Raw genomic sequence first — 142,800 nt, 5'->3', positions numbered from 1 at the left:
ATGAACATATGATGTCCAAAAGCACTTCTTGTAATTAATCGACACTAATTCGTTTCGCTTGCTAACTTTTGCAAGGCTCATGTTTCAATAGAGTAGAGGATTTAATGGTACATTCCATTGGGACTTAAATTTCATACGAGACTCTTGTCTAAGGGGCAAACCCAGTAAATATATGTCAGAAACTGAAATAAATTCACCGTTATTAGCCTTTGCGCAGGTCCGGGTCAACATGAAAGATTTCGCATATGAAATATGAGACACTAAATCGCTCACATCGTCCTATGTAGTCGTTGCGGAATTTTATCACTCAAGCGGAGAGTTGCGATCTTATCTGAAAAGGAGACCGACACCACAGACACAAGACGACTGAAACCCAGAGGACGACAGTTCGAATACAAATCCTTCAACTATGCGCTTTCAGCGCATGCTTTGTGCTTCTTGTGTCATGAGTTAAACCATTCCTTTTCTTTGTGCTCACCATTATCTAAGTGTGACAGAGACGAGACTAGGCCTAACATAGTCTCGTCTCTTGTATAAGCAAACCAGTCTCGTTTTCGGTCTCGCTTAGAGATGAAATGCATATGTCGTTCTCGACTTTGGTTACGTCCGACTTCAGTGGTGGAGTCGTTCCTTCAGCGCGCTACAACGCCAGGAGTCCCGGATTCGAATCCCGGGTAAAAAATGGGTGTTCTTTGCGAGTGGTCCTTCACAAATTATTTCATTATATCATCACTCATCCTCATCTTCACGATTAGCGCCGGCCCCCGTGGCGGAATGGTTAGCACATCGCGCTATGACGCCAGGGGTCTCGGGTTCGAATCCTGGCCTGGGCATGGATGTTTGTGAGTGTCCATTCATCAATTTCATCAAATCATCACTCATCCCCATCTTAGGCCTCCCGGATGGCGCAGTGGTAGCGTCGTCGCCTTCTAATCAAGGGGTCCAGGGTTCGACTCCCGGTGGAGGCACATAGTGGTTCGGATGCCACTTTAAACTGTAGGTTCAGTCCCGATTAGCCTTACTGTGCATAAAGTGGACTTAAAAGACTAAATCAATCAATCATCCCCATCCTCGCAAATTAATCAAAAAGCGAAGTAAAATAATGCAAATTAATGAATCTTCACTATTAGCAAAAAAGTTACAGAATAGCAAAGTAAAATATACCAAATCAAACATTCGACTTTGCTTACAATGCCTGACTTTTCTCGGTTTCGTGTCGATATTTAATTCCTACCCTAATTCTCATTTCGATACCGAAAGTAGAGACTCGATCTCGTTTCGAGTCTTTGCCGACGCGCACAACTTTTTTAATTCAATTAATCGTTTCGAGTCTTGAAATAATAAGGTACAAAAACTGTAAAACATGTATTTTTCATATCAACAAACACATATAACTTATATTTGGTATGTCTGAATTCATAATTTTGAATTAGGTGAAGAGTGTTCATACAATCTAATTTTATAAATTTTAGACCGACACGAGACTCTCTGAGAGCTTGGTCTCGTCTTGGTCTTGTCTCGAATCTCGAGACGTGATCGAGACGGTACCGAGACGACCTAGTTGCTTCGGAGGATCTTCTTCACATCGACAAAACCAGGCAGAGTCAGATTCGCAGATGCAAAGATATACCTTTAAAGGAGTCTCGACAAATAACCTTAATTCCTACCGTGGCTGGGGACATGCTCCATGGTTGATTCCAGGTTGGTAATGCAAGGCACGTTTCGAAACGGCAGCACGATGGACGAAATCATTCTCGTTGTGTAGAACTAAGAATTACGCGCTCTCCGATCTTGTCGGTAATGGGATTCAATCCTAATAAGTATATTGGCTTGTGGTAATAGCGAGGTTGCGAAGCTAATGCAGTGAAGATGTACAAAAAGGCTTCGGAGGAATGAGGATCTTTCAGAGTCTTCTTAGCGGCGCTGTCTCTTTCCTTTGCTCGTGCTTTCCTCGACCTTTCATTAGCAGTAATTACTGTCATTTCGAAGTTTCGAGAGCAAGCCGAAATAAACTTAAAGCGTGATTTGTCTTTGATGCACTACGAAAATGATTTACCGTTCATGTCACTTACGGACGCCCTCAAACCAGCTGCCTCGTGCTGACCAACCTCAAATAGCAAAACGGCATCTTTAAGCGCGGAAATGATTTTGCAGCCAAAGCGAACGTTTAATCGTAATATCCTTATTTAAAAAAAAATAATAAACTTTGTTTATTGAGCTTGCAGCTTTAAGAGCGCTCAAATGAATATGAATATTAGACTTATTGGAATACAATTCTTGTTCTTTGGCAATGCAGTTCTTCAGAAACTAAATTCAAGGTTAACAGCGACGATGATGAAAGGAGAATTCATTAAATGATGAAATAGAAGAAAGAACATATGCAATGAAATGTTCATGCTTTATCTGGGTTTCGAACCTAGGATCTCCAGCTTCGGGTTTAGGGGCTGCTGCACTAACCTCTCCGCCACATAAGGTGACTATAGATCAACAAAGTGTTGTTTATAACTGTTGATTTTATGATGGATACTCAAGAAACAGCTCGATGTTTAAATGTATTTTCTCTCTCTCTCTCTCTCTCTCTCTCTCTCTCTCTCTCTCTCTATTTCACCTTATAATTGATACTACGTACTTAGTAGCCATCAAGTACTTTATTATTTTACCCGCTAATCCAATTGTTCAGAACCCAAAATCGCGACCCAAACAAGACATAGGAGGAAGTGCAAATGTTTGGCATACAGTACTTCCATTTTCTTTTTCAGATGGAACGATCTATGTATTCAGTATTTCGCAATTATGTACATAAAATTTGTACATGTACATCTTTTGCATGTTCTGTCCATTTGATACTGTAGGATGTTTTGTCAATATACTACATGATTTGTAGTCTGTGCGAAGCTGCACATATATCCATGTTCAACTGTTTCGTTCTCGATTTCTTTTTTTGTTCAGCACTTGTGTTCGCCCGAGTTAGAGGTGTAATAAACTTCTCGGAATTAAAACTGCAGATGTTCTTCATAACCCAACAAATACTGGTTAGGCCTATTATTTGAGATATGTTAGTTTAGAATGTTATGCCTGGAATAAACAGGTACCTTACCTCTATATTTACTTCTCACCATTATATACTTTATGGAGAGAATAAACTTTCCATGTACACATGATCTTTAAAGAGATTGGAATATTCACCCTAAGCTTTAGTTCCTTTTTAAAACACAAAGCATTTTAAATAGCTACTAAGATAACAAAAAAAATATTCAAGAAGCTGATTTACTTGTTTCAAGATGGTATATATCCTTGTCTTTTGTGTGGTATTTCCCTTCTGTTTAGTAGGGCCACACAGTGTGTGTGTGTGTGTGGTGGAATGAATGTTTTAACAGGTGCTGCTTTACAGAACAAGACAAGTTCCATCGGATAGGAAAGACAAAGTGTTCGTCTGACTTCTTTCGAGCATTAATTTTCATTTAGAGTCTATTTAACACAACTGTCTTTCCGAGCATATATGTACATTTTTTTCTAATTTTCTAATATATATTTCGTTGAAACAATACGTCCATTTCTTACGGAGAGACAACTTACTGAAGCCCGCACAAAAGTTTGACATAAATATGAGCTTGAAAGAAACCATATTATATCAAGTTTCTATTCAATGCATAAAGAGTAAGCCAGAAGGCTTGTAAGGTGTGGTTTCATATATAAAAGGACATTTTACCAGCATCATTCCCGGAGTTGCTTCTTGACCACACATGAAGACCCCAATTCTATTATAGCCATTCTTATCACGAAGAATATCACGATTCCGCACGTAATAAATTCATTAATCTTCAGTACATGTTTGTTTCACAAAGCTTATTCGTATTTTATGTAAGTACGGGCGGAGATACGGAGATAAGTGCCTTTGGGTCCGTTTGCGGTCGTATTTCTTTGCGTAGCAACCGAGATCAAGCTACGGTATCAAGATTTCGCAGGTTTCTTTGGCAGCTTCGTAGCTATCCCTTGCATACTGTGCATTCCGTGCTTACTCATGCGATCTGAAACCGCTACTTCCCATCTGCACAGCCCGCGTATCCTTACCTAATTGCCCTGGGTTCGTGTTACAATGTAAGAAGGTATGATGTAGCCCCGAAGTCACTGACCATCAACCACGGCCGCAGATTCGAAAGCGATCAGCGCCATAAAGTACCTCTGCCGCAGTAGTGCATCCATTGTGTTTATTATTCTTGAAGTTTATAAGAGGAGGAAATTGCTATCGCATCATATTAGAACCTTCCTAACGTTTATTGCAGTTATCTTAATTTACAGCTTTTATGTTGCAAGTTTATGTTTCTCACGATGGCAACGAAGAAGAGTAAATGATAACGAATATAAGGATTACGGAATAATCAAAGCAATGAAGTAGAAGACTATCGTTTAACAACAAAAAAAGGTGTGCCCAGTGGTACATTTATAGATACTTAAATGCAATGAACCATTCTTCTTCCGCATAAGTTCTTTCTTGTTGTTTCCGACTAACAAGATCCGGTTTGTCTCTCATTGAGGGTTTTGTTTAGCAAAACAAAAGGTCCGGACAGAATTTCTGCTGTTTGTAACGTGAGCATTAATTTAAATAATTTCATATTAAATATCTGCTACGGAAAAATATATTTCCACATTTCTACCGTACGATTAAAACACCCATTTCTCTCTTTTCAATTCTTTTAAACCATTAGAGAATTGCTGCTTTTAGCAGAATCACTGCTCTCTGTATATAATGATAAATTAATATATTAATTTTACATAACAGTGACCACGGTGGATGTTTGTAAAGAGCAAAAGAAATGCTCTGTTCTAAAAGGAATTGTTAAAACGAGCAACAAATACGATAGCACTTTATTTTAACATTTATTATGGTCAAGAAATTTCAACTTTGTTTAATCAACTAGTCTAAGTCTTACTTTCTGCATGCGCTTTGGGTAAATGTTTCCTGTCAATATCTACCAGCTACCAAACACGAACGTAATGAAACAAGTGTTAGAATGGGATGCTACATTTAATTAAGGCCAGACACTTTTTCTCCCACTATTCTGTCTCTCTCTTCCATAGTGTTCCATCGTTGGTTGAATTTCTTTAGCCACTGTTCATTATTGATAGGAGTACTTGTTAATGCACGTTTCACACTAACATATGGTTTAACTACAAACGACCTTTCAAATACTTGTCTTACCTCCAATCGTATTGCACAATTAGTGCGTTAGATTATTATAACTTTTATGACGACTTTTGTAACAGCACAGTTAAAAAGCTTACATTTATGTTGGGAATTGTAGTAATGGGTATTCAACTACATGGGGCTCAGAGCACAAGTGGCATAACTCCATTCAAGACAGTTTTGACAAAAAAGCACATTTAGATAGCTTAATACTATGTTTAGCTATTGAGCACAAACACATTGGTCCCTCTATGACCAAGAATTTGAAACTTAGGAGATACTTACTTCTAGCACTGACTAAGTTACACATGTTTGTTTGACTTGATGATGTAAGTCCACTTTATGCACAGTAAGGCTAATCGGGACTGGACCTATAGTCAGAGGCGTCTGCTGAGCGCATGCACCGCATGTTCTCAGCAGACGCCTCTGGCTACAGTTTAGAGTGGGATCCGAACCACTATGTGCCTCCACCGGCCGGGACCCCTTGATTACAAGGCGATGACGCTTCCACTGCGCCATCGGGGAGACACTAAGTTACACATGAAACTCAATTTCCACGAAAAGTGTAGTTAGGTCACTTGTGCTCTAAACCCCTCACATATTAATATTTAGTCTATTAAATTACATATTGTTTGAAATCTCTATGTTCTCTTAAAGCGTTGCTGGTAATTTCAAATTTATATACAAGGTCCATTTGCTCATGAGTTAAGATTGATACCACCGCTTGCATGACCATCCAGAAATTGAATTCTTTATTCCTGTTCCAGAAATCCTTAATTGTCTTGTAAATGACAAACGAAGGCCAAATTATGGAAATACTTCTATGGTATTTATTGTAAACATCAATCCTTATGATAGATCGTCCTGAAAATCTATCAACAGCATGAAACGGTGTGCGTGTTTTGAGTGTGAATAAGTTTTGACCTTACGACCATTGTTTATTTTTGATCCACCTTACACACACTAATTTCATAGACTTTACAGTACTTCAACTCTCCGAATTTTCAACCCCTCACCCCCGGGCCAGTGCTGTAAGTCAACTCAAAAGTTTACTCGTGACGTAATAGAATGAATTCCCTGAAGATGAAAAAAATAAGTGTCCGAAACGTTGGATCAAAAATACAACATAGGTCAAAAGTTTAAAATATATTCACTAGAGTAATTAAATACTTGTTTCTCATTTGCTGTGAGTACAGAAAATGAGTTCGATTCCTAAGCATGACTGCTGGCTTTTTCTACAAAATCTTCTCCTTTAGAAATTCATATTTAAGTTGATACGTAAGCTTTCAGAGTTCTTTATTTCTTTCTTTGCTTATTTACAGTAATGGCTACCAGGGAATAGATTGGAATGCATTGCCAACCTCGTTGAAATCTATCAATAAACATACCACGTTTAAAAGCAACCTCAAGCAATACCTGTTGGAACAGCAACGGGATCAAAACTAGTCAAGAGACCACTTAAGAAAATTGTATTTCTCTTGTCATTTTTATTATTATCTATCTTTATTATTATTATTATTATTATTATTGTATGCTACTTACTAATTTACATTGTATTTTCTCTTTACCATAAAATAATGTCACTATTAGTATTATATGTAAATTTCGTTGTGTTTATACTACTGTCATTTTTTTTAAATTCTGCAATTATCATTCTTCATGTATTCTTTTACTTCTCTTTATCACTATTACAAAGACAAGGATTGGTTGTAAGAGCCGCCCAAGAGGACGAAACACGCCTGCTTTCATTATTATTATTATTATAAATTTTAAAATTATCACAGGTAAGTATGATTTTAGGGTAATTTTCAATTATAGGCATCACATCTTCAGAACAACCGATAACGGTTCTCTTGACTGACTACTAATTTCCTCCCTCAAGTTGCAACGATGTAGGTCTCTTCTTCTACAAGGAATCGCCTGGGAGAAAGCCAGTTGTACATCCTCGGTAGAATTATGGAACAAACTGAACGGTTCAGCATCCTGAAGAGCATCTACCAAACACACAAAGGCATTTAGATTTATCCTATCTCTTGAAAAGCTTGCGACGAAATTGGCTCCAATTCCTGCATAGCGAAATGCGCATTATATGGTGGATCGCTCTCTCCTTTGTCATGTTTCGACATTCTCAATTGCGTGATGGAGATCAGAATAAAATGAAAACGATCATTCAGCATGAGAACCTAAGATTTCGAGAAATTCAGCACAGTCATCCTGGGAGCAAGTTTCTGCTCCTAAGTGATACAAATTAGAAAAGTCTTGGACCCGGATGGATACAATAGGACAAGATGCAGACAAGCTTTCTTCCAGCATCTGACAAAGAACCTTGGGAGAATATTCAAATCAAGAGCACCAAATAGGATGCAAGTTATTCGGCTCAAGTCCGCTAGGAGAAGCTGCTTCAATTTACAAGTTTTAATATGGTGGAGTTTATAGGGTTATCACATCAGGCAACCAGCTGATGCTCCGTGTGCGTGATGAGGCAATTTCAGAGCGTTGGAATGTAAAAAGACTCTCGTGCGAAGATCATTAGGAAGCTAAAAACGTGAAATGAGATTTCCTTCCTTGTTCTCCCGGCTGATACGATAGAGGCAAAGCTGGACGGAGATTGTGCCACTGTGACTAGAGTCTATGAAGGTCAGATGATAGTCTTAGCAAGTAGTACGACAATATATGGAGATGGAGGGAGTTTGTCCTTATTATCCTTAATCCAATATATCAATGATAATATACTTTAATGCAGAGGACAGACTGAAAATCATATGCAAGTGAATTAATTCTTAAAATACTTTGTAGTTACTTGAATACAATTCTATATTTCGTATTTTGTATATTATATATTCTGTATTTTTGTGCTATATTCAGCGCTTTAAGACTTGTATGTATGAATATAGTGTGTGTTTGTGTATGTATGGACATATGTGAAATGACTAAATGTACTTTGTGTTTAATATAATAATGTATAAATTTATGTATATGGTTGAGTGGAAGAAAAGGCTTTATACGGCCAAGACGTCAATAAATAAATAATATTTCTGCATCTTGGATCACTTCTTTCGTAATTCCAGCCTTATTGTGCTGAATTTTTAATTTCTTTTTCTTGAAATTGACATCTTGAAAGCTTTATTTTTTCCACCCGATAATGAATACTCTTAAAGGGATGTTAGAGGTCAGGCATTGTTTCTACGTAAGAAGTTGATCCAAGAGTGTTTTGGTTGTATAAATAGGGGTAGTTTGGTTAATTTTTAGGATTACCTTTCATGCAAGTACACAGAAAAAGAGAGATTTGTTTGGTAACTACAAACAAAAAAATTGTAGCCTTTACTAAATTTGCTAATTTAGGGTAATTTTTTTGTAACAGTAAGCAAACTTGAACCGTTACTGAAAGGATTTGACTCTGGTAAACAATAATTTGTCGACTATTTAATCATATGTTTGGTTCCGAGAAACTATGTGAAATAACCAAACAAACTCTTCTCTCTGTGTAGAACAGGAGAATGATTTCTCGGCAAACAATATTTGTTCACAATATAAAATGAGCAGAATAGTAAATAAGATTATAACGCTAATCCCAAACTAAACCATTTGTTCGATAGAAAGATCCTTCTCAGCAGATATGGTGCATACAAACGAAGAAAAGAATTAGGAACAAACTCTGCATATCGCTGAGTTTTTTTTAAAATTACATTACGGGTGACCATAGTAAGAGTCAACAATTAACCTGTCAGTAGTTAAATTAAATTGTTGAAGACACTCACAAAGAACGCCCAAACCAGGACTCGAACCCGGAAACTTCGGTATCGAGATCAAAACAACCAGAGGAAACGAGACGGCACATCCCAATCCATATTCACTATAGCCGCCGACATTTGTTGGCCGACACCATAGACAACAGGGTCTCCCCGTGTTGATTTGTAATCAAGCGGTCCCGGGTTCGATACCTGGTGGAGGCACATGCCACAATGGTTCAGATCCCACTTTAAACTGTAGGTCCAGTCCCGATTAGCCTTACTGTGCATAAAGTGGACTTAAAACAACAATTCAATCAATCAATTCAAGCCATCAACAACAATCGCTTACAGCTTTAGGCAATCTTACATCCATATGAAGTTAAGCATCCATCAAAACTACAGAAAACCATGCCGTTACTAAGTGTGGTGCTAACTTCAAATCAATTTACCCCACTTCCGTGGTCTGGCATACACACTATACCCATTGATACCTGCTTGGACGACCTTGAGCAGGAGCTGAAGGCCAAAATTTTTTCGAGAGCTCAAGTAGCATCGTATCTATAGATCGACCACAAGGAAAAAAAACCTTGGGACGAAAAGTCCCAGCGCAGCTTTCCCTTTCTCCGTTCAGCTCGGGCCATAAGGAAGCATGGTTCACTCTCCCCCCCCCCCCGCTACTCGTGGGAGTACGGTGCACAGGAGTCGCGGGTCTGCGCAGGTTGTTTTGCTCGTGGTTCCACTATAGCACCGTAGCTAGATATTTTGGCGCCCTAGGCAGGATTGTGGCACTACCAAGCACCGATATTTTATGTGCGTCCTTCGATTTTTATTTTCTTCTTATGCTATGGTTTGTGATATTTACATCCTACAAATTTTGAGATGAGGATACAAAGAAAAGCACATTAAAAATAATATAGGTTATATTTAGAGATTCGTAGTATATATATATTGTGATTTTAAAAATAGTTTAGCATATTTTAGAATATTTCAGTTATGTCTCAGTGTCTGAAGAACATATTTTAAAATGTACTATTACTTCTACTTTGGGAAAGAGAAAATTACAGCAGCGTGTTTACCTGCTAAGTGTAAATTTCTCCGTCGCGTATTCTGACTTTGTTATCCTTATAAAAAATAATAATAAGCAGCAGCTTTGATTGACATCCTACGCTTCAGCATCCTAGCCAACCCCTCGCTACGGGTCTTGCTTAGATGTAGATGTACTTTCTGATGCAGGGTGTGAAATCCTGGGGAAACGGGGGGGGGGGGGATTTCTCCTCTACGAACAATCTTGTCCTCAAAAATCCCCCTACCAAAAATTTTAGGAGGGGAGATTTTTTGTTATAACAACAAAGGATGAGCAATTAGTTTTGACTTCGAATATACTTTACACAGGAAAATATAAAAAACACACTCTCTCTCTTTCAACGGGTCATTAACAGATCTGATTTGATTTATTTTACTTAGCTTTTTGTGCCACTTTTGGCTAATTTGCGAAGATGAGGATGAGTGATGATATGATGAAATTGATGAATAGACATCACAAACGTCCATGCCCAAGCTAGGATTCGAACCGCGGGACTCCGGCGTCGCAGCGCGATGCGCTAACCACACCCCCACGGAGGTCGGCGGGTCATTAACAGATCTACACCAATAGGATATATGCATAATAAAAGTAAAACAAGAATAAAAACAAATATAATTATGAAATCTAATTTATTTAACGCAAACTATTTCATTTCAACTATTACATAATAAAACGATTTCAACAATTTTGTAATTTATTTTAGATTTAATATTATATATATATATATATATATAATATTATACTATATGTCCTCCTCCGTAGCCGTGCGGTCTAAAGCGCTGTGCTCTGCGGTCTGACAGCGGGACGGCATGGGTTCGAGTCCGCCTGGGGTCAGTCTCTGGGTTCTCGGCCTGCGTATAGGACCGGTGGCAACCCACCGTCGTGAGGAAATTGGGGAGCTACGAGTGAGTAGTGTAACCCGTTCATAAAAATCTCCTATAACAACTGGGGGTTGCTGACCAAACGTCACCCCATTACAGGTTGCAAGGGTCCCGGGTTCGAATCCCGGTCGGGCTTGGTTGTTTGTGAATGTCCATTCATCAATTTCATCATTTCATCACTCATCCCCATCTTCGCAAATTAGCCAAGAGGCACAATACGCGAAGTAAAATAAACTAAATCAAATCAAATCACACCATTACCGGTTGAAGAACTCCACACCTCTAGGTAGGACTGTGGGAGGGAGACTGGCAGTCGGGAGATAGGCAAGGGCCATACGGGTTGTAGAGCCACGGGTTATTAATATATTTTATATATTGGTTATATTTGCGTGTGTATTGATTAAGGTCTTTCTCCCCCCCCCACCAGTCTTCAATGATTTCGCACCCTATTCTGATGCCAAGAACATTATGCATTTTTTCATGAAGCATCATTGGAAGGGATGGCTGAAGGTGAACAAGGCGGTTTGGCTCTTCATGCATCGACGGATGCTGATGCACGCTCAATTTTACTCGGTTCAATGAGGATGCAAGATTCTGAAAACCCGATTCGTCTCTTCGCCGAGAGCACACTCTGTTAACGGTCTCCGGCGGCTCCGAACGCAGGCTAGCGAGGCAGGAAGCTAGAGATGATCTAGATGGCTAGCTGCGGAGAAACAGGCCCGTTACCGCTTCCTGCGACCCGAGGAAAGATCCTCTCTGTCGCCTCGCGTACCGGAAGCTGGGCTGCCACCTGGAGATAACGGATATCTTCTCGTTTGCCTCGATTCTAATAATTACCTCTCTTGTACGACGACTGCCTTTTTCGGAAGTTTTCTGAGCGTGCGCACTGGAGTGAACTGGGAACAATGTGGCCAACCCACACAGCGCAAAATTCCTGATGCAAGACTTCATCTCGGACAACCGCTTGTACTTTGCACTTTTATAACACTGCAGTGGTCCCGCAGAAAAAAAAATAAACACTCCCGTCATTGATCGCGTGGATCACTATTGCGATCCATAGAATATTATCGTTTTTACCCATTATTGGTCAAAATTTATCAGGGTCTATGGCGAGAATGTAATTTTTAAGTATTTCACTCGACACATTACAGTAGGGAGGAAATTCTAAATCTAGTGCATTGCATTAGAATGTGATGAAACCAAACAAAAATACATATCTTAGAATTGAACTTTCATTTTCTTTCCCAAATTATTCAAAAACAGGTTTTTGGTGATCTGAACACACCCACTTCATATCTTTACAACAGATTCCATACATAGAAATACTACGTATCCTAAAACCCTCCCGCCAATGCTCGCGTGGATCGCTATTGTGCTCCATTGAAATATGAGCTCTAATAACAAGTCAACAATGGATAAATTTTAAATAACGGCTGCACGAACATAGTATCTGGACTGTTCCAGGAAGGTATACTGGGAGCTAAGGTTAAGAGATCTGCCAAACTGCAGTAGCATGTAAAAATATACGAGTGGATCAGTATTGTCCTCCACACGACCACTGCAGTGTTAATTAATTACTGGTTTGTTTCCAAAATTGGTTTATTTCGAGTAAGGTAACTTAGGATGAATCGGGTAAAAAAATCAAACAATCTAAATATTTCGTATAGTTTAATTGAAATTTACAATTATCTGGAATATGGTAATAAAGCAATCCTTTAACTATAATTTCCAGTAATTAATAATTTGTTAACTTCTCTTATTTTTTTGCCCGTAGGTTTTGTACTTCAATTCTGCATGACCCTATTCACCCTTAAGAGTTCGGGTGAATCGGGTCACATGTAAGGGTGAATCGGGTCAGTTACCTAACGTTGAAATATGCATTATCAGTAGTGTTGGGCGATATATCGTCTAGACGATATATCGCGATATTGAAAAAGTAATGTCCAGGCGATATCAACTAGACGATATATCGTCGCGATATTTTATCGATATATATCGTGACCACGATATGTATCGTCATGATATTTTGGCGATATATATGGTGGCCGTGATATGCATCGTCACGATATTTTGGCGATATAATATCGTGTCGCCGATATGTATCGTCTCCAAGATATTTTACGAATTGAATGTTTGTTGTACTTTACTTATGGTAGCCTACGTGTTTGATGGTAAAGTATGAAGATGGTATACCTATTTTGTGTTGCTCCAGTCCTTCTTATTCTGTTTCTTCTTCCTTACACACTGCATTTATGAGGAAGTTTGTGCTGATCGGGAGGTGTGGGCGTGAATTATTTCTATTGAATACATCTCTCTCTCTCTCAGTATTTCGGTAAAATTTGCACTGTTGAACTACGTATTTGCACATCGGTAGATTCCGAACATGTACCACGTTATATGTGTATATTGTCAACGATATAGCATCCATCATAGTTATCATATCATCGAAATATATCGTGTCCAAAATTAATACACGAGTTACCCTCTAATGCCACGCAAGCACTGTTTGATTTAAATAGGAAAAAAAACATTACAGTAAGCTGCACGAGAAATTAAAATTCGTCGTTCTGGGTAACTATTAATGATCAACATGCGCCGTAATCAGTGTTAGGCTTAAATAGAAGTACAAAAAAGTCTAAAATAAAACTTCGTTGACAATGCTAGACGAATGCGGAAGTATGAAAGCACTTGTTACAGCTAAATTAGTCCTTCAGCACTTATGGTGCATAGAAAACATTATTAGTGAAGAATGAATTATGCAGCTCACTATATTAATTTTTTGATATTCTAAAATAATCCTGATGCAGCTTATGGTGCGTATCTAGGACTAACTGCCCAGGAGGGCAAATTTCAAGTTAGTGTCTTACGGCGGGCGCCCTACATGCTGGTAAGAGAAGTGGGGAAGCGACCAATAGAGCTCAATAAGAAACGCAGCAGCCTGTAGAACGAGGTGCGCCCGGCGCTTCTTCCTCTCGACGTCGTAACTCTCGGCGCCACCGTATTGTCTGGTTGGTCTGCTGCGTATTCCCCTCTCCCCACTTCCCTTGCCAGTATGAGGGCTGGTTAGTTCATTAAACTCTCCAGCCTAACTATTGCCTATTTTTGTGAGAGCAGGAAAAGGTTCTTAAAAGTCCTTGCCTTGACTCATCTCACCCAGCAGGTCGTTAGGTGCCGGGGCTTGCCCCGAGTTGATAGCTTCCTGGAGATGAGGCCTGCTGGAGAAAAGGTTCTTAAAGCCGCCCGCCGTAAGAGTAGACAAGAGTTATAACCATAACGACTAATTCCAGGCCACTAATCAACAAATTTTGCAAACTTTATATGAAATAATATTGTGACAATGGAAAGAACATTTTTGAAAAAATATTTTGGTTGTAATGGAACTAAAATTTATCAACATAGGTAATTACCATTAATTTTTGTACAATATATTTACATGCTAATTATTGCGTCAAACTTTATATTCTTTTCTCGCCCTGCTAACGTATGTACAAAGTACACATCTTACAATGTCGTTTTGTCCATCCGAATGTGACGAACGGAACTTGGTTGTCATTACATGAAATACTCTTCTGTTTGTGACAGGAAATGCAGCACAGAAAAGGGGACGATATGTATAGCCGACACGATATGCTTTGATTTGAGTTGGTGTTTTAAGTCCACTTTATGCACAGTAAGGCTAATCAGGACTGGACCTACGGTTTAAAGTGAAATCCGAACCACTGTGCCATGTGCCTCCACCGGATATTGAACCCGGGACCGACACCATATGTATCGTGGGGACAATATATATCGCCGATATCACGATACGGAAAAATATCGTATCGTATCGTCTGTGACGATATATCGCGATACCTAATTTCCGATATCGTCCATCCCTAATTATCAATCTTTAATTTCCAATACAAACCTTATGTTTAGAGTGTAGGACCTTATCTTTTGCTCGCAAATCTTCCACAAATAAATTTTGTTCTCCCTTGTGCAGTAACAAATTTCCTGATCTTTAGATTTACTAGCCACTGTACCCAATCAATTTCGCAGAAATAGGGTTGTTGTATTAGTAGGATACCAGCAAGTTAACATTAAATATCATTCATTAATCTACATTAGAGTGCTGAAATATAACAAAATTCGCACACTGAAGTTACATAAATACAAATCATTAAAGTTTAGGGAAACAGAAAATATGTTCCACAAATAAGATATATTATATAATTAATATAATTATGCCTTTATACATTATTCGCATGCCAAATTACTTTGATTTCACCCTCTCTTGTTAAAAAATTAAATAGGTAATAAAATTTGGCAGAAAATTAATACCATAAGCACCATTAACAGATATTTCATCTAACAAGGTTATTTTTAAAATATGATAGTATTCTTAAATAAATCAAACAAAAACTATTGGAGTATTCTTGCTTTCGTAAATTATAGCATAATGTGTATAACAAATGAGTTTTCCAAGATCTAACTTTAAGCAGAAATATTTTTCTTTCTCTTCGTTTGGTGTAATCAAAGGGCCTGTAATTTTTGGTGAGATACAATTATTCTTTTGTGGTGAGAGTAGAACGTTGTGAAACCAGTGGTATCAGATACTAGCCCTAATTAAGCTATTTTTCCCTTATTATTTCGCTTATCATTTCTTGAATTAATCGTATCATCCTCATCGGTGCTGATAACTTAGAAGCACTGAAAATTTATGTAAAGTAATAAAAAATATAACATAGTACAATATTCATTTATATTTTTAGGTGGATATTATGATAATTAAGTATTAGTAGAAGGGAAAATACTTACCGTCGTTTTTCATCGATTATCTGTCATTTTTAATTATGATTAATGTTTTTTTAATTCAGTATCGAGGGTGACGCTATTGTTATTTAATCAACCGCCACGTGTCGTGGGTGGAGGAGGAGATGAGTCATCGCTGACTCATGCACACGTGTGAGTTTGAAATTAATGGTTTCCCATTAGTGCACAAAAGATACTATTATGTATTCCGTTTTCGGGCTAAGCTAACCTATTGTTGTATATTATATATGCGTTTCTGCCGGATATGAGTCATGGGTGCTTTATACACACGTGGGAACTTGGAATTAATGGTTTTTCCATTAATGTACAAAATACATTTTCGGCCTATTGTAAGGCGTCACGTCCGGCCATTTTGGCGTCGGTGGTGAGTCATATTAACTATAATTAAGGATCTGGATTTACCCGAATTCAACCGGTGTCGACGCGTTCGATCGGAGGTAGAAGATATTATAACACATGTTCGCTTTAAAGGCGAAGAAATTGAACGATGTAACCTATATGAAAACGAAGTATGCGGGCAGAAGATATGTTAATAATATTAACCTGTTACGGAAGAACCTGTTATGTGGTTGCATTCATCGGCACCCCCAAACCGCGAGCGTTCATGGACACGCGAGGGGAAAGAAAGGTTCTCCATTGTTACGGCCCCCATCGCTTGGTCTTCTTCCGAAGTTGAATGGAAGTCAAGTGTCGCTAAATTTTTTTACACGCGAGTATTGATTTTCTTTGAGGTTCCAATTTTATTTGGTGGAAGTAATCTACGCGGTATTTCTGCCGCCTTTCGTAACATTGCAAAGACTATTTGACCAAAACCGTAAGGAATTTGGCTGAACTAGGAACATTCAGTTCCAGTATCTACAAGTTAAAGTGGATGGCATCCACTATTTGCCCTTATTTCGGGGTTGCGAACCACGGACCATTTGATTATTGCCTTATAAACATCAGGATTCACGTAAAATTGACCAGATGTTTTTACTGTTAGGGCCAATATTTCGCATTTTTTGTGTATTTTTACTCTAATATCACAATTTCTTCTATTCAGGCAACATTTTTTATTAAATTTTGGACTCACAAACTGTGTTTCTTCAACTTTTGGTGAAGTTTAGGTTTATTTTTAATACTGTGGAGGATTATTTACTTTTCAAGTACCTTTTTTAGTAACTCAATACCACTTTTATAAATGAAAGAATTGGTTTCTACACACGAAATGTTCAACTTTAGGTGAAGTTTATTTCCATTTTTTACTCTAATATCACAATTTCATCTATTCAGGCAACATTTTTTATTAAATTTTGGACTCACAAACTGTGTTTCTTCAACTTTTGGTGAAGTTTAGGTTTATTTTTAATACTGTGGAGGATTATTTACTTTTCAAGTACCTTTTTTAGTAACTCAATACCACTTTTATAAATGAAAGAATTGGTTTCTACACACGAAATGTTCAACTTTAGGTGAAGTTTATTTCCATTTTTTACTCTAATATCACAATTTCATCTATTCAGGCAACATTTTTTATTAAATTTTGGACTCATAAAGACATTTTTCAACTTTTAACTTGTTATTTTAAAAGTTTATTTCCATTTTGTACTCTAATATCACAATTTCATCTATTCTGGCAGGAGTGTTTATTCCAGTTTAGACTTGCAAAGATAATTTTTTCAACTTCTTTTATTAATTTTTCTATTTATTGCCTTTTGTATCTTATATTTTTTAATTCTTAACTTTGAGTTTTGTTCTTTATTTCAAAAAATTCTCTAATCACTAAGGAAGAAGTACTTTTAAGTAAAACTGTACCCACAAACTTTATTATTACTATTATTATTAGTATTATTGTTGTTTTTGTTTTGATGTAGTTGTTGAATCTTGTTGTTGTTGTTAGGGTTTATTGACTTCCACTACGCTATTTTTGGTTTGCTTCGTAGGAAAGTTTGTTTATTTTAGAGTTTCCTCGGTATTTTCTTACTGCTAGGGTAGGTAAAGTTTCCTAAATATATGAGTAGGGTTCCATATATTCTTGTTCTTGCATGTTTTTCATATGATGTGATCACCACAACTCTTCAAGTGCCTTTACTGCATGTTTTCATTTTTATTGAGGCTTAGTGATTCCTAGAGCCACTTTATGCATGAGAGAAAGCTTGAAAATTTCGATCTCAGATAACCGTCAACCTTATGGCAGAGTATTTTCGAGTATATTTTAGACTTATTATGGGCCAGTAGAATATCACGGCTTGCTTAATTTTTTAAGTATGTTGCGCAGTTATTGTATTTTTGCTTTTGCTTTCTAGATAAACTGTATGAAATGTTTAATATTTGTACTTTTTTGCACTTATAAGAGGCCAAACTTTTACTGTAACTAAAATTATTATGTCTCTAAGCACTGAAACCCCTTTACCAAGAGTACTATAACTGAATGTTTATTAATATTGTTTTTTTGTCATCCCTTAAATATAACAATTTAACAATATAATGACAAATCACAGGACAACTCGATGTTAGTAGATGACTACATGGCTCTTAACTCCACCTGCCAAACTTTTCTTACCATGCTATTTACCCTTATAGTCTTTTATTCGGGGTACGTTTCAAGTACTATTGACTTTTTTGAGTGTTTGATTAATACCAGGGGTTATTTGTAGCTGTTATGCTGTATTATTCGAGGTTTCTAATTTTTATTCTACAATCACTATATGTCCCTGAGAACTAAATTCCACTGACTGAAGCTTAAAGCTTAGGCTCTACACCATGTTGAATGGTTAAGCACTGCCCAATATGAATTTTACAGAGGCTAGTAGGAGGTATAGGAACACACGCCAGACCCTTATTAGCGTGCAAGAAGCACTTTCAGGGAGTACTACGAGGAAACGAAGTTGATCTTTTTGAGTGCTTTACCAGTTACACAGCCAATATTTGCTATTTCAAGTAACTACATGTACCAGAACATTTTTACAGCCCAGCACAAACTAGACTTCAATTTATACTTTATTAGGTGCTAAATGTAGCAAGAACACTGATCGTACATACTTTTGAGAATCCAACTATATCAGGATTTTTTCTATGTAAGTATATTTTTATTGATTACTAACTTTAACAGACCAAGCAGGAAAACGACAAAATTCACTAAACTTAGTACTATAGCGTAGGTGATTGCATGAAAAGTAGAAATTATAACAACCACAAGATTTCGCTTTTTTGCTTTTGTGACTAATTGTGACGCTGAGGATGAATGGATGGCCAAAAATCTTAAGGACTGGATGTATTTTACCACTACAGACGCCTATGTAGAAACACTAGAGTACTGTTAGCTTTCACAATTGAGGTTATACTGTACTGTTTCTTAAATATTTTGTGTTTGGCTCGCTTAACAAGTTACATTTATATCCATTTCTGGACAAATATTGCTAGAACTCTCAAATTAATGTGTACAAGTTGATATTTCTGCTATCAGAGGAATTAATGTGTACAAGTTGATATTTCTGCTATCAGAGGAATTAACAACCCTATTTTACAAACAAATGGTATTGTTTACACTTTATTTACTTCAATCTGAGACTAATATTTTACAGTAATTGAATCATTCAGCCCTAGTCATTACTTTACTGCATCAGAAAGTTTGTTATTAATCTAATAAGTATGCTATTTTGTGCTATTCTAAGGCAAACGTTGTTTAATTTACTGGTTATAATGCAAAGTTTTGCTCAAATTCGATATATTCACTACCTTCAAACCAAACAATTGTATTTATTTAGCGCATTTCATTTATATTTCTTGTAATTAACTTATGTTCCTTATAATTAACAAACTAAACTAATTACTTTGTTATGTTAAAAACCTTATTTTTTACTATTTCCTATTCTATCAGGTTCTATATTGCTGTTTTTATCAATTTATGTAAGACCACACTCTGGTAAATGCACATATATTCTCTTTTATACACACGCAAGCCACACACGCATACACATTTACACACTTATACGAATATACATCTGACGTTTTTCAATATTTTGCTATGAAGTTTGCATCCACGCTATTCAAACAAGGGCAGGCAATGTAGTATTTATGAGTATTAGCCCCTTAACCGCGGCGGAACTATATATAGACTCTCGAAAAACGGGACTATTTTGCGGTGCGACTATATATAGACGGTGTTTGAAAATTAACGGCTGTTGTATTGCGGCAAGTCATATTTATAGGCCCCTCTTTTTAATGCTTTTACAGGTCTGTGCACGAAGTTTGCAAGCAAACAGTCCATTTTTATGCATTGTTGGTACCGAAAAAAAAAACTTTGTATTGTGTGTTTACCATTGTTACTATATGGACTCTATTGATTATCGTATAATGCTTTGTGTTAGGTGGCTTTTCTTTTAGTTCGAGAGCTGCTTCCCAAGAGGAAGTTTCGTTAGCTAGTGGTGTGCATTGTGCAATGGTACATATTTATTTTGTGTATTACACACAGAATTTTTGCAATGGCGGGGAGAAACCTCAGACGTACTGATATTCAGCATCTACTGGAGCATGACTTAGATGATGATTTTCTGGATGAAATCTCTGATGTTGAAAGTGAAGGTACTTGCAGTGAAGATATTGTTTCAAGTGATGAAGATGCTCAAAACGATAGGACAGGAATTGAAGAAGAAGATGGTGAAACTAGCGGCAGTGAGTTGGAAGATGAAACTGCATCTGATACATGGACTGAATCTTCAATGGTAAGCAGAGACCCTTTCCCATTCACAGGTGACAGTGGTGTGAAGTTAGTGCTTTCGAATCCACAAAGTCCATTGGATATATTTCAGTCTTTTTTTGATAAAGTTCTGATGGAATAAATTGTGAGTGAAACAAATAAATATGCTAGTAAAGTAGGAGATGAGAAAAGAAGATCAGGTAAAATGAGACGGAAAAGCAGAGACCTTTTATGGAAGGACACAAGTGTTGGTGAGATGTACGTCTTCCTAGCTATCATTATTCTGCAAGGGATTGTCAGAAAGCCGACAATCGAATCTTACCACTCTACCAATCCTCTGATATCCACTCCTTTCTTCTCCAAGTGCATTAGTAGGGACAGGTTCAGCTTACTTATGAAATATTTGCACTTGTCTGATAAAGTAGAACAAGATGTGCCAACCATAAAATTTCGAGATGTGCTAGACTTTCTTCTCGGAAAGTTCAAATCCCATTACATTCCAGCTAAAAATATAAGTATTGATGAATCATTGCTCTTGTGGAAAGGAAGACTCAGGTGGAAAAGATACATCCCTCTCAAGAGAGCCAGGTTTGGCATTGAATGTTACATATTAGCAGAAGCAGAAACTGGATATGTTTGGAATCTTCTAGTTTACACGGGTAAAAAAACGACTTATCCCTGTAATATTCCAGGAATATCTGAAGAAATTAGCAAAGGATTCACCAAGCCAACGAAGATAGTTTTGAGTCTTATTGAACCATTATTGAATAAAGGATACACTCTTGGAATAGACAATTTCTATGCCTCTCCTGAGCTTTATGAGATTCTTGTCACTAACAAAACAGATGCCATAGGAACAGTGCGTTTCACGAGGAAGAACCTTTGCAAGGACGTAAATGACAAAGTGTTGAAAAAAGGCGAAACTATTGTTAGGTTCAAAAGTAAGCTCATGCACATGAAGTGGAGAGACAAGAAATATGTACATATGCTGAGCACAATTTATGATGACACGAAGGAAGAAGTCCAGGTTGCAGGAAAACCCATTAGCAAACCCACAGTATGTGTACAGTATAAAAGGTGTCACATGGGAGGAATAGATCTAATGGACCAAATTACATCTGCTTCCTCGCCTACAAGAAAAGGAGTTAAGAAATACTACAAGAAGATATTTTTCAGATTGCTTGAGATAACTCTTCTCAACAGCCACATCATTTACAGGCGCAATGGAGGTGGAAAGAAATTTCTTGATTTCAAAATGGATCTCGTTGAGCAGCTCATCAGTGCTTATGGAAAAGATGTGTACTGGATTAGAAAACCAACAGGTCCCCTCAACTTAGGAACATGTCCCACAAGGCTTACAGGAAGACATTTCCCAGTCGAAATTCTTACAGGTGATGCACTGGGTCCCAAGAAGAAGCTTCAAAGAAGATGCGTGTATTGCACACTACAAAACAAAGTTAGAAGAAGTATCTATTGCTGTGACGTATGCGAGTTGCCATTGTGCATCATACCATGTTTTAAAGAGTATCATACAGTGGAGAACTTACCAAAGTAAATATGAGCCTGAGAAAAAAAAGGACTATTGAAAGTGACATATATTGAATGTAGATCACAATTGCAATTATTAGTTTTTCTTATTGTAAGTTAGGTATATACTGACTCTATAGCAACAAAAGTTTATGTGGCATTATTGTAATCAAAATATAAAAAAAAATCACTAATATTAATTTTGTAATTACGTGTATTTTGTTTGTTATTGAAGAAATAAACAAAAATTTCAATAAACAAAAAAACTATTACACATTTTACCCCATGAAAATAATTAAAAGTACGAATTAAAAATGTGCATTTTAAAAATATAAAAATAAAAATAATTTATGAATCCAAAAATTAATATATAATGGTAAATTGCGGCAGAGTCTATATATAGATTGTTTTGATTAACTTCATTTTGCGGAGAGTCTAAATATAGTTATTATTTATGATGAATTCATTTTGCGGTGGCGTCTATATGTAGACGATCTTTTTTTTGTCGAACTTCTCTTCAAGGCTGCCGCGGTAAAGGGGTTAATAATCCCAAAGTGCTGTTTTTTGGTGTCCAAGTTCAGATGACAGGCTGCTATGTGCCTTTTGCAGGGGATTGCATGTGAAGTGTATGCATATTGAGCATTATTGAGTGTGTAGGCTTCCAAGTTTTGCTGTTATTTTCCTATAATTCTGCGAGACTGTAGAGAGTTCTCTCTTTTCAAGCAGTTTTCTTTCATTGATTGGATACTTTTTGGGAACTTAGCAGTTTTTTATGTTATGAAGCAGATTGTTGTAGAATATTTTGCATGGTCTTTTGTGATATTGAGTGGGTGCTGTAATGGTAGTAAGTATCTTTCCTTATTGTGTTGATGTTCTTGTGTAGGTTTCCTATTTTCGGTCAAGTTGCAGTACTTAGAATAATCGCTATTGTCTTATTGATCTACGAAGCTCCTTTGAATAATCATTTGCATGTGACCCTATACTCCACGCTGTACTTTCTTCTGGGAGCTATCTTTTGATGCCTTGGCATTCTGCTAGTACAGTATTATTATCGTAGAGGTAAATTAGTTCGTGAAAATATGTATTTTTCTGATTAACTATAGTCGCTTAGTTGTTCTAGCAGGTATAAGTAGTTACTGCTGATGTTGTTAATTTTCTATTCGCAGGGGCTATGTATGATGTAGCGTATTTGTGTTGGCTGTCCCTTTTATGCCTATGTTGTTGAGTTTCTCCATAAGCATGTCATGTTTTACTCTATTCTATGCCTTGTTGCTGCTAGATATCTGAGGTATGTTGCTGGTTCATATCTGAGTTAGCTTGTTTGACTATCTATTATTTTTGCTATGGCTGTGGCTATTGATGTCCCTTTCTGAATTCCATGTTGGTTTCTGTTTATCCTTGTTGCTGCTTGTTATCTGAGTTAGGTTGTTTGACTTCAGCACTATCCTTTTTTAACTTTATCGTTGATTGCTTTTTTTGTTTATTTCCTTATTTGTTTTTACTTGTTTACTGAATCTATTTGTTTTGTGTCTTGTAATATTATTTACTATAGTAACAAAATTATTTTCCTTCCATCCCACATTTATTATTCTGAGCAACAGAACTTCTCCTTCTTTCCCATATATTTGATTATTTCTGGTGTAAAAGTACAATTTTTTCAAAGTTAATGTTTTAAAAGTACAATTTTTTCAAAGTTAATAATTTAAAAGTACGCTACATCATACATAGCCCCTGCGAATAGAAAATTAACAACATCAGCAGTAACTACTTATACCTGCTAGAACAACTAAGCGACTATAGTTAATCAGAAAAATACATATTTTCACGAACTAATTTACCTCTACGATAATAATACTGTACTAGCAGAATGCCAAGGCATCAAAAGATAGCTCCCAGAAGAAAGTACAGCGTGGAGTATAGGGTTACATGCAAATGATTATTCAAAGGAGCTTCGTAGATCAATAAGACAATAGCGATTATTCTAAGTACTGCAACTTGACCGAAAATAGGAAACCTACACAAGAACATCAACACAATAAGGAAAGATACTTACTACCATTACAGCACCCACTCAATATCACAAAAGACCATGCAAAATATTCTACAACAATCTGCTTCATAACATAAAAAACTGCTAAGTTCCCAAAAAGTATCCAATCAATGAAAGAAAACTGCTTGAAAAGAGAGAACTCTCTACAGTCTCGCAGAATTATAGGAAAATAACAGCAAAACTTGGAAGCCTACACACTCAATAATGCTCAATATGCATACACTTCACATGCAATCCCCTGCAAAAGGCACATAGCAGCCTGTCATCTGAACTTGGACACCAAAAAATAGCACTTTGGGATTACTAATACTCATAAATACTACATTGCCTGCCCTTGTTTGAATAGCGTGGATGCAAACTTCATAGCAAAATATTGAAAAACGTCAGATGTATATTCGTATAAGTGTGTAAATGTGTATGCGTGTGTGGCTTGCGTGTGTATAAAAGAGAATATATGTGCATTTACCAGAGTGTGGTCTTACATAAATTGATAAAAACAGCAATATAGAACCTGATAGAATAGGAAATAGTAAAAAATAAGGTTTTTAACATAACAAAGTAATTAGTTTAGTTTGTTAATTATAAGGAACATAAGTTAATTACAAGAAATATAAATGAAATGCGCTAAATAAATACAATTGTTTGGTTTGAAGGTAGTGAATATATCGAATTTGAGCAAAACTTTGCATTATAACCAGTAAATTAAACAACGTTTGCCTTAGAATAGCACAAAATAGCATACTTATTAGATTAATAACAAACTTTCTGATGCAGTAAAGTAATGACTAGGGCTGAATGATTCAATTACTGTAAAATATTAGTCTCAGATTGAAGTAAATAAAGTGTAAACAATACCATTTGTTTGTAAAATAGGGTTGTTAATTCCTCTGATAGCAGAAATATCAACTTGTACACATTAATTCCTCTGATAGCAGAAATATCAACTTGTACACATTAATTTGAGAGTTCTAGCAATATTTGTCCAGAAATGGATATAAATGTAACTTGTTAAGCGAGCCAAACACAAAATATTTAAGAAACAGTACAGTATAACCTCAATTGTGAAAGCTAACAGTACTCTAGTGTTTCTACATAGGCGTCTGTAGTGGTAAAATACATCCAGTCCTTAAGATTTTTGGCCATCCATTCATCCTCAGCGTCACAATTAGTCACAAAAGCAAAAAAGCGAAATCTTGTGGTTGTTATAATTTCTACTTTTCATGCAATCACCTACGCTATAGTACTAAGTTTAGTGAATTTTGTCGTTTTCCTGCTTGGTCTGTTAAAGTTAGTAATCAATAAAAATATACTTACATAGAAAAAATCCTGATATAGTTGGATTCTCAAAAGTATGTACGATCAGTGTTCTTGCTACATTTAGCACCTAATAAAGTATAAATTGAAGTCTAGTTTGTGCTGGGCTGTAAAAATGTTCTGGTACATGTAGTTACTTGAAATAGCAAATATTGGCTGTGTAACTGGTAAAGCACTCAAAAAGATCAACTTCGTTTCCTCGTAGTACTCCCTGAAAGTGCTTCTTGCACGCTAATAAGGGTCTGGCGTGTGTTCCTATACCTCCTACTAGCCTCTGTAAAATTCATATTGGGCAGTGCTTAACCATTCAACATGGTGTAGAGCCTAAGCTTTAAGCTTCAGTCAGTGGAATTTAGTTCTCAGGGACATATAGTGATTGTAGAATAAAAATTAGAAACCTCGAATAATACAGCATAACAGCTACAAATAACCCCTGGTATTAATCAAACACTCAAAAAAGTCAATAGTACTTGAAACGTACCCCGAATAAAAGACTATAAGGGTAAATAGCATGGTAAGAAAAGTTTGGCAGGTGGAGTTAAGAGCCATGTAGTCATCTACTAACATCGAGTTGTCCTGTGATTTGTCATTATATTGTTAAATTGTTATATTTAAGGGATGACAAAAAAACAATATTAATAAACATTCAGTTATAGTACTCTTGGTAAAGGGGTTTCAGTGCTTAGAGACATAATAATTTTAGTTACAGTAAAAGTTTGGCCTCTTATAAGTGCAAAAAAGTACAAATATTAAACATTTCATACAGTTTATCTAGAAAGCAAAAGCAAAAATACAATAACTGCGCAACATACTTAAAAAATTAAGCAAGCCGTGATATTCTACTGGCCCATAATAAGTCTAAAATATACTCGAAAATACTCTGCCATAAGGTTGACGGTTATCTGAGATCGAAATTTTCAAGCTTTCTCTCATGCATAAAGTGGCTCTAGGAATCACTAAGCCTCAATAAAAATGAAAACATGCAGTAAAGGCACTTGAAGAGTTGTGGTGATCACATCATATGAAAAACATGCAAGAACAAGAATATATGGAACCCTACTCATATATTTAGGAAACTTTACCTACCCTAGCAGTAAGAAAATACCGAGGAAACTCTAAAATAAACAAACTTTCCTACGAAGCAAACCAAAAATAGCGTAGTGGAAGTCAATAAACCCTAACAACAACAACAAGATTCAACAACTACATCAAAACAAAAACAACAATAATACTAATAATAATAGTAATAATAAAGTTTGTGGGTACAGTTTTACTTAAAAGTACTTCTTCCTTAGTGATTAGAGAATTTTTTGAAATAAAGAACAAAACTCAAAGTTAAGAATTAAAAAATATAAGATACAAAAGGCAATAAATAGAAAAATTAATAAAAGAAGTTGAAAAAATTATCTTTGCAAGTCTAAACTGGAATAAACACTCCTGCCAGAATAGATGAAATTGTGATATTAGAGTACAAAATGGAAATAAACTTTTAAAATAACAAGTTAAAAGTTGAAAAATGTCTTTATGAGTCCAAAATTTAATAAAAAATGTTGCCTGAATAGATGAAATTGTGATATTAGAGTAAAAAATGGAAATAAACTTCACCTAAAGTTGAACATTTCGTGTGTAGAAACCAATTCTTTCATTTATAAAAGTGGTATTGAGTTACTAAAAAAGGTACTTGAAAAGTAAATAATCCTCCACAGTATTAAAAATAAACCTAAACTTCACCAAAAGTTGAAGAAACACAGTTTGTGAGTCCAAAATTTAATAAAAAATGTTGCCTGAATAGATGAAATTGTGATATTAGAGTAAAAAATGGAAATAAACTTCACCTAAAGTTGAACATTTCGTGTGTAGAAACCAATTCTTTCATTTATAAAAGTGGTATTGAGTTACTAAAAAAGGTACTTGAAAAGTAAATAATCCTCCACAGTATTAAAAATAAACCTAAACTTCACCAAAAGTTGAAGAAACACAGTTTGTGAGTCCAAAATTTAATAAAAAATGTTGCCTGAATAGAAGAAATTGTGATATTAGAGTAAAAATACACAAAAAATGCGAAATATTGGCCCTAACAGTAAAAACATCTGGTCAATTTTACGTGAATCCTGATGTTTATAAGGCAATAATCAAATGGTCCGTGGTTCGCAACCCCGAAATAAGGGCAAATAGTGGATGCCATCCACTTTAACTTGTAGATACTGGAACTGAATGTTCCTAGTTCAGCCAAATTCCTTACGGTTTTGGTCAAATAGTCTTTGCAATGTTACGAAGGGCGGCAGAAATACCGCGTAGATTACTTCCACCAAATAAAATTGGAACCTCAAAGAAAATCAATACTCGCGTGTAAAAAAATTTAGCGACACTTGACTTCCATTCAACTTCGGAAGAAGACCAAGCGATGGGGGCCGTAACAATGGAGAACCTTTCTTTCCCCTCGCGTGTCCATGAACGCTCGCGGTTTGGGGGTGCCGATGAATGCAACCACATAACAGGTTCTTCCGTAACAGGTTAATATTATTAACATATCTTCTGCCCGCATACTTCGTTTTCATATAGGTTACATCGTTCAATTTCTTCGCCTTTAAAGCGAACATGTGTTATAATATCTTCTACCTCCGATCGAACGCGTCGACACCGGTTGAATTCGGGTAAATCCAGATCCTTAATTATAGTTAATATGACTCACCACCGACGCCAAAATGGCCGGACGTGACGCCTTACAATAGGCCGAAAATGTATTTTGTACATTAATGGAAAAACCATTAATTCCAAGTTCCCACGTGTGTATAAAGCACCCATGACTCATATCCGGCAGAAACGCATATATAATATACAACAATAGGTTAGCTTAGCCCGAAAACGGAATACATAATAGTATCTTTTGTGCACTAATGGGAAACCATTAATTTCAAACTCACACGTGTGCATGAGTCAGCGATGACTCATCTCCTCCTCCACCCACGACACGTGGCGGTTGATTAAATAACAATAGCGTCACCCTCGATACTGAATTAAAAAAACATTAATCATAATTAAAAATGACAGATAATCGATGAAAAACGACGGTAAGTATTTTCCCTTCTACTAGTATTATCATTGTCAAATAGTGATTGTGAAATCCTTCTAAGAGCTATTAAAAAAGAAATATTGGAAATAAGATATATAGTAAGTTGAAAACGGAATACAAAGAGACCAAACTAAATAATAAACAAAAAAACATACACTAACTTTAGGATTTCGAAGGCTTTATATGCGGAACCAATGTCTAACAGCTGCTTGCATCTCTTCTTTCCCATTGCAATATGGGGACAGGTATTGTCACGCAGATGCCACCCATGTGTGTGCCGCACGCTTGTTCCTTGCGGTGGTACCCTGATATGTACAAAAATCGTTTATACCAAAGTATTACATGTAAAATTAATACAATAATTCAATTAATAATTATGACAGTTGTAATAAATATTAGTCATCCAGCTCCTTCCATTTGGTGTAAATGCCTCTTTTTTTTAGTACATTCAGGCAAATTAGAAATTCGGGGAATAATTTCGTCATATGATGTAGTTATATCCAATGAAGTTTATTCAAAAGGGGGATAATAATTCAAGGTTTGCCATAGTGTGCCTCAAGATCGTCTTATGTTAAATTAGGAGATATTTTGGACTCGTAAGGTTTCAGGTGAGATCCGAACCACTTTGTAATGTGCCTCCATCGGCAACTGGACACGGGAATAGGGCGTTACCGAGCTTAAGTGCTGTCCGGAATGAATTCCATGCTCAACATCTGAGATCACCTATATAACTGGAACATCATGGGCTGGAAGGACTGCACAGGAGTGGAATGTGACTATGTGACTGGGGAAAGTGCCAAGGGGCAGAGCTAGTATCCAAGAAACCGACTGCGGCGTAGGAGCACTCGGAGAAGAGAAGCCCAAGTCTTAAGAAGAAGACACCTCCATCAGTCAACGAGATTGGCTTTCAGGCATGGGAATAGAGGTGAGAGGGAGTCAAAACGGTCAAGAAATCCCCCTTGAGATTGTTATTTAATTCACAAAAATGAAAAAAAAGAACTTATTACATGAACATGGATATTAGAGAAAAGTTAGTATTCCAGATTAGTATTCCAACAAGACAACCGTAGGAAAGAAATAAAGGGTGTCAAAATTGAGTGTAAAACCAATTCAGAACATTATGTTTTCAAATTATACCATTTAATTCAAGTTATAAGAAGTGCTTTCATGAATTGTTAAAACCTCCAAAATGTGATTTTTACGCAAGAGCTCATAAAACAAAATTTATGACCAAACTTCCTCCTTCCCCGCCCACCTAACCTTCAAAGATTTTTCTTGAACAAGTTGTGTAGAAGTTAACAACAAAATAGAATAACTATGTTTTCAGTACATTGACGGCGTAAGGTATAAAAATATATATAAAAGGAATACAGTTGTTTCAGATATTTACCCATCTGGAAGGTATTGAGTAGAAGAGTCTCGCTAATGATCTATTATTATATCGGTGGTAAAGTGTTTAATTATTTATTATTATTATTTCTACTATTCACTTTTGTATCAATGACTTGATCCCCATACATAACGTTTTAGCAATGATCATTCGCCCAGCTACTTCTACCCATTACCGCTGTTCGATCCACGAAGACGAGAAGGCAGACAGCAGCCTCAAGGGACATCCTTGAAGTAGATTTGTTTTATTTAGATTTGTCCTCCTATATTCGTTCCATATTGTTGGACTCATTATATATATATATATATATATATATATATAACCTCAACAACATTGATTCTATAGTAGATGGAGGACATAGGGAGAAATCTGGTACGAATCAAACGAATACTTCCTTTAATATCACCAGAGATCCGCCGTAACCATAACACATGAGGGGATACTGTTTTGAATTCTAGTCTTATTATTGCTACTACCATCATCATTATTACACATAAATATGAATAAATATATGCCAAATCTGTCAAAGAGATACAATTTGGGTTTGTTTCGGTACCAAAATGGTCCAAGCGGCCAAATTAGAGGTTGGTGAGGAACGAGTTTGATATTCATGCTCTACATCATTAAAATGACATTTCATGCTACTGTTCTTCTTTCAGAAGCGCATTTAACAAAAGGCAATCTTGCCATAGCATGGAGACATCTGCATTCAGGCTTGGGAACTACCCTTAACGACAGGAAGAAGATAGGAGATGGTAATGAGGGTAGATGGCCGAATGGTCATTTGGTAGGTGATGCGAGAGAGAGACAGAGACTTGACAAGGAAATCGCATGTTTTTGTTTTATAAATTGCTGTTAGCAGAGGTTAAGAGTTCGGTTACCGATCCAGGAAGTTGGGACGAGCTACTTATGCCTGTTGCATTCTGTGCTTCTTCAAACTGCACATTTAACAAGACTGGCGAAACGACTCTGTTGTTAATCTGGCGACGTGGTGTCTTGATTGTTGTGGAGGCAATCTATTCCAATGGTGCTACGATGACATGAAAAGTTATATTATTCAGATCAAATGACTCTACGTTGTACATAATGTAAATTTAATATGATGCTCAATAAGAAAAGTAATAGAGCTTAGTGATGATATAGCCTCCCCTCCCTTATATATGTGTGTGTGGGTTTGTATTTTTCTTATTGTACTTTATTTTTTAGGCTAATTGCGACCATGAGGATGAATGATGATTGATGTTTAGATGGCAATGATGAACGAACAATTTCTTAAATCCCATCTCCACTCGCATACATTCAGAGATATGAGCTTCTTGTCTTCGTGCCTTAAAATTTAAACCATGACTAAGGCCTTCACTTTGTAATAAAGGGGTCCCGGGTGAGATAACCGGTGGAGGCATATTGCACAGTGGTTCGAATCTCACTTTAAACTGTAGGTCCAGTCCCGATTAGCCTTTCTGTGTGTAAAGTGGATTTAAAAACAAACCCAAATTATCTTTAAACAATGACTTCATTTCCTCAAACTTATGGCTCCCGCATTTTGTGTGCTACTTGAAATGTTTTTAGTTAGTTTTAGTATTTTTGTAATTACGTTAGGGTGAGAAATTAAAATTTTAAAAATTTTATGATTATTATGGTTACCATGCCTGTTCTAAATCCAAGTACAATCATAGTTTACAATTTTTTATTGCAAGTACGTCTTAGTAATACATAATGTTTTATATATTACGGACACTTACTAAGGAACGCCAATGCCGAAGACAGGATTCGAACCTGGATCAGTCGATGGCAACATCCTGAGTAGAGGATGTTGCCATCCACCACCGAGTCGAGAGCTAAGTATCTCCAGTTAACATTACATCACACACAAAATAAAATGTTCCAGTTACGTTTATAAATTTCAGTTTTAGATCAAAAGCTGGACACTCACGGGAAGGGAAGCGGCATTGAAGTTTGTTTTAAGTTCACGTTCTGCACAAATAGGTTAATCGTGACTGCACCTACAGTTTAGCATGGTATCCAAACCACCTAGTGTCCACCGGCTATCGAACCCTGGATCACTTGATTACAAGGCGACGACGTTGCCACTAGGCCATAGGGGAAAAAGCTAGAAGTGTCATTGAGAAAAAGCATTTCATCAAGTTCCAAATCCCAAACTGAGGCAGAAGTAGGGCGAAAGTCTTCCGATGAAGTAGTCTCGGGTCATCTGGAGGCAGGAAGTTCTCTTCGCTTCGTTTCCATTCCAATTGGTTTCAAGTTGCGAAAGGAACCTTAACACTATCGTCACTTTCAGTGTATCTTTGTGAGATCTCGCCAATAAGACCATGTGCATTTTTAAGTAAATCTCAGACAAGATTAGAGCCGTGGTGGGCTAGTTGGTAGGGCGTCTGACTGCCACGCGGGAGAGCCGGGTTCAATTCCCGGGGTTTATGATCTAAGGTCGGAATTTTTCCGGCCTTGCCCCGCATAAAGCGGCTCTGGGGCTCAGACAACTTCAAATTAATGCGTTCCTGGGGGTAACCCTGGGAGCGTGGTGCTGATCACATCACTTCTAAAATGGCCGAGATCGAGAATGTGTGGGGCCTTACCCCCACATCCCCTAAGTGTGCCTTCATGGCACGGTGCTGTATGCGTGGGGAACTTTACCTTTTACCTTACGAGACAAGATGTGAAAGCAACAACTTGGTCTGTCTGTAGTTTCGATAGACAAGCTGAAAATATAAGTCCATTAAATGCGACCTATTCGTTCACACTTGACTTAGTGCATCGCAGAAAATTCAGTAATTCCAAAAATACATACTTTTCCAGAGGAAGTGATTCTCTGAATATATTATAATATGAAGACATTCTTTAACACTCTAATAATGTCTCTTGTATGTTTGATAACTATACAGGACGTTTCATAATGTTTTTCTGGGTTAGGATAATTTATTACAAGAAGAGGATTGCACTTGCCGAAACGAAACTAGCGCCACTCGAAACAGGAATTCACTTATCGCACCCATATAGGCATAAGGCACTTCATGTTCTGACGTCATTGCGTGACGACTTCGTGGGTGGTTAGATTAGGCGTGTTAAGTTTAAGTACAATGCAATATTTGGTTATTATTTTTGCCCCTCTGCCCCACCCCCCTCTGCGAGTTCCCTTGGTCCAGGATTAAATTTCCTGTGAAGGTACAGTCACCGGCAATAAAATTGGGACACTTAAATCCTGAAATACTGGCTTCCCTGCAATGCGTGGTGCGTGTTTACTAACTCAACTTGAACAGCCACTTTTCAATAGGAAGTTCTGCTATCGCCGCAGAGTTAGGCAACACACATAACGCATTGCCGTGAAGCCAGTATTTCAGGTTCTGGGTGTCCTATTTTTATTGCGTAATTCGAATTCTACTCCAAACTATATGACAAGTCCCGATTGACCTATGCGAGTGCAAAGTGAATTTAAAACAAATATTTTGTCCTCATTTAAAGAAGGAAGCACGTTTACCCGTGCTCGATTGCAGTGGTGTGCGCAAGGGGAGTTGGTAGGGCATTCCTAAAAGAAAAAGTCGAAGGCTGGAAAAGGTGTAAAAATGAGTATCGACTGCTGAAAAAAAATATACGTAATCCCCCCCCCCCTTTTAGAAAATCCTAGGCACGTCGCTGCTCCATTGGAATAAACTTACGATTTTACATGCCCCAGTAGTTCATAGTTATGCATCTTCTGTGTCAGAGAATAGGGAATTTTGCACAGCTTCTGGCAAGAAAATGGGCGGACACTATAGGAGGTTGTGAAAGATTGAAACAACAATCCAGGGGGGAGGGTCGAACCTTGGCTAGAGGTACCGAGATCACCCGGGCCCCGCCTAGCTACAGGCCTGCCAGTGCCAGGAACATAAATACAAGTACCCACGAACTTGTTGCATCGACTCCTTGCTTGTTGCTTCCCGTTGTAGCGCGCGCACTGCAGCGACACCGCGGAAGAAAGACGAAACACGATCCTCGCGGGCAGAAAGCAAGGCAGTTCGCAGCACTGGCGGCCGGGAGACAGGTGGACCTGATTGGAGAAGCTGGACGGATCACGCTGGCGTGCTGTACCCGTACCCACGTGTTGCAGTGCGGCGAGGGATGGGGTGCGTGGTGCAAGCGGCTGCTCGCGCGGCCCTTCGCACACCATCTCACCGGAAGTGGATCCTTCTCCTCGCCCTCACTTCCGGTTTTCTCGGACTGAGCCTGGTGTGCACGGAATTGACGGAGATGCCAAGTTCCAGAAGCCGGATCGGAGGGTACGGAGTTCGAATCCCGACCATCATCGCCTACTCTTTGGAAACGCAGTTCCAGCAACGTGAGTTCCCCCTGTGCGACCACCTATCCCCTCCAGGGCCTAAAGATGTTCATCGGAACAATATCCACTGGCAAATTCCATCGTACACCAACGTGTACCTCTACTCGGCGTACTATGACGCTCGTCTCCGTTACCAAGGTAACGTCTACCACTACGTTCGCATCATCGGGATGGTGGAGGGTAAAAGCAACAACACACTGTACTGTCAACTGTGGTACGATGACAGAAGTCCGGTGGTTCTGGAGTCGATCAGGACGGAAATTTGGGTGGAACAGTGGGACAAGAAGTCAGGTGAGAGTGCATACAAGCCATTTCTGTTCAGTTGTCCCATCCCTTTGAACATCAGTGACTCCGGGAGCGTCCCGAAGGCTGTGTCCCTTTCCATACTCCCGTGCAGCCACCCCTCAACGTACCTGCCAGTCAAGACTAAAGACTACAGCCAACTTCTGTCGGGCGTCCAGAAGAAGGGCTTTGCGGTGTGCGTGAAAGGAATGGATTTCGCGGAAGATATGTCTACCCGACTTGTGGAGTGGTTGGAACTGAACAGAATTTTAGGTGCCAAGAAGTTCTTTGTGTACGTGTACGATGTCCACCCGAACATGACGCGTGTATTACGTCATTACATGCAGCGCGGCGTGCTGGACGTTGTCCCATTGACTCTTCCGGGTAACCAACCCAACTCCCCAGCGCTGCGTTCCAAATTTCTTCGGACGAATCTGTGGCAGAAACGCCGCAACGAGTTAGTTCCTTACAACGACTGTTTTTATCGAAATATTTATAATTTTAATTTCGTACTTCCGATAGACATTGACGAAGCGATTCTTCCGGTTACAACGTACAAATGGTCGGAAATGTTCCGGGAGTATTTTCTATCGGAACCGCGGGCTCTCCAAAAATATGCGTCGTTCTCCGTTCAGAATGCGTATTTTTTTGACACTTTCCGGAGTGACGACGACCCAGGGATACCAAAGTACTTGCACATGTTACGACATAGAGTGAGAAGCGCCAATTATAGTCAGCCTGGACATTCGGTGAAAAGTTTCGTCGCTACAGACAATGCTCTCATCGTGTTCAACCACTACGCTCTTCAAGCGATTTACCCAGCTATGAAGAAAGACATTGTTTTAAGTACAAAAATAGTCCAAATGAACCACTACAAAACAGACTGTTCACCTGTAATGTTTTCAGACTGCTACACGAATTTCCTTCGCTATAGTAAAAAAGATTCTTTGATTTTGAAATACAAGAAAGATTTGCGTCGTCGTGTTCAATCGGTGCTAAAATTATTAAAATTTCTATGATATAATGTGGTGATTTTTTTTGTGTGTGAGCATGTGTGTGTGTGTGTGTGCAGCAAGAGCATCAAGATGTGCATTCTCGGGAGGTTGCAGTAAGTATATAGAGCTAAAAAAAGGGGGGAAAACACGGATATTCTCTTTTTTCCTATCAAGTAATCTTCCTAGTGTCATTTTTTACACAGCAATCGCTATCGTGGTGTGAAGTGCATACTCTAATTCCTGCATCGAATTTTAAAGTTGATTACCCAAGTTGCAATTGTTGCGTGCCCGGCACGGAACAAAGAAGTGTCAGGCAGTCTTCCTTGTTACTTACAAGGAAGAAAAAACATTGCATGTCATCCGGTCGTCGTCTTTTTCTTCTTGACCTCAACACGTTCTAACACTCTTATGTGCGAAGTGCATGCGGCACAGTGACACTCGCCACAAACATTGTCCATTAACACAATAATCATGTTGTTATCATTATGAACGTTTTCCTCCCCAAATTGCTCTCAAGGTGTTTTTTGGTTTTGCCTCTCTTGTTCTAATGGTGACATTACCCTGTAGAGCCTATTCAATTTTCCCCCATACTGTAAGGATACGTATTGATATTGCAGGCTTGCCGACCTCTGTGGTGTAGTGGTCAGAGCCACATGCTACAAAGGCGGTGATCTCAGGTTCGAACACCGCTCAGGCATGCATGGATACGCCATTGTTTCATCACCAGTTTCATCGGTCCATCCTTCACTATCATAGTCGTGATTACTCCAAGAGGTAGAAAAGCAAGTAAAATGGCCAGAATAAAGTAGAAAGTGTTTCAACTCATGGTGACGTCACATATATCGATAATCCGGTACATCCTCAATGACTATAATCGTATCTCTGAACTTCTGACTTAAGATACACTAATCGATAAGCCATTAAGATACATAAGGGATGGGGAGGTAGGGCTTCACACATTCTTGAGCGCGTTCATAGTGGAGCAATGTGATAAGCACCATGCTCCGTCAGCTTTTGCCCCCTCCCCCAGATACCCATTGATTACAGATTGTGGGAATCCCAGAGACGCTTTACGCAAGGACATTTTGTGTCACCCACCTCGAGAATCGAATATTATGAAGCGTTTAAATCCCGCCTCTTTGGCAAACTGACTATCGTGGCATACTCAATTCCGAGAAATCCAGGTAGGTCATGGATACATCGTTTGTTATTGTCCTAACATTATTTCATTCGCGGTCAAACCAATAGATTGAAAACAGACGTATTTTTTTTAAAAAATAAATCTTCAAACAAAAATATACACGCGCAAAGAATTATCATGCTTCTAAACTATTAGTACGCGTCTCTTCTGCATTGTCTTTTAGGTTACGCGTTATTTAAGTCAGCGGCGTATAAGTAAAGCCATATGATAATTCTCAGTTCGTCCGCATACCAAATTCTGAAATAAATGTCGACGAAATTGCATAATTAGTTTTTGTTATTCATTTACGGTTTAACTGTTTAGTACTTACAAGTCTCAGCTCAAAATTTTAAAACACAGATTGCCTTAAATAATTTAGAAAAAATTATGCGCTGTGCCAAATTTAACTTATTCATACAAATTTTCTAATTTTGACATGAGCAAGTAGATTTGTGCGAGGCTATTACGGATATTAATTCAAATTACAATCCATCGATGTCCGTAGTTTTTCTAAAGCAATTTCAATATTAAGAAGTTTTAAGCAATTTTTTTGTTAACTTCAAAATACGGGTGAAATATTGTTTTTTTACTATAATTATATTATTACTACGAAAAGATGAGAAAGAAGTAAGACAATCTTTTGTAATTTCACGCAACACCTTTTAGATAGTATTTAAATAAAAATGTAAACAACAAATTGTACCTATGTGTAATTTAGGTGCTTCAGCGTCGGACCAAGTACGCTACATATTTTGCATGTATTTTTTGTTTAGCTTTGTTTAAGGCAAGTTGGCAGTTTGGTTAATATAGGTGAAACGAAGACTGAAGGGATTAATTAAATCTCAAAGAAATACGTAGATGAAAGTGTTCGTGACCTTCATTATGGATGTCATATATCTCGAAGGAAAGTCAAGTCCATAGTCAGAGATCATGATAGTTGGGAATCGTGGCACTGTCTCGATCTCGTAACAGGTTTCAAACATTTCCCCCATTAGTTTGATTTGATTTCTATTATTTACCGTCGTTTTTCTTCCACTTTTGGCTAATCGCGACGATGAGGATGAGTGATGATATGATGAAATTTATTAGCAATATAACACATGCCCTTACATTAAACAACCATTATACTATAATCAACCAGCCATTCTGTGTCTGAATATCTTGCAAAATATAGAGGGTTTTGATTTAAGCGAAATTTTCTTACACCATGCATTCTAGTTTTCTTGTCCCGGAGAACCGGCCCTCGTGGCGGAGTGGTTAGCACATCGCGCTACGACGCCAGGGGTCCCGGGTTCGAATCCCAGCATGGGCATGGATGTTTGTGAGTGTCTATTCATCAATTTCATCATGTCATCACTCATCACTCATCTTCGCAAATTAGCCAAAAGTGGCACAAGAAGCGAAGTAAAATAAAGCAAATTAATCAATCAAATCTTGTCCCGGAGAGTATTTGAGTTGCTGTTTTAAGTCCACTTTATGCACAGTAAGGCTAATCGGGACTGGACCTACAGTTTAAAGTGGGATCCGAACCACTTGTGCCTCCACCGGGTATCGAACCCAGGACCCCTCGATTACAAGGCAATGACGCTACCACTGCGCCATTGGGGAGGCCGTCCCGGAGAGTATGTGACGGCCTCCGTGGTTAGCACAGAGCATTACGACGCCAGGGGGATCCCGGGTTCGAATACCCGAATAGACATTTCATCACATTATCACTCATCCTCATCTTCGCGATTAACCAATAGTGGCAAAGGAGCGAAGTAAAATAAACCCAATCAATCAATCAGAGTAAGTCTCGGTCTCGTTTCGATTTAACATTCAGTCTCGTTTTGACTAGTCTCGAAGCCTTCGCGTCCCCATTTTCAAATATCGATTTCGGCAACATCCTCTTGGCGTTCCGTATACCGTTCCGCATTGTAGTCAAACGAGAGCATGAAAAAAAAAAATGCTTGTGTACATATCTGACAGGAAACTGACCAAAATGGTTCGGTGTGGACTTTTTTACGCAAGCTTCACTCGGCGGCGGTAATAGTACGTGGAAGATTGCGTGCAGTTTGTGCGAGTAACGGAATTTCAAATCCGCAGTAAAAAGACACACAATTGGCGCTTGTGTAGCCACCACAAGACACATGAGGAAGTGGAAGGTGATCGCCTTTCGCTTGGAATTTCCCATTCCGTTATAAGAGGAGGGACTCAACACGCGAATTTGTTTACGTTCCTTGATTTCCACTTTGCTTTGAGTGCGTGACATTGAAGAGGACGTTGTTTAAAGTAAATCGTGGTATCAAAGTGTTTTTGGTCAAAGTTCGCAAGTCCACTTTATGCTGAGACAATCTAATCAGGACTGAACCAACATATAGAATGGATCCGAACCACTGTGCCTTGTGCCTCCACCGAGGTTCAAACTCGATACCTCTTGATTACAGACCACTACGCTATTGGGGAGACCCTATGATGGTACGGAAACTCATTTTAGTTAGCCACTGTAACGGAGTGGTTATCGTGCCGGATATTGAAACCAGGGATCTAAGATTCGAAGTCATAGCCTCGTTGCGTGTATTTACATTTATTGCATTTACTAATTATTCATCTCCATCGTCCATGTAGTGGTGATGCTGAATGAAGGCAATATAGGCAACGCCCCTCAAAAGAGGTCTGCTCCAGTATTTAGAAGAAAAAAGTATTTTGACTTCTAACATATTGGCATCGTTACCACAATACGCATATTCTGTCGAAACTTTTCAATTTCTGGGAACATTTGTAAACTGAACTTTGGAAATACGGCTTGTCCAAGCGTTGACAAACCACACTTAATTCGAATTTTAATATATCAGTATTGATAAAAAAATTGATTTGATTTGCTTTATTTTACTTCGCTTTTTGTGCCACTTTTGGCTAATTTGCGAAAATGGGAATGAGAAATGATATGATGAAATTGACGAATGGACGAATGGACACTCAGAAACATCCATGCCCAGACCAGGATTCGATCTCGGACAACTAGTGTCGTAGCGCGATGTGCTAACCACTCCGCCACAGCGGCCTGCTTGATAAAAAATAATTTCGTTATGTAAGTACGTTAAATCTCAAAAGTAGGAGCGAAGTGTCTAGTAGCGTAGCTCATGTAAGAGTTTACTGTTTTGTTATGGATAGGAGCTTACCTTACTGTTCGATACAAAGTAGAGAACAGATCAGTTACGTAAATATGCATCTTGTCTTAACTCTAGTAAACTTTCATTCTTGTGAGCGAATATCTCAAAATAATAGGACATTTCCATAAACATGATATGCACACACGGACATTATTTATAAGTGAAGCAGAGTGAAAAATATGTTTTAAATCGGTTTCATGCTCAGATAGGCTAACCAAGACTGGACCCACAGTTTAAATTGGGATCAGAATTCCTGTGAATTGTGCCTCCGTCGGGGAACGAACTCGGGAAAAGATACATATCGTATGATATTGGTAAAAGTCAACAAAAACTGCATCAGATAATTTATTACATAATGCATATTCCACCTATCATTCCCTGGATTCCCTTCTAGGTTTTGTTTTCTGGTGTTGCTACAGGTTGCTGTTAACCTACAAAAGTTCAAAAAGCAAAATAAGAAAGAACACATTTGATTGATTTGGTTTATTTTAATTCTCATTTTTTGCCGCTTTTGGCTAATCGCGAAGATGTCATGATATGATGAAATTGATGAAGGAACACTCAGAAAGAACACCTATACCCAGACCGGGATTCGAACCTAGGATCGCTGGCGTCATATCGAACTGTGCTAACCACTCCGCCACGGAGGCCGGAAAAACTCATTTGAGTTTGTAGTCTCGGGTAGCTCACACACCAAAGTAGCAGCAGCTACGTGCATCCTTGTCGGACAATGCTATTCATTAATAAAATACTAAAAAAGAAATTAAAGCATTCACAGTTAAATCGGAAATGTCTGTGCTGCTTCAGTGTGAATGCTTTCATTTCTCTCTGCATGTTTTAATCATATAGCATGCATCATGCTTCCAGGAAACACGTATCGTGTGGGTGTGTGGGCTACCTTGAAAGGAAACTAGGCAAGAAATGTTACATCCCATTTTAAAGTCAAGACAAGTAGTTGATACTACAGGTATTTAATAAGAGGGTCGTTTCGTAACACTCTGTGGGTGGTATTCAGAACGGAAATTAAATGACTTTTCTGTCATGCTCGATTGAACCATCATGATCTCAAAGACATGTTTCCTGATCTTGGATGATTACGTGAGCACTTTTCTCATATGTCCGTCCACCAGTTCTTCGTAGTTGAGTGATTAAGGACTTATAAGATGAGACAACTGAGCTGGTGTCAAGGTTGAACCTAGAGATCGATATTTGCCAAAAGTTTTCTCAACGTTTAAGCCCGCTTGATGCTCAGATAGGCTAATTGGGACTGAACCTACAGTTGAAACTTTAAAGCGATCCGAATCACTGTGTGTACGTACAACGGGGATCGAACCATGGATTCCGCGAATACTTACCACTACGCCAAGTTTAAATTCAACTGGGTCAGTCGGGACATTAGTTCAATGAGTTCAGTGACTGAGACAAATTAATTTAAATCTTCTGGTTGTTAGGCATGTTCCAATGTTCTGGAGGAACGAAGCGCAAGTAACGTGTAATTTATAACACATTACTAAATAACGCGTTACTTCCTCAGTAATTACGTTGGTATCGCGTTACCGAATTATACAATAAGCATCTAACCATAATGTGTAACTTTTAAAATGCAATCGTTGCTATTTACCTTGCTAAATTCAGAACTATCAATCCTTTTATTAAAACACAAACATCTTGCAAATGTTTTACTTTCCTCAGAAACCACTAACATATTTATCATTAATTTACGACTGGTGTTAACGTACACGAGTGCGGTAGGACTGCATTGCATTTGTATATATCGTGCAGTGCAGTTGTGAAAAGTTGTTTAATGTCTATATCATAAGATAAATAACACGTTACTTTTTACATAAATTCAAGATTAAAAAAAAGCGTTACTTTTGGTTGAAAAGTAAATTAACGTGTAACACGATTTTATAATAACTTTCTGAACTCTGGTTGTAAATCATTGGGGTAAATTTGAATCTTCAATCTCCCTTAGAAAATTTTGTTTTAGAACATATTTCGTTAAAATGTAAGCAGGGGAAACGTACAAATTTGCTACACACAGTCAGCTCCCAAACATCGTCTTAATTTCCTGCAGCTGCATATTTTATCCTGTATGGAAGAAGATCAAATTTCATAGAAAAGCATTTTTCTCTTGTGATGTAGCTACTACGTATAAATAATGCATGTAAATTTAAAGCACGTCAAAACAATCTTGGGAGGACATTTCTATTACATACCAGTGATCTGGTATGTTTTCACAGAAAAAAATGATTTATTTGAATAACAAAACACGTAAAGTTTTTCAGTGACTGCAAACAAAAAAATGTAGAATTTACTAAGTTTCGTAAACTTCTGTGGAAAATCTAAATAAATGTGCACAATTACTAATATTTTAGTTCTGGTTAAGATTTTTATCGCCTATTTAAATAAATATTTGATTTCCAGAAACTATTGTTTGGTTATTCCAAACACACCTTTTTTCTCTGTGTATAAACCCGAGCAGATTTACATAAGATTAAGTGTATCTTTACCAAATAATTATTAAAGGCAAATAGTCTTAAATTCTGCTCACAAAATTTAAATTGTATTAAAATTTCTCAATTAAAAGCTTCTTAATCATACGGCAAATGTAGAATGGATTTCAAAGCCTGAATGATTCGAACTACTGAATCTTTAGTGGAAATTTCTCATTTGAATACAATGCAGTAGAATTTAGTAGCGGACTAACTGAAAATGTCATTGAAAAACTACAATGTTACGCTGAAATAAACGTTCATGGCTCCATATTCATTTACTTCTCTTGTAGCTGACCACACTACTGGACTCGATTTTCATGAATTGAAATGCTGTTGGTATCCCAAGGACGTTAAGTTGTTTCTCCCGTAGAACTAGTTTATTATTATTACCATACAAACCAGTATGTGAATCTCCGTTTATCGTTATCTTCTCCCGCCATCTTGCTTTAATTGGAAGGGTTAAAAGAGTTCTAAAGAGTTCTTTTGCAGTCCGCATCTGGACTAGCATTTCAGGTGATTCCCTTTCTATCTGTGCACGAACATTTTACTTTCAAGAACTTCTAAGACGGCCTTTCTGGCTGTTTTTGCGCACACCTCTTTTAAAATTGCCTTGACTTAATTTTGCACCTTGGACGGTTGCAAGAGCAGAATACGTGATTAAATACTCCAGTCTTAAGAATCTGAAAGTTCTGTGTTTGAAACCTGGCCACTTCTCGATTATCATCTTTACCGATATATTTGTCAAGTTTAAGGTGCTCTTTTAAATTCAAACGCAAGCCAAATGTCATTATTTTGTGATAAATGGCGTTCAAATCAATCAAACGGGACGATGGATTTCTTCGGACAAACCACTTGTTGTTTGAGTTAATTTTGATCGGCAACATCAAAAATGTATTTTGCGATTTAATTTTGTGTACCTAATTTACGGCGTGTCTCTGTTTCTCTAGAACAATCGCGACAATGATGAGAAACTATTAAATTGTACAACAGCCACTCGTGCCCATGCCGGGATTTTGCCCTGAAACTAGAGAAATAGTGAGTTGATCCCTCGTTTGCTCAGATAGGCTTATTGGAACTGTATTTGCAGTTTAAAGTGGGATTAAAACAACTGTGCAATGTGCCTCCACCGGGAATCGAATCTGGGACCCATTGATTACAAGGCAATGTATTTACAACCACGCCATCGGACATACCCACGCATTCACAGCTCTCTGTTAACTATGCATGACTCATTTAATGATCTCATTTGATTGTTTCGACAGTACTAGTACTATCCTCCTTTAATAAATTTGCCAAAAACATGGTGCAATATTATTGTGAATGTTGGATATTAATCCTCAAATTAAATACACAGTAGCTTGTTAATGTTTGTAGTTTTCATTTAAATATTTATATTGTATTTTTGTTATTTAGCGACGCATTTCTGCCACTTTTGGTTAATCGCGACGATGAGTATCAGTGGTGATAAGATAGAATTTATGAAGGGACAGACACTCATAAAGAACACTTTTGTCCAGGGCGGAACACGAACCCAGGAACTTCGGTGGCGAGATCGAAAGTCTACCACTTAACGCGCTTAAAATATATTCATGGCATTTGTGATATAGAGTTTAGCTACGAATAATATTAAAACATGCTCTTCCCAGCGAATTTTTTCTTAAGCACTATCATGTGCAGTCCTTACCTACTCACTATATATTGGTGGTGCCTCCATACTTGAGAGTGACAAATTAAGTGGCTTGATTGGAAAATTTCCGTTACTTAACACTTTATTTCGAGCAAGCAAGCCTCCAAATTTACTGGCTTGCAACAGAATGTTATGTAGCACAATCATCCCAAAGAGGTCCCTCTGCTACGTTGACGTTTCGTTTCAATTCTTTGTATTTGTATTTTGGTTACATTACGTAGATTTTCTATCTCTTTAGACTAATCGCGACGATGAGGATGGGTGAAATTTAAATGACTATAATTTTAGCGGGAATATTATTAAAACTTGGTGGGTATGGAATTTTGCGCTGTATTCCTTGTATTGAGGCCACAAAGGAACAACCGGGTTCAGGATGGGACTCGAACATGGAACCTTCAGCGTGTAGATCATGAGTCTACCCCACAGTACGATCGGTCTCTGAGTGTAAAACCAAGTGACCTAACATGGCGATGGGCCAATTGTGCAATATTACCTTCACGGAAAATTTGAGGAGAAAGTGAATTGCAATATTTTAAAAGCATTACTACCTATAACAGGAGAATTTTTCTACAGTTTCCTTAATTTTCCTAAATTTCCAGGGAGGTCCAATTTCTTGGCCTCTCCTGGGGTACAAAACTTTTGTTAGCACTTAGTTGCTACTTGCGTGATATACAAAATCAATCACCAAGTGTATGGTTTTGTTGCATTATTATTTCCTCATTCACTTGTGTTTTCGGACTCTAGAAATAATTTTCACGTACACCAGAGAAACAGAAACAACAATGACAAGGGAAAATCGGTTTATGAAAAATGAGATGGAAGATCAGAAAATCTACATAGTTGATGAAAATATTTATTTACAAAATATTAAGGATGGGCTGAAGTGAAATCTTTGCCGATAGCAATATCGATACAACTGATGTTCCAGTAATTCAATATAAAGTTGCAAATGCTCAATGATGATCATAGGTTTTCACATATTTAAAAATGTTCTGTCACGTACTGACTGTTGTTTTACAGAACCAAGGTAATTATATCTTTATATGAAAAAAATAGTAAAAAATGGTACGGGATATTTGCAAAAAGATCGGTTAAATTATCGGTAATGTCTATGACGGCCGATACCGATAGAGTACCGATCAATCTGCCCAATCCTAACAAAAATATACAGTTTCGGTGTCATTGGTTGACAACTTCCCATTGATTATTTATATGGAGCGGTGACGAAGAAGGAAGTTGCGCTAAACATACCTGAGAAAATCACAGTCAAATTTACAGCATGCCCGCAAAAGATCCGGCCAAGCACATAAAATCATAAAATTCCTGAAGATTTTACGAGAGACCGGCTGTCATAAAAAGTAGAAGACTTTCTGGCAATGCCCAAGTAGTTAGGTGATCATATATGTTAGGGAAAGGTGAGATGTTATCACACAATATATTTTATATGTATAAAAAAACTCATGATTGCAGGAAAAAGAAGGTGCACATGTCCATTATATTTAGAAGTATAGTAGCACCATGAACATTCATTTGGTATTCAAATTATTATCCATTCATCCGTACCTACTGATACATCGGCGTCTTTGAAATCTTTGCCACCAACAATTCTTCGTGGTGAACTGAGGCGATCCACGTTTTGTAAATTAACGCGTTGGACATTCGTTCAAAGCACCAACTTCTGGAAAGTACAAGCAAGTGCGATTATTTCTTTTACACAGTGCTTTTAAAATATGCTCTTAATATCCCGCCCCCGGCTTTAGTGCCATGTGGTGTTTGGACCTAGGTAAATGCTTCAACAAGGAAATAAAATAAGCAGGGTCACCAGGCTTACAAAAAGTATGTGTATATTTCACGTTGCTTTTCAACCAGTAACGACGGACAATGAACTCAAGAGGGAATAAACAGAATGTAGCCGCGATTCAATTCTTGGCTTCTCCAGATGAAGGAGTACGGAAGGAATATTACTTAATCGCTTCCTTCCCCAAGCATGCAGGAGCACACAAACTCTCGCATTGTTTCATCAAAAGAATATTGAAAGAATTACATGTGTTTATGTAGATATCTTCCAATTCGCTGAACACTGGCAGGAAAATATTTTGGACTAGTTTAATATTATTGTAAATATTTGGTCACCAGTACCAAATACTTAGCTGACATGCATTTGTTACGTGGAACCAAACAATTTAAGGAAAAATGGCCAGATTTTTAATAGAACTGTTTCCCGTTATGAAAATTTCCCTTTATTCACCAAAAAAATGGCGAATTGAAATTATTATACGGTTATTGGATAACATTACCAGAAAACTAAACCAAACCTATTTTTGATCTCTCAAACAAATCGTATTTTTCATGTGAACTGGAAGGAATGTAATTGTTCCACATAGCTTGTAATTCGCAGAATGTGTGGTAAGAAATAGTTCAACAAAAGAGTTCGCGTGAGAACAATTATGTAATGCAACAATTCGATAACTAGTAAAAGAATGGTTAACCGGTTGTGTCAGTGGCGGACACTCCATATACTCAGGAGTAGCCCGCGCTACCCGTGTCTAAGGGGTGGGTGGTCAATTGGTATTGAATATTTTTGCCAACATATCGTGAAAAGAAAGATATTGGCATAATGCATAAAATATGCACATCCTTGATATGTGAAGGGTGAGTGGATGTTTTGTAGCTCCCGCTATCTCTCTTCGAAGGTAGTGTTCGCCACTGGGTTGAGTATATCAGGTATCATCTTCTACGCTTTCCAATTGTACATCCTAACTTTTGTCTTGTCTTTCTGACTCCCACGCCATTTTTCCTCCGGTGGCAGTGTTTATTTTTAATATTCTAATTCCATAAGTTTCCATGCATACAGATATCTCTTTATTTTATGGTTTAGGTTAAAGTTTCCACACGATTTTCTCTTCAGATCTATTCGTCACATTTTCTGCATTCCCGCCTGCATTTACACTTTGAGTTTTTGTTTCAAGTCCTCCTTATGCACATATAGGCTAATCGGGACTGGACCTACAGTTTAAAGTGGGATCCGTACTACTATGTGCCTCCACGGGTTATCGAACCCGGGAACCCTTGGTTACAAGGCGACGACGTTACCACTACGCCATCGGGAGGAGGCCCTATTTGCACTTGTTTACCTCTTCAACTTAGTCTAATCCCTCTAATCTCCCTTCGTCCCAAATTACTAAATGTTCCCTACAATTGGTTATTATTGACTGATTCCGCGCATTTCTGCCAGTATTTATAAAAACGACTTTCAGCTGTACAGAACGACTTAACTAGCTGAGTTGATCAGAACAGAAGTACATTCCTCAAATGCCCTAAAAAAGACTAGCACGTGAAAAGAAGAAATACACTCGCCGATAATGTAAAAAGAGCCACATTCTCCTTTTACGGGCGTATACCACCTTAGGAAATTCCTGAGTAAGCAAATACTAAAGCATAGTAAAGAAACGAAATATTATGTGTGTGTGTGTGTGTGTGTGTGTGTGTGTGTGTGTGTGTGTATGTATATAGTATATATATATATTGTTTCTTTATACGGCAATGATTCAAGTGAAAGTCCATCCATGCTTCTTCCCAGAATCGCTGCTGTGTCATGGCAGAATCAACAAGCTGGAGATTTCTTAAACCAAGAAGCAAATAAAGAGGTACAAAAAGAAAGAGTCGTTTAGATTAGAGCAAAACTAACACTTACTTGGTTATTCTGTGCAAGCGACAAGTGCTTGTTGGTCTCTCGGAGGTGTTTTTTCTTGTTGAAAGAAGATTCTGTACAGTCATCTGAAGGTATCTTTGCAAGGGAGAAGAGTTTTAAGGTTTATAAGATATGAGGTTTTAATATTAGAAATCTTACGCTGTGGTAAGACTTGTAAAGAGTGCTTTAAACGCAGGCCCCTTGATAATAATCCGTGGGAAATTTCATTGCTGCTTTAACTTTCAATCCACGTTGTCATAAATGCTTTCCAAGCAGTTAACACAATCAGTTCACATATGTGAAACAACTATGTATCACTTTCATTTTTTCTTACATATTAAAGAAATAAGACGTTATGAAAAGATTAAGGCTCGGCTGGACCTTTGGCATGCAAATGGGCGATTTTTTTCAAATTTTCCTTTCCATTCGAAAAACTTCTTGGATATTACAAAATATGAAACATTACATCAGCTTAGAATTCCTTCTAGAGCAATGACGTGAATTTTCATGTAGTTTTCTTTCATTGTTGTCTAGATATTATCAATAGTTTAATAGACTTATGTAATCACAAAACTATTGATAATATCTAGACAACAGTGAAAGAAAACTACATGAAAATTCACGCCAATGCTCTAGAAGGAATTCTAAGCTGATGTAATGTTTCATATTTTGAAATACACAAGAAGTTTTTCGAATGGAAAGGAATATTTGAAAAAATTCGCCCATTTGCATGCCAAAGGTCCAGCCAAGCCTTAACAGCACTGATGGTAGTGGGCTGATGAGTAAATGATAAATAGACTCACCTATCTGGAATTCAATTCTGTGGACACCTGCCCTAATGAAGAAACTTCGGTAACTTCAAATAGGATAAGTGAATAATGCGAACGATGTGCCACGTAAAACTGCTTTTTTTTCTCCTTTGTTAGTACCAATATCTTGTTTGTCGATATGAATTATGTTCAGAATACATGATAGAAGTATAAAATTTCAGTTAGCCTTGACAAAAACTTTTAAAGGTGCGCAATCAAGTGAATGTATATTACTATATCGAATTTGTGTTACTTGGTATTGTACGTTTCGACAAAATGAAAGAAGAGACGACGCTGCATTGCTACATTTTCAGATTTATAAGATTTTTCGACTTTCTGTTTCTTAACCCTATATAAACCAAGGAATACATTTGTGTTGCTTAGGGATATCCAATACAACACTGCTAAAATCATAGAAGAGAATAAAATCCCATTTACTTACACAGCTATTGAGATTTTACGCAACTAAAATAAAGAAGGGAAAAGGTTAAAATTGTAAAATGAAGGTAAGTAAATAAAACCTATTGTAATTTAAGTTATTTTGGACAGAGAAAGATAAAAATGGTGTTGAAATGTGCAGAAGCAGTTTCACGAAAAAAAATTTAAACTGAGGATGAGGTTGGATGTACAGTACCAAAATAAAGAATGGCGTGTTGAAATTTTTATTCGCATTGAATACATATTAAAAGGCAAGTTCTCATGAAAATGTGTTCACGCTGTCTTCGAAACCATAAACCAAGTCTGTATATATCTATATAATTTATCAATTTGCTGCAAGCAGATGTAATAATTATAAAAGCTCGAATATATTTGAACAGTATATCAGAAGAATGCATGTGCACATGGGACTAATGCTTGAAAACTAAGATATTTATAGCATTCATATTGTTATGAATTATTTAACCCCTCTCCCCACACACACACATCTGCACACGCACAAAGCGCGAATATTTTTGTTCTACATTTTGCTTCATTTTAGACTAATTTTGCCATTTAATCTCAATTTTATTTCATTACTTTCAACTCGATGAACTGAATAAGTTTCACAAAGTATGACATTTTATTTAACTGTGGTTTTCACTCGGGGATTATACATCTAATTGCATGTATTTTTCTCAAACTAATTTATGTTTGAATTAACTTCCGCACCTGAGAAATAAAGTTTGGTTACAGGTGTGGTAAAACTTTTCGAAATATTGTGTCTATAAAATGTCTGCTACAAATTCAATATATTAAAATAATATAAAATGGAGCTAGATTACATTTCAATGGCCTAGCACCACTATGAATATGTATTGAAATATTTAATTCTCCTTATGGCAACTTTTTAAAACGTTATCCCTCCTCACAATTAACTAAAAAAAGGGGGGGACACACTGTGTGCTTACTTGTTTACTTTAACATCTCCGTTAACCCTTCTACGACTTACATTGACACATTTTGTCCAAGCTAATTAGTGAAAATAAAACTATAATCGATTGATTGCTTGATTTGATTTATTTTACTTCGCTTTTCTGCCACTTCGGCTAATCACGAAGATGGGTGATGATACATTGAAATTGATGAAAGGGCACTCACCACCACCTATTCCCTGGTCGGGATTCGAACCTGGGACCCTTGGAAAACTATAATCGAACCCAGAAAATAAGTCATTTTGAAAGAAATTCCACAACGTCATCACTTATGTTGTCCTTCGCATTCTTGCTGTCCGACAGTACGTACAGTCCTTACCTATACATATTTTGAGATAATTTGCCGGGAATATGTCCTACGGTTTAACTTGGCAAACTATTCATTTTATCGATATCAAGTGTATGATCATTCTTTCATGTATTGTACATCATTTGTGTGCACCCTGTGTGCGTTTGTATGTTTTTAATTTATGCGTAATAATAGTAAAAATATGAAGTTGCAATATGTTTGCCAATGGTTGGTGCCGGCTTACTTTATGCAGAAATAGGCAATGTGGGTCTGGTTCTACAGTTTAAAGTGTAATTCATACCACTGAAATGTATTCCCACCGGAAATCGAATCATTAACGTATTGATTGGAAAGATTCTGCATTAACTTATACAACTTACAAGCAGCCTGCTCATTTGTCAGTTCAGCACGAGTTATTTGCATTGTCGTAAGACTGAAGAAGATTTTTATTAGAATGAACTGAAGAAATTGTGGATGAACTTAATACCAAAAAAGGTGTAGTCAGTCTTTCCATTTTAGGTGGCTGAGCTCGTTGAGTTTTGGACTCCAGAACACGCCACCTAAGGTTACATGTTTAAATCCTGTCATTGAATGCTTCTTTTGAAACTTAATCTAATCATCATTAATTCTCTTCGGTATATGTAAAATAAAATAAGCACTAATGAATGGGACAATGACAATGAGAAAAGAAACAACGAAGATGCCTTCGTCGAGATGAAGACAAATGTACTTTGAGAAGAAACAGGTAAGACATTTGTTTCTTTTGCTATATCATTTCTATACGGGATGCTATTGTAGACGTAACGGAGTATCATAATTGCCTTTGATTAATAGCAGTTGACAATCTTCACTAAACAAATTGCTCATACACGTAATGCTTATATTATTATTATTATTATTATTAATCCTGCTATGAACAGTGTAAACGCATTCTAAGAGCCATCACAATTCGTAAAAATAATGTTTAGTACGATGCTTAAGTGATTGATTGGCATTTACAATGCAGTCACCGGCAATACTATTGGGACACCAATACCCCAAATACACGCTTCGCTGCAATGCGTTATGGGGGTTATTCCTGAGTAAACAGAAAATAATCGATCAGACAATTCGATCATAGATGGCGGAGAAAGAACTTCCGGTTTGGGCAATTTTCCAATGTAAACAAGTGGAATACAGATCGTCACCAAGCTTATTTTCTTATAAAAGATCAGATACAAAATGGATCACTTGAAATTTTTGAGTGATATAGAGAAACAAAGGTACCTGGAAAAGGTTGGCAATTTCCTGGATCCTTTGGATGAAGATTTACGTAAAAATAGTAGTATTTTCCAAGACAATGTTCATCTTCTACCAACAGTTTCGTGTTAAGACTTATGCAGGTTGAAATGAAGCTTACATAAATTATAAACATTGAAATACTTCAATTTTACAACAGTAAAATGTATAATTTTCGACATTGTGTAGTCAAACTCAGCCCCTTTAATTTTATCATATGGCTTAGAGAGAGCGTCGTCAAAAATCTATGTAATAACCAGTAATAAAAGTAGATTAGTGGAAATAATAATAATTATAACTGTTATAAATGTTATACAATAAATAATTACTAAACTAATAAAAGAAACAAATTTTATTCTAAATTTATTATTATTTATTTATTAATGCTAATCGAGTGCGTATCCAGCACAACAGTTACAATACTGAAATGCACGTTATTGTATTTTATTATTAACTTTGCAAGTGTCGTTCAAGAAAAGACATTAGAAGTTAGTAAAAATTTTACTAATAAAGTTTACATTGATTATGATTACATTAAATTATAAAATTATATTTTTTTGGAATTCTGGATGATTATAAACAGTTACAATTTTTAAATACAGTCAACACATGTGCGTTAGACAATTATGATTTTCAAAATACTTTCATTTGAATTACTTCGGTGATGTAGTGTCGACTATAGAGCCTATTTTCTGGTGTTTGTGTCCAGTCTTGTCGCTTTACTGCCTGAATTCACGGATTTTTCCGTATCGGATCTGTCTGAAAACTATGCATAGATACCCGAGAAAAAATATTTGTTCCCAACCTCGTGTTGTAACCAAAGACCTCACATCATTGTCGCCTTTTCTTAAGACACTGCCTTTACACCTTTCAACTCCATGTTATTCTATTGAAAACCGGAAGTAAACTTCCCGCCCGCGCCCCAAGGAACCACAGAAATGTAAACATCTGGCGAATAGCCCCCATATGTGTTGCCTAACTCAACGGCAATGACAGAAATTGCCATTGAAATTTTTTCTATTAAAATCCACTCAACGCCTTAGAGTTATGCAATACACATAGCGCATTGCAGGGAAGGGAGAATTTCAGGATCTAGGTGCCCCATTGTTATTGCCGGTGACTCTACAGACTCTCTTCTACACCCGAAATCTAGAATGTACAATACAAACAACTGATTGATTGATTGATTTGTTGTTTGCCACTTTATGCACAGTAAGGCTAATCGGGACTGGACCTACAGTTTAAAGTGGGATCTGAACCACTTGTGCCTCCACCGGATATCGAACCCGGGACAATACAACAATTAAATGGATTGTTAAAGGATGGCGTAGTGGTAACGTCGTCACCTTGCAATCAAGGGATCCCGGGTTCGATTCCTGGTGGATGCACATAATGGTTCGGATCCCACTTTGAAACTGTAGGTCCAGTCCCGATTACCCTTCCTGTGCATAAAGTGGGCTTAAAACACCAAATCAATCAATCAATTAAATTGCATGTATTTATGTGGTGAGATGATATTACGAATTAGGTTAAAATAAACCTTTATATAATATTATAATATCAGTGTCATCAAAGCATTGGTATATTTTACGTGTTTCTTCGTCTACAGGTCTTTCGCTCTTCCTTCTAGTACAGTTAACAAACTCACATACCTTTTAAACATTTTTTAAGTTGGTAGGTTGTCTGACTCCTGCACAGGGGACCCAGGTTGGGCTCTCGGGGTCAGTGATATTAGGTAGGAAATTTTCTAAGCGGATCCGGGCCTCAGTCAGCTTCAGTCCAGGGCGTACTACGTGAAAGAGATGTTGACATTTCGGCGTGTTCAAAAAGGGTCACTCCTTACACCCCAAAATCTAGAATGTATATGAATTCCTACATCCACACCTCCTATGGGCCTCCATGGGACGATGCGGTGCACAAGGGATAGCTTTATATTTATCCTTTCACTCTCACGTATGCCAGATGCAGAATTCTGAAAGTGGTGTTCCAGCGGTTAACTTGAAACTGATGAAAATTACAAAGCAGGCCATTTGCTAAAGTTCCTATTGCTCAAACTTCCTAAATCCTTTGACTCTATTTAGCCTTTATAGTTCTGAATTATCAGCAGTCGCCGTTTTGGTAAATAATTCTGAAATTTAAAAGTACACTTGAAAGATGGCTGGTAGTTGTGAGGAAAGGTTAAAATCCCTTCTTGAATAACAAAGGAATCAAGTTTTGCATGCCATATTTCATGTGCTGGAAACGTCACCGAGGAACAAAAAAAAAATGCTTGCTCGATGGTGATCCGCTCCGAGATTTCCCGCTGCCACTTACATCCTGTCAAGTGCACTTGGATGATGTGTACCTCGAGGACACCCACATTCTCCCTTGTAGCCCCGCGGTCTCTTCCGCTGAGTACATCCAACATTCTCCACACTTGTCAACTGCCTCAACTCTGTACATAGGAGGACACTGACTGTTATTGAGTATTCCTTCGAGCTCTCCCATTTCCAGTTATGTCTCATTGTTGTTCGACACATCTTCCAAGTACATCGTTCCAATTAATACTTTCAAGAGGCATGTACGGGTCTGTAACAAAATAACTGCACCACCGCTAAATATGAGGGGAATATTGAAATATGTTTAAATTGCAATTGTAATAATGTGAAAAAAAGAATGGCAAATTGGACCTGGGATTGTTCCTTGGTGCATCTTGATTCTTGTTTGTGTTTTTTTTTTTTTTTTTGCATTCCACACTCTGCCAACAGGTGTCTCTGACGTCTGTGTGCAAATGGCTGCCGCCTGTTCCTGACGTGCAGCCGTGTTTACTGGTGGAAATTATGTGAATACTGGGTGGAAAATCTGTGTAGTGTATTTCACTCTATCGCTAGATTACTAAAGTGTGTTCCAGCCGTGTCTGAGAGGTAGTCTGGACTATTTTCAATTACTAAAGTGCAGTAACTGTGGCCAGTGTACAGGCATGGGGAAAATTCTAAGTGACACTTCACCACGCAAACAAGGCAAGATAATGGCCCTGAAATCAGCTGGTTTTTCATATATAGACATATAAAACAAGGCCCAGGATTAACCTAAAGTAAAGTCAACCCATGCTAAAGGTCCCGGGTTCGATCCCCGGTCGGTTCAAATCCGGGAACTTTTCAAACGTTGGAAGCGGCCCCGGCGCCCACCCAGCGTCGAATGACATGGGTACCTGGGGGAAACCCTGGGGGGTTAAGGCGGTCAGGGGCGTGATGCTGATCACATCACCCCCACTCACAACCGGATCAAGAAAGTGTGGTACGTTACACCCACACTCCCTATACGCCTTCATGGCGTAGTGCTAAGCACAGGGAAACAGTTTACTTTTTTTATAATTGTCTACATATCACCTAAAAAACAGTTTGCGTTCATTTGTGTTAAGTGGTGCAGTTATTTTGTTACAGACTGTATATATTCAATTAGTCCAACACAAATCTTTGATTTAATTTTATTTTTGTTATTTAGCGTCGCTTTTCTGCCATTTTGGCTAATTGCGACTATGAGGATAGTATGATAAAATTGATGAAGGGACACTCACAAAGAACACCTATGGCCAGACCTGGATTTGAACCCTGGTCTCCTGGCGTTGTAGCGCGCTGTGCTAACCACTCTGCCACGGAGGTCGGCCAACACGAATGTTGTAGTTAATTGTAGGCTATTACTCATAGATTGGGTAGAGTTGAGAGAAAAAGGAATGCCAAATGTAGTTTTAAAATGCGAAGTGTTATTGTTTGTATTTGACTCCATTAGCCGAAAATTCCTTGATAACAATAATTTGTAGAACCAATCATTAAATGGAATGAACGAAGGGTATTTCTTTAGATTCATTCAACACGCCATACATTATTATTTTATAACGAAAAGTACGCAAAATCTGTTCACTGTGTTTCAAAGTTCACAGGTAGTTGTGAAGGGGTGTAAGGGGTGACCTTCCACGTAGTCACCCAAAAGTCAACCTCACTTCCACCTAGTGCACCCTAGACTGCATTTTGCAGACGAACGAGGCTCTGGCTCCTTGTGTGTGCCGAGTACCCCTTTACAGCCTCAGCTTTTAACGAAAGTCAGGAAATTTTAATATTTTAGTAACACGACACTGAAATTATGCTATTTAAGTTATGGTAAGGGGTTGGACCCCGTATAATGTGACGGGTGCAAAATAGCCTAAGTGCTGACACACCCAAAATTTTAAATTCAAATTCAAAGTAGTTGTGGAGTGATATATCTCAAAAGGAAATCTCAACTACTTGTAGTTTGTGGTGCTTGTCTGTAGATGGACTTCAACTACACAATCGAACGATCTCGATCACTATAGTGACATACCTTCTCAGACATTAAACGTTTGTAACTAGATGAAATGTACAGTGACGGACATTTCTGGGTTGGAACGACCCCACTAACTTTCAATGACGTTGTTACAACTCCGAAGTGTCTGTGATTGTACACATTTATAACTGAAGGAATTGCTCTATCCAATTACTACTATCTGAAAATACTGATAGTTCTTTTGCAGTCCTGCTGGAGCCGAATTTTCTGCACATAAAGTATGCAATAGATGCTAAACTCTTATCAAAACACGATCATGGAGAAAATGTACACTTCATAGCGACAGAGATGTGCTCATTAATCTTCCCTGGTAATGTGACGAAACCAATCCAATAGTCCTTTCTTTTCTATTCCTCCAACTCGTCTCAAAATTATATCAGTAATTGTAACGATATTTCATTACTTGCGTTCCTTTGACAAATATAGAACTCAAGAATTTATTTGCCAGGACAAAGCATCCTTTATTATGATGGTGTTTTAAATTTGTGCTTGTAAAGTAGCAATGGGAAAATATGTACTAGGTATAAATGAGAAGGAAAATGAAAAACTGATGTGTAAGTTGATAGATATCTCATGATTGATTGATTGATTTGCTGTTTTAAGTCCACTTTATGTACAGTAAGGCTAATCGGGACTGGACCTACAGTTTAAAGTGGAATCCGAACCACTATGTGCCTCCGCCGGGTATCGAACCCGGTGACAGATATCTTAGTTGGGCTTGAGACGAGATATCAGGAGGGTTATTAAAGGTATGTGTTAAACTTGGTTGTATCATTGAATTCAGGATTTCTCGGATCATCAACAATATTGAGACTATGAAAAATAACTTTGTACCAGTAAACAAATGAACACACTGGCGCTACCCCAATGTGTCACATAACCCCAAAATGCCAAAACAAGCTCTCAAATCAAATTCTTTCAGGTTCTTCACAAATCCCGCTGATCATCCTGGGTGGCATTTTATCCGACTGTTGCTGCCAGTATGACAAGTAGAGACTCAGCCGCTCTCAAACGCACACGTGCAACAGAAGTGAAAATTGAATGTAGCCTAGAGAGTGTGTGTGTGAGAGCGCCAAGCCAACATCATGTCAACGGCGGTTGGTCAACGGCGAATCGCACAGAAATCTAAAGAAAGACAAAGAAGTAAGATGTGATTGTGAATGAAAGGAGGCCCAAAGTCATGATCAGTAAATCTCAAGTGCGGCTGACCCCATCGTTAATCATACCTGACAGAATGAGCAGAGAACGTGAGCATTACTGGGACATAAATTATGTTTCTTCATGTCAGTCCAGCCTCTTGGGGGAGAGAGAAGAACGAGAGCAAAGGAGAATCATCCTTGGATCTGAAGTAGTCTCCTTGTACTGCGTATTGCGCTTCTGGAATATAAATATGAGAAACAACAAAACATGAGAGAAGAGAAGCGACTCGGGTTTAACATTTCTAATTTCTTCTTCAAGAAAATCTATTTTAGACGATGGTCCAAGAAAAGTTGAGAGACATACAGAATGGAGGAAGTATGGAGAAATAGAAGGCACAATGCAGATTCGTCTTCTTCCAGTGCTGGTTGTTGGAAAGTACTGTAGCTTGCAACTTTATGTTCAGATAGGTTAATTGGGACTGCACCTATAGATTGAAGTGGGATGCGAACCACTGTGCAATGTGTCTCCACCAGGAATGGAACCCAACACCCTTTGTTTAAAGGCGATATCACTATCCACTACGCGATCAAACAGGCCTACTTTCCTGTGAGATCAGGAATTTAATACATGCGCTAGAAGAACAAAAGAAACTGCTCATCATGTTGTTCTATTTGTTTCAGCCTCTGGAACTATTTCGGTATTTATTGCAAAACAATTAACTCAACCTGACATTCGATTCCTGAACCATAGCAAACGGAATCAGATTTTACGAAAATGTGATTGTTAATCTCATTATATATCTTCTTTACTTTTTCAGTGTTGGTATTTCGACATAACCAGTGACCTGAAAAGGGCATTAGGCTCCATAATATTTCACACAGGTGCACTTCTGTTCAGATAAAGTGGCACATTCTTCAACCGTCCAACCCTGTAAAGTGTTCCTTTTTATGTGAACAGGAGTGTACAACCCGGAATTTTATACGTATTTACAAAATAAGGAAACAGCGTACACTTCATAGCCGAATTTCGTAAAAGTACAAAATATTACATACGTTCCAAGGTACTGGAAGATAAAATATTGAATTATTGAATTCTACCACAAATAAGACCTGATAATTAAACTTGAAAAAATATGCTGCTATAATTTGAAGTGGAAGTAAATTAAAGACGTACAGAACTTCATTTATCCTTTACTTTAAATAACTTCGTATGCTTGTATAATGATGAATTCGCTCTACAGCATTAAGCTTAAGCTCTTTTATAGTCAATGAGCATTATGAAACAATGTCCATAAAATTAAGTGGTGTAGTTAGGTAATATTGAATGCATACTTATGGTTACCAGATCGCAATAAGCAGAAAGTAAGACGTATTGTCCCAAAATGTAGGCCTTTTAAGTCGAAATGTAGTACGCAATTATTCACAATAAACTATAACACTTTTCTAGGAAATAAGTTTGCAAGCATTGTGAAATTGAACAAATTTCAGTTCAAATTTAACGATTGTTTTAACGAATTACCGAGTACTAAATTCCCGAATTTCTAATCAATATAACTTTGTTTTCGAGCATACTTCTAGGAGAAGCAATTTTTGTCTGAAAATTTCAAGTTTTCATCATAACTTAATTATATAGATCTAAAGAACTACAATTTTTGAATTTGTTCTGAACGGATGCCCAAGCTTTTACAGAACTCATGTGAAAATTGTATCTATTATTAGTGCATTGGGCTGATATCTGGAAATACTCTTTCAGCATTTGAGCTGCTCAGCAAATTATCCCATGCACTTAATTAATGCTGACAATGATGCCAAGCTGTAGGGTAATAAATTCATTCATAAAATAAACAACTTCACTGTAATCTTAATGCAAATATGTGCTCCTCAAAATGAAGAACATTTTGTACCAGGTGCCGGAAGTAGGACTAGAATGTGGGGGGTTATGTCCTGGATAAAGAGGACGTCTAGGGCATGCTTTGTCAGGTAGAGAGCTCCTTGAACTGTGCAAATGTTTCGAACCACTAGTATAGTATGGGATCTAGAATTTATAAACCATGACATTGTCTGTGGTGTATACATTTATTTTGAAAGATTAGAACTACCTAGTAGAAGTCTATTGTGATTCTTAAATTCTTTAATTGTTTAATTTCATGTCCATATAGTCCTACTTGTAAAGTTCCTGATTAAAGGAAATATAATTCTTAATCACAAAATTGTCTCAATACTTTAAAGACGGTTGAAAATAAATATCAATGTGTATTATTGGTTATCATCGAAATTAATTAATTTCTGGAGCACAAGTTTCAAAAATGTTACCAGCCGAATATTATGCATTCAGCATTGACGTACGCCAAATTGATTTTGTACACTCTTGATTTTGCAAAATTTCTCCTTGTATTATGAGTCACCTCCGTTTTGTTAATAGATAGCTAGTCAAGGATAGATAACAAATACTAGAAAAATAGATGAATTCGGAAGCAGTACTTTTGGATTCGTTACGTGTTACAATAACAAGTTTTACGAATAAAACAGAACACCTACACATTACTTCAAGTATTTGGACCACAGCTTTCTTGACTTTGAAACAAAAGGAGCCCCCAATCACCTGCTGGGTACATGCTCCAGTGGTGAGAATGTGCTCACGCTTTGGTGTGAATAAGAAAGAATACTTTCTCATAAACGGGGCAGATGCTTATACTAGGTTGGAAACTATGAGACGAGGAATTTTATTCACACAAAAATCTAGCACATGTTCATTTCCTGAACAGCTGATCCTTTTTATTCACAAGACCAAATATCTAAATCAAAGGGACTGCCAAGAAATGAAGATAAGACTTTCATACTTCCAACAAAACTAGTAATATGTGCAGATATCCGCGTCATCAACAGACCAAGAACAACCACGAAGATTCTTTTTTACGCATTTATTTCCCTTTTTATTATGTCACACACTCTTCATGTTTCATATTAAGTCATCTCCTTCCACTCTTCTGGCTACTGGAACTTTCATAGTTTGCCACTGGCAATATAGTCACGTATAATTAATAATGAAAGCTTGATAATCCAAAATGTGCAATTTCACCAACGTAATTTAACTCTACAAGCGTGAGTTGTCTGCAGCAATGGGAGGAGTTGGAGGATGAGTGATTAATGATTCTTGAAGGTCAAGGGGGCTGAGGTCGACCCGGCATTAACTTTGCTGACCTGCAGGAAGATTTTCAAGAACAATACTGTAGCATGCTTAAGAAGACTTTGCACTCTTAGTCTTTGTGTCACAAGAAAATATACAATGGACTTTCTTTTTTAACTTTTCATGCAAATACTGAATATTTCCTGAAACCTGACGCAACAAATTTGTATTTAGAACAGAATATTTGTTTTAAGACCATTTTATGTTCAGCTAGAACAATCGGGAATGGACCTACAGCTAAAAATGGAATTCTAACCACTCTGCAATGTGCCACGACAGGAGATCGAACCCGCGACTCCTTGAGTACAAGGCGGCAGCATTTACATTGGGGAGGTCCTTCCTTCAAAACAGTGTTTGGAAATTTAGTTTTTCAAAGTAACTGAGTCCCAGTCTGCAATTACTAGCTTCGAAAGGTAACCGAGGAGGAGAAATAAAAACTGAACATAACGTTGGAAATATATTCAAATAATTCTGGAGCAGAAGGGAATTTGAAGGAAAGAACTTCGCATATTTGGAAGCAGTGTAAGTAAAAACTAATGCTTACACGATAACATTAAATATATATATATATATAAATTTTATAAATACTAGTTCACAATCAAATTAGAAAAAATACGAATTTTAATACAATCCTAAACTGGTAATGTGTTTCTGGATCTCGCCACTAAAGGTTCAGGGTTCTAATAGAGGGCCTAGGTATGGGTCTTCCTCTCATCTCATCATCTAATCATTCATCCTCATAAGTACGATTAGCCAAATATGGTAGAAAAGCGACGTGAAGTAAAAGAAACACAATCACAATTATATATTGTGTAATTAAGTATTAGAGATAAATAAAAGAAAACCTCAAAGGAAAAGTCATCAGAATTCCAAGTCCACGCTCTGCACAAGTTAATTTTCCGAGATTACTACAATTAATAATTTTATGAATTCGGGTTTTCAAATTAAATCCATCATCGATGTTATTCTTGAGCAGTGACATTCGATTGTCTCATAGGAAACCTTTCACCTAAAAAGAAACTTCTCCAAGCTCAAGATCAATTTCTATCTCTCCTTAAAGATAATGGGAAAGCAGCGTTAATCGGTTAATCACAGCCGTTAAGCTATCAGCATAATTAACAGAGGAAGCAAACTTTGCCCGTGACGTTGTACGTACAAAGAGGTAAAGGTGCACCTTGTCTCAAAGCTAATTGGCTCATCAATAACTTCCATTCTCTTGTCGAAGACTTGCAAATCTTATTAGGCACTTCCAATTCTCGATGTACACGAAAGACGTGACCTTCAATCGGTTGGCAAATTCGATTTGGCTCGTGTATCCAAGTAATTAAAAGGTAATTGTTTTTTGCGAATCTTTAACACCAAAGATTATATGAATGAATTATGATCCGGAAGAATTAAGTAAATTAACGGCCGGATAACAGGGATCCCTCCACCAGCAGAGCGAAGTATCTCCGGAAATAAAAGCATAATATCCTTGCCTCCCATGAAAGATTTTATTCACCTACATATACATAGTCTTACCATAAATACTGTCCCAAAGTTGTAAGTAAATAGACACAAAATGGTGAGAGATATTGTAATATCAGAATAACATGAGGTGCATGGATGCATTATGAACCAAAATCACAAATAATTATTTGAAATGGCCACCTTTAGCACTGACACACTTCTGAAGTCTTCGTGGCCGCGCATCAATTGAATTACGCAACACATCGACTGGAAAATGAGCAACTGCCTTCAGAAGAGATCGACCTCTTTAAACTTTCAATATTGGGATGTCTCTTGTTCCAAGCCATCTCCTGAAGCTTGGACCACATTTTGTAGTCCAAAGGGTATAGGTCCGGACTTGCAGAAGGCCAATCTGAAGTGGAAATGAAGTCTGGAACATTTGCTATGAGGGAACGCTCCATTTCTGTGAAAAAGGGGTAAAAACATCAGCCAAAGTGTACCAGCAGACAGTGCTTGAGAAACGATGCAAGAATCTTACCGACACCATCTTCCATGGAGAGAACTGGAGCTTCCAGCAGGACTCAGCCCCAGCACACAAAGCACGCACCACCCAGCAGTGGTTGGAGGCAAATGTTCCTGACTTCATATCCACGTCAGATTGGCCCTCTGCCAGTCCAGACTTAAACCCTTTGGACTACAAATTGTGGTCCAAGCTTCAGGAGATGGCTTGCAAGAAGAGACATCCCAATATTGACAGTTTAAAGCGGTCTCTTCAGAAGGCAGCTGCAGAGTTTCCAGTTGATGTGTTGCGTAATTCCATTGATGCGCGGCCATAAAGACTTCAGAAGTTTGTCAGTGCTAAAGGTGGCCATTTCGAATAAGTATTTGTGATTTTGGTTCATAATGCATCCATGCACCTCATGTTATTCTGATATTACAATATCTCTCACCATTTTGTGTCTATTTACTTACAACTTTGGGACAGTATTTATGGTAAGACTATGTATGAGAGTCACATTTGTAAAACAAATATTTCCATTTGATTTTCAAATACCAACATACTTCTGAAGAAAGCATTGTTTCGACATTGTACGTCACATCTCACTATTGAGAAACTGGCAGGATCTGCATAGTTTATTATTAAGAAATTCTAATTAATATCTTAAGAGAGAAGGGGGCAGTTTCACTCCGAATATTTCCACATAGACATAATTGTGTAGAGTGATCTTATTGCAGTTAATAAACATTATTATACATGTCTTAATAAAAAAAAAGATGAAGCTTTTTCTAACAGATTAAGGTTCCAAGCAACGAGGGAAAAAGGGGGGGGCATTATTTCTTATGTAAGTAGATGTATCAGTGACATAGTCAAGGTGTTCAAAACTCTTACCCCTACTGAATGAAAACTATCATTGTAGGATAGGATATTTTCATAAGACTGCAAGAAGTTCATTTTAATCAAAAGTGTTTTATATGCTGTCCAATATTATTTTGTAAATATACGTCCATTCAAATCGCAAGCTTGTGTGTAGTGAATTTTTTAGTTTAAGAAGAGCCGTGAATTTTGTTCACATTCGACTTTCCTTTACTTGAAGTAAATAGGACTTCCATTTCCGCATCAGAGGTATGGCGCGTGTATAATTATACCCAAAATTACACTAAATGAGTACAAGAACGAGACTTTGGAGGGTCTGGACCCACTCTAGATACCCCCCTGTTTTGTACGCATCTATACAGAGTTGGTAAAACAAGGAGATGGAATGTATTTTTTTTAATTGACCCGGCTGAACTTTCATCACGACTTTTTCCTCCCCCTTCAACCCTAATCAAAGGGTGTTTGTGCATGCTCATGGCCCCGATGTGACTGTAGTGTAACCCCACCAGAAATCGAATCCGCGACTTCTTGAAAAAACAATCAGCGCAAAGTAAACAAAATACTAATAGAGAAGGTGTCTAGACGAGGCGAAATTTGGTAGAGCCCCAAGGATATTTTACGTTGGTCTAGAGCCCACCGCCACCCCCTTCTGTACCAACTCCCCTACAGGCAGGACTGCAAATAGTTGCACATTTATTCTTTCATGTAAATTTGTTGCCAAAAAAAATTCTAGACGATAAAAATGGACGTGACATTTATTACTAGAGGATTCGAGAAGTGGAAGAAGTAATTAGAAAAATTAAAACTCATGATAATTGTTCGGGATTCGAACCCAGGAGCGCGCTGCTTCAATGTATATAATGTTTAATTTCAGGCGTAATAATAATTACCCCTCTTTGTTAGAAAAGCGATATCAAGTAATGAATAATTCCAAAAGTTAAATAATTCCAGGAACAATATTACTAGGAATAATGTGATGAAAAAACAGCCATTGAAATTAGATTAACTCTTGGATGTTTTTGTTTTCCATATTGCTTAAACAAGTACGTAATTTAGCCCAGAAATAAAAAGACATAATCTTCAATGACTGTCTCCCAATAATTTGTATTATTTCTAGCGATTGATTGATCGATTGATTTCGTTTATTTTACTTCGCTTTTTATGCCACTTTTGGCTAATTTGCGAAGATGGGGATGAGTGGTGATATGATGAAATTGATGAATGGACATTCACAAACATCCATGCCCAGGCCGGGATTCGAAACCGAGACCCCTGTGTCGTAGCGCGATGTGCTAACCACTCCGCTACTCATCCAAATTGAGGTGGGAGAGAGAAGGGCAGGTGGTCAACAGCCACTTGCCGTTGCTAACTTGCAATTTCCGTACACGCAATTTTGAAGGAGAAAATAGAGTAATCTGTTACGTGAAACGGCACTAATATACAAAATTATTTAAATTGTGATAAAATACAGTCTTTATAAGGCCTTGACAGTTTCTATAGTGATTCAGAAATAGAAAATAGAGAAAAATTCTTTGAAATATCAAAATATAAAATCGTCTCAAGTAACGTTTCTGCTGCCATCTATGAAGCAATTATAACAACATGACATTGCTGTCATGCCATGGAGTGCCCAGTGTCATGCAAAGTCAATTAAGGAAGTAAAACGTCGAATGTCAGCAATAATTCAGCAAAAGATGAATTTTCATCCGTTAATAGACCACTGCTAGAAGTGCAAAATCCTAAAAGGCCCCTTCTCCAACTCTTTATTCCAGACATACATCTCCGTAACTAATGGTTATGAACAGATGATTTTTGAGTCTTGTCCTAATTGAATGAGCCAATGGCGTACGCAGAGGGGGACTGAAGAGGTTACAGCCCTCTCCGAAATTTTGAGAAAATCAATATTATCAAATAAAAGCAGTGAAGAACTGTGGAAAAACCAGACTGGTAAATGCGTCCTCCCTTTAAAATGACTCCCGATTGTCATTTTTAAAGTAGAAATTTCTCAAAATACGAAATATCTTATTGTGTATGCCGCGCCCCTAAGAAGCAGTCATGAACTATCCACCTTTACAATTCCAGCCCCTCCCGAAAAAGAATCTTGCGTACGCCAGTAGAATGTGCGACTTCGCCTTGTAATCAAGGGGTCCCGGGTTCGATACCCGTTGGAGGCACCTAGTGGTTCGGATCCCACTTTAAACTGTAGGTGCAGTTCCGATTACTGTGCATAAAGTGGACTAAAACACCAAATCAATCAATCAAAGCCAGTGGAATGGGCTACAAAAATATTGTTTAATTTTTCGGTAATGTCAGTGGTTTAAAAAATAATCTTTAAAAATGCAATTTTTTAGTACTTTTAAAATCTTTATTTGTAACTTAATAAATTACATGACAGGAAATTGTTTGCAATAAAAGCTGTAACTTAATTTATAAGTTCAAAACGATATGCGTTTTAATGTATTTTAATTACAGATACGCCATAATATGTCTCCAAATGAAAGAGTCTCACCGGGTAATGAAATACTATGTATATTGTTTGACAATTACTAGATTTGTCACATATATGGCTCTCGCCATATTATCTAATATTCTTTTCACAAGACTAACCCCATATGCTAATGAAATTATAGGTGATTATCAATGTGGATTTAAACGTAACAGATCAACTACAGATCAAATTTTTCATATCAGACAGACACTTGAGAAAAAGTGGGAATATAATCAAAGTGTCCATCAGCTATTCATTGACTTTAAAAAAGCATATGATTCGGTCAAAAGAGATAAATTATATAATATATTAGTAGAGTTTGGAATACCTAAGAAGCTTGTTAACATGATAAAAGTATGCACCGGTGAAACAGAAAGTAAAATTTGTGTGGGTATTGATGTGTCTGACAAATTTACAATTCATGATGGGTTAAAACAAGGAGATGAATTATCTCAATTGCTCTTTAATTTTGCCTTAGAATATGCTGTTAGGAAGGTGAAAGAAACTAACGAAGGACTAAAATTAAATGGTGTGACTCAGTTGTTAGCATATGCAGATGATGTAGACTTATTAGGGGATGATATAAATAGAATTAAGAATAATGCTAAAATATTTTTAGAAACTGCTAAAGAGATAGGTTTGGAAGTTAACAAAGAGAAAACTAAATATATGCTTACAGGTCGAAACCAAGTGTTAGGTAATAATCAAAATCTAATTATTGATTACAACTCGTTTGAACCAGTTTCCAAATTCAAATACTTAGGAGTAATATTAACAAATGAAAATTATATTAAAGAGGAAATAAAAAGTAGGCTTAATTCAGGAAATGCATGTTACTTCTCTCTTCATAAACTTTTGTCTTCTCGTTTAATATCTAAGAAACAAAAAGTTAAAATATACAAAACAGTAATTTTGCCTAGTATATGGGTGTGAAACTTGGTCCCTTACATTGAAAGAGGAACATAAATTGAGAGTATTTGAAAATAAAATCCTTAGGAAAATATTTGGACCTAAAAGGAATGAGGAGACAGGTGAGTGGAGAAGGTTACATAATTTAGAACTACATAATTTGTATTCATGCCAAGATATTACTAGAATAATTAAATCAAGAAGACTTACGTGGGCAGGCCATGTGGCACGAATGGGAGAGGAAAGAGGCGTTTACAGGATTCTTGTTGGGAAACCTGATGGTAAGAGACCTATAGGAAGACCAAGACGAAGATGGAGGGACAACGTTGACATAGACCTAATGGAAATCGGTAGGGATGGAAAAGTATATACAGATCTTGCTCAAGATAGGAACAGATGGAAGGCCTGTGTTGCTGCAGCCATGAACCTTCGGGTTTAAGAAGGCTAGAGAGTTAGTTAGTTATGGCTCTCGCTTTGTATTTTTAGAGACATTTACGCGGAAGACACGTTTTCGATTCCCAGTGGGTGATTTAGTTCACCAGCCTCTAATAATTATGCAGCTGTGGGCAACCCTGGAGGATAAAGGCTGGCGGAGCATGATGCTGACCACATCCATCACCTGCAGAAATGGACTATATTGTGAATGTGAGTTCTGCATCCACATCCACACATCCACATCACCTTTAATGTCTTCATGATATATTACAATGTATACACATACGCACACACACCATCACACTGCAATATGTCATGATTGACTGCTTTCGTTGTTGTTGTTATCGACACATCAGCACGTGGGCATTTTTTTGCCCGTCGCACAATAAAGGGAAAATCCGCGACCCACACCACCTTCGCTACCACATCATGCCGACCTGTGATCAAATAAACATGCTCATGCGGGTCCATGCAGGTCACGTCTCGAAAATTGTGTTCGGTTGGATGGGAACTACATTGAGCACATCCTCTACCCGGTGCGTACCGCAGCACGCGGTTGCCATCTTTAAGTGTCTGTAACGTTTCTACCGTTACAGCTATCACAAAACGAATTACAGCATTGCATTTTTTGGAAAATTCTAATGTATTTTGATACCCCACATGACCCCTTTCCATTTGAAAAATTTGACCCTGATGCAATATGACGGCATGTTCCGGAAACGCCCTCACACATGGACCCCTTACCCCGATGTACCCAGGTGAAGTTGGATCTGCCATTACCGCATCCGTTTCAGAGAAAAGTGGGTGTCCTGGGACTTTTGAATCACCCTGTATAAGAATAATTAATTTGAATGAAACATTACTGTGGGTTTCAATATATTCATTTGCTAAGTATATAAAATGAAGTGCAACAATAAAGCGTGATTTGAAAGTAAGTTCTGGGAAAGAATATCTTTTTGTGTACTCATTTCTTGCGAGGAAATTATCTGACTCCTAAGGTGTTCTAATCAGTCTCATAAAACTCTAGATATGTAAGATCATGGAGTTCATGCACTAAATGCATATATTTAATTTAAAATGCACATTGTTAATTAACTGAGAGTGGGTATTGAATGTTTTTGAGGTTTTGGAGGCAGGGCAGAAAGTGCCATTCTCACCAAAAGTTGGATAATATCAATAAAATGCCAATTAAGGTGAAGAAGAAACTGCTATCCATATAGTCCTTTCTCGCACGGCAGCAAGGCGCGTTGGTTTCCTGTTATTTAGTTCTTTACTGGCCCAGTTAATCGCACGAAAGCAATCCAGTTCCTTCTCCGCATCCTATTGGAGCGCCCAACTCACAGAAACGTGTCTACAAAGCGCAACTTGATATTGCAAAAGAGCAGACAACGGCTATTGTTAAAAGCAATGAACAACAGGAAGACGGCGGAACCGTTGCCTTGCTTCGACTTGGAGTCGACCACGATGAAACGGGCCTGCAATTACTTCGCTTCGTGCCCTGACAGTAAACTGTGCATTTGAAGCCTGACAATTAACAGCCGTATCAGCTTCCTTGAGAAGCCCTTGCACTTCTCCCCGCTACTTCAACCATGAGTTCCGAGATTCTTTTTCGTTCAACGTGGCGTGCTAAATCAGTCAATATGCAAGTATGCACAGAAGATTGGCATGAACTTGTTAGTGTCTTTTTTCTCTCTCTCTCTCAATCTCCTGTTTTTGTATCTGCAAAATGAACAAGACCAGAGCAGCATTTCCAAACAGGTGTTGGTGAGGGAACTGGCTTACCATTGCATACAGAACAAACGTTATCGAAAAAATATAAGTCGACCTCGGAGCAGAAGCTCAACCGTGCTAATAAGCTCAAGAGCCCTGGATTTCGCCTGCTGAATACTATAATGTTGCTTGTCGGTCTGCCTTGGGTTTGCAGGGCAGATGATTAATGTTTGACATATGTGGATTTTGAATACATCATAAGGTTTGAACAAACATTTTATTAATAATGATGGCCAGATAGGTTGCTTCAGAACGTTACGCATTAACTTGCAAGGCACACGATAACGTTGTCAACTCATCTCTGACGAAAAGTGGAGTTACGAATAAACAACATTCATTTGGCGATTTGAATCCTGGATGAGCCACGAGTGCGTCATTGTGTTCATCAGTTCGTCACACATACTCATAGACATAATTTCGCGGAGGCAGTCCCATCATTTTCGGGTTTATTAACATTTACATGTTAGGGGTGATTTTCTTAACTTCCTGGAACCTGAGGTTCATGTTCCGCCGACAAAATTAGTCCCAGTTACACTGCTGTGCATCCTCAAAGTCACGATTAATCTAGAGAGGCGTAAAAGCGACATAAAATAGCCAAATCGTAATGCAAATATATCTTCCTAAATAATTTCCCACGGTAATTTTCTTCTTTTTCATTGCCTCTAAAGAAAATTCTCATACTCAAAATTCACTTTCCATTTTGACTTTTATTAAGACTTTTTATACATGCACATTCGCCTATATTCCACGCCTTTGCCTTGTATTCGATGCCCGGTTTTGTAACAATAAGACTACTAAAATACCTTTTAATTGAATTTAAAGGGGTGTTATAAGTACTCTTTGATCAGGGAGGGTTCTTACTTAATAAAAGTTGTACGAGTGATTACCGTACTACTAAGTTAAAAGCCCTAGATTTCAATCCTGGGTGCGTCACAGTGGTTTGTGTCCAGATGCACGCAATTCTTCCGATGCAAGGTGCTGTTGGTCCTTTAACGCACGAGAAGGAGGCACGTAGTGTTCGGATCCCACTTTAAACTGAATGTTCAGTCTCAATTAGCATATCTGTGCATAAAAGTGGACTTATCGCATGTACTAAAATGTCATCATTCGCTACAGTAAAGCTTCAAGAATAATAACTTCGATTGTATTTCCTACTTAGGAAAGCATGAAATTAGCTCAAATTTCTATAGACGGCGGATTGTCCCGTATTCAACACCATATTATTATTAAAATGTATAGCACGAATTGCCCCACCTCATTTACGGGCAAGTTGTCAAATGGCAAACAACCTGTGTTAAGGGTCTTACACAGTAAGTGTGGTGTGGTGTATCACAAATTCTCTAGAAGGGAAGGGGATTTAGGTAAGTCCAAGATCCACCTGGACAAACTTCATAATCAGGACAGAATGTAATTAAAATCTTAACATTTGATACATCTTACTTGTGTTTATATCATATTTTATGTAATTAGATAAATTCTTTGCTCCGATTTTATTGCTTAAACTATACTTGTGCAACGTATGAGGACTTCCAAGATAATCTGGCGTTCAAAGTGGGGGACTTAGTGATCCTGTCAGAAACACTAGCTAATTGATAACGGTCTGTCAGATTTTATAGTCAAATGTTTGCCATTCCAGGTGGTTTATTATTATTATTGCTGGTAGTATAGTGGTATCGAGATGCACGCCATTCTTCCGATGCAAGCGCTGTTGGCCCTAGAACGCACAAGAGGATTGAACCTCCAGTATGAACACTTCCAGAATAAATAATGCCTTACGTTTTGGAATTTTTTCGTTAAAATTTCTACATAATAAATAACGTATTTGTGAGCGTAATTTGACAAATTATCTTGCTGAGAAAGAGAAACCGTGATTCATAAACAATAAACCTGCCTGAATTCCGTACAAATATGCACTCTAGATTGCACCACTACAGGACAACCCCTCTCATTGTGACAACATAGAAGGGGGTTGATAACTATATGGCAAAATACAAGCACACGGGTACCCCAGATGGGTAGTATTCACGGGAAGGACATGCCCAGTTCGTGCTATCATAGAAACTCTAGTAGAACATGTCGTCTCCCCTTTCAGTGTTGCACTGTGTACATTAATTCAGTCTTCTCTTTTTAAACCAAACTAAAGGATGGCTAATCTTAGACAAGAAACGAAGACGCGACTAACGTTTGTTAGTTTTTGAAGTGCTTAGATTGTGGTTGGAAAATGTTACGTGATGTATATGATGCTTTCAGGAACCTTTCTATCACCCCTCCACATGCTAGCCTCCTACCGTCAGGCTATTCTTCGAGACCTGGAGGGAAAAGTAACGACCTCAGCCTCAGTGGCTCAATGGTTAGCGATTCAGGTTAGGATGATCACTTATTTTCAAACACCCAGTGTAGCGAGGAGGGGCTCTGCTTAGGTTACATAATATGATGCATTAGATGTAGCTGTTTGAGCAGGTAAAAAGAAATATTCTTATCGTATACGTGCTCACTGAAGCAAACTTTTTCTTGTTGAATCTAACCGAATTTAATGGATCGATGAAGTTTGAGACAAAGCGTTTGTTTGTTAGTCGGCTAATGTCAACTTTGAACAAAGGAGTCGCGTTTCAAACTAGGGGTCTCTGGTTTGATTTCAAGTCTATGCATGTTCAGTGGTTTCGATCCCTTTCATCATTCTAGGTCCAGTTGTGATTACCCAATTTTTCTACTTTCTTATATGTAGTTTACAATTCATATTTAATGTACAGTAATTTGTGCTGCCTGGAAGTATTTAGATCAGTGATTTATCCACACATCTCAAATACGCTATTAACAGCCGCCCCCTACAACAATGTCCGAAACGTTTCACAAAGGTCAAATAAACTGTTATTTCGGGGCTATATGTACTCTTACAGCGTACAGAAAGATGGGTAGGTTAGGTAGGTTAGGTTTTTGTATGATACATTTAAAATCTTTTGTTTCATTTGGACATTGATTGAATAACATAGTCAGATATCCGGTACATTTGGTACTGACCTCTGACACGACCAATGTTGCCAGTACACTTAGCAATTTCGAAAGAACTTACTTCTTTTTTATGAATATGCCAGAAAAAACATAAATTGGTCTGTAATCCATAAAATTCGTAACAATTTATCGTTCTTTTATCAGTTCTACATATACCCACACAGACCATCGAATTTTTTTTCAAACGACGCCATACCTGTATTTTACTCATGTGTGTTTTTACTTCATACAAAAACTGAACACAAATACTGAACGTTCACTTAGAGCATGATTTTCTTGGTTGATGTTAAAAAATATTCACATAGACAAAGTTAATTCCACGTCTCTATCGCTTCTTGTACAAAAGTTACGTGCATTCAAAATCTTCGTTGCGTGACTTTTCGGACACGTTGTAAAAATCCTTATAGATATTCCCAAGTGAAAATATTCTGTGTAAGTCCCTTATTGACGAATAAGGTATATTTACGAAATACGAGTATTTTCTGTGAACCGGCTAATGATACACGACGCACAAGCCGCACCTGATCTGATGTCACTGAAGGTGTGTTACGATTATTCAACGTGTCTTTGAATAGAAAGTTGTCAAGATGATTTGGGGCAGCTTCCACAGATTCCTCATTTGAAGCTGCTTGATAGTTTATTATATTTCACGCCAGACTCAGTCCGTAAGGTTACGATTAACAATACAGTTATAACCTCAAGGCCAGGACTTCCGATCGGAATCCTGTCAGAAGTTGCGCAAGAACGAAGAAAGCATGATACCGGAAAATGCTCAAGAATGTCGATCCGCCGAGATCTTCTGTTTAAGACAACTACTATGCCATAAAGCCGAAAACAATTGCCCTTTAACGGAAAATAAGATTTTTTTAAAGTAGCATAATTGAGGTAAAGCAATGATAAGAAACTTCCAAGAGCAGTTTTTTGTCAACATTCAGGTTCATGGAAGGTGTTCACTTGTTGATGCTTCCGACACTTCACTTGTCGAACAAGTTTTCCATTTTTCTAGCATCGGTTTTAGAATTGAAGGAGAGAAAGGGAGAGAATACCCTCCCCCCTTAATCTTCTTCAAACCCCTATGTTTCTGAATTCATTCTCAAGAGGGGGAAAGAGTTTCCCCTCCCTGATATCAATGTTTCGTCAAGAATTTGCAGATTAAGAATTTGATCTTGAGAAAGGAAAGCGATAATTAGAATCCAATGTAATATCAATATTTGACGCAAAAAATAATATTTGAACTATAACTGAAAATAATTCTTAAAAAAAAGTTTCTTCGTGAAAATATGTCTCAAATGATATAATATTATTGCTGTAAAATAAAACGAAGTCTATTCCAGACCCGACCTGAAGGCCAAAATTAGGCGAGAATCACAGTACTGCTTCTATTAAAATATTGTTTGATTGCGAATCCATTAACGTTTTAAATACTAAAATCTAGGAAAACGTAAGGAAGGTTTTTCTTGTAAATGATCTTAAACTGTCAACAGCACATCCCCCACTATTGTTTTAAGTTCTCTTTATGCACATATAAGCTATTCGGGACTGGGCCTGCAGTTTGAAGTAAGATTTAAACTACTGTAAACGTGCCTGAACCGGAAATCGAACCGGGGATCCCTTGATTTTTTAAATTACAAAACAAGAATTGGCATCTTACATATTACGTTTCACAAAAAGAAATGTACAAGTTGAAAATAAAATTTAAGAATCTTGACAAAACCAGACCTTCTTCACCTTTCCCGTACTTCGAAACACACTGGCCCAGTGTTGCCACATGAAGGGAAATTTCCCTTTTTGAAGGGAAATTTGGAGCTATTTTTAAGTGAAAAGGGAAAAGGGAAATTCGATGAAAAATAGCGAATTTTCAGGGAAATTTTAAGGCAGACTAAACATTAATTATATTAAACATTATAACAGATTCCAGTTTTGAAAATGAGAACTTATTATTTTTTTATTTTGTCGTATACTTTGTTCTGAGAGGAAGGGTGGAATTTTGGTTGACCCACATCTGGCTACCGTTTGGGTATCACAAAAATGTGATTTTCCACACAAACTCTTCATATGTGCGCCTTAATATTTCTGTAGAATATTTTTAATTTTCTTCTGATGGTGTGAGGAAGACAAGGGGCATTGGCCTCCCTAAATCCATTCTCTGTTTGTGTGTTTTTTGCTTTTTACTGATGAAAATCTTCAGTTGCCAACTATAATATAGTTTTAGCTTTCCCCTCAAAACAAAAAAAATTGCTTGGTTTAGAAATAAAATCTAAATCTTCCAAAAAAACATTTAAAAGTTATTGATTTGGTTTATTTTACTTCTCTTTTCTGCCACTTTTGGCTAATTGCAAAGATGGGGATGAGTAATGATATGATGAAATTTATGAATGGACACTCACAAACAGCCATGCCCAGGCCGGGATTCGAACCCGGTACCCCTGGCGTCGTAGCATTTAAAAGTTAAATTGATTAACATTTTATACATACATACGAACATGGGTCAACGATAATATTTAATTATTATTATTATTAATAATAATAATTCTTTAGCTGAAGGGAAAAAATGGGCGAAAAAGGGAAATTTTACCCCTTGGAAAGGGAAATTGTGCTTATAGATTGTGGCAACACTGCACTGGCCTCTTCCACCGCACCCCCCCCCCCACCCCCCGGCCATTTATGAGCAGCGGTTCTTGGCTCGACACGCCTTATCGGCTTCCTGCAATGAGAGACGCTTACAACAATCGACACCGACCTCCGCAAGGGTCATTTTACTATCTCGTAAACAGTAGCAAGCGGTGCCCTGCATTGACAGCGTGTTAGCAAACAGAGGAGAGGGCCCAGCAACAATATACACAGTCAGTATATATTTTTGGGAGGAAACAAACGAAATAGGGAGCGAAATATGAATGACAACAGGAGATTTTGGCCAACCTCCATGGCGGAATGGTTAGCACAGAGCGTTACAAAGCAGGGGGTCCAGGGTTCGAATCACGGCCTGGGCATTCATTGTGAGTGTCCCTTCATCAATTTCATCACATCGTCACTCATCCTCATCGTCGCGATTAGCCACAAGTGGCAGAAAAACGACGTAAAATAACCAAATTCATTCATTTATTCAATCCAAACTGAAAATTTGCTCGATATTACATAGAGCAATGAGGATTTGGGGGCGATTGCCACCGCCGCCACTGAAGTACGCACCTGATAATGTAACTGGAATATTTAAGCATTCCAGAAATATGAGTTAGACTTTGTATGGTTTGTTTGTTGTAAAAGTAGTAATATCAAGAGCGAGAAGAACGTCGTGAATAAAAAAAAAATTGCTAGTTTTTACTGCAATAAGTTTATGCACATCAATCACTAATGTTCACATCGAGACAAACGCCAATGCACGACGAACAATTTGTCCTGCTCAGTAAAATCTTCTCTACCACCACAAAAAGGGTCATTATCGCGTAGAGGTTAACAAGAGAAAACTAAATAACTCTTTTCTTTCTATTCGGGTGAAGATGTCGTTTTCTGAAGGGAAAAAAGGCAATTCGCACTTTGGACGCTGCCATACCATGGTGGAATGAACTGTCTCTTTTTTTCTTTCTCGTTCCCCCTTGCGACCAATTCGTGTTCCGAGATGGCCCTCGAGTGTGTGAGAGAGAAGTTTGACGATATCGCAGCTTCGTCGTGCCATGATTACAATCTTCACGCCAGACTCGAACTCCGGAGGGGCATTGTGTGGGAGACACGGACGGAGGTCAGAGGTCGATTCACGGACCAATAATGAGAGAGACAGAAACGCCTCGCCAAAGCGACCCTCTGCTGTGGTTTCCTGAGACGTTCAACGCACTCGTTGGACCGTTTCCATCTTCCGAGTTTCCACCAGATGCATCCGGGGTTAAAAGGCGACTGAGGAAGCTATGACTAATTTGCAAGCCGAAATTCTTTAGGGACATTCCATGTGAAAGTGTCCCTGAATCTCAATTTTTAAAATTAAATGCAATGCTGTTAACTTAATCCTATCTTGTGAGTGAACATTTGCAGAAATCCAAGTATTATACATAATTTAGGTTTTTTACTATTGTTCGTTCATTTTAACTTTTTGATTTGCCTTCCATATGTATTGGATCCCACCCGTGACACCAAAAAACAATTAATTTCTCCTTTAACTGTTACATTTCCCCTTCAACTCCACTAGAATATTAATACTTCGATTACATTCTCTTTATCTTAATAATTTACTTTCCATAATTAGAAAATTCATAGAAATTAAAATAAATTTCTTAGTGGCAGTGTTTTATCTGTCCCACCTGTTACACAAAATTGTTCACTTGTATTTATAAATCTGGGACAGTATTTTAAGGGTAGTTATATAATCTACTGTGGTACGTCTCACATTTCACATCACGAAAATTGTTAGAAAAATGTTACTTAACTATAAGTAGAACAGTTACTTTTATATCAAAAATGTAGTGTCTGTCCCATCCCTGACAATGGACTGCCCTTTTACAATAACAGAAAATAAAGTGAGTTAATGTTTGTTGCCACCAAGGCTCAACCTTGTATTGGAGATAGGGTCGCCCCGATGGCGTTGTGGTAACTTTGTCACCTTGTAATCGAGGGGTCTTGGATTTGATGCCCGGCAGAGGCAATAATATTTCGAAATCCGCTTGAATATGTAGGTCCAGTCCTGATTAGCCTGTCTGTGCATAAAGTGAACTTGAAACAAATTGGGCAGAGACATTGACAGAAAATACCTATACGGGATGGCACACTCCGAGAATCGAACCAAGGTCTCCCTCGTGGAGGATATGCGCCCTACAGACTGGACTACAGCGGGCTCTACTTTCTGTAAATATTCATTGCATATGGAAACTCAATACTTGATTTTTTTTTATTATTTTATTTTAATTACCGTTGCATGAACTCCCAAGGGAAATACTTTGAGAGGGATGGTGACTGCTAAAATTCCAGATTAGATTGTCCCTTTTTATAGAACAAGTTCGAAATCATTTTGATATCGCCTCGTATACATATGTAACAGTCTAGTTTATTATTCAGTTATGAAGTTTTCGTGAGGAACGAAACAGTCTTTGAGTAACATTTATTTTTTGGACACTAAGTATTCTAAGAAACCTGTAACGTTTCTGGTGAATTATCGACTTAGAACTTCATTATAATACTCGTATTAAAAGCAAAACATTTATTGACAAAATTATATTCTCAAGTCTTATTAAATTGAAAAAAAAATTTAGTGTAAACAATATTTTGTTGGTACCAAAATTTAAAAAAAATAATGATTAGGTCTCCTTTATCATGTATTGGTTATTTTCAGGGCGGCTATGGAAAATTAATTATCTGCTTGATGTTGATTTTAGGGGGAGAGTCGAAGGACAATTCGAACAATGCATTCGTTGTTTGTGTAAGTGTAGGTCCTTGAGTGTGGAGGAAGAGTTAATACATACCAAACACCTGAGCACTGAGAATGTAATATAAGGTGCAAATGAGCAAAAATAATACGACGGTTATATTGTTGTTTAAAGTGATGGATTAATTAATGTAAGACGCGTACCGAAACAACATCATGGAAGGAGTAGAATCATCTGTGGTAAGAGTAGTGTAATAGTGGTAAAGAAGTTGTAAGAACTTTAGTTCCTTTTCCGTTAAATCTGTTTAGTCAGTCATTAATCTGAGATTCAGCATTCAATTGATCGGGATGATCAGCGCCGTCTGTTGATATAAGTGTGTTGATTTACAAGAGTGTTTGGTTATATTTATATTACTACAAGTTAATTGTAGCGACAAGGATGAATGATGAAATCTATAATGAAAGAAGCATCCGTATCTTGGCCAAGATTTGACTCTAGGATGCCTGCTTTCGTAATTCTCATTAACCTAAGCAATTTGCCATGGAAATCGGTGATACTTTGTCGGCTATATGTTGCGATAATAATAATAACAATAATAATTCCATTCAGAAGAACTTGATTGAACTTAATCTCTCCGGGATCAATCTGTAAGAATTTCTAACATCTCACTATGGGGTCACATTTTAACTGGGTATGCAGACACTAGGTTTCACGGAATGTCCACCAGAGCGAATAAATTCCGCCCAGTTCCCATATTCTGAAAGACTCTTTTGAGTTGCCGGTTCCGTGTGAACTACAATTCATATCTTGATTGCAGCTCAAATTCTTCCGGAATTTTCCCTCGCTTGGATTTTTATAAGTTATGGAGTCTCAGCTTACATCCGTGAGGCTTCCAGCCAGGTAATGATAGCTTATTGTATTAGCGCGGTTTTCCGGAGGATCCTCCTCGCTCAGCAGCTGTTCTACTAACTGGTTACATTGCCAACAAGAAATCCAAGCGACGGCCAACAAATATTTCCGCATGGCTGACCAGAAATGATGCGAGGCCTATCCGGCAATTGTAATGATTTCTTTTCATCGTGTAATTACTCTTTCGGCGTGACCGGAGTAGCAACACACAGCTAATTGACAGCTTGAAGAATGCCACTACCTTCTGTTGTGAGGTTCATAAATTTACAGACTAATATGAGGCATTTGCACCCTTCACAGACAACCCTCAAATCAGGGTGCTCTTCCTTCGTTAACCAAGGACTGAGAACATGTCTAGCCCAGCTATCCAAAAGAACAGAGATGCAGAGTAAATATGAAAAATGGGTAACCAGGTTGGAGGCAATGGTGAAAAATCCATTGAAAATCCATTCTGTATTCTAGAAGTAGTTACAGCATTAATTAAATTGTTCTACTCATTATTTTTCTTAATGTTTCTACAAATTTTATTATCAATTTTTAAATAGTTTAAAATTTTTCTAAATTTAATTATTTTATTTATTATATTTAACTTAACGTATATCCAGGGTGGTATTTGTAGGGGGGATGGGGGTATTTCCCTCCTCTGGGTACTTGTGTCCCTCCCTCTGCTTGATAAATTTTATCCATGGGGGGAAATGTTTTATGGCATAAAGTCATTATCTCATGCTGTCCCTAGACAGTCAATAGAATTTCCCCCCACTGGAAATATCTTAAATACCACACTACGTATATCTATCAATCAATTTATCTATCCATTAGCTTAAATTGCTACATGATTTTGTAATACGCTTATTATAGAATGCAGCAGGAACTTCAATTAATTATTTTCTACACAAATCCAACTCTTTTTAATCAAATAGTCACGCTTATGTAATCAGAAATAAGGTTTTGACGTACCTGAAGGAGGACGTTGAGGGCGGCCTAGGTCGCTAGACTCTTAAGCCGCTCCTGCATATCTCAAGGCAGAATAAAGATAAAGACGTGTAATTTGTCTCGTAGGATAGAAAAGAAACTTCAGAATCTATTACGTCGTCGAAATTTTAATGGGGACAAGTTTTGAATATTTTGCTCAAATATTCGTTATTCAAATTTGAAGATGTCGGAAATCCTTACTTCTCACTTTCGAACACACGTACTTAAATTTTATTACACTCCATTACACTAAATGAACTTGTAAGTTTATTTTTCCAATGTGACCGAAATTTGTCCGGCACTAAAAGCTAGCTGATTAAACAGCTGCGATCTAATCTGAAATGTTAGTACTTCTTCTGCCAGCAAGACAGGCAGGAAGTGTCTGAACAAGTCAGATTTTTGTACCGAATGTAATCGGAAATATCATCTGCAGAAGTAATACTTACTAGAAGGTTATATTTCTAAAAACTAGTTCCTCTATGCAATCGGTTTATATTTCACTTCACACTACTTCCTATTCTACTTACTTCCAATATGCTACTGCGGCTACAAGATAGGTCACGGTATTATGCCACTTCACACTGCATGCACACTAACAAAGAATTGATGAATATTACACTATGTAATCACATAGGAGATATGAATTGCATTACTCACAAGAAGCTAACCTCTTCTCCTACAATAAGATATAAGCTTATTCAAAGTAAATAATTTAATTTTAAGCTTGCATTAAGACAAACCAGTTACGGCACCAGAAAAAAATAGTGGGCAGGCAGGAATATTTTGAGGACACATATTATTATTATTTATTATCTCAATAAAATATACCGGTAAATACCATACAAAAATGGGCTTAAAGAGCAGGTATTTATCTAGCTTTTCTTGTTTTCTTGGAGGGGGTGGACTGGTTGCTCCGTGCTCCCCCTTTTTATGAGACCGTTACTGAGACACACTTAATGTAACATCTATAATGAAAATACTAGTTATTATTTATTACTTTACACAATATTCATAAAATTGAAATTTAGTTAAGTAACTTGAAATTTATTCAAACTATAGTTATAAATTTTATGTGAATTTTCGAAAAAATTTTACACCGTTGTTCAACGCAATGCTTAGCGACACAAGTATTTGCCAATGTTTAATTTACCAATGATCCTTCCCACGTCTTCGAAGCTAAATTGCAATATGCGAATCGCTGGCTTACCTTGCGGTAAGAACTCAGGTACCGAACCGTGACTGCGGACGGTTTTATTTTAGTCGTTTGAGATCTCTTACTTAGTTAACACGAGCAATTAAAATACACGTTCGCGTCTTCTGCTGGATGGAATGGTTCATTAGCATTCGAAGCTTTGAGATGTATTCACCGATATGTCTAATCACCACCACGAAGAAAATGAAACAACGACGAGGGTGAATTGTGAAAACAAAAAGAGATTTTTACAACAGCCATTACTTATTTATAGTGAATTCGAATAATGGTGGGTGGTCCTTTAGCATTGGTTATTGCTATACAGTTTTAATTGAAACAGTCGCTTAAAGTGCAGATTTTAATATGATTAGAAATCATAAGAAGCAAAATATATGTAAATTTTGATTTTCTGTGTGCGTTTATGTAGCCGTACTTCATACTTCGTGCTCTACCAAGACACTCGAGAACGTGACCCATTAGCATAAATGTAACCATGTGTAGAGCAGTGATTTATCCTTTCCCACTGTTTTCAGCTGGAGATACACAAAATAAACCGCTCAACTAACAGTATTTATCATAAAAGGTCTTGTAATATACAACAAATTACCTCAAAACTACAAATTAGTAAATCTCTTGGACTTTAAGAAAAACATTAAAAAACTGTTACTAAAACATTCTTTTTATTCTGTAGCTGAATATCTTGGTGCACAACTGTAAGAAGATCTATTCCACTTTATTTGAATCAATATATATATATATATATATATATATATATATATATATATATATATATATATATATATATATATATATATGTATGTATGTATGTATATATATATATATATATATACGAATATATATATATATATATATATATATATATATATATATATATGTGTGTGTGTGTGTGTGTGTGTAATTAGGATATTGACGTCGCTATTCTGCCACTATTAGGAAATCGCGACGATTGGGATGTATGTTGATACGATGAGGTGTATGAAGGAGCATTCACAAACACATATTAACGGCATAATACAATTCCTACTGCGGATTATCTTGGCTACAAGTTCAGGCATTCCAGCCTCGTTACTCTACAAAATGTCTTATTGGATTTTTCTATGAATCGGGGAAGTTAGTTATTATTATTTTATATTTCTTCATCTCCTCCGTGGCAGTGCGGTCTAAGGCGCTGTGCTTTGGAATTCAACTGCGGGCATCATCCCCTGGAGCTCCAGGGGGTGATGCTGCGGGACGGCATAGGTTCGAGTCCGCCTGGGTTCAGTCTCTGGGTTCTCGGCCTGTGTGTAGGACCTGTGGCAACCCACATTCGTGAGGAAATTGGGGAGCTACGAGTGAGTAGCGTAACCCTTTCGCGGAAATCTCCAATAAGGGATGAGGGTTCGACGTGCTGACCCCACGTCACCCCATTACTGGTTGAAGAACTCCACACCTCTAGGAAGGATTGTTGGAGGGAGACTGGCAGTCGGGAGTTCCGCCTAGGCTCTTCAAGGGCTGAAGAAAGAAAGCACTAATTGCAAATAATGTTATTTTGAAATGGATAGACATCTTATATATGACGGTTAGCTGAAGGAGACTTTGGACTTGTTAAACAAATTGTCGCATGAATGAAAAGAAAGAAAAACATATGTTAGTGCTGTGTAATGATTTTACAGTGGATGTTTCATTAAATTTCCACCCACCTCCCCTTTTACTACTAGTTCACCTGGCTAATAATGAAATAAATATGGATGCATGAAGCTTTGAATGGGCTCGTCCGGGATTTGAACCCGGGACCTCTCGCACCCTAAGCGAGAATCATACCCCTAGACCAACGAGCCGCTCGCAAGCTTTGTCTACTGCTATGTTGTGCTGAAAGTTACTTGTTCGTCCGTGAATCGCGAACAGACATTCCTGTTGGGCAAGTGAAGCAGGAAATCGGCAACTAGGGCAATAGGGTGCACAAGATATTGTTGGTAAAGGGTAGATGGATTCCCCTCTTCATCGGATTCTTTCTACTTCTCTTTCCTCTTTTCCTCATTCTCTCCCCTCTCTCTTCATTTCTTTCTGTATCTTCCTATTTCTATTTTTCTCATTTCTATTTTTCATTATCTTTTCGCTTTATTTCTTATTCATCGCTCTTTCTCCCCCCTCCCTTCCCTTCCCTGTCTGTCTTTATAGAGAAATGAGACGCATTTCAATGCATGAAGTAAAACTTGTTCTAAATAAAGTATCTGTGATACATTAATCTTTAAAATACTTTGAAATGAATTAATATATCCAGGATAAAATATTGACTATTTAAAATAAAATATACAATATCAAATTGTAGTATAATATCAATGGTTTGTTTTGAGTTGACTTTTACTATGACTTGCTGTCAAACCAGAATAAGTGTGGGGCCTGATGAGAATGTGCATGAGGCGTCTAATCAAATGTTTCCGATGAAATAAAAAGGCCTGAACAAATCTGATATGCAAGACCATCCGTATCAAGAACTGATGTCCAACAAAAAAGCATTAGACATTACTAGAGCATTCCCTGACATTCGCTACGAGACTCGGCGGCAAGCGGCCCGGCGTCAGGGCTTGTATTTCCCGGTGAACGGGGTCCGCGACAATCTCTAGAGTCGGTTATTAAAATTACAGTTTTCATATTGTGTACTAACCTTGACTACAGAAGGTGTTGAAAATGATGTCCCTCTGCTGCAACACATTCCTGGCATCTCCGAAGGAAATTGGCATTTACACGTGCAAGTTCGTCTATTGTAATTCTCCCAACTTCTCGTACAATACTCTCTTTTAACTCACGGATGGGATTGTATTTGTATACTTTATTTTTAATTTTATTTTTTATTTTTAGATTTAAGAATTTTAGCGGCTCTAAATACTGTGGTTTTCGAAACACCCGTTTCTTGTGAGAGGCGGCGGATAGATTTCCGAGGACCCCGTTCACCGAGAAAGACAAGCGCTGACGCCGGGCCGCTTGCCGCCGAGTCTCGTAGCGAATGTCAGGGAATGCTCTGTATAATAATGATTGTGATGTATAATTATCTCATATCCTTCACAGAACCTGGATTGTGAGAAGCAAAAACAACATGCTACTTTGCCGTTACTGCTGTACTCAAGTTGTGGGACATTATATTAAGAGTTGTACAAGGTCAACGAAGTTAGTAATAAGGTGTGTTTTATACAGCGTATATTGATACACCTGTAGATTGAATTGTATCTTTTGCACATATGATGTATGAAGAAACAAACTGCCGGAGGTGAGTGTACGTACAACTACCACTAATATGTGCACGGACAAAGCAATACCACAACTAACACATAGGAAAGGAACTATTTCTCAGATGCCACGTGTTTTGTTTACATTGGCGTCGTTCTTACAGTGGATGGAGAATAGTCAGCTAGTCTTCCCTCAATACGAGGGTGGCTTAGAAAAAAATAGTCACTTACACTGGAATTATGCATTCTTAATGTAGCCACCCTCTGCTTACTTTCTCTGGTAATGTGTAGAAGGCAAGCAACTCCTCAGAATAAATAACTGAAAGATCAAATTGAAGATATTCTTTCCCTTCGGTGGGAAGTCAATCACTTTTCACTACTAATATTTATTATAGGTAATAATAATATAATAATAATCCTTTGCGCAACAGCCCTGAAGGGCCTTTGCTTACCTACCGACTGCCGGTCTCTCTCCCACGCTTTCCTTCGTCACCTCTAAGCGTGGAGATCTGCAACCAGTATTGGAATAGTCAGGGGGTCAGCCCGACGTATCCCCAGCCGTTATAGTAGGTTTCCTGGACCGGATTACGCTTACTCATTCGAAGCTCCCCAATTTCCTCACGATGGTTGGTTGCCACCGGCCCAATACGTAGGCCGAATAAATTCCGACCAGAGCCGGATTCGAACCTACGCCGTCCCGCAGCGAACGATATTATAGGTAATAATAAAAGCAAAATTTATCATATGTCTCAAATCTAATTTTATCTGAATGCGACAAAATCTGTTGAATTTATGTATGTATATTGTTAATCAAAGCACCTCTTTCTGAGAACTGGTGGGGGACGGGGAGGATGGGGAGAGGGGGCAACTGCTGGGGCAGGTAGTGTGTCCCGAGTTGCTTGCCCTTAGCATTGACACTTCAGCTGCTACGGTTCTGTCCGGAAAATGATGATGATGTAAATTTTAGAAATATCATCTTCTAAAAGGGAAATAGGAAGGCCTGCACAAAACGCTTTTTACCTGCTGGATATCTGCCATATTTGGAAAATTCTGTTCTCCAGTTCATTGACCCACTTTCTGCTGCCTAAAACGGAATTATCAACTATGAAATCTTGTAGTTAGTGAACATTTTCAAGTTGTGGCTCGTTGGTCTAGGGGTATGATTCTCGCTTTGGGTGCGAGAGGTCCCTTGTTCAAATCCCGGACGAGCCCAGCTATATTTTGTTCTCATTTATGTGCCTTCAAATCGCCTCTCAGCAGATACTGGAAATGTGAAACCCGTGTTCACTATCGCATAAGGAATGTGGGAATTATACAGTTTCTACAGACTACCTCGTCTCAATCACTTTTTTCTTATTTATTTGTAGTTAGGCTGTGTTACATTGAAAGAATTATCAAATAAACTATTACAGATTATCTCACTTAAAGTTTGTGAATGATCAGGTGTGTCAAAATCGAATTGTGTCTTTGACATCGTGTTTACAAGTCATCATGAGAAGATAGAAAAAGATTAAAGAAGAACTAGAGACTGAGAGAATGGCAGAGACAGAGGGCGAAAAATACGTGAGAGACTGGTATTGAAAGACAGAGAAGAAAGGGAGATAGTCACACACAAATATGTTCGAACAATTGAACCTCTCATTATTACCGTTAAAGATATGCATTATTCCTAGTTTATGCATTTCCACATTACTAACGCAGCAATATGGTGAACTATCACTATCTATCTATCCATGCATCTTGAATGTTATACCGTTTTTAAGTGTTGTCCATGCAAATGATTGTTGGTGTTGCCCCCGCATTACGAATATCATTACAGCAATTTGCTTGTAAAGGGCACTTTAGTTATTCAGTGATGTAATATTTCTTATTGAAATTACCTTTGAGTTATCGTTTTCATGAATTTTTAATACGGTAGAATTGTTTCCCGATAGAGAGGCTTGACCTAACATGGGGAAGAATATCCACGTTATCTTGGTTTCTCGGTAGCAGCGAAGTAGGTGTGTAATTTAGTAAGAAGGTTATCGAGTAAGACTATCTGGGATAAAAACAGCACATTAGAATCCTTATTTCCAGTCGAAGTGAGTAATCTGTTTGTAAAAATGTAAACTATAAATCTTTTTGAGAAAACATCAGGCTAAAGTTGCCCTTGAAATTCCTTGTGGCTGCGTTAGCTGGTCTCGAGTTCGATCTCTTGTGGAGGCATATTGCATAGTGTTTTGGATTCAACTTTAAACTGTAAGCAAGTCCCAATTAACCTATGTGAGAATAAAGATTACGTAGAATAAACTATTGCCTGCGTCAGCAGTAAAATTCAAGAAACGAATTGCCATTCATATCATAGCTTTTACTTTTGCAGAAATGCACCGGAGCAGTGACCCATAATATTGTACTAACACAAATTAATACAAAACTCTGTAATTAAAGTTCTATCTTATTAATTTGGTCCGCTATTTGCCTTATGGAGTGTCGTGGAATGACATGCTATAAGCGCCGCAGCGGCCAACCAGCGTTCTACCTGTTCGCGAGAATACGTATACGGGAAGTAGAACATGTGGGAAAGTGCAGGCGATACCGTCACACTTTCTAACAGAATAGGTTTCAAGAAATTCTTATCGTATCTTGTTTCTGAACAACCGGCTTGTTGGTCTAGGGGTATGATTCTCGCTTTGGGTGCGAGAGGTCCCGGGTTCAAATCCCGGACGAGCCCATACTTTTTCTTCTTTTCATTAAATAATAGTCATATCTTATTGTAACTAAATGAACTAACATACAGGGTGTTCCTCTGACCTTGCAGCGTGGATGGAGACTGATCCAAGTACCAATATGACGAACCCCGGTCAATCCTATCATGCCTGCATCGATGCTGGAGATCGCTATTTTGAATAACTACTGTAACATTTTCGTCGTAAAATGCTATGGTACACTGCAGCAATGTCGGTATTAAATCTACAAGCCCCACCTTCAGTTGTCTTAAGCCCCTATCACACGGAACTGGATTTCTAGTTGGAATGCCCTAGTTGGCGATGAACTGACTTTCTGGGTAGTAATCATGGCCGCCTGGCTGACTGCTTGACTGGTTTGGAGGAATAGGACATGTTCTAATTGCTACTAACTTTTTCGACTAGATTGTGTGGAACAGCCAATCAGAGCAAAGCTTGGCCATGTGAAGATAATCTGTGAGTTTGTAAAGTAGCCCTTTTTTGTCTGTGGCTTCCGAGTGCATACAACACGAAAGGCATGTGTACAATTGAAAAAGCTAAAATATTCTTCCATACGTGTATAGTAAACATTGTGAAGTATGTATTTTATCAGCGCCGTTCTTCTCTACCTAAAACCATTTGATGCGATGCGATATTTTTCTCGGTTGGATAGTTATCGTATTTTAATAGTGTGAAGTGATACGTTGTTTACATCTCGCGCGGCCGCCATTATGGGAACGAAAGACTATCGACAAGTACGGCGAAAACTAGCAAATGGGTAGCCAGTCCAGCATCAACTAGAGCATTCCAACTAGAAATCCAGTTCCGTGTGATAGGGGCTTTATTCCACTGTCATAGGCCACTAGTTTTGGCATATAAATTTTTCATAACGCGTTTCCGTACCGAGGTTCCTCATATCATATTGGTACGTACGTCTCCATCCACCCTGTCAGTTTGTTGTTGTTGATTTGGTGTTTTAAGTCCACTTTATGCACAATAAGGCTAATCGGAACTGGACCTACAGTTTAAACTGGAATCCGAACCACTATGTGCCTCCACCGGGTATCGAACCCGCGACCCTTTGATTACAAGGCGACGACGCTACCACTGCGCCATCGGGGAGGCACCCTGTCAGTTTGACAGAGATAGGCCAAGGCCCTTTTCCACGGGAGGCGGCGGTGTGGTGGTGGGAGGGGGGCAGTACCTTACACACGCAAGGGGGGTGCTGTTTGGAGCAGAGCAATTAACTCCGACGGGTACGATTGACCACACTACAATAACCTGAAACATGAAGTTACTTTCTTAGTTAAAACTGACTGGCGGACAGCTGTCACAGTATTAACCACGTCCAGTATGGCACAGGTTTAAAGTCCTTTAATTAAATTGTGTCAGTCATTTGCTTTCAATTAACTACCTGATTCAATAATTCTCAATTTACAAAGTTTATTTTAAGCCCACTTTAAACTCACATAGGCTAATAGGATCTACAGTTTAAAGTGGGATCCTTGATTATAGGCGGCAGCGTTACCACTAAATCTTAATATACTGTGAACAGCATGAGGAAAATTAGTTTCTGTCTACCATCTTTAGCGCGTTACCAGATTTCACTCAAATACAATAATACACCAGCACCCAAAGATATCTCGGAACTATGAACAATTTAGCTGGAAAGCTCTCAATTTAGGGCAGTTTGTGTGCTCGCAACTAATTGGCAATTTGAATCCCAAATACAGATCGGGTAATATAAATCCAAGTTCCTTCAAATTTAGACATGGTTTTTGACTTACGTTAGAGAAGAACAAGCAAACTAAATGTTTCTTTCAACTAATACATACAAAGTACACGAAATCCTTTTTTGGAATGATTTACAGGGGGTGAAAAAATATTACTATCGGGCTCGTCCGGGATTTGAACCCGGGACCTCTCGCACCCTAAGCGAGAATCATACCCCTAGACCAACGAGCCGATGGCATCAAAAGTGAAATCAGGTTATCTGTCTGTGAGGTGCACGCGTTAACTGTTTTTTTTTTTCCTTCCCAGGTGTTGTCCTACATTTCAGACTCGTGCCCGGTGTTCGAAATGAATGAGAAAAATTTTTGGACACGGTAAAAAACAACAAAAAAAAAACAACGGAGAAACAGAAAATCAAGAGAAAATCAGAGAAAAAAATGGCTCCTTGTAGAAATATGCTTGAAGCTATAAATGTACGCGGCAGTCGCCTGGGTCTTTGAAAAAAAATCTTAATCCGCTTCACATAATGACTTCCCGATTTTAGGGATCCCAAATTGTCGGTGAATTTCAAATGGTCGTGTATTAAAATAGAGGGACGCTGTAGTGTCATTTTGTTTTGAAAAGATTAGCTTCATTCCAGAAATTTTAGGAAAATAAATCTTTTATCGAGAGTTTCTAGCGTCAAAACTAGGCTTTTACGAATGAAACGTCACTGAGAGAAAAGTTGTTCATCTTGATGTTCTCTACACGCCGTGAAAGTCTGTCTGTGTTGTACTTCAGTACCTTGTAGAAGGAGGGAAGTGTAAAATCAAATCATACATGATGAGATAGGAGAAAGATTTTGAAAGAAAAGAGAGAGAGAAAGAGTCTACCTTTGCATGAGAAATGAGAAGCAAAAGAAAGAGAATTTACTAAATGTAGGACAGAGAAGGAAGTTGCTGCGAAACGAAAATATCTGGAGACATCACGTGACTTACCAAGCACAATCTCTTATTATTCAAATTCAAGGGCCCGACGGCTGCTATTTCAAAATATGTAAGAATCTTTGACCACTTCCACATATTCATCCGGAATGCCTAGTACCACAAAGTAAAAATATTTCAGTCAACAAGTAACGACTTTTCCAACATATTTCTTACACCATCTGCTTCTTTTGTGTCGTAGAAATTATGAACATTTCATCCCCTTTCTATTTTTTTTAGTGCGGTACTATGCCCGTATCCAGGATTTCTTTAGGGGGGAGAGGGGCAGATCAGAATATGTGTTTGTACGTTATGTATGTGTGTTTGTGTGTCTATGAATATCCATCTATGTAAATGTGTAAGTGCATAAGATTGTAATGATACTGTATGTTGTCAAAAAATGTACTCTTGCAGTAAAGTAATATATTTAGTATTTGTACAATTTTAACTATATGAAAATGATATTGTATTGCTTACAAAAATGTTAAAAATCATGTAACATTGACGAAACCAAACAAATCGCGGTTCCAAGGGCTCTGTGGTTCGATTTCCAGCTAGGGCAAGATTGTTCCACTTGTCTACTTCCATCTTATTTACCTTACGTACCATACAGCTTTTACAGCCCTTCATGGGTCTTGGCTTCTTCCACAACATGCCTCCGTCTATCTTATCTTGCACTCTTCTATTCCAGCCTCCAATTCCCATGTTCCAGGTCCAGGATAACTTCGTCTCTCCCTCCACCTCTGCTTTGAACTTCCTCTTCTATTCGTAGCATACATTATTTCCTTCATTATTTTCTTCGACACTCTTCCCTCCTTTCTACATGTCCCAACCCATTCTATTATTTGTGATTTGATATATATCTAATTTATTTCTTTATTATTTCTTATCCTCCATTCATCATTTATCTCTGTAGCTCCATATATTTTTCTTATTATATTTCTCTCCAATACTCTTAGCGTTTTTCATCTGCTTCGTTAAGTTTGTTTGTTTGAGTTGGTGTTTTAAGTCCATTTTATGCACAGTAAAACTAATCAGGACTAGACCTACAGTTTAAAGTGGGATCCGAACCGCTATGTCCCTCCACCAGGTATCGAACCCGGGACCCCTCGATTACAAGGCGACGACGCTACCACTGCGCTATCAGGGAGGCACGCTTCGTTAAGTGTCCATACTTCTGCGCTGTATGTTACTACTGTTCTAATCAGTGTTGTATATATTTTCATTTTGGTTTTCTTATCTAGCAGTTTATTCTTTTACAACTGTGCGTTTATAGTACCCCTTATTTCCCATTTGAATTGTATCGTTTATTGTTACTGTTCTTTGGTTATTGTTATCTGTTTCCATTGCAATATACTAGTAGGATTTAACCAGTTCTATTTCTGTGTTGTTTATTTATGTTTCTCTTATGTCTGTAGCTCTCTTTAGGTGAGATGATCATTCCTTTGGTCTTTCTCATATTTAGAGTCCCACTTCTCCTGATGCTCTTTGTAATTTCACAAACCCCTGCTTCAATGCTTCTTCATTTCTAACTATTATCACATCATCCACATATGCAGCACAAGATATTTCCTCGTTTATTTATTTTACTGGTTGCTCCATGTAGGCCTATATTAAAGAGAGTAGTTGCTAGCCCATCCCCTTGTTTAACTCCAGTGTTAATCTCAATTTCGGGGCTAGTTGTGTTTCCAATGTTTTACCTTTCTTGTAGTTTGTTGTCTTCTTCCATCTATATCATGTAATCATCATTCACCCACGTCGCAAAAAGATATTTTCAGTAACGCAAATATAAAGTACTTTCTATTGAAATGATTCTTGAAGCTTTCCTAGGCTTCCGACCCTATCCGGAAATCACCTGGTTGATATCCCGAGAAAACCTCTTCATGCTTTATATTGTTTCTCTCTCTCTCTCTCTCTCTCTCTCCCCTTTCTCTCTATCTATCTCTCTCCTTCTCCCACCCCCTCTCTCTCATATGATATATTCCCTACCGTGCTTCAGTGTTTGCTTTATATTGCACTTAATCCTGCTGCTTTGTTATACAGTGTATACTTAATATTCAGTATTTGACATCCTAATCTAAGGCTTCATTAAGCTCTCCTATTTACCTTTTGGAATGTCATCATTACTCATTAACAACACAAATTGCTTGCAATGAATTCAAACTGTTATACTTCAAGTTTTTGCCTGCAAATGTCCGTCGTTCGTGAATACGTTTCAAAAAGACATTCTAAAATAAATATTTAAGAAAAGCTTTTAACTAATCGTGACCAATAAAAAGTTTAGACTTGATTCGTCCTCATTCCAGACCATGAAATGAAACAAGAGGACATTAAGATCGTACTATGGACATCACGATGTGAAAAAGAAATACTTAAACATGCCATTTCTGTTTTTACATAAGGTAACCAGTTTTAAATATCTTGAAGCTTGGCCGACAGGTTGTTACATGCTATTGGCGGGGACTTATACAGAAGTATAAGATTGACATAAATATCTGCCGCTCTATTTTGTGAAGGAACAGAAAATATAGTTTATACTTTTCTAATTACCCTTTGAACGTATCGTTTGTGCATGTTACTTCATCAGTAAAAGAATAATTGGTAAATATTTTCTCTTAAATATTTTTTAATCATTTTGTGTTCGAGCAGATCGAGTGTTCAACTCAGAATTCCATCTCCGAATGTTTGAGTCCGGGCCAGCGCATAGCATCTTTGTGTTTATTATTTCGTTCATTCCATCTAATAATAATAAAAATAATAATAATTCAGTCACATCGTCGCAATTAGACTAAGGAGGTGGAGAAGTAGCCTTAAGCTCGATGCACACAAGCAGGAGTGGCGACGCCAAAATACAGCCTGCGTGACCGAGCACATACAGAGGATAATTTAGAATCCGATATCTAAGATCCCGGGTTTGAGTCCTGGTCTAGGAATGGCTGTTTGTTTACGTTATCCACCTACATCTTCGAACAATCATACATCGTCGCCACTATAGGCCTTTTCTACTGTTACGGCGGCCGAGCCTCATGCTGCCAAGATAAGTAGGGTGCTGGGATTACGCCCGCAGACCAACCAGACAACAGTGGTGACGCCGAAAGTTACGACGCGGCGAGAGGAACAACTACGTGCAACTCGTTCTACAGGCTGCTACGTGCTGAATTGGTCGCTTCTCCGCTTCCCATTTCCCTTGCTAGCATGAGGATCGGCCGCCGCAACAGTAGAAAATTTCTATAGACAATGCTATAGAAAGACGACGTAAAATAAGAAAATATGAATTACATTGTCAGAATTTTACAATAAACCTACTTATCTTTGTTTCTACAATACAAATACTATGCTTTATTTGAGCACAAGTAAACGTGTGCAATTCGCTTTACCGTATTAGCTGCAGTTACTTGACCTTTAATGCTGGGCTACACATTTAAGGGTGGTTCAGGAACGAAGGCCTTTAGATTCACGTATCACGACCAGTACAGCAGAAATAAATGCGTTTGTATGTACACATATTTTCATTACGTGCCACGAGCGGGTACGGGAACAGTTAAATTAGATTTTCTTTTCCGGGACCGATGTCGACTTGGAGGAGTTGTAGAGCAGATTCTAGAGTGAAGGATGCTACATCTGTTCTGATAGAACATCGGTCGAACACGATATCCCCAAGAAACACAATATAAAAATACACACACATAAAACTTCAATCCATAACAAGTCCTTCATTGTTACAGGGATTAGAGAATGCAGCACACTGAGTGCCCCATTATGTGTCATAATAGTTTTATGAAAAACGTAACAACTTACGAATGTCCCAACAACAACATTAAACTACATCAATTCAATCTTAATAATTGCACCTGCACTTGAACATCATGAACGCATACCCATCACCTCCCCCAACACAAACACACACTCAATTTAAAGTAGGACCACACATTGACGAGTACATAATTGTGTGCATAGTTAGCTTGTTCTGGTAACCCGATTCCTGTATTAATCCGTTGAGAAAGCACTTTGTGGAAAAAGTAGAGAATGTTTTACTTTAAAATACATTGTAAATATATTTTACAACAATATTTACTCTCATGCTGTTTCTGCCATGGGTTGAACACTGTGTAGTGCTAATAATGACTTATTGCATGCCTTTAAAAGTGCTCCCCTGTGCTTTGCACCACGACATGAAGGCGTATAGGGGGTGTGGGGTTAGGGCCTCACACTTTCTTGATCTCGGCAGAGCTGGGGGTGATGTGATCAGCACCACGCCCCTGGCCGCCTTTACCCCCAGTTTCCTCCAGGTACCCACTTTATACGACGCTGGGCGGGAGCCGGAGCGGCTTAACATGTTGAAAAAGTCCCGGTCCCCCCCCCCCCCCGCCGGGGATCGAACCCGGGTTTCTTGCATGGTAGTCAGACGCCCTAACGACCTTTTTTTTAATTTTTAAAGCAAAGCCCCTAAGCGGAAGCTTCTTCCATCACACTTCATTTACTCATATCATTTCACTCAATCTCTATTTCAGGACTTTCAGGACAGACAATCGCAAACATCCACGTCCGAGTCGGGATTCGAACCCGGGACTCCTGGCGTCGTAGCGTAATGTGCTAACCACTCTGCCACAGGGGAAGACTACGACTAAGCTACCGCCGCTCATGCCTTTAGTTCACAGTTTTATTACTACTCAATGCAAGGCATTGTTCCATCATTTCATAATATCTTTATTGTATTAGTGTGATCATTATTTTTTTCCCCCTTTGTTGTGACAAGGGTTGGTTGTAAGAACGGTTGAGGCCGAAATACGTGCTTGAATAAAGACCCATTCTACCCTATTCTTTCTTCTGCATTTTTAGAAAGGCAATGGTAAACAAGATTTATTATCTTTGAAGAAATGTCTGGATAAATATATGTAATATCGTTCACGGCCGGCTCACGATGCGGCATGGCCACTCACATTAGATTTGGAAATCCAACCACTTCCGTCTCGACACCGGCACTGAAATACACCATTAAAGGACCGTTATTTGTGTTCTACACTCTGTCTATGGAATCTATGGAGCAAGGTCTCGCATAACGGCAGAGAAGGGGAGAAACCGAGTAGGCTGAGAAAAGCAGTAAGGGCTGATGCAAACCGGTTTTCTCCTACATGCCCTCGATTCCACTCTCACGCGTTCATTGGCCGAGCCCTTTCGAGTCACTACTCGCGCAGAGACTTGTTTTCGTTCACTTGCTCCAGAGATTCCCGGAACACAGCGTAGGTGGATTTAGGTGTTAGTAGTATTGAATACAAACAGAAGCGTATTCCATTAAATTATTCTTCAAGTTATCCCGAAACTTTGTTCGAATGTCCAGCAACATTTCAATTATGCAATTAAGGTGCCAACACACAGCATATATATATATATATATATATATATATACACACAAACGTTCTCTATTTTGTTCTTCCAGTCCTGAATTTTCTTATGGATTTGCTTTCAGTTCAGTAACAGATGTTGGATGTTTGAAGAACTGATAATGGAGGCGTGGCGGTGTTCCAATGAAGTGTCCGCCCAGCGGAGAGCATTGACGTTTCCTGTGGGTTCATGTTTTATCTGACATTTCTAAATTGCACGTTGCGACGGGACGATGCTGATACTTCCGCTCCTATGGGGAAAGAGTTTCTATGATGAAACCGTACTGCGTCCAGAGAGATTTAAAAGAATCATTTGTATGGTTGGACAGCGTGTAATGAATGTGAAGGAGAGAAGAAAGCAATGAATAGGACACTGGGTATCCATTTATTATAGACATGATATCGAGACGATGACACATGGCAGTGTCTGTCTTGTTCTCGGTCTCTTCTCGAGTCTCGAAATGTAAACAACCCATACAGTATGTCACCGCACAAAGTTTCACAGCATGTTTAGGTCATCAAACCTTTCTGAATATTGTATTTTTTTAACGCCTCGTTTTGGCGCTAAGAGGCCGAATTTCTTATTCTGAATATATATGCAACCACGCAGAACAGGTTCATTATGATACTAATGGAATGACTTTGTAATTGCGAAGAAGTAAATATATTTTCTTTAAATAATCAGGTGGATAATCAGATCAGATCAGACCAAAATATAGCAGAAGTCCTTAGCTCTCAAGCTTTCATCCTTACAGTCATCAAATTGTGTATGTTTACCTCTTTACATTGTATAATGTGTAATAGTTGTACTAAATTTTACGCTTAAAATAGACTTATTGTGACAAAAAAACTGTTAGAAATATAGACTGAAAGGAGATCACATGATCACTTGAATACTCCAGAATGAATTCTAAACACATGCAGTTTCTATAAAATCTGGAAAAAATATAAATTTCCAAATAGTTTTTGCTGAGATAAGTGAAAGGTCCAGAGACACATTAGCACCCTAAAGAGGATACGTTACTTCACAGGATACTGAAAACAAGTGGTGTCTAAAATTAACAAAACATCTTCCCCTAAAATCTATTCTCTCTCCAATTTACAAAGCATATTCAATTTTCAGGACGTGCAAGGATCAATTCTCAGTGGCTGGTCATTTCAATGGTTCAGATTGATCCCACATTAAACTGTAGGACTAGTACCGAATAACCTACATGCGTATAACAGGAAAAGCAAACTTTATCGTTAATATTTTTATGTGCATTTCAGAATGAATATAAATTTTAGTATTTTATAAACAGACCTTAACACTTCGTTAACATCTGGATTTATGAATTTTTAGATGAAAATTTACTTTGAAGAGAGTTAAAAGTTTCATTACGCTTCCTTTACAGTGGCGGCGCCAGGATTAATCATCTGGGGGTGCTGAGGGGGTGCGGAATGAAACTTAGGGGGTGCGATATTGAAAATAAAGAAAGTATGAAATATGCATGCATGTTTTTGCAGAGGGGCAACCACAAATTTTTGTCTGGAGGAAGGAGGTAAGTACCAGGATAAACGTGCCGATGATAATAATAATGACATTATTCCCACGTCGGAAGTTCTGGATATCCAATAGATATCCAGAAATATCCAAAAGACATGCATTGGATATCTCCTGGATATCCATTTGTCCGCATACGTGATATCCAAAGGATATTCAGAAATGGATATGTTTTGGACATTTCCGGATCACTTTTGGACATGATACATATCAAGAATTTGTAGAGTTTTAGATGTCCAATTCCGGATATCCTATAGACGTCCAATGGATATCTAATGGACATCCAATGGATATCCATAATATCCATGGATTTGATCTGGACATTGTGGATATCTAATGGATATCCTTATTAGATTTGTGCTGTATGGGTTATTATTATTAGTAGTAGTAGTATAGTAGTAGTAGCAGCAGCAGTAGTAATAGTAGTAGTTGCATCGAAGACGTTATTATCCTCGTAAATCATGCAAAAAGGGGATAAGTCGGCACTAAATCATTTGTGTTGGACAAACGATTGAAAATATTTTTTTCAACACGTTCAATTTCACATTAGCTAATAATTGAAACAGGCACACAAACTACTTTTGAAAGACAGAAAATGTATGACGAATATAAAATTATTTTTGTACATATGACATGTATAACTTTCATATGTAACATATGTTTTACACAAATCCAACATGGAGAGATGCAAAAAATAATAAAGTACATATGGAACATGTTCGAAGTTTCCTTAATACATGTATATAACCTATTTTTTAAATGTATTACATAATCTATTAATCCGCCTCATAACAAGCTAATCTCAAATGTGTGCGCTTACTTTCATCCAAACAATTGTTCATGCATTTAAGAGCCAACTGTTTAGCAGTAACAATCTGAAGTAGTTGGTCTCACTTCTCTCTCTTGTAATTTACAGTGCATTACAGAAAAGAATGATATTGCTCGCTTCGCTCGCAAGAAAATTTTTAGATCCAAATTATTGCAAACTGAAAACAGTATTAATTTAATAGTGCCGAATTCTCTCTTTTATAACGTTTGAATTTAGATTGTACCCCGCCCCTAGCTACGGCTCTGAACTTTTACCAATTTACGAAAGAGAATTACGAAATGTATTTTTATTTGCATAAAATTTGAAATCAAGGGTGGCAATTGTCTCTCTGTGTTCCCTGGAGGTGCCCTTGGCCGTCTGTAAGAAAAATATAGAAATAGATTAACACTAATTTCATCTTGAGTATCATTTTGTCCTGCTACTCTTAGATTCTGCTAGCATTGCTTTTCTTTTTTACTTCAATCTATGCCCCCTTGCCCCCCCCCATAGAATTGATTTCCGACAAAGGTTGGGGGGAAATAATGCCCCCCCCCCCTCTGTGGTTGCGCCACTGGCTATCTTCCGTCTGCCCCAGATTCTGTGGCGTCAGGACCAAAAGCGAAGTGCATGGCTACTTCATCTTCCCTTTCCGCCGCGTGGGCTCCTCGGCAAAGTCTGAAATGGTACTTTACTAAAAACATGTTACGTGGAACATACAGGACGTACTAACAGGTAAACTTTTAACAAAAATGCCAAAAAAAGAACTCACTGAGCTGTAGGCAAATTTCGAAAAACAGAAACAGCCCACTTAAAACAAAAGAACAAACCATTCTTAACAACAATACTGCCCAAGGAAAAGACAATGGTCTCTGATCTTTATAGAGAGTACCGACAGTACAGGAAAATATGACACTGTAAGAGTTAATGTTTTCAACATAGGTTTTGGATAGGGGGTGCTGAAGGGGGTGCGGAAGAAAATTAAGGGGTGCGCGAGCACCCCCTCGCGCCCCCCTGGCGCCGCCCTGCCTCATTAGTCAGAAAAAAACTAAATAAATTTTCTGTTAATTTCATCTGACATCACACCTGCGTACAATGCAAGCACGAGTGGTGTCAATTTACACGTCCTTAACGAATACAACTCGCTTTATTACAAGATGACCTTAGTAAGTAAACCTTCGTTTGACGCTTGACAAAATTCCCGGAAGCCTTCCGTACGGAAGAGGAAGATGACACGGTCCGCGGCTGATGTAACGGAGTTGAAAATAAGCAGTTAAAAATTGTTTCCAGGAATTGTTCGCGCATTTCTGGTTTCTCCTAACCATCGCTCAAGTAAAACCGAAACACCTTTTCTTTCATGCCAGTGACGTATAGTGTTGTTGCACTGCTAGAAGTTGCCTTAAAATTTACATTATTCTATGGTTCAAATTTAACAGTCTGCCTGTTAACTTTTCAAAAACCGGTACGCCACTGTTTTTTTTATTTAAATTTTAATAATTTACCACGCATAAAGATAGATATTGATTATAAATTGCAATTTGATGAAACGTAAATATATTTTTAGACACGGAATCATCAATTGTGGTAACTACGTAATGGCCTTTAGTACTTTAATTAAAAAAATCCATGTTCATTTATTTTACGGCAGTTTACCGTTCTTTGTAAGAGTCCCTTCATTTTCGCGATTAGCCAAAAGTGGCAGAAAAGCGAAGTAAAGAAAACCAAATCAATCAATCGTGAAAATTTACATGTTTTTATTACACTGTATTTGAAAAAATGAAACTTTCCTAATGGTGGTGTGTGGGCAATCAGTAAAAATCAGATTTTGTTTTTGAATTTTACAAAAGAAGAAGGAGAGAGGGGGGCCCTAATGTCGATTAATCAACTTGTTGAAACAAATATTCACTCTAATGTAAGAACCGTGTAATAGGGAACAAGTCAATCTGACTATACCTTGTTCTGGTTATCTATGGAGCAAACAAACGAAAACAAGTCTCTGCGCAAGTAGTGACGCGAGAGGGCTCCGCCAATGAACACGTGAGAGGTAACGGGATTGCGTGGAGGGGGAAAGCGACTGCGGTTACCAGCCTTTCCAGCAGATTGTACTGCTTCGCTCTGCCCACTCGATCCCACCTTCCCTGCCGCTATGCGCGGTCTTGCTCCAGAGATAACCGGGACAGAGTGTAGGCGACAGTCTCAAATCCTTCCCTGCCCTTCATGGCGTGCTAACCCGTGTCGCACGCGCGGAAGTTCGACGCACAACTTCTGCTCTACCTTGATCCTCAACCGATAGTGCTGCTGGCATACTCGCGTTTAAACAATGCCCGTCTGCTGGGAATAATTGGCGACAGTCTCACGGGAATTCCTTTCGCAGCCCTCCCTTGCCAAGGCCGGTACGTTCACAGATGCCGGTGGTAAGTACAAGTATATGACCAATCTTTTGACGCAAAGAAACGAGGCTGAATTCTTTTTCTTATTCGATCACGGAACGAAGAGAAAAATCCCTACCAGTCCCTCAACCAATCACCACCTCGACTACTTTGTAAGATTTACAGCTCAATTTCTTGGAAACGTCTCTTTTTCCCTGTAGAAGTTCGGGCTCCACAAAGATTCACTCTTCTTATACGTGGGACTATTATCTTCTTTTTCGATCAAAGCTTGTATTATTTTCTCTTCGGCGATCGATTGACTGATGCCTTATACTTGTCCACTTAATTGGTTTAAGGTGACTGCCCTTCTGATGTGAATCCCTAATAGTTCCTTCGGATTTCTTCAGCCAATTGTGTACAGCTTTCAACAAAAACTGTTTCCTTGTTTAAGAGAGATTCTGTTTATTGCAGTTCGTATCTAGATTCCATTCTGCTCCGCCATTTCCGAAAATCGAATAAATCATGAAAGAAAATAGCTGACTCGAATGTTATATAAGACACGATGCCCTGTTATTATGTTGTTACAGGAACATATGAGAACATACATGTCCAGTTTATTAAACGATTTACCATGACTGAGTACGTATATTTATAATGAAATTAGATTATTGGGTTACATAGGATTGAACGTAACGTAGAGTTCTGTAGAAAGATGCATATCGCGCACTGGAACACGGACGATGCCAGGGGTGGGGGGGGGTGGACCTGAATATTCCTTTGCTAACCTGAATTAATTCAGGAAATACGTACATATTTGGGAAAATATGCTTAATACTGCTTAAATAAATTTTAAAAAATAGTGCATTCTGGGCTTGACCCCATGCATATTTTTATGAATATATATATATAATAAAGTTTGGTTTTAAGTCCACTTTATGCACTTTATAACTGGTCTACAGTTTAAAGTGGGATCCGAACTACTGTGCAATGTGCCTCAACCGGGTATCGAACCCGGAACCCCTTGATTACAAGGCGGAGATGTTACCACTACGCCATCGTATGAAAATTTTCGATGCTAGAATTTTTCTCGAATTATAGTTCCATAAGAAGTTTCACTATCCTTTGGCTTTATATTATCGTTCGCTGCGGGACGGCGTAGGTTCGAATCCGGCTCTGGTCGGAATTTATTCGGCCTACGTATAGGGCCGGTGGCAACCCACCATCGTGAGGAAATTGGGAAGCTCCAAATGAGTGAGCGGTAACCCGGTCGAGAAGACCTACAACGGCTGGGGGTTCGTCGGGCTGACCACCCGTCACCCCAATACTGGTCCAAGATCTCCACGCTACACCAGGTGACGGAGGAACAGTGTGGGAGGGAGACCAGCAGTCGGTAGGTAAGCCAAGGCCCTCACGGGCTGTAGAGCTATGGGTTATTATTATTTGGCTTTATATTAGTTTTTTTTTTTTTCAAAAAGATTACGAGAACCGCAGAAAAGGTATCCTGATACTTAACATAGGGCAAGTTTTCTTTTCGCTACTAGACTACGAAGTGAATTATTTAAGGACTTTATCAACGTTACGTTGCATTCAGGAACAAGCAGAAAAAAAAATTGCGGGCTGTCAGGATAGTGAGGAGCGTCTGGTGATAGGCACATTCCCACTGTCTACTGTCTAGTGAGATTCTAATCCTGAACCAACAGCTTGTCCCATTGTTCTTTCCTTCAGTGTGTTGTGCAGTAGTGAGGGAGAATAGGGTGCGATTAAAACGCTTAATTTCCAACAAGATGGTAACATGTAACTCACCACTCATGACTAAAATCCAAGTTGTTTTTTTACTGGTTTATTTCTAATAGTTTGTGACACCAAGATATCTACATCAGAGGCGCAACCACGATTTTTTGTCTGGATACCAAGATAAACGTGCCAATAATAATAGTGATAATAGATAATATTATTGGTGGTGGTGGTAGTAGTAGAAGTAGTATAGAAATAGTTATAGTAATAGTATCAAAGATGATGTTATCCTCGTAAATCATGCAAAAAGGGGGTAGAAGTCGGAGTTAAAGCATTTGTGTTGGAACAGACGATTTTAAATATTTTTCAACACGTTCAATTTAACATTAGCTAATAATGGAAAACAAACGCACAAACTGTATTTTTAAAAAAAGACAGAAAATGCATGACGAATGTAAATCATGTGGGCCTCCCCGATGGCGCAGCGGTATCGTCGTCGTCGTACTAAATGCATGTAAAAATGCTTAGCAGCAACAGTCTAAAGTCTGAAGTTCAAACCTTGGTTACTTCTTCTCTTTGTGGTAATTTATGTACAATACATTACAGAATAGAATGGCATTGCGAGCGATGCGATCAAGAAAATTTTTAGATCCCAATTTTTGCAAACTGAAAACAATATTGATTCAATAGGGCAGGGTGCGCCATGGCATTCTCTTTTCCATTTTTTTTCATTTAGATCGTTTGGCTCCCAGGGCTGACTCCCGCCGCCCCCTAGCTACGGCTCTAAACTTAAATTAGACTGTAACAAACGTAGAAATTGCGAGCGAAGTGAGCAAGAACATTTTACGAAATGTATTTTTATTTGTATAAAATTTGAAACTGAAGGGGCAAGTGCCCCTCTGTGCCCCCTGCAGGTTACCCAGGCTGTTTGGAAGTAAAAATGCAAGAAATATGTGAAAACTAATTCCATCTTGAGTATCCATTTGTCCTGTTACTCTTAGATTCTGCTAGTCATTTTTACTTCAATGTTTGCCCCCTCCGCTTTGCCACCATAGAATTGATTTCTTCCGTCCAAGGTTGGGGGGCAATGCCCCTTGCCCATCCCTTGTTGCGTCACTGCTTCATCTAAGTCGATCGACATTTTTCTTGTTCATTGCCTTAAATCTGTCCTCGACATTCCCTGTTTCAATCCTTCTTCGTACGACGAGCTACAGACCTGTTTCGTTTTATATTGAGTTAGTTAGCACTTCCGCTATGAGATGTCACTATTCAGAAGCTCCAGAGTATTAAACTTGCCATAATCACATCGAGATGGAGACATTGCTGCTATGTTGGCACAGTACTAGCTGTTTATCTTACAGCTCTATATAATAGAGTATAGAATCTGTGCTCGGAGCAGAAGTGTGTGCCAATTCAGGAGCCGCATGAGCATTTTTCTTGATTGAGTGATTGAATTAGGTTCTTTATGTCACTTTTCTGGCACTTTTGGCTAATCGCGACGATGAGGTAAAGTGATGATTAACCCTTAACTAGGCGCGCGGGGGTAAATTTGACCCCCAGGTTGGTATTTCTTAACGTCCAGGCAGAAGAGAGGGGGAAAGAACTAGGTAACTCAATCAGAGGAAAATGTAACCAAAGACATGGAGCAGAAAAGAAGAGAGAAGATGAGAGACGAAAAAATGGAGAATAAGAAACTTTTAATTTATCCCCCATAGATCTCCTGTCGCCTCGGTGACCGTACGCTTTAAGTGGTAGACTTTTGGTCTCGCCACCGAATGTTTTGTGTTAATCCCTGCATGAGTGTTTTGTGAGTGTTCTTTCAACAACTTCATCTAAGTATCACTCACCCTTATCGTCGCGATTAGCCAAAAAGTGACAGCAAAGCGATAAATTTTTAAAATTCTCACCAGGTCAAAATTTTCTCTAGCGCAGTTTCTGCCTTGGAATCAAATAAGACAAAACTTGAAAAAATGGACAAACTGATCCATTACTTGAAAATCTAAATTATTTGAGATTCCCCAAGAACATGTACAGTGCAATGAGAATAAATTGATAGACATATTACAGCGGTTTTACTATGTCAAAGTTAATTTGTTTATTGATTTGCTTTATTTTACTTCGCTTTTTGTGCCACTTTTGGCTAATTTGCGAAGATGAGGATGTGTCACGACATGATGAAATTGATAAATGAACACTCACAAAACACCCATGCCCAGGCCGGGATTCGAACCCGGGATCCCTGGCGTCGTAGCGCGATGTGCTACCTACTCCACCACGGGGGCCGGCTCAAAGCTAATTTGAAAGTGCTAATTCACTGTAAATGCACGTCTATAAGGCTCCACAAACGCCTTTTGTTATTACGTATTCCTTTTACTTCTACGTATCTAGTAAGAATTGCATATTTGAAAATATATTTCCAGTCGTGAACATTACACCGGCCTGCAAGGGTTTGGATGACTAGCAGATGATTGTTCTCTCTGAATAATTGAAGCATGCTGATTCCAAAAAATTAAATCTATTTTACCCATCACGTCTAGTTCTTTTCCTTTCTTTTTCTGGAAAATAACAATATATAACTTCCTTAATTTCACAATAAAATGTGTTATGACGATCTTTGTCTTAAGTGTCTTTATGTGTCTATATTTTGATTTTGTTTGTGGGCTAAAACTATATATTTGTCAAAAGGATTGTTCTTAGACATTAAAGCCTATCGAGTACTTTGTTTGCTCACAGGTGGCAGCTGTATATGGTACAGCTGACTGAGTTGCTCTTTGGTACCAAGAATACTCAATAGATGTCATCAGTTCACGGTTGACATCGTATTAGCATAATTAAGTTGTGTTTGTTGAACTGCTTATAAATGTTATTTGAATTCAAGGATTATTAATGTCTAAATAAACTAACACATCTGAAAAATACGAACTTAATTAGAATTTCGACATGTATCTGGACAAGTGCGAAGGAAAACATTGAAGGTTGGGAGAATTGAATCGTCTTCAATGAACTGTTAAAAAGAACGGATCGAGGAACTCATGAGTGTATCAGGAAAACAATGGAGGTTTGGAGAACGGAATCGTGTCCCAGGAATCGGGTAGAAGGAACGGAATCAGGAGCTGGTCAAGAGGAAGCATGGAGAATGGGCGTTGAAATTTAGCGAGCCTGAAGAATCCATGGAAATCGCAGTTATTCCTGGATTATAATTTTGAATTTGAATTTAAAATTTTGGGTGTGTCAGCACTAAGGCTATTTTGCACCCGTCACATTATACATGGTCGAGCCTCTTATCGTTACACAGAACAACTCTAACGTTGCATAACTAAAATCATAAAATATTAAAATCATCTGACGTTTGTTAAAAGCTGAGGCTGTAAAGGAGCACTCAGCACAAATAAGGACAAAACACAGGACAACACAAACAAAATTAAACTGGCCATGGGGCCAGTCGCCAGAGCCTCGTTAGTCTGCAGTCCAGGGTGTACTACGTGGAAGTGAGGTTGACTATGGGTGCACTATGTGGAAGGAGCACCCCTTACACCCCTCCTGGATTATAAGTTGATCAGATTAGCTCGTTATGTACGCTAAAGATTGCGAAGTGTAATATCCTATGAACATTGATGTGAACGTTCGTGTGACAATGGATATTTAAGCTGAAAACTGTCGTTACGGACTTTGGTGGGAAACAGTTGTGATACACTTTATTATCTTCCATCCGAGTGACAAACGTGAGATTGCACCTGAAATTTGGATAAAGTGATATATCAAGACTTGTGATATTGCAATGATTCGCGAATTCGCCTAACCGCAAAACGTGGCGGGAACATAACGCGTCGCGCAGCCATCTTGGGGAAAATTTGTTGTATAGTAAAAAATTTACGTAAAAGGACAGTAATTGCAATTTACTTCAAGTATTAATGCACGGTTCATTTGCATTCAATGTATAATTCTGTAAAAGGTGTTCAGTACAAAATTAAGCCAATTTAAGGTGGAATGTTTTATATGAAAATGTCACCTTTGTAAAGGAGATAAAATTCCTCACCTGCTAAAACCAGTTTTATTTGATTAATATTTGTGTCACGAAAATTTCTTTGAGAGTATCAAAATTGAAACCCTACTATGTTCTTCTTGGTGTAATGCTCCATTGACAGCCAATGCATTTACAGTGACTCAAAAAAGTATTCAACTCACCACAGGCCTCCCATGGAAACATGTACAACAAGAGGAAAAGGAACGAAGGTGAATTAATGTATTGCGATTGGAAAGCTGTTTGAATCAGGGAGTCGTAACGTACCCAATTTGCGTTACACGGTACGTTCCATTTTGTAGGAGGAAGAGTATGGTTCAGCTGCTGGTACCCATGGAACGTAACGAAATGCAATATGTTACAGACTGACGTTACAGAGAACGTAACAAAATGTATTATGGTAGATATTAACGTTATAAAGGAACGGAACGAAATGAGCACATTGGAACATAACGTAATATGCAATATGGTATATACTACCGTTACAAGGATACAAGGAACGTAGTAACGAAATGCATTGTGGTATATACTAGCGTTACAAAAAAACGTAACGAAATGCAACATGGTAGTAAATAACGGTACATAGGAACGTAATGAATGCAATCCTCCGTAACGGAACGAAGTGAAAGGCAATATGGTTAATTAACGTTACATAGGAATGTAACAAAATGTAAACCACTGTAGCGGAACGGAACAAAATGCAGTTGGGTACATACCATCTGCATAAGGAACGTAAATAAATTCAGTATGGTAGATGTTAACGTTACAAGGAAAGAACAATTCACAAATGTTTGCTAGTAACGTTATAGGTGCGTGACAAATATAATCTATTAAACATCAAGGAAGAAAAAGGAATAGCCCAAATCTCTTGCCATTCATTGGAACATTGCGAAAAATAACTCAGTATATTGTGTGGGATTAATGTTTCGTTAAAAATATGGTTGTTTGTAAATTAATGAATTTCCACCAGGGTTGTTAAAGGATCAGGAATTTTAAATCAATTCAATTCAGGTTCAGCAGGGAATATTAGCAAGCATAAATGGATCTGGACCGTAAAGAGCCTTTTTATGTTTAAGGTATTTAAATAAGTTCCAGGAACCTTTTTTCTGGATCAATTGAAATACGGCACAGGGTCCTTCGTTCCGGATCAATTTAAAGACGGTCTAAGTTCCATATTTGAAATGAAACAATACGCAACTTGGACCGAATTTACACTGTGATAGAACAGGTTCCGGTATTGTTGCGGAACCCAATAGAACCCATTAGTTGATGGGTTCGTGGACGTTTAAAAACCCTGATTTGAAAATTACATTTTTGGCTCGAAATTGAATAAACCTTCCATGTAGTGTAGAAATGAGTAGCCATAGGCGTGCGCACGAAGTCCAAAGGGGGGGTTAATGCCCCGCCCTAATCATGGACGTCTGCAGATATTTTCGACGGAGGGAGAAGCGAGGTATTTTTCCATGGGGCATATTACCCCGATAATAGTGTTGCCCCCTCAAGAAACACCACTTGAATTCGAAATTATCGCATTCCTGCATACCCATTATAATAATTAATGTAAATTACTATGACTGGAATCAAATTATACGTGTGAAATATATACTTTTAGCTGACATTCGTTTTCTAAAGGAGAGAGGTGGCCATCCGCACCCCCCTTTCAGATTTCCATGCCCCTATATTATTATACTTTAATCCAGAAATTTAGGGGAGAGGAATTTTATCGCCGGTTATTAAACTATATTATGCTCTTGAAGAAAATGAAGTATTTTTAAGCCAATGAAAGTTCACAAAACAACTACGGCTAAAGAAGGTGCAGTGGCGCAACCACAGGGGGGGGGGGAGATTGGGCCTCAACCTTGGACGGAAATCAATTCTAAGGGGTAAGGTTGCAAACATTGAACTATGGAAAGAAAGGTTGCAGAATCTAAGAGTTGCAGGACAAAACGATACTAAAGACGGATTTAGTTTTCACGTCTTTCGTGCATTATTTCTTCCAGACGGTCAAGAGCATCTGCAAGGAGGCACAGAAGGGCAATTGCCCCCTTTCGATTTATATCTTTATACAAATGTAAATAAAGTTATATAAAATTGTCTAGCTCGTTTCGCTCGCAATATCTGCTTTTCTTACAGTCTTGTCAATTTCAAACCCTTAGCTATAGTGGAACCATGAGCAAAACAACCTGCGCAGACCCACGACTCCTGTACACCATACTCCCGCTTGTAGGGGAGGGGGAGAGTGGACCATGCTTCCTTATGGCCCGAGGTGGAGGGAAGAAGGGAAAGCTGCGCGGGGACTTTTCGTCCCAAGGTTTTTTTCCTTGTGGTCGATGTATAGGGGACGGCGGCAGTCAGCCCTGGACGCCGAACGATGTAAATAGAAAAAAAAATGTAAAAGAGAATGTCATGGGCCTCCATGATTTTTTTGCGCCATATTAAATCAATATTGTTTTCAGTTTGCAAAAATTTGGATCTAAAAGTTTTCTTGATCGCTTCGCTAGCAATTTATTTTCTGTAATGCATTGTAAATTACCAGAGGGAGAAGTAACAAGAAGTAAGTACGTCAGACTATTACAAACAGTTGAGTCTTAAATGTATGAACAATTGTTTGGGGGAGAAGAAGCGCACACATTTCAGAGGCATATTTTTTGTTGTTTGTTGTGGGGCGAATGAATTCATTATGTAATGTATTAATATAGGCTATATAAATTGTGTACGTATAATAATAGTGCCATTATTACTACTATTATTAATAGTTTATCCAAGTACTCCCCCCGTAGACAAGAATTTGTGGTTACTCCTCTGAGGGGGTGCATCATTTTCTATGTAATTGAAAACTATCGCGCTTCGTTCTCTGGCAAATTTCTTAAAAATAAAAGTAAGGACATTTTGAACAGGACACTTAATAACATAATGGCGATGTCTTCCATTCCTAACTCCCAGGTGTGGGCAGACGTTGTAACATGCACTTTTAGTGACCATTGATTTCTACCATAAATTGCTACTACTAGATAGTGAACATAGAAGTGCATGTTTGGACACACGCCAGAGATTGTGCTTATGGCAATGGTCATCGTTAGTGCTCGAAAGTTGATGTGTGTGTGTGTTCAGTAGACTTTCAGCTATGCAATTGCGGGCGCGCACTTATGTGTGTGTAACAAATTTACTTTGTTTTTATATAGTCTTGTGCAACGTACGCATACTGTACTTTAGCGAGGACAAGAATTTACATGACCCCAACTCAGCCATGCAAAAATTAAACTTTGATAGTTATTGGAGCCCATTTTAATATTACAATTGTGGGTTCAGTATTTTTGAGGTATCGATAAGACATGTGGAACGACTGATTCTAACAAAATGAGTCAAGTTCAAAAGATATGTGGATGCTATTTGTCATCTCCATTTACATTCCATGCTGTTACACGGGATGATTTGGTAGTAGAGTGATTGACTATTCGGTTTCCATTCTTCAAAAACTCATTGTCCAGAACATTAGAAAGTAACATGCTGATTTGGATACACACACAGGCAGACACGTGCGTCCATCAAGGTAATTAATGTACATTAATTTGCATTTGCGTGCGTCTTTTGATAATTTATCAGATTCCATGCAATAATTACTTAGACAAGATAATGACAATGATGTTGCCATTTTTTGATATTTTATTAAGAGAATTTTATAACAAGAGAACTAAACTTAACCTTAGGAAGTAGCGTGTTTGAAAAACAAGAATTGATTTTAGGTTACATATTAGGAGGCTAACAGTAACGTCTGTTATTGAGTGGTGTTCCTGAGTAATTTGCTCTAAATGTTACATTTTGAGGTACATTCTAAAATGGCTGTCAAATTTATCATAAAAAATCTAAAAATTTACACTAATCTCTCACAAAGAAATAGATATCATGGGAATTAATACAATAAAAAAAAATTAGGATTTGTTCACCAACCAAGGAATAACAATATTTGCCATATATTCAACTCCCTACAACATCGAAGCTCAATTTTTGTTAAAAAAATGTAAATATACATATATTTAAAGTATGCATTCGTACTGTATAAGCATAAGAATAGAACGGAGGTTCTGAAAAGTATATATTGAAACAGTTTTTAAAATTTTGTTGAATATCTTTATTATTCTCAATCATTCCAAGGTAAATTCTAAAACAAGGAAAAAAAAGACCTTATTACTTAAAAAACTAGAGAAATTTTGTATCTTTCAAAACAAAGCAAATACACTGTCATTTCCTTCAGGTGTCAATTTAAAACTAAACAGAATTCCACAAATTTGACATGAATAAAAATATACCGTGCGTCCATTTCGATCCGCAGCCGAGAGATCGGGAGAAGCGCGGCGGGCGGCGCTGGCGGAGATGCCGACACCTGCGGCCTGAAATGCCCGCCCATTTCTACGGACATATGCAGACATCCACACAAATATCGCAAAACGAGCACTAACCTGTGTTATAAGAGTATGGTTTTAATTTTAGTAGCTTAGTGGCTGTATGTGCTGATGATTTTGACACTCCCATCTCCTGTGAAACACGGCGTAGAGGTTTGTTTGGATAACTTTCTAACGCTGCCCCAATTTCATCGAGTCCATCGAGGAAGCTCACGAAAACCATTGACTTTTAATGGTTTCGTCGGCAGCGTAATCTTGATACAGTGTTGCACATTCGAAACCTCCAAATGATCCCCATCGACACAAAACTCTTTCAAGGATATAAACTTAAGCAGGACGTTGCTGGTCAAAACTATGATTAAAATGTTTTATTATCTGTGACTCTTATCGTCACTTCTAAAGCGTATTTTTTTGTGTATATAATTGCAGAACTTGGATGAATTACAGATGATGAATTATAACCCAGGTTAGTGCTCGCCTTGCAACATTTATACAAATGTCTGGACATGTCCGCAGAAATAAGCGAGCATTACAGGCCGCAAACGTCGGCATCTCCGCCAGCGCCGCCCGCCACGCCTCTCCCGATCTCCCGGCTGCAGATCGAAATGGACGCACGGTATTTCATACTCTTGTATAACATCAGTATATCTGTGCAATTTTGTGAACAGGTAAGACAGCTACTCAAAACTAAATGTATTAATTACTAGGAAACATTAAACAAGTACGAGCAAAATTGTTCTTTTAATTAAATTACTTCTTATGGAACCTCTGAAAAGATTTTCTTTGGTTACAGCTACTTATGTATAATGAACTATAAGATCACAAAAAAAATCAAGTAATTATATACATTATTAATCTAGACAGTAATATTCCCCACATTTTCAACATGTTGTACAAGATCTTTCTGTGGTGTATCATTGGATTCCACAAAGTTTGCTACAATGTTTGTAGTCAATTCTGTGCTGCTATTTCTGAGATTGCTTTTTAATGAAGATTTAGTTAGATTTTTTTTCATGAAAATATAATTATTTCTAATAACAAGTATGTCATCAATAATTTCGGTTGCCATATTACACCTGAGTGGGTTTAGTATGAATTTCAGAGATGAAAAGAGTCTCTCGACACTAACTTGTGTTGCAGGAGTAGAGAGAACAATACAAGCCAAAATGTACAATTCGGGACAACTTGATTTTCTAATTTCCCAGAAATTTAGAACATTTTCAGTCCTTTTCAGTCTTCGAGTTGAAACAAAGTAAGTGTCCAATAATGACGCAATATTAAACTTTGGTGCAGATATGGTATTCCGCCGCAATAAATCTTGTTTCTTTAAGTAGTTTGTGACATGGTCACTGTCATCATCTTCAGTGCTGGAATCTTCTTGTTTCTTTACCTCTCCACACACTGATAAGGATTTCATGTGTTCAAGTCTTAACCACAACTTCTGGAGATACACCTTCGCCACATGGATGTTTTCTTCACTTAAAACAGAAAAGTACCTGGGATCCATGTAAATAGAAGCAAGAAATCCTGGATACTCAAATAATGATGGAAGTCTCTCTTCGTTATTGACATATAATGCTTGTTTTTCTCGTTTGTCCATGCCCTCTACTATGTGGCGTGCAAGGTCTGTGTTGATTGTTGATGTTTTAAGGCGACACTCCAGCCATATCCCGTAGAAGTCGCCAAGTAGAAGCTGTTCTTCTTGCAGCCTCTTTGTGGCTACTTTGGCTGGTTCCAGTGACGTCAAAATAGCCTCAATATATATCCAGTCTTCTTGCTTTATTTTAACTTGCTCTTGATAGTAATCCCCTATGAACTTTTTAAGTGTAAAAAGTGACTGGAGCATATCATTTGTGCTGTTCCATCTTGTCGGGACATCAAGGGATGGTACCGGCAGTGATTCTGCATTCAATTGACGCCGTGCTGTAGGCGATCGTAAGACACGGCATGCTGCTTGACATGTCACAATAATATCCTTAACTTCAGGAATGGAATTGAGAGCATCATTCACGACTAAATGAAGAGTATGCGACGCGCAACGAACGGATTGGAGACGATAATCTTTACTCGTCAATTCCATTTCAATATCTTCATCTTCGTAAGTGTCTTGAGAAATATTAGACATCTTTGTTTCTTGATCTTCCCCAATAAGTTTCCCGGCTTTAATCATGTTTGCTCCAGTGTCTGTAGTTAAACTATATATATTCTCCACGGGCACATTATACTTATCCAGAATGTTCAACAATTCGTAACGCAAATTGCTACCTGTTTGAGACACAAATAACTCTTGAACTGACAAAGTACGCAATTGGAGAGCCCCATTTACAACAAACTGGACGTTGACACCAAAGAATGATCGTCCATTTTTCGAAGTAGAATCAACTTTTAGATGTATCAATTTTCCCTCCATTTCGCCGCGTATTGTTTCTCTGATCTGCTGGGCCTGACTGAATAGCATGTTCCGTACACCTTCCTTGTTCACGATAAACCTGCAGAGAATAAAATTTGCTTTAATCCTTAATTGATAAGTTGTTTCTTGATTTTTGAAATTTTCAAGACATTTGTTTCAAACCCAAAATAGAATTAAAATTCTTAAAAATATTTTTCAAATAGTATGAATTAATTATATTATCAAGCTTTCATCAACTAGGCAAATGCTACAAATATGAGAAAGCAGAACACTTTTTTGGTGAAAGTGAAAAAGATTGTTATTTAAAACCATAATAGGTTAACCTCTATCAGTGTGTCTAGAAACTAACGCAGCTTGCATGCAATAAACAGTGTTATTTGATGCAATCAACGCTCTTTAGTAAAGTTTGAACTAATGAGGAAGTTATAACACCACCCTCCCTGGTCACAGCACTGGGCTTTGGCAATAGGTCTTTTTGCTTCATTCAGATATACCTAAGGCTGTGAAAAGGATATATGTGACACCTATATTTTTTTTATTTTCTAAAATATATTAACAATAGTATATAGGGGATATCTAAATAAGTTGTACTGCATGCTCAGTTCCATCCAGCACTGGAAAGCTACAGAATGTTAGCATAACCTGTCTCTAGGCATATGGAGTACAGTGAGTTTGTTTTGTCTCTGCGCAGAGTTAGCACGTGATATGGGACAGATGCCGGCATTTTCGTCCCGTAACGTCTAGCATGCAGACAATTATACAGTATTTATATTACATATTCCGACCTAACCTGTGTTATAAGAGTTTAAAACGAACGCACTGTATATGTAACAACTTTGTAAAATTGAGGAAAATTTGACATAATATTTGAAAACTTTATATTAATTAGTTTTGTTTGAGTGTACAAAAGTGTGTTAAATATCATTTGATGAAAAAATGTGTCTCATACATATCAGTCTTCAGAAAATTACTTTTCCAGACAGTTATACTTAGTTTACTTATTCAAAGAGTAACTGTTGCAGTTGAAATTACTCATGATTATGTCAGTGAGTAACTAGTTTTACAGTTATGTGAAAAACTAACTTAACGTAATTGCATTCCTTCTAAACATTGTAAGGATATACAGAACTCTCTACCTTCATTACATGAGGCTGGATCAATAAAATCAATGTATTTGAAGTAACCTGAAATGAATTTCTAAGGAATTCTAACTAAAGAAGGTAGCTGTAACCGTAGCAGAGTTTCATTTTTGCAATAGATGTAACTTTATGACGTTACTTTTACTATTCTTGAAGACAAATTTTTAACTTTAAAATTTGTAGCGTTGGGGGAAAAAGTTAAATTTGGCAACACTGTTTCAACTATGGGCTCCCGCGTAGCCAAATTATTAGTGATTTAACATTTGGCGCTAGCGGTCCAGGGTTAAATTCCTGGTGGGAGCCCTCCAAAATTTCAGTCCTGCCCAGCTACGCGAGGACAGTAGTTGAGCTAGTTAAGGAGTGGGTTCTGTCTTGAAAGCCAGAAATAGCTGCGATGGACTATGCGCGGACCAAGCGTCATCCTTTGAAAAATCAGCTTAGAGTTGTTGGCATTTGAATAATTAGTCTTGTTTGTATACGTCAAATTGATTTAAGGGCCTCTCTCTTAGAGGGGTAGTTTAGCTTCCAACTATTTCTTTTCTGGACGCTTTTGTTTCCTTTTTTTTTCGGAATCTCCTACTAAGGCAAGAAAGCTGGGCTTCGTTCCATTTTGAATTTAGGACATCCACGCTTTGTTGCAATTCGTCATTTCTAGTTGCTCATTAAAACTTCAGTGTTTGGTTTAATCTTGATTGTTGTCATAATATTACAATGCGATGACATACCACAGACATAAAATCCAAAATAAAATTTCTTAAATATTTATTTTCTTGTAATTAATGATCATTGGGTGTGTTCAATTTTTCGCAATAAAATATCCAACAGAAAGTAACTGCAAAAGTAAGTTATTCTTTAAATTGAGTAGCTGCACCGAACCTACTTTTTGAACCAAGCAACTGACTCTAGTAACTTTCCGAACACTGATTAAGACTGTCCGTTACTAACAATGAAAATAATTTCATTCGTATACAATGTGAACATACTAAGGAATACATGTAAAGGACAATCTGACGACATTGATGAAAATACGCACCTGTCAGAAGCTGGCATCGCTTCCAAAAGAGGATTCACTATATCTTGAAATGCTTGGTCATTCATCAGTGAAAAAGGACGTCCGTGCTCCGAGATGAGTCGGATGCAAGACTGCCTGAGGATGTCTGCGGTCATCTTTACATTTAGGAGAATATTGGCTTTCGGATTACTAGAGATAGCATTTCTCATTTTCTTCTTCTGCAGAAATGACAGCTTATCTTGATGCCTCCGCTTGATATGTTTCTCTAGGTTACCACTATGATCTCCCTATAAAGAAAATAGTTTTATTCATACTGAAAGAATTAATATCAAAGTAAAATCTATGTGCGAGTTTGTGTATTCGTACAATATACCCATATACGTAAATATATGGAGACCACTAACTGTCATTATATAACAATATGCTTAATGTATGGAGATTAGTCACAAATTGGAATCCCAGCACTTTTTACGCCTGATTAAAATACTATAGAATACCCTACACATAGTGGACCTTCCCCAATATAAAATACGTCGAAATTCTTGAACATGGGGAAAGCTAGACTACAATGCGTGTGGAGAATTTACAGGACAACGAGCTGGAGGCAACTATAGAGGGGGGCGTGGTGATAAGTGACAGAACAAGACTAATTTGCGGTATAAGCTCGCCTAACTTCTAGATAAACTCTACAGGTTATAGGGAGAAAGTTGTGCTTATGGATTTTGAGATTTTGGGAAAAATTGAAAGTCAATGATTGGGATATGCATTTGAGTTGATTTAGTATATTTTACTTCGCTTTTCTGCCAATTTTGTCTAATTGCGAAGTTGGGGATGAGTGATATGATGAATGGGCACACTTTTGCTCTTTTTACTATAATAATAGAACAAGTAATTTGATTTTGAATTTTAAAAAAGGATGCAAAGATTGCTCCAATGCAAGAACAATGTGCGTAAAAACTTTGTTCAGTAAAGCCAATTTGTTCAGGCAAATTTGCTTTGAATTTGTAATGCTTAAGTAATGATAAGTAACTTTTGTCAATTCTAGGTAATTTTGAACATTTATAGTAGTTTTCTGAAGATTTTTTGTAGAGTTTGACATTTTATTAATTGAATATCTTTTACCCTTATTTTTCAAATTTTGTCATGTGATAATGTCCTCTTGCTGACTGAAGTAAACCTAGGACACACTGCTTTCAGTATCTTTCAGTTCTTTCAATGAGAGTATAGAGGAGCTTTTCCATGCTGATTTCGATGCATAAGTATTAATTACTAAGCAAATTATCCACCATCGCGTTTGTTCTGTTTTACCCAATGAGAGTTGCGAATTTGAACAAAGCGCCAGACAAGCAACTGAATCTCTACACAAGCATTTATTTCTCAAACACACGCACGATGCAAGAAAAAAAATTAACAAAAGTAATCTTTGTCAATTTCCCACACGATACTTGTGTATCGTACTGTACACGTCTTTACTAGCAGACAATCATTTTTATTTTAGAATCTCCGTCAAGTGTTTATTGATCATATTACTTCAGCTTTATTCTGAAAAGCCATTGCAACTTTTGTCTTCTGTAACAATACAACATAAAATTATTTTTTAAAAAAAATGATTTTAAATCTCACGTATTTGCCAATTCTGCATTAATCTCACTGCTGCTAACAGTGTGTATTACTCCATTTTCCGAACAAGTTGTAGTAAATTTAAACATTTTACACTTATCCATTAAATTTATCAAAAATTAACTCATCAACTGTTAAGGAATTAATAACAAATGATATATTTTTAAAATTTTATTTTTAGGTCATTAATTGCTTCGCCCTGTTATAAACGCTATTTCCTTGATATTAACCAATTACTGCAATTCAATCCTGGACATATTGGACACCCATTCAGAGGTGTGTGTTTTATAAACTACAACCCACGGAAATCTTTCCTGAACCTGATATTTTGTCTTTCCAGTAAAGTCACAATTTGATCTGAAATATTTTCATACGTTCAGTTTTGGCCCGCAACGCCATCAATAAAGCATTTGGTTTCTGACGAAATATAATGTATGTACCAAATGTAAAATTTAACTTACCACTCCATCAAATTGATCAATTTAGTCCAATTTTGCATATACGAATTAAAATAATAAATTTTACTAAACAATTCAAGTGATGGAATAAAGGTCCTACTTGGAATGTTGGTATGTAACCATCCTCCGCAATTTTATATGGATATACTAGCTAATGGATAGTAGGAATTTCCCACGATTGCTCTCTCCACGAAAACAGTCCAGTCAAAGTCTGAGCTTCCCCTTGTCTCCTCCACACCCCTGGTCCTACAGGGTTGCCACACATCTTAGCTGCTCAGTCGACACTTCGCGCGTTGTACAGTGGGATCCATGAGTATTACCGTGCAAATTGTCCATCACCATGTTAGTGCATTTTATTTGACCCAATAAGAGCTTCAAGAATTAAAAGAAAACTCAAAACAAGCTGTTGACAACTTCTGCACCAGTATACATAAAAATCCATCGCTTAAAACACATAGGATGTACGAGAAAAATAACGAAAATAGTCGGACAATTTGCCGAGCAATATTAGTGCATCGCACTGTACGTATGCGGTTGATTGCGTCAGCTGAAATTGTTGCTTATTGGTAGAAGAGGCATATATTTTTGGTAAATAATACAAAATTTCGGTACAATTTTTGGTTCAAATGCGCTAAATAAAATAAAAATTCGTTGTTATAGCGGTGAAAAATCTGATCAAAAGTGGTGTATAAAATGACAAATTGAATATAATCCTAAATTTGATTAAAAAACTGCACTTATTACACAAAATAAGTATATCCCTTATAGTACATTCGTAGCATATCAGTTCTGTTGGAACGCTACGCATTTATGTAGTTACGAGAGTATTAAGTCTATTCTGTATAAAGGGGTCAATTTATGCTTCTCAAATATTTACAGCAGAATTAATCATTTCTCCGTGAATTACCTAACTCAGGATATTTCAAACTTCAGAAAGTATCGCATCGGTAAATAAACTAATTTTGTGTTTAGGAGTATTTCTTATTTTGCAGATCATTTCGTTACGAAACAGGGTAGGAAAATGCACCTCACCTTTCAGAAACATGAAAAATTAACATTACAGCATGTCATTTCACATTTCGTGTTTTCGTCAAAAACGAAATATGGATGTGTCTACTTACTGGCAAGACTAGGTGAGCGGCGTGACCTTGACTGAACTCTTTTCGTGACTTTAGATTTATAAATTAGCAGTTTGCACCTTTTCATTAAGTAGCCTCCTTCCTTTTTTGTCTTATTTCTACAGAGACTAGTTGAATATCTAGTAAAATGACGCGCTGTATTACAATTACTAATAGTATTACAAATTGTACACAAACATCAAAGAATGAAATACATTCGACACGAGTTTTCTGAAAATTTCTTCTTTTTCACACTTTATACAGACGAAAATCGTGAATGGTAGTGAGCTCGCCCTGTTGAATAGGATGGGATTTCTGAGTGGAATGTTCAATGCAGCATATTGATCAAGATACAACAACTGAATTACGGCGAAGTAGGTTAGAAACCCTGCGTGCTCAAGAGCAGCTTCGATAAGGCACCTGAATTGTCTAGAGCTGAACAAGGAAATGGGCGATCTTTATTTCCCAAGGCCATTCCGCAAAACTAATGCCACAAGAAGTTTCCTGTGTGGATTTGTGAGCATGAAATTGTAGGTTGATGATAGTACTACAAGACGTCAAGTGGATTTTTTCAGTTTCGTTATTTTATATCGCTTTGCTACCTATAGAGTTTGAATAACTAATTAATCATTTGATGAGCAGACAAACACAAAGTAGCCGATCCCGTGGCAAATTAATTAGCGTAATACAATGCGAAGTCTAAAGTCTGATTAGAACCTGGACTAGAAGATATTGTCTTTATACCACTTCCATCATCTATCGCATCCTTTATCATCGCGATTAACAGTGGTAGACGCGAAATAAAAATAGAACCTTTGCAAGGACGTCCGAAAGAGGGGCAAGGGGTGGACGACCCCCCTGGAAAATGAAAGTCAACCAAAAATTTTATATATATATATATCACACATATAATGTCATTTCAGCTACAATAATATATGTTAATTATTGCATGAACATAACTTCAAATTAAAGTAATGTTTTTTTTTAAAAGACAACACTTATGGTGTAGGACATGCACCTTGTTTCCCCCCCTGGAAAAAACTACCTTGCTTGCCCTTCCCTGAAAAAAAATGCGGGCGTCCATGAACCATTGGTATCTACTTCGGAGTATAAAGCGTTGTTTCTTCAATGTATAGCGCGGAAGTAGACCGCAACAGCCTCTTATTTGACAGGAAATAGCAACACGAGAATAGGGATTCCTCGTATTTTAGATTTTCTCAAACTAATTTCAAGTATGTGGTGGAAATTCCTTCTATATAGTATGCAAATCGAGGTTTGCAGTTTGAATGGGCGTATTCCTTTTCTCGGTTTTTCCTGGAGACTATATTTTCAATTACTTTGAAGCATTTTGTACCATTTTTTATTTTTATAAGCAATTTCATTAATTATACATATGATAGAATGATCTAAACATGAAACTCATTGTCTCTTCCAATGATTAACAGTTTTCCTTGCCTTTCATTACGCTAGGCCTCTCAGTCGCTATCTTTGTTGTGAACCTAGATTAAGTGTGGGGCTTATCCTCTATGCTTTCATCATACAGCATGGCTGTGGGCTACATGCTTGACATCTTAACACAACTCCTTTCAAATATTTCTCGGGAAACGTATTTCACCTATCGTCCTACGGGAATCAGACGAACGTAACTACAAAAATGCGGTTTTCAGTTTTGTTAAAAAAAAAATCCTCTGAAGGGTATTTGAAGTAAATCGACATTTTTCCACTTCTAATTCTTATCTGTAAGACTGAGTCACGTTTAAGAGTCAGACTTTATGCACAGTAAGGCTAATCGGAACTGAACATACAGTTTATAAAATTGGATCCGAACCACTGTGTGCCTCCACCGGGTATCGAACCCGGGACCCCTGGAATACAAGGCGACGACGCTACCACTGCGACATCGGGGAAGCCGACCTTCACTTCAAGTATCGCTATCACTTTTTAGTAGTCAAGGAGTATTGCATTCATTTCAATTTGGAGTAAGAGTTCAGCATTCACGTAAATCAGCAAACTTTGAGTTTTAGATACCATGTTCAATAACAACTTATATCGTCACGGCCAACAAAATAATGGCCATGAAAAAATTAGTATCAAGACACCATACTAAAATTGCTGCTTGAAGAACACCGTAAAGACTAAAGTCGTTGCCTGCTCCGTGACTGATCAGCTAAGCTGCTATTTGAAACCCTGGCTAAGGTATGGACGTACCATTGAGTTTGTCCCAATATCTATTCAACCTCAACATAGTAAATAACTGAAGAGGTAGGAAAGCTACGTAAAATTGCCGAAATAGGAAATAAAATACTCCTCTACCCCCCACACATGCATATGCAGCCGAGTTTTGAAATGCCGAAGCAACTATTGCCCACGGTCCGACTATATCAGTTGCTTTCAAACGTTAACATGATGAAATGAACGTTTCTATATGCACCTCCATGCAAATAATTTCATAGAATCCCAAATAAAGTTAAATTAATTAATGTATTGAAACTAGGCATTTGAATTTTCCCAAGGCAAACCTGCAGACATGAAAAGATCTGCCCATAGTCTTCAAGCACCTTTAAATACGCTGGCTCATAGCAGAATGTGATGTGTGAGCAAGAGTGCACTCGTGCACAATCCTACGTGTAATTTACAAACGTTAATTATTTTCCATTTCCTTTCGCCTGCATCCTAACATTTTTTTAATCCACGACAATCAGAGCAAAAAGTTTAGTTAGTTTTTTATGATAAGATTGAATTCCTGCAGAAATGAACAGAAACTACTGTGGGACCACAAGGATATAAACCTGAGCAGACTCGCGGCTCGCGTGCACCGTACTCTCGCGTGGAGGAGAGGGGCACAGTAAAGCATGCTTTCTTATAGCCAGAGCTGAATGGAAGAAGGAAAATCTGTGCGTACACTTTTCGGCGTTTTTTTTCCCCTTGTGGTCGCTCTATACGACGTATAACCCCATTGCACTCTAAACTAAGGCTCTCCGACATTTAGACGAGCTGTTTTCAGTTTCCTTTTTCGAGACCACGTTCTCTACGTTGACCCTCACTGGAAGAACAATTGAGAGGAAGAATGTAACTTATAAGATAGAAAACACTTATGATGTTTAAATAGTAATAACACGATCAAGGTGGCTTCGGTCTAGGACGGCTATGAGATTCGACAAGTTAAGATAAGTCCCATCCTGAAATCCTAAATAACGGAATTTACGGCGAGAACTGAAACATTTCAACCTGCCCGAAGATTGCACTTACCGCAACTTTCTTTCCGCAGCCCGGAATAAGACAGTGAGATTCTCGTCGTATGTCATCAAAGGAGAAAAACATGCGAACGGGATTTTTTCTCTTTCTTCCCTTGGATAGCGAAGAACCTTCTCCTTCCATTGTAACCAATCGTAAAAGACCGAGATTCCCATTCACGCTAGTTTTAAGGATCCCAATTTCTTCATCTACCTCCGCTGTAAAATGTAGTTCTAACCTCCTACCCCTCCCTTAAATCGAACACTGCGAATCTGATTGGCTCCATGTAGAAGCAGCTTGTGGCGTATTTGTACACTGCTGAAAAATGCAGAAGCAGAAATAGTTATTTCCGTGGGTTAAAGCAAGATATATATATATATATATATATATATATATATATATATATATATATATATATATATATATCTTGCTTTAGTATATATATATACTAAAATGACAAAAAGGCAAGTAAAATAACCTAATTCAATTAATCATATACATATACACACCTGAACGATTATCGCCTGCACCATATTACTGAACAAATCCAAAATAAAACTTTATAATCACTCATTCCACTAAATGCCCTTGAGAACTGGAGATAGGTTGTCGTCGTCTTCTTTGTTTGGCACACACCGCCTATTAGCGATTTCTTGCCAGAGGTCCTATTTGGTAGTATTACACTTCTCTTAAGAAAAACACTTGAGGTGTTTTATCAAACTTTCTAGGGTGCACGCAGTGATTCTAATCCATTTCACCAAAAATATACTTTTGTCCCTATGGATTCATGTCTCACCATATGTACGCTTAGATTTATTTATTGATTTATTTATTTCAGATGTTACCCCTAATGAAGTTAAGGAGTTTTCATTTAATGCCCTTGCATTTTCTTTCTTGTGTCCCTCTGCTTTGATACCGAAATGCTCTTTTGTTGTAAAACACACCTACAAATACTTAAAAAAATAATAATTCTAAAACGTATTAGCTAAAAAATACATTTTTCTTGGACTTCTTTATTAGGCACAAATGTGTACACTAAATACATATTCAACAAATACAAAGTGAGATCACTTACCTTTAAGAAGCCGGGTTCGCATCCAGGATAAAACGTTCAATAAATGTTAGTATTAATATCTCCATTTCCTCTCTTCTTTTTCACTTAGAATTCCATCAAATAAACAGGCGTAATTCTGCAATTCCTCATCATTTGACATTTACAATCAGTGAATATGATAACAAAAGTGCTCACATGTCTACAAATGTCTTTATACTTCACTACCTTCGAGACGTTACGTTGTTCACGTCGCAAACAACAGAAAAACGCTTCGCTAAATAGGTAGACTCTCGAATATTTGGCCAGATAAGACGTTTTCATTTTAAGGCATGTCAGACACATTTTAAATGAAGGAACGTTAGAATTTTTTTTAAAAAAATATCTTCGGTATCGTAGATGTGTGATACAAAGTGGAACAATTTTGAAAAAATACAATTTAGTCAGATATTAAATTATGAACGTTGGACTTTACATAGCAGCAACATTAATATTCGGATACACTTAATAAAATAAGGAACAAAGGAAGTAGCTAAAAATGAGTACATAAAAAATATTACGTGGTAGAGTGGCACAGCACGCTTCGACGCCAGGGGTTCCGGTTTCGAATCCCGACCTGTGCAGGAGTGTTCTTTGTGATTGTCCCTTCATCAGTTTCACCATTTCGTCGCTCATACTCATCGTTGCTTTCTTAACCGCCAGATTACCATTTCGGATGTACAGACGGGATCAAATGAAATGTACTTCCGTTTTCCTACCAACTCAGAAGCGAGTTGGAAACTCTTCATTGCTCCTGTATAGATAAGAAAGTGGGGGAGGGCAATAGCAGACAAGGCCAGCACGCAAACTTGTTTCCGGCAAAGCGTCTTGTTGGAGTCTTGGCAGTTTGTGGAAGGATTTTGTGTTCCTCCCCAACCCCAACCCCGCCTTTCTCTCTCTCCTTGAGTTTGTGTTTGTGTGTGTGTGTGTGTGTGTGCGCGCGCCGACACCTGTTTCATTTTAAGTTTGACGTATTTTTATTGCATCGACTAATTGCTGTCATGACTGGAAATGAAACAGGTTAGCAATGGAGACATAATGAGGGATCACAAATACAAAAATTCCGGGCATGAGTACTTAGTAGTAGTAAAGGTAAGGTAAAGTTCGTCGTGCGTATAGAACCGTGCCATGAAGGCACATTTAAGGGTTTGTGGCAGTAGGGTGTCGCATATTCTCGAGTTCGGACATTTTGGAGGTCATATGACCAGCACCACGCTCCAGCCGTCTTTACTCCCCAAGGATGTAGAAGAAACGAGAAAATAAAAATGTTTTACATTCTGCGTATGTGACAAGTAATTTTTTGGATATTGTCTTTGAAGTATCTGTTAACATCCTAACCCGCAATTTTGTTTAAGGATAAAACTGGTTGAAGGCCGCGAGTGTTCCTGAGAAGTAATGAACATATCACAGAACGCGCAATAGTTTAGCTCGCGTTTTTCTGAAAAAAAGAAAGAATGATATACAAATCAATTCTACGAATGCTTACGTCATTGTGACCATGGAGTGCATTTTGCACACTAACGAGGATCTGGCGTCATGACATAAGGTCAGTATAATGGTCTGTGGGGTTTGGACTGTGTCCTATCCATTTACGTTTGTAGTTGTCCTTTCACAAATTTCATCTTAACACACCTTTCATACTTATCTTTGTGATTACCCAAAAGTGGAAGAAAAGCGAAATAAAATAAATAAACACATCGATTATTGTGTCCCTGCGTTTTTCAATCTTTCTTCATGACCGAAAATTTATGTTTCACTGATGTAATGCATCACTTTAATCATGTGAATTATTTTCCGTCATCGTTGTGTGCTTAATCATTCCTTAAAGCATAGACTCTAATGCTGTTGTCCTTAGTGTAATTGATCTTATTGTGTGGAAGTTTTGATGTGGACAAAATAATGGTGAAGAATAAATCTCAATTGATTGTTCGAAATTTAAAATATAATAACTCCGAGGTGACGCATATTAACTGTTCTTAGTTCGATGTCAAAGAACGATTTCTCCTATACATTAAGAAGGATTCCGGCCTCCGTGGTAGAGTGGTTAGCACAGCTTGCTTAAACACCGGCTTTGGCATTGTGTTCATTCGGTGTTCATTGTGAGTGTCCCTTCATTAATTTCATCATTTCATCGACCATCCTCATCGTCGCGTTTAGCCAAAAGTGGCACAAGAAGCGAATTAAAATAAAGCAAATCAATCAATCAATCGATCATAGGGTCTCCGGTTTCATAGAGCAGTATGCAAAGCACTTCGTCATGGATGCCCTCAAAATTCAAATAATAATTTGCAACAGAAAACCTGATATTAGAGTATTTTAATAGTTTAGGCATATTAACAATTCACGTCAACCAACAATAAACAATTTATTGATTGATTTTCTTTTATTATACTTCGCTTTTTGTGCCACTTTTGGCTAATTTGCGAAGATCAAACATTCATGGCCAGGCCAGGATTCGAACCCGGAACCCCTGGTTCTGAGATTTCGGCCTGTGTATGGGGTTGGTGGCCATCCACCGTCGTGAGGAAATTGAGGAGCTACAAATTAGTAGCGTGACGCGGCCATGGAAACCTGCAAAGACTGAAGACCACAGATTAGCTGAAGACTTGTCTTGTTAACCACGCGTCACCCCATAATTCCAACCTCGGCAGGTGGAAGTGAAGCCGGCAGTCGGTAGGTAGGACGTGGCCCTCACGGACCGTTGCGTCACGGGTTATTATTATTATTATTATTATTATTATTATTATTATCATCTTCAATCAAATAAAGCTTTATCGTTATATATTACCGTATTTCATCGCATAATCGTCGCACCCTGTTTTTCAATCCAAATAGAGAGAGGAGGGGGGGAAGGCAGAACACAAAATCCTTCCACAAACTGCCAAGACTCCAACATAAAGCTTGCTGGAAACAAGTTTCCGTGGTGGCCTTGTCTGCTACTGCCCTCCCCCACTTTCTTATCTATACAGGAGCAATGAAGAGTTTCCAACTCGCTTCTGAGTTGGTAGGAAAACGGAAGTACATTTCATTTTATCCCGTCTGTAAAGCAGTCCCAATGTCTGCTCCAAGTTGCACAGCTGCTTTCAGAGCCCTTGGTTTGAGAAGGGGGTGGGGGTGAGGAAAGGGTCTTGATTTTTCATACCGAAGCTCCTTCATTTCTTTCTCCCATTTATCTTGGTTGAATTTTCTGAGATACGGAATTTACCTCATTTTGCTTTTCATTACGTTTTATTGCGTTACCCACGGTACGCTTACATGTACTTAACATTTTCAATTTCCTTGCACGTACCGACACCCTTTGGTTAGATACGGCAAATATAAATAGCTGTCGTTCGTCAAATGTTGTTTTTTTGTTTTGTTACCCATTTTTCTCGTACTTCAGTCAGGGATCAATGCAGTTACTCATAACAGATGTAGTCAGGAAGTAGCATGAATTGTTCTTTCCCCGCATTGTAGTTGACCGGTAAAAAACTATGTAACAGTAACAGAAGGCTTTCAAGATTTGTCTGAATATTAAAGTGATCTTTTTTTTCACACCCAAATATAAATAACTAATTTCAGATTTGAAAACGTAACAGGGGTGTAAGGGGTGACCTTCCACGCAGTACATACACCCAATCGTCAAAATCAGTTCCACGTAGTACACCCTGGGCTGCCTTTTGCTGACTAACAAGTCTCTGGCGACTGGCCAGTATAATTCTGTATGTTCTCCTGCTTTTTGTCATGTGTGCTGAGTGCCCCTTTACAGCCTCAGCTTTTAACCTAAGTCAGAATATTTTCATATTTCAGTTATGCGACCTTACAGTTATGTTATTTGTTGTGGTAAGGGGCTGGACCCAGTATAACGTGGCGGGTGCAAAATAGCCTAAGTGCTGAAACACCCAAAATTAAAAAAAAAAAGAAAAACGTAACAGGGAATATAGCTTTAATAAATGCGTATAAATATTTCACAATGGATTATATTTATGTACATGTTGTTAATTGTGAAATATTGTGAAGAAATGAAACAAAATGCTACGTTTCGGTTACTAATGTGAGCCACTGTATATGTAATGTTTTTATTTCATTAACAATGTACAATGGTCAAATACAACTTTGCAGACCTCCGTGGCGGAGCGGTTAGCACATCGCAATACGACGCCACAGGTCCCGAGTTCGTATCCCAGCCTATGCATCATTTTCATTTTTCTTTGTGATGTCCTTTCGTCAATTTTGTAATTTCATCACCCATCCTCGTCTTCGCGATTAGCCAAAAGTGGCAGAAAACCAAAGTTAAATATAACAAATCAAAATCAAACATTACTTGGCATGACAAGAATGGATAGGTTATTTTGAAGCTGCTGTTATTAAAAGCAAATTTTATGTAGCTTTCCTAGACAGAAGTTTCAAACACAGAAACTGATTGATTGGATAACACCTGTGGATTCCTACTCGAGCAGAAAATGTATATGTTTCCATTTATTACTTACAACAATAGCAGACTGATTTCCCGCTAAATCAAAGAAAACTTGCATTCACAGTTACAAATTGACGTGTTGAATGATTTCTCTCACTCCAATTCTGCTTAATCGAACAGCACACCACAACGTGGGTCATTAAATATTTGCAACTTACTCTCGAGTTCCTCAACTAAAAATAAATTGACTGCGAAACAAGACCTCGTCTGCGATAACTATATACCACGTTATATGAAGAGTATACGCAAGTTGAAATTCCATCATAATAATTTGAATTCTTCTAGTAGCTACAAACATATTTTTTCATACATATTTTCTTAGCAAAATATGAAGTTCCTCACTTCAACAAGGATAACATATACACAGTATTCCACAAGAGTTTTTAGTTCGAGCTAGTCGTAATATGAATATACACGTCACTTCATTACTTAGTTTAAAAAAAGTGCCAGGCAATGTGAATTCGACGGCATGCCTGAAATTATTTGCAGTATCTCATGTATCAAGGGGGCTTTTTAAGTAAAATGAAGGACACATACCACATGCTTGGGTCAATTGAGAGTAGTAGAAACGTAATTATACTGCATGTTGCAACTGAAACAGTATCCTCGAAGCCGAAGTCGTTGAGTGATCCACTCATAAACTCTCTACCAAACATTTCAAGTTCGAGTAGACACCTGGGCATGAGCGTTTTCTTTGGTAACCATCCCTTCATAGATTTAATATGATCATCATTAATGTTCATAGTCGCGATTATCTACAAGTGGCAGAAAAGCGATACAAGAACAATACAAAAGTAGAAGAAACAAAAGAGGATAAAAGGATGAACTTAGTTAATGATAGGAAGTTTTATAAAATTACTGTTTCTTGAAGAATCTTGTCCTTTGTTCCGATTGTATTTCTCAGTCACACGTTGCTCAATGTCCATGTCGACTGTCGTTCTTACATTCTTGAAAATTACTTTAATGTCTGCCTATGCTCTTCTTTCAAACGTGGTAGGCGCTCTGTCTGTTTCTACACCAAAAAGTTTAATTCATCTCCTGTCCAAAAAGGCAAGAATTACTGAAAGTAATTTTCAAAATTGTAAGCAGATGAGGGCCCTTGTAAAATACGTGTACTGTCCTTTTATTCGCTTAGTTTTGAGAATCACTCTCCATACAATTGTTGCCTACTTCAGAGTCCAAAGGCCCTGTCTAGCTACAGACCAGTTGCGCAAACGCGGTTTCATTTGTTTCGTACACAAATTCCATCCTTTATACGTATTTTCTACTTGCTAAAAGCAGCGGCGGCTCAAGGGGGAGAGCCGCCGTGCCATGGCACTACCCTCAGAAGAAATGCATACCTAGCCCCTAGCCCAAGTATTGTTAAATTAATACATTGATAGTTTACAGACAATGAGATTCGAATCTTTCAATCGGTCAAGCTGACGTGACGACCGCCCCAACCACAGACTAGATATGAACCGCCCCAACCTCCTCACTGCATCGCCAGCTGTTTCGTATCCTCGGCGAGGCAGCGGTCGGCGCCACCCAAGAGCTGGCCTAACCAAGTTGAAACGCGTGCAGAGGGTTGGTGAAGTCTCAGCGAGTAACCTTTGCACCATAAGCCGGGAAGAAGGTGGCAGGGGGTGGTGTTAGCCAATGGGGTTAGCCCATAAGACACCAGCCGTGCCCGTTTAGCACAGCGAGGGAACTTTCTCAGTGTTGACACCGTTGCCATCTTCAGAGATAAGTCGCTAAATACGACGGATTTGTACGACCCGTTGGGGAAGTAATTCGTGAAAAAGGTACTATCTACTTTTCTGCCAACATTTGGAGAAACGAACCTAGTATTTTTCCGAAGTTAAATGAACATTTTGATAATAGATAGATGCGCCTAGAGGGCCATCCAGACTTTTTAAAAATATAAAAGTAAAAATTCCTTTGGCATTTCGACAATTTCTTTTTACATCAAATGTAGAATATTTTCAACGTCCAGTTGGAATACGTGTGCATGGGGGAGGAGAAGGTGAGAAGATTTGCTTTCCCTTCCTCTTGTAATTGTGTTTTTAGTGAAGTGTCCTGTAGTGTTTAAAGATAGGTTAGTGAGTGAAGATGAATCGTATTAGTGTGTTATTACTTAAACACACTGTTTTCCACGTTACCAAACAAGGATATACATCTTGGCCAGTGGGGCAACCTCAAGGAGGGGGGCCAAGGCATTGCGGAGGTTTTTTTTCTTCGATTTCTTGATCACGTTGACAGTACCCGCCGGCCCCCACTGGCTAAAAGTGCCTTTCATATCGCCTCAGGGCGTTGTCTACTCGGATGCTTCGTGATCGAAGGTCACGTGTACAAAGTTTCAGATTTTCCGATTTGCGTGGTGCTGCTGCTATCAGTTCGGTTCGCCTTCTCAAGGTCGCGCAGCAAGCAATTATTTTTCGTCTTCCGATAGGAAAAAGCTTGCCTCTCGCTTATGTGGACGAACGCGTGGCACGGATGACTTTTTGGCTCGACCATGGTTGGTCCTTTATGTTTCGTCCTTCAGCATTTTAATCTAAGAACGAATCATTCTCATCGAAAAACATAATGTATTTTTTTTTAATTGATGTAACACATGTAAACCGAGAGCGAGAGATAGATAGATAGATAGAAACGTTTTCCTTCAACAAACGTTTGTTTTCCTATTGTATAAAGTGAACGCACATGTTAAAATTCATCTTGCATAGATATTCAAATTAGAACAAATTCACGTAAAGTGATTAAGTATGCAGAAAAGAAATATATTTGTGATAAATACATAGTTAGTCAGTAAATTCCGATAACCAGAATTCTGTCACGCCGAATGAAACGTTTTGTTTTACAATTTAATGTTTTCACTGACATCCAAAACGAAAATACGTATTATAACTTAATGACTTTTAAGGTGTCAAAATATTGTAATGTTACTATGCTGCCGATCACAATTATGAGAACGCTACGGGTCCCGGGTCCGAATCCCGGCCTGGGCGTGGATGTTTGTGAGTGTGCATTCATCAATTTCATATTGTTATCACCAATCTCCATCTTCGAGAATTAGCCAAAAGTGGCAAAAAAAAAAGCGAAGTCAAATAAAGCAAATCAAAATCAAACAATTATGAGACTTCTTCGAAAACGCCTTCGATAACGGTATTTGCTATTCGTAACGGATATGTGTATCACTTTTTCGAAACAGACTTTTGTGGAGGAAAAGAACTGTAACGTTACAAAAGTAACGAGCACAATTATACGAGAGACCTATGTTATTCTCTCCGGAACACGGCATCGGACACGGTATTGCACATCGGAACGTCTGTATGATACCAGCTATAAATAACGTTGTTGCTTTGAAAAAAGGAGTGTAACGTTTTTTCAGTAGTGACCTCAATTAAGTTACTGGTTAATTGTAACGTTACTATCACTTTCCAGACACACTAAAGTTACTAGTCAATACGTGACGAACCTCTTTCTTACCCTGTAACGTTACTGGTTGCCGGCAATGGATGTAACGTTAAAGTGTCACGTGAAGACCTACTTCTTTAAAGATCAGTTATGGTTCGGTACCGTTATGCACACCTGTAACGTAATGTTCATATACCTGAGGTAACGTTTCTGTTCACGAAAAAAGTTATTCTGTTTCTGGTTGTAACGTAACGGAAACCGTAATTGAAAATACCGTTCCATTTCGTTACGTTACGACTCCCTGGTTTGAATCCAGCGTGGGGAGTTGTACAATAGCCAGAGCTTGGTGTTGAGGGCTGAATATTTCGGGTCATTGTCCAGGGTGAACATGTAGCCACCAGTAAGCCCCATAATCTTCACTGAGTTGGATAGGTGCGCCTTTAAAATGTTGATGTAACGTGTGTGGTCCATTGTACCATCAATGAATTACAAATTATCAACATGATTGGCACTCTTACAAGTTCCACACCATTACCCATCCCCCACCATATTTTGTTGTAGCTGTGAGATTTTTCTCATCTAGTTCACAGATCTTATATAGCCAAGCAATCATGCGCCCATCTGACCCCCCTAGGCTTAAATTTCATTACAATTACATAACATTACAAGAAAGAATTACAAATGGGCCAATGGGCGTTTGATGGGTGCATGATTGCTTGACTATATAAGATCTGTGAACTAGGTGAGAAAAATCTCACAGCTACAACAAAATACGGTGGGGGATGGGTAATGGTGTGGAACTTGTAAAAGTGCCAATCATGTTGATAATTTGTAATTCATTGATGGTACAATGGACCACACACGTTACATCAACATTTTAAAGGCGCACCTATCCAACTCAGTGAAGATTATTGGGCCTACTGGTGGCTACATGTTCACCCTGGACAATGACCCGAAACTTTCAGCCCTCAACACCAAGATCTGGTTATTGTACAACTCCCCACGCTGTATTCAAACACCTTCCCAATCGCAAGACATTAATCCTATCGAGAATGTATGGCATATTTTCCAAGAAAGAATCCAAGAACACCACATTTTCAACAAAAACTATCTTAAGTGCGTTTTGTTGGACGAATGGGGGCAGATTACCCGACAAACAACAGATACCTTGGCGAAATTAGTTCCACAACGGTTGCAGGAAATCATCAAGAGGAAAGGGGGTCCAAGCAGGTATTAAGGATGTCACACACACCAAATATTGTATGCCGCAAGTATTACAGTTGAATACTGTTTTGAGCTCCAATTACGCATCTTGCATTTTATTTTTCTGTACTGATTCTGTCATCTACTAAATGTGTTTCTTTTCTGTGTAGTTTGTACCTCAATAGTATTCACTAAACTTCTGTGCACATGTACTTCCATCTTCGATCCTTTTCTGCTTGTTGTACATGTTTTCATGTGAAGCCTGTGGTGAGTTGAATACTTTTTTGAGTCACTGTATGTAGATATATGTTTTAGTAGGTATGACACTTTATTATGAGTTCTATACTCACACAGCACAACGTGCTTTGATTTAAAATTTCTGTAAGCTATTGCTCATCGTGTAGGTGAATGTAATGGTACTGATTGGATAATGTCGCGATTGGCCTAGATGAGTAACATTAAGCGACGGCTGTAGACTTGTAATTAATATATACACGTTCTTAATGCTGAATAAAAATATATGGTTTGAATCTATGATTTTGCGTTTCAGCCCAAAAAGATCATGCAGTGTGTAGTTGATTAGTTATATGTGTATTAACGTCAACATTCTTTTCCAGAAAGGGGGAAATCTTCATCTTTCACTGGTCACTACGGGTAATCTTTGTGCTTATGTAAATGTTAAAATAAGTAGGGGAATACTGTAAAACTAAGGAATTTATGAGGGTCTGTCTTCTCGATTCACTTGGAATGAAAAAGGGGCTCGGAGGGAAGGGGCTTGGTGGATGAGTTGTTGCAACATATGGTTTGTCCCTATCTATTAAGTGTGGGTGTCTTATGGAAAGTATTGTATAAGGGCGTGTCTTAGGTTCCTGGAACAGTAATTTTGGGGTGTTGTAGGTAGTATATTTAGGAAATTTGTCATTGCAGTCTACCTGTCAGCGCTACCAGCGTTACCGATATAATGGGTTGACTTGGGGTTTGTGTTTAAACGGGCAAACATTTATGACATGCTCAAAAAAATAATTAATTGGATACATGCTATGTTTTCAGTATAATTATGACAAAAATATTTTATTTTTACATATTTATGTATTACATAATGAGATACATAATGTGTCCTGTGAGATATATTGCCCATTAGAGACATACATGTAATTATACATAGGTAAACAGTGCTCCTACAATGCTTACGTAGAATCGTACCATATAAAATATAATCGTTCCACATTTCATTGTTAGTATAATGAATATTCAAAAATATATTTACAAAGAAAATGAAGAAAAACGTAAAATTAAGTATTTTTATGTTATAATAATGTTCTACAATCACCGATTACATAACGTTTTACAGACATATGCTTGTTATTTATCTTTTACCTACTTTTGGTGAAATGCTGTAAAGCAGTTCCTTGTTTTTGAACCTATCACGAGACATAATCTCAAGTCACATTTTTCACACGCAATATTAGTTTGACCATTCACACATAATCTGCAACTACCTTTCTCTGTAATTTTTGGCCATTGCCCAACACTGTCATATCTTATATCTTGAAGTGGACGTGGTGCTACTGGATGCTTTACTTATTTCTGTGGTAAGTCTGTTTGAGATGGTCTTTCCCGTTTTGGTGTTTTCGAGTGAATGAGACCATTATCTATGTCCATCCTGAAAGTTTTCAATGTTTTGAAACTTTTTCTTCCTGTTGCTTCGACATCACGACGATCCTTGGATATACAAGAGCTAGCCAGAGTCACAGTTTATTCTGTCCACATGGGTGGTGTGGATCTGACATATATGCTCATAGCATTGTACAGAACACCTCTGAAAACACGCTTGAATCTGGAAACAAATTCTTCAGACATCGTAGATAATGATTTTCTTATTTTCGAAGAAATGAAATTGAAATTAGAAATTATGTGATCGTTTGCATTTATGTTGGATAATTGTAATTTTTAATCGTTGAAAGAAATACAAGATACACTAAAGTCATCCTGTGTCAAAATTGATGTATCTCTTCACATGATACATTTACTGGTTTTCAATTTTCAAATTTGAAAATAAAATGTGACATTACCTGAAATTATCACAAATCCGTGCTTTTACTTTCTTCTTCCCTCTTCCGATTTGGTCAGTTTTGTTGCTTTGTGGGGGTGATGTTGGTTCATCCTCACTGGAACTTTGTTCCTCACCAGGAGATGACATTTCTGGTGGTGGAGCATGATCTGGATCAATGTCACTGTCATCGCAAGAAATATCACCCTCTTCGCTAGATGAGGATCCAATATCTGACACATTAGGATTTCCAGGAGCAACCAGTATTCCATGGTGACCATAAAACTTCCATGGTGGTATTGTGATATCCTGTGAAAGAAGAGACAGTTGTATGAAAACAAATGTAAAATGCAGACAAAACATTTTTCATTTCATTCAAATGCACAAATGCACATACTCTATTGGAAATTATTATTTTAGAAATGGTGTAACTATTCATGTTGTTCAAAGTGGAGTCAACGTAAGTGCTGTCATAATATTCTAGTAAAAACGAAAGAGAAAATATTGAGAAACTAAAGCGTGAAAAAAGAAGGAGACACGATGCAATTTCTTTTACAATGATACTATATTTCTACATCTCCGTAGCCGAGCGGGTTAAGGCGTTCACTCGTCTTGAGATCGTTCGCTGAGGGACGGCGTAGGTTCGAATCCGGCTCTGGTCGGAATTTATTCGGCCTACGTATAGGGCCGGTGGCAACCCACCATCGTGAGGAAATTGGGAAGCTCCGAGTGAGTGAGCGGTAACCTGGTCGAGAAGACCTACAACGGCTGGGGATTCGACGGGCTGACCACCCGTCACCCCAATACTGGTCTAAGATCTCCACGCTACAACAGGTGACGGAGGAATAGTGTGGGAGGGAGACCAGCAGTCGGTAGGTAAGCCAAGGCCCTCACGGGCTGTAGAGCTATGGGTTATTATTATTATTATATCTTCATATGTAAAAAAAAAACATTTGTATATTAGAAAATAACCCTACAAATTACAACATAAAATACGACATTTATACTGAGCAAAAGCAATGGTAGAGTACACAGAATGTTCAAGAGAACATGCATCCTACATGTATTTCCTTCTGTATTTGCATAGAATGTGATAAGGTGAAATTGTCCTTTTTTGGGCAATGTATCCCTGTAGATACACACAAAGAAAGAACTGGTTCACAACGTACTTGGTAACAATTTCAAGTATTCTAACTATTGGAAGCTTTCTAATAACTTCAATACACATTTATTTCATGCTCACGTTTTACAAAACAAAATTAAAATAGGTCAACAAGAAATAAACTTACCACGCCTTTGATAGAGCTCCTCTCTATGTAACTGCTGTGCATGCAGTTCTACAAACATCCAACAGATGGCACACGAGTAGAATCGTCAAAACGCATGTATCTCATGATCCACACTGCCCGTTTGCTCAACTCAAGTGCAGAGATCGTTTAAGAACGCATCGAATGCAGTGTATCCCACAAAATTGATTGATTGATTGATTTTGTGGTTTAAAACCACTTTATACACATTAAGGCTAATCGGGACTGGACCCCACAAGATACAACGGCCAATTAAGGGTTTTAATTATCCCATCATTGACATAGGTCAGATTCCTTGAGCCCGTTACAGTGTACTTCCATCATTTCCTCAATAGATGGATCTGCTTAGATGATGGTAAAATATTGGTTTTTTGCAATACAAATCCTCCAATTTTGAACTATAAATGCACACACAATAGAAAAAAATAATCCATTTTCTATCTTCACAAGACACATTGACATGAAAATTGTAAACTTTGATTACAAAAGTTCCATTTTCGAAATCCCTCATAAAAATTTCCTTCACAAAATGTCCAAAACTCGATGTTAATGTAGTGGGTTGCTTGAATTTAATGATGTGGAGAAAAATCCTTACGTGATGGGAAGAAATGTATGTCACATTCGTCACCAGCATTCTTAATACTTTCAGAATCACCTATTGGTTTGTAAACAACAGAAATTTCCTTTGTTTAAATTTATATTATTGCGTTCTGTAATAGTTGTAATGGAATGGCGAATATGAGAATTTTGATTGTGAAAATGTGAAAAATCCTGACGTGATGGGGGAAAATGGATGTAATTTTCGTGATCTGCATTCAAAATACTTCCAGAATCACCTATTGATTTGAAATCATCTGATTTTTTCTTTCTTTAAAGAAAACAGTTTTTCAGTTTTTTGCTGGAATCGGGCCCAGAGCCACCCCTCCCCCATACACAACCATCATGTCAGATGGTTGCTTATATATTATCACAGTTCAATATCTCATTTCGTGACCCATGGAAGCCCTTTGGAAAAGGGAGAACCGGGACTGCAACACACAAGCCACCTTAATCCGAATCCATTTGGAATGTTTAGGCAAAACCGCCTATTTTTCAATTTTGTTGTTTAATTAGGGTTACTCGGGTCGATATGGATGAAGAAACAGATGCAGAAACGCATACAAAAGAAAAAAATATATATAAGCCTCTTTCTGGATTCGAACTCCATACTTTGTTTTACGGGGTGGTGGCCGACCGCACACTCTACAAAATTTCGAGTATTTGGTTTAATTAAGGGATTTCATTGTTTGATGTAACACGAATTTATTTCAATATGAAGATACCACAAATAACCGAGAGAGATATTTAACACCGAAACTGTGGCATCGTTCATTCAATTCCTCATATACTGGTGCAGTCCCTGGATTTTTAAAACTGAATATCAGGGTATGCACAAATAAAAATCCAAAAACCAGACGGATATTCCATAACAGTATTAAAACTAACACTCCTAACCTATCAAAAATGTAAAATTGCCCTCAACATCAAACGTAACAACATAAAATTACTAACACCATTAAATGTAACATTCCTAAACCGATCGCATCTAGAGAGTGAGTTTTTGTTTTAAGTCCACTTTATGCACAGATAGGCTGGGACTAGACCTACAACTTTAAGTGGGATTCGAACCACTATGTTCCTCCCTAACCTGGAACCCCATGATTACGAGGCGATAACGTTACAATAACACCATCGGAGAGGCCACGCCCGATAAAAAACATGGTTAAGGTATGCACAGGTACACACTAAAATACGCAATTCCTGCTACGTGGTTGCAAGTGCGTAAAGGGTACTCGTGAATGCCCTAGTATCCGTGAAACCAACATTGGTTTAATTCTTGTATCCTGAAGCCCTTTCGCTGTTTATTTAGCAAATGATCATTGTATGGGCACACATAAAGCCAAAAATTGATTTTTAAATTATAGGCACGTCAGCACATAGGCTATTTGTGCCTGGCACGCAATATGGGATAAGCCCTTAACTAGATCAAAATGGAAGACAGTACCCTAAAAAAAGGGGGGGGAAATGCCTGTTAAAATTCCCTCAACGAATTTCTAAAACTAATGCTGTCGTAGCCTATCAACATCTTTGAGGGTAAAATCTACATACCCTAGTTTAAAGCTGAGCTGTAAAGGGACACTCAGCACACACAAACACAGGACAACAAAAGATTAGAGGTCTACTGGGCGTTGGTTTAGGCGCCAGAGCCTCGATGACCTGCAAATGTTGTTACCAGGGTGTACTACGGTGAAGTGAGGTTGACTTTTGGGTGCCTTCTCAGAAGGTCACCCCTTACAATCCATAAAGCCACCCACCCAAAATAAAAGTGGACATTCTAAAGCCATCAAACACTAAGAGAAACGTAAAATTTAACGTACTGTCAGCAACGACACCATGACATGATAAATAGTACCACATGAAACCATCCATTGCTTCCCTGTTACACATGTCTGCGAGCAAAAAAAAAAAAAAACAGGAAATATTCATATTAAACACAATATTTATAAACAATGCAATATTTTCCACATTCTCGCGGGTGTACGGAAGGTCATAAGCATAAATTTCCCTTTCAACAGGGGTGTAAGGGGTGACCTTCGACGTAGTACACCCAACTGTCAACCTCACTTCCCCGTACTACACCCTGGACTGCATTTTTCAGACTAACGAGGCTCTGGCAACTGGTCCTATGGCCAGTATAATTCTGTGTGTTGTCCTGCTTTTGTCCTTATGTGTGGTGGGTGCACCTTTACAGTCTCAGCTTTTAACCTAAGACAGAATATTTTAAGATTTTAGTTATGCGACATTACAGTTATGTTATTTATTATGGTAAGGGGCTGGACCCGTACAACGTGACGGGTGCAAAATAGTGTAAGTGCTGACACACTCTAATTTTTCAATTCAAATTCAAAAATTTAAATTCTCTTTGAACAGTCAGTTATTGCAAATAATTCGACGTGTCAAAAGCGTGTGTTTTGAAAAGTCTAATGTGTTTCACACTATGTTTGAAAACAACTTAAAAGTTAACTTTTCGTTTTGTATTCTGTTTGCATTAGATGCAAGTGGTTGGACACTTCTCTGATTTTTACTATGGTGCAAGAGCTATTACATGGGACAGTGGCGTACGCAAGGGGGGTTACGGGGTTTAAACCCCCCCCCTTGAGCTTTTGAAATATTATGAAAAATGCTGTGGAAAAAATAAAAATGACCAATTTATCACTGTCAAGGACCTGCGGCAGTACTACTACTACTACTAATAATAATATAATAATAATTTGAATTATTATTCCCATGCGGCACGGAGAAAAGCACAGCATTCCAAACATGCGTCTTTAAGAGTGAATGCTTTGAAAATAAACACGAATTCTTGAAAATAATATATAAGGGCAACGATGATTTTAAAGAGCAAGAAAGTTGTTTTGTATCTCGGCTGCAACAATGTTCAATGATCATGTATTTTTGTGTGTGAACAATGAGCATTAACTAAAGAAAGTTCTTGGTTCGTTGAACTTGGCTAATGTAAAGACAATGGCTAGGCCGACAAGAATAACTCAGTCACCAGTCCGCCTTCCCGCGGCACGTTTGAATTTCTGAATTCAAACGACAATAAGCTTAACGATTGTAAAATGTTTTGTTGGTAACAACAGTGAGACAATCCAGATGTGAATTATCTTGGATATTTATGCGGCGACAAAGCCGGAAAAACTCCAACCAATTCCGGGAATCGAATCCGGATCCCCCGAATGGTTGTCAGATGCCCTACTGACCAGACCCCCGCAGCTTCTTGGATGAGTTCCGTGCTTTGATTATTTCAATTTATTTTAATATATTTTCTTGTTTTTTTATGGATTTTCTTCACACTTAAAATGTCTGATCTCGTTGAGTAGACAATTATTTCGTAAGAAAGAAAAAATGCTCTAGAATTTGTTAAAAATCGAATTACTAGAAATTAATTTCGTTTTATTGCTTTCATAAATACTATATGTATGTAGATCTCTACTACTTAATAGTAGTAGTGGTATTAGTAGTATTATTAGTAGTAATTCAACTAATTAATTATAAGTATTATTAATTAATTATGAGAATTATTATTTAATTAAAGTATAATAAAACAATGGTAATGTGAATTTGGAGAAAGTTTTAGATATAACCCCCCCCCCCCTTGATGAAATCCTGCGTACGCTACTGACATGGGATGCAACAGGTGATACATTGTTCAGATTTCATGCGTTTCTCCTATTTTGTTAACTCTCGTATTGTTTATCGATTTTGCATTATTCATGCCTGCATTCAAATCTACATTATTATATATTTACGTTACGTATACCGTCTTTCCATAACACTAGTGTAGTTACAATTTGATTTAACTCTGTTAAACTACTACCAAGACGAGCGGCTAGCGAGACAGCCTTAGCAACTTGGAAATACATGCTAACAGCAACAAACCTGACCTGCCTAACCTATCCACGTATGCACATAATAGTCTAAATAAACAAAACGTAACATGCTTTTGTCTGCTATTATATGCTGCCTACGTGGATAGGTTAGGCAGATCAGTTTCGGTGCTGTTAGCATGTATTTCCAAGTTGCTAAGGCTGTCTCTAGCTGCTCGTACTACCAAGCAGCTTAGTATAAGTATTGACAACAGATGTCAGCGCCTGAAAACTCATATTAAAAAGGCATTCTTCACTTTGAAAAGCTAGAAATATATTACAATTAACGAAGAGAATGTTAGAATATTACAGGAAGTAATAATAATTCACGTGTACGTTATTAGCTTTTAAACTTTTAATATTCTTGAAAATCGTAAGTTATATTCTGTGGAGAAACAATTGAGAATGCTCTATAAAAGTACTTCCACTCTCGTGGAAGGTATCGATACACATTAATCCTACATTCTCTTTTTCCTCTAGGGAAGTTTGGATGGTTTGGTGTTCTCTATAATTTTTTGAGAAGGAACCAGGTCCCTTCACAATTAATTTAAAAAGGAAAACGCACGGAAACGTACATATAGATACATACCTTCACATACATGTATAATCCAGAATGTGTGAATGTGCATAGAAAATCTGGCTACACTTAAAAAATAATTCTTGCAAAACTAATAGAAAATAAAGCATTAGAATAGGAAAAATAGAAATTACCATACATAAATCTTAGACTCTTGGAGCAAGGAAGAAATGTCCGAAAATTTGTGGTTATAATATTTACTCAAATTACTGAAGTGGTATGCAAGGGAGCCTCCCCTCTTTCAACGGCATGTACAGAGTCACTTCACCTTTATATCATTGAACAAATCCCCTAAATTCATTTCATATAGACGTAATCGGTTTCAATTTATACACATGAACGAGATATATGGTGACATAAACATTCATATTAAAGACAGTCTTAATAAACAATGCAATATTATTAAATTTTGACATGACATGTATTTAAATATGAGTAAGAAGCACATTTTGTAACATACAATGCCTCTCTCTCTCTCTCTCTCTCTCTCTCTCTCTCTGTGTGTATGTGTGTGTGTGTGTGTGTCTGTGTGATGCATACACATATCCCTATCTTGCATGGTGTTTACAAGGGTCGGGTACTGTTATCTTTCTTTCGCCAACATTATTGTTAAATATTGTTTCTTCTTTTGTAAGATACAATATATGTCATTGGCCTGCCTTGAACACGTTTTGTTCGTTTCGCATTCCAAAACATGCGGTTTTTGTGGTCAAACTAAGCAAAAATGAAGCAAGTCAGAAGTAGTATTCTTCAGTTTCATTGGTATATTTTCACAGAAGCCTATTTAAAGTTGATTAGTTTTTATTGTAGTGGCTACAGCATTGGCGTATCCTGAATATTTGACCTGGTTTACAGCAACAATTCTTATTTAGTGTACATATTTATGATACACCCCCTATCCATATAAATTAATATAAATATTATGTAACAGAAATAAAACGGCAATGCAGACATGTAAGTGAAACAAAAACAGGAGACCGACAACTTGAAAGTTTTCGACAATTTCGATATTTTTCATAAAATTTCCCTTTTCGCCGAAAATTTGACCTGGATATCTCTTTACCCTTCATATATAAACACTGCCAATGTCAGCGCGACACAGAAACAGAAAAGAACAAGCAGTTTTCTCCCAGCAACCATGTACATTTATATAGGGGTGAACTGAACACATGGAGGCCCCGCGTACAATCGGGGAGGAAATCCGGTCGTCAGAAGGGTGCGTTACACATCAGTGGCTTACGTAAACAAGTCTTTAAGATCTTTAAATAGTTTGCTTAAATTCTGGTTTAAAAGCTTGTATAATATATAAGCTATTTTCAATATATTAAATCTAAATACGAGGGTTGCTCAGAAATGCCCCACAATGTTTTATCGGAAACTATTTATTCAATATGTATGGAAATCACTCACAGCATAATTGAATGTTTCCTTTACACTAGGGATGGCTAGATCCGGATCCTCGCGGATCCTAAAATTTTTCGGATCGGGATTTTTCGGATCCGGCTTAGGGATGGCCAAACGGATCTGGATCTGAAAAATCCGGCTCCGGATCTGGATACGGATCCGGGTCCGAAATACCAGATCTGGATCCGGATCCGAAAATCCGTGTAGCCGCCTGTTATGTATCTTTGTATTTAACTAATGCCTGTTAGAAATGTTTTAAAGTACTTTTGTTTATTCTGCATTAAACTTTCCTCGCATAAGTATGTGAATTTTCACACAAAATAAAACTAAAAATTGTAAAAGTAAAGGAATATGTGCAAAATGAACATAGAAAAATCGATATCATCACTTGCTGTAATAACTCGTGACCTGACTGATGCAGGAAAAAGGGATGCTCGATGTGGTTAAATAGAAATATGCCTATTAGTAAGTTAGATAAAAAAATGAAAATTGATCATTGTAGCTATGTGGCAATTCTTCTCCTGTTCACACCTTACCTTCATACAATTTGAGTTTCTCTTGTTAATAACGCGGGGTGTAAGGGATGACCTTCCTCGTAGTACACACAATTGTCAACCTCACTTCCACGTAGTACATACTGGACTGCAGTTTGCAGACGAACGAGGCTCTGGCGACTGGCCCTATGGCCAGTATAATTCTGTGTGTTGTCCTGTTTTTTGTCCTTATGTGTGCTGAGTGCTTCTTAACAGCCTCAGCTTTTAACCGGTCAGAATATTTTTAATATTTTAGTTACGACACGACATTACATTTAAGTTATTTTAGTTCTGGTAAGGGGCTGGTCCCCGTATAAAGTGACGGGTGCAAAATAGCCTACGTGCTGAAGCACCAAAAATTTTAAATTCAAATTCAGATTCGAATTCTTGTTCATAACGCTTTGAAACACATGGAAACAGTTTCAGTTACTGACAATTGCCACACGAGCGAAAAACAGTCGTCCATTACTCAAAATGCTACGTGAAAGAAGACTAGTCGTGAATCGAAGGTTTTTTGCATGCTATGTGGAAGTAATGTGAAGATGTTTTTATTTATTTGTTTGTCTTTCTAGATATTCTTCCTGTATCATCGTATTTGGTAAACTAATGTAAATCCAAAGGCAGCGAAACTTCTTACAGGATGATGCCTTTCTCGTATCGACAATATCCGTAAGAAAAATATGAACGGAGTCAATACAAGAATATATTTTTATTGAAGCATTCGTATTATTTATAAATACATATTAATACTTCTTGAATTTGTTTGGGTGGGCAATCGGGTGGGCAGAGGAATTTAGCGCCCACCCGTCGAGCCGTCCCTGCCCTATAGAGCTCCTGCCACCTCGGTAGCGGTGCACTCATTAGCTTTTAATTTCGTCACCGACTGTTCTGGATTAGAGTCCCAGAATAGGTGTTTTATGAGTGTATTTTAAACTTCATCTAAGTATCACTTATCCTTACCGTCGCGATTAGTCAAAAAGTGGTAACAAAGCGACGAAAGGTTTTTAAAATGTTCATCCGGCCATAATTTTCTCTAGTGCAGTTTCTGCCTTGGATCAAATCAAATGAAAACTTGAAAAATAGACAAATTGATCCAGTACTTGCAAATCTGGAAACTATTATTTGAGATACCCTAAGAATTTGTGCAAGTCAATAAGAAAAACAGCCTGAAGGTTTCGCACAAGTGAATGTAGCACCCAAAACTACATTCCATAACATCAACTAGACCTATAATTTGATTTGATTTACTTTACTTCGTTGTTGTGCCACTTTTGGCTAATTTGCAAAAATGGGGATGAGTGATGACATGATGAAATTGATAAATGGACACTCACAAACATCCATGCCCAGGCCAGGATTCGAACCCGCGACCCCTGGCGTCGTAGCGCGAAGTGCTAACCACTCCGCCACGGGGGCCGGCAACTATAATATGACGTACTTAGGTTAGGATTGTTAGGTTTGGTACCAATAGTTATTATCAATAATTTTGGTACCAATAGTTATTAATTCTAGAGAGAGTACGATGAGTAAACGGCCCCACATTTAGCACCAAAAGTGCAGATTTATAGGTTTTTAAAACTGATTACTAGTGTATGCACACACACAAATATCAAGAAAAAGAAACAGTTGCAAACTTAACATTCCTAACCTAACAAGAAAGTAAAATTGCTCTTAAAATCAAACGTAAGAATGTAAAATTAGTAACACCGTTGAATGTAGCATTTATAAGGCGATCACATCTAAAGAAAACTATCATCAAGATATCATCTTAGTGAACTCATCGGTATCCGTGTGACCAACGTTGGTCCAATTTCTGTAACCTAGAGAACATTCGTTGATTTTTAAAAAATATATACTTGTAGGGGTACAGTGACGCGCCCGAGGGGGATTGGTGGGGATTATAACCCCCCTTTTGCCCAGTATTCCTAAAAAAGAACATCAAAGGCAGGAGAAGATGGCAAAATGAGGGCTAAATACTAAAAGAGTACACGTAACTCTCCTTTTAGAAAATTCTGGTCACGCCAATGTGTAAGCGCACAATGCCAAAAATTAATTTTTAAAATTATGGGCACGTCAGCACATAGATTATTTGTACCTGTCTCGTAATATGGGGCTAAACCTTTAACTAGAACAAAATAGTTGGCAGGACCACTATTCTCTAACAAGAAAAAAAAAACATCCTCAATCAATTTCTAAAACTAATTCTGTCGTAGATTACTATCGATAACTAGAGCTCTACTGTTGCTAAAGGTAAGATATTTATACAGTAGCTTAAATTGAGGCTCTAAACGGGCACTCAGCACACATGAGTACAAACACAGGACCCCACAATAGAGGTATGCAAACTTGATCCATTGCCCGCCCGCGACCCGTCCTGTCTATTTGTAAGAAATGCCTTGAACCAGCCCGACCGCCCTGCATAGAGGAGCGAGTTTACGCGCCCGTCAGTACCCAGCCTGGTTCAAGAACGGGCGGGCTGTCGATGACTCAATACAATTCTTTACGAGAAAAGCTGCGATTGGAGGAAGGACAGTATTTATGTTGACGCTATTGATTGTTTTGTTCAGTCTTATCGCCTGTGAATGATCCGAGGCGTAGCTGGCG

The 142,800-nt window shown here is 37.9% G+C and overlaps 2 protein-coding genes and 3 non-coding genes across 5 annotated transcripts; 2 read left to right on the top strand and 3 right to left on the bottom strand.

Moving 5' to 3' along the window:
* Nucleotides 1-33,696: 33,696 nt before the first annotated feature.
* LOC145984551 (uncharacterized) lies at nucleotides 33,697-35,358 on the top strand. Its single transcript, XM_083118199.1, has one exon. It carries the CDS (start codon nucleotides 33,836-33,838, stop codon nucleotides 35,351-35,353), a length of 1,518 nt encoding a protein of 505 aa, XP_082974325.1. The 5' UTR covers nucleotides 33,697-33,835; the 3' UTR covers nucleotides 35,354-35,358.
* An 18,286-nt stretch (nucleotides 35,359-53,644) lies between these two features.
* Nucleotides 53,645-113,436, bottom strand: LOC145983734 (uncharacterized). Its single transcript, XM_083116784.1, has 3 exons — nucleotides 113,303-113,436; nucleotides 110,217-111,209; nucleotides 53,645-53,759 (listed from the first exon to the last, which is right to left on the bottom strand). The coding sequence occupies exons 1-3, from the start codon at nucleotides 113,434-113,436 to the stop codon at nucleotides 53,645-53,647; spliced, it is 1,242 nt and encodes a 413-aa protein (XP_082972910.1).
* On the bottom strand, nucleotides 81,615-81,686 carry TRNAP-AGG (transfer RNA proline (anticodon AGG)). The gene has a single exon. It is a non-coding gene; the product is annotated as a tRNA-Pro (tRNA).
* TRNAP-UGG (transfer RNA proline (anticodon UGG)) lies at nucleotides 85,711-85,782 on the top strand. Its single transcript has one exon. It is a non-coding gene; the product is annotated as a tRNA-Pro (tRNA).
* On the bottom strand, nucleotides 87,668-87,739 carry TRNAP-AGG (transfer RNA proline (anticodon AGG)). The gene has a single exon. It is a non-coding gene; the product is annotated as a tRNA-Pro (tRNA).
* Nucleotides 113,437-142,800: the final 29,364 nt, after the last annotated feature.

The sequence above is a fragment of the Lepisma saccharinum genome, chromosome 2 (assembly GCF_977018435.1).
Source record: "Lepisma saccharinum chromosome 2, izLepSacc3.1, whole genome shotgun sequence".
Taxonomy (NCBI): domain Eukaryota; kingdom Metazoa; phylum Arthropoda; class Insecta; order Zygentoma; family Lepismatidae; genus Lepisma; species Lepisma saccharinum.
This window is presented reverse-complemented; position numbering and strand designations above follow the sequence as displayed.

What these genes read in the sequence shown, in the direction of transcription:
- LOC145983734 (XM_083116784.1), bottom strand. Translation starts at nt 113,436, where the DNA reads ATGACCGCAGACATCCTCAGGCAGTCTTGCATCCGACTCATCTCGGAG. An exon ending in GCGATGCCAGCTTCTGACAG is followed by an intron (nt 111,210 to 113,302) that starts GTGCGTATTTTC and finishes TATTCTCTGCAG; the next exon opens with GTTTATCGTGAACAAGGAAG. An exon ending in TCTATTTACATGGATCCCAG is followed by an intron (nt 53,760 to 110,216) that starts GTACTTTTCTGT and finishes TCCTATGTACAG; the next exon opens with AGTTGAGGCAGTTGACAAGT.
- LOC145984551 (XM_083118199.1), top strand. Translation starts at nt 33,836, where the DNA reads ATGGGGTGCGTGGTGCAAGCGGCTGCTCGCGCGGCCCTTCGCACACCA.